Genomic DNA, 139,351 nt, shown 5'->3' with positions numbered 1-139,351 from the left:
TCCAAGAGTTACTCGAATTACTTCACCCAACAATTCCTCTGTTTTTGAATCTCAGTGATTGATTTGCCTTGTTTGTTCTTGACTGGTTTCTCTGGTTTACTATATTTTCCTGCCAGTTTCTCCGTCATGTCATATAGTTGTCTCGTATTTCCTTCTCTTACAGCTTTTCCGCCGCCTGTCGGCTATAATGCTATTCTTCACTTGCTTGTTCGCTTCAGTGTATTCAGCTTGTGCCTTGACTTTCTCGTTTGTTGTTGATTGCTGTCTTCTTGTTCTTCCTTTCTTGAATCTCGTTTAGGGTTCCCATAGAGATCCATTCTCTATGATGGTGCTTCTTGCAGCCCAGCACTTCCTGACATGTCGAAGTTAGTGCTTCCTTGATCCCATTCCAGTTTTCTTCTATAGTAGTTTCTTCTTTCAGCAGATCCTGTAAGTCTTGGAACCTGTTGTTGAGAGTTATCTTGAATTCATTGAGTTTATTAGTATCTTGTAGGGAGGTCGTGTTACTGTTTCTCCAGTTGTCCAGTTTTTCTTTAGCTTCAGTTTCGTCTTGGTAACCATCAGTTGGTATTGATCTGAAGCTATATCAGCTCCTCTCCTGATTCTCATGTCTTCCATTATCCTTCTGAATTTTTTATTGATACAAATATGATCTATCTGGTTCTGCGTGGTGTGATCCAGTGAGACTCATATAGCTTTGTGTATACGTTTGTGTGGAAATATAGTGCCTCCTATAACCAATTTGTTGAATGCAAATCTCTCCTCATTCTTGTTCCTTTCTCTCAGTCCATGTCGTTTTATAATATCTTTGTATCTGGTGTTGTCCATTTGGACTTTGAGGTTTAGACTTACCACTAGGATGTTGAAATCCTTTCCTGGGCACTTCGCCATGATCGATTGCAGCCTCGAGTAGAACTGATATTTGTTGTCGTCGTTGCTATCATTGATGGGTTCATAACATTGGATAACACTCTTCGTGATTGTCTTCTTTTTATTTTGAAGGAGGCTTTGATGATCCTGGATCCATGAGATTCCCATCCTGTAATTGTATTACGTGGTTCTTTGGATAGCGTCAGAGCAACTCCCTGAGAGTATGGAGCATTTTCTACTTCGTGACCGGAATACAGCAGCATCTCTCTCGTATTTAGCCTTTGTTGTCCAGCTTGGGTCCAATTGGTTTCTCTGATTCCCAGTACTGCCAAGTTGTATCTCCTCATTTCCATTGCTATTTGACTGGTCTTCCCGGTCTCCCACATGGTCCGGACATTCCATATACCTATAAAAACTGTTGCTCTGGTTTTTAGAAGAACTATCGACCTCGTGACTTCTGAAGAATCTCGGCTTTCATCATGAGGCGTCATAATGCTTCTTTCATCTAGGAGGGCAGAGTCTAAATGGTTTGAATTGTTTATTTTGGTTAGCGCTTTTCTTAGCAAGGTTATTTTCTACAGAGTGGGGTTGTTGGCCCCATGATCAACCCTCCTTTGCATAGGCTTGGAATGGGCGGTAACCCTAGAAGAGATACAGGTGAAGTTAGACTGAAAAAACTACCCAAGTAAATAAGCACTTAATTACTGTTTTTCGATAAGTAATTAGTTTACGAACTATAAGAATAATTAGTGGTGATAAATACGATTTTACAGATTAAAATCATGAGTCAATTGAAGCTAGACCACCATGGAAAACCTGGAAGCACTGGATGGCCGTTTCTCCCCAGTATGGGACGCCTCAGCAGTGCGCACCCACGATCCCGCACCCCACGAGATTCGAACCCAGGACCTACCAGTCTCGCGCCAGGCGCTTAATCAACTAGACCGCTGAGCCGGCATCCAATGGAGTTAATGTCTAATTTCAATCAATCCACGAGACTGACAAGTCCTGGGTTCGAACCTTGCGGGATCGTGGATGCACGCTGCTGAGAAGTCCTATACTAGGACGAAACGACCATACGGTGCTTCCAGATTTTCCATGTTGGTCTAGCTTCAATTGACTCATGATTTCAATCTGTGAAATTTCTAAAATCTCCGCAAAACCCCTTCTGTTACTACAGTACGATTTGTTCATTTCTCTTAAATTCATATGAGAAAACTCTAAGAAGCATGTTTCCCACGTGATCAAATTATGACCCCCCAAAATTAAAAAAAAAAAATGACCCTAGTTTGTTTGACATAATTCTAGACTGAGATAGAATGTGGAAAATAATTTACTGGAGAGAAATCTTATTCCATAGCTGTTAACATTAGATTATTTCGATGAACTTTGACCTGTGCTAGGGTAATCGTCTAGAAACCTTTTTTTCATAGAGGAAGGATATTTTTATCAGTATAGGGTTGTGAAGATTATCAAGTGTTTGATTGAGATCATGAATCAATTGATGTTAGACCACTATTGAAAACCTGGAAGCACTGAACGGCCATTTTATCCTATTGTGGGATTCCTCAGCAGTTCGCGAGCGGGATTGTGACGATTGTTGAGTTTATATTGATATCATAGATGGATCAATGTCAGACCACCATATATTTGTAAAATCTCAGCGATTGAATTTTAAGAGATTTTTGCGGAAATGAACATAGTTCTCGCTTCAAAAGTCTTTTCCTCATCACGTAACAGTGAAGCAGTAACATTTACGAGTCCAAATACACTTCGGTACGCTTCATTCATGTACATGTGATCTTAGTTCAGATTTTACACTGACATCACTATGCGGGACCATTTACTAATATAGATTTAAGTAAAAACGACTATTACTACTTATTAACTAATATTTTCTGGAGAATCACTGAGGACTTGATGTTCATTCCGTTACTTAAAACCAGTACTATTCTCTTAAAATACCATCGTGTTATCCATTTAGCTACTAAGTCCAGATAGCCACTCACCTCTGTTATGCAGGTACATCTAGCTGGATTACACTGCGAATCACATTCCATCTATGCTATACCAACTTTTGTCATAATGGATATATCGAGGAAATCCACACAAGACGCTCATATGTCAATAAAGACTGATCAGAGTTCAATGAGCAATATTAACGACGAGATCATGCAAACAATTTCAAAGGGCATATTTATAGTTTAGCAACCCATATTCACATTTTACTCAAACTCGTCACTCACTCTTGATGGCAGTCCAGTGCTTCCAGGTTTCCAACGGTGGTCTAACATCGATCGTTTCATGATCTAAATCAAAAACTTAATAATTTCCGCAACCGCTATCCTTTTAATTTTAATCATTCACGCTCAACTAGATACAACGGGTAGCGTTTGCTAATACACTGAAAGTTAACGTGATGAGTCTATGATTATTGTAGAGAATAATTTTGTTAACTTTATTATTGTATTTGTTGTCATTTAGCCTTGTTGGTTGGATTTAATTAGTAGAACATTAATTAAATCTTTTCACAAACAACAAATCAACCATTGTGTTCATGATTATCACCACTAAAAATGTATAGAAACTTAATCAGCAACAACGTAGAACTTCATACGTATGTGCATCAGTTCGACTTGTCATACCACATTAGCACAGAGATACAATTGTCTATTCAAATTCTATAGTGGTAGAGGTAGTTAAATTATAAGCAATAAACAGTAAGATAGAGTTTGAAGATGTTATTCAAGGAGTATAATCCAGTGAAAAATATTTGGAAAGAGAAGAAAAGAGGGACATGAAAAATTCAGAAGATTAGAATTTAAGAGAACACAAAGAGTGAATGCCACTTACTTTCTGTAAAGAAACTAAGCGTACTTAATCATTGCCATCACTAATTAGAGTTAGAATTTGTATAACATTGAGGTTTAAATTAGGGATGATGATAAACATTGCTAATAATACGATATTTGACGTAACTTGGTTAGATAATTTGACAACTAATATACTACGATACTGTAGAGATGAGAGCTACACCAGGTAGTAATAATACTGAGATTAGAAACATCACAGTAATCAGTATTGCTGTAGTAGTGAACCTAAAAGGTCATGGTATCGATTTAGGTCAACTTTAACTGTTAGCTGCTTATTTCGTTATGGATATATGAACATAATTTGTGTATACCGTAACTTCCTGTTTATCACGAAACATACGGGCTGACCTAATAAATTGCAAATAAAATAAATATGATAGATTTGTTGAATGTGTGAATAAATTTACATTGATTGATTAGTGTACGGTGAGTGATCTAGTAGTCCAATTGTAGATTATCCAAGGTGTACTGAACATTGATTTTGTTCTAGTGAGCACTCATAAACCACCGGACTTCTAATTTAGTGGAGTCCTGCCGTGGAGGCAGTGAGATACTTGCTTACCAATGGCGCAAAAAGATAATTACACGATATTATGACATGTAGATCTCAAGATACCAACTGGATGGTATGAAGTTTAGGCACTCTCTGACACACTTGTAGATCCTGGGTTTGATCCCAGTATTGATGAGGAATGCCATACTAAGACGTCACAGTTATTCAATAATTCCTGATTTTTAGTGGCTTCTTATCTAAGGCCAGTTCTTGCTGTCGCCTAAATAATCCGACCATCTCCACAGACCCATCGTATTAGTAATAAATTAATGTATTAGTTGAATTAATAAATTAATTGGATCTGAACCATTATGGGAAACCTGGAAGCATTGGACGGCCGTTTCATCTTAGTATAGGATTCCTTATCAGTGCACATCTACAATCCGGCCTCTCCTGATTCGGACCTAGGGCTAATTGAACTCGCGTACGAACACTTAACCTCCAGACCACTGGGCCGGCTGGTATCCAACAGTGGTAATGTCTAACTTCAACTAATCCACCGAATTGAGCGACATATACACCATTGTTTTCAGTGAGTTACTATTTCACAACAGATCTGGTTGAACTCCACTGGTCACGGCTTCTCACTAGGACTCCACGAAACAGCTCTTGGAGACAGTGACTAGTGAGCATATATTGATTATAATGAAAGAGGGGTTTTGTGGATATTATAGTAATTTAACAGTTGAATTCATGAGTCAATTGAATCTCATGAAGTGAAATCATGGATGCGCATTGTTGAAGAGTCGCATACTAGGATGAAACGGCCGTCCAGTCCTTCTAGGTTTTCCATGGTGATCTAGCTTCAATTGATTCATAAATTCAACTATTAAAATGATTAAAGTCTCCACAAAATCCCCTTTTGATAATTTAACTTCAAACAATTAATAGAATACAACTATTCTTATGATATAAATATCTGTATATGATTATTTGTATCCATCCAACTTAAACATTGACACAAATCAATATGATTATGACCTGTTCGAGTGAAATAAAATAACAAATAGTAATATAACCAAATACAATACTACAATATAACAACAAATCTAATCTATTTCTATTTGGTCACTTTATTTTGTAAATATTTTAAGATATTACTTATTTGGTTAATTTTCTTACAACAGTAAACATTTTTCTAAAAAAAGTTCATTCTTATTATTTTTATTTGATTATTATTGTTATTCGTGGATTGGTTGAAGTTAGACATTAACACTGTTAGATACTGGTTGGCTCAGTGGTCTAGAGATTAAGTGTTCGAGCACGAGACCGATAGGTCCTGGGTTCGAATCTCGTGGGGCAGGATTGTGGGTGTGCATTGCTGAGGAAGTCCACACTAGGACGAAACAACAGTCTAATGCTTTCAGATTTTCTATGATGGTTTAGCTTCAATTGACTCATGAATTCAATTATTAGATTATTATTATTGTTAGATTTGATCTTATTAGATTTAATTCAGTGTTGTAATAGAAGCATTACTTAATCGTTCTTACTTTGAATAAGTCAAACTAATATAAATCATAATAATTATTGTCTTAATTCACAAGCATTATAAACAAAGATGGATAATGACTAGTAGTGGAACTCAGAACTCGCGTCTTATCCTATTTAGGACTCATCATCTCAGAGTTAATGTTCACTCTAGAATTCAAACTGAGTACAGTTCGCTTCAAACGCCATCGCGTTATCCACCTAGTTACTGAGTCCTGATATCCACCTGCTTGTGCAATGGGATGAAGTTATATTCACTTGGTATTGTTTTACTTGTATCTTCCCATTGTTATTTAGGACTGCAATTCATGAGTCTCATGTTAACATATGTGCATCGTGTGTGGATTGCATCGATATTGCCTCAAATCACAAGCTTTTTTTAGCAAAGATGGATGATGGCTAACAGTGGAATCCAGAACTCGCGTTTTATCCTATTTAAGACACATCAACTGGATGTAACTACATCTCAGAGTTAATGTTCCCTTTACGACTCGAACCCAGTTCGTTCTTACTACTTTTATATTACTATTATTATTATTATTATTATTATTATTATTATTATTATTATTATTATTATTATTATTATTATTAGATTTGATCTTATTACATTTAATTCAATATTGTAATAGAAGCATTGCGTAATCACATTTTTATTTCGAATCAATCCAATTAATATAAATCATAATAATGATGATGAAAACTAACTATTTAATTAAATAATAATCAATAAACATTAGTAATTTGATTTTATTCAAAATCAATATTTAAGATGATTAGTTTAGATCTGATTATTTGATCAGGGTTCATTTTATTTTTATGTTAAGCTGTGACCAGTGGAACTAATCCATGTCGGGTAGAGACAGGTATCTACCTCAGTACAATGGAAGATGGTCACGCAATTTCATGGATTGTTTGAGGCTAGATATTAGCTCCGTTGGATGTCGGCTCAGTGGTCTACTACATTGAGCGTTCGCGCGCGACACTGAAGGCCCTGTATTTGACTGCCGCTTGTGGGATCGTGGATGCGCACCGCTGAGGTGTCCCACAATAGAACGAAACGACCGTTCAGTGCTTCCAGGTTTTCAGTGGTGGTCTAACATCAATCAGTTCATGATCTCAATCAATAACTTATTAATCTCCACAACCCTATACTAATAAGAATCATAATAGTTTATATATATACTGTACAATATGAGATTAGTTTGTATCAAGATCTGAATTCAGCTTTAGGAAAAACTCGTGTGAGATTGGGTGAATGGTTTTTTTCTTTTTGCTTAACATAAAAATAAAATGAACCCTGATCAAATAATCAGATCTAAACTAATCATCTTAAATATTGATTTTGAATAAAATCAAATTACTAATGTTTATTGATTATTATTTAATTAAATAGTTAGTTTTCATCATCATTATTATGATTTATATTAATTGGATTGATTCGAAATAAAAATGTGATTACGCAATGCTTCTATTACAATATTGAATTAAATGTAATAAGATCAAATCTAATAATAATAATAATAATAATAATAATAATAATAATAATAATAATAAATAATAATAATAATAATAGTAATATAAAAGTAGTAAGAACGAACTGGGTTCGAGTCGTAAAGGGAACATTAACTCTGAGATGTAGTTACATCCAGTTGATGTGTCTTAAATAGGATAAAACGCGAGTTCTGGATTCCACTGTTAGCCATCATCCATCTTTGCTAAAAAGCTTGTGATTTGAGGCAATATCGATGCAATCCACACACGATGCACATATGTTAACATGAGACCGGTCAATTGCAGTCCTAAATAACAAGTCATGATTCTAAGAGCGTTTCGTGCTATTTGGGACTCGTCAGCTGGATGTACCTGCATCCTAGAGTTGATGTCCACTCCGCGACCCGAACCCAATACCATTCGCTTCAAACTTAAATAATAATAATAATAATAATGATAATAATAATAATAATAATAATAATCACCTGTTTAGTCCGATTCCCACTTACTCCCAATTTTTGGTGACAGTTTCTTTTTATTTTAACAATAATTCCTATGCCTCTCATCGATTACACAATGTCATTTCTGAAATAACTCGTCATATAATTGTCACTAACCATTTTGTTTTCAATATGCTAGAAAGAAACATCAGACAATTATGTGACTCAACGAGGTGGCTGACAGGGGGAATATAGTAAACCCGAGCGATCAGTCAAGAAAAAAGAAGGCAAGCTGACCACTGCTATTCGAGAACAGAGGAATAGGTGGCGAGAACACTTTGGATAATTCTCGAATACACTGGCCCTACTGAACTGACCGAACATCGAGGCAGCACACGCAGACGTTCCTTTATATGTCGACTTACCAACGATTGAAGAAATCAACATAGGCGTCAAGATTGTAAAGGTAGCAGAAAGACGTGACAACATACCAACTGAAGCACTGATGTCAAACAGACGTAAATGCGAAGTTGTTCCACGTTCTATTCAATAAGATTTGAGAGGAAGAACAAGTACCACCGACAGACTGGAAATGAGGACTCATCATCATCAAAGAAAGGCGATCATCTGAGCACGTGTGTGGACTACTGAGGCATCAAATCAACATCAGGAAAATTTTACAACAGAGTGTTGTTGATGTTGGAGAGACCCAGAAAATTCCTCGAAAATAACCCAAAGGGGTCATGAAAACGCTAGGAAACATTTTATCCAATCAGCACTAAATTGAAGTATCTCAGAAACATCTAGACAGTGAAGAGTCACGTGTCACATTTTCGATTGGATGATTACCCATCCTTTTCTCTCGTGTTCAAGTTGTCGTGTAGATTTAGCCTCGGGGTTACTAAAAAGCTTGAGCGACCGAATCAAGCGTTCAGTCAGAAGATTTATTAGTTCAATACGATGAAAGATTCGGTAGACGCTTAATTGTGAGATCAACAGGCTGAATTCTTTGAGGATCGGACGTTTACAGACCAAATCGCAACACTACGAATCATTGTTGAACAATCAATTGAATAGAATTTATCACTATACATCAACTTCTTTGATTATGGGAAGGCATTTGACAATATGAACAGGAGAACATTATGGAACCTTCTTCGACAATATGATGTACATAAGAACATCATCGACATTATCCGGAATTGATACGACGGACTACACTGTAAAGTTGTGCATGGAGGACAGTTCACTGATGTATTCTAAGTGAGTACTGGTGTTTGACTAGGATACTTACTCTCGCTCTTTTACTTCCTTCTGGTAGTCGATTGGATTGTGAAAACCATAATATCTCATAGGAAGCATGGAATACGTTGGACAGTCTGGATGCATTCAGACATTTCAAACTTCCCAAATGACCTAGCTCGTCTATTCCATACACACCAACAAATACAGGTGAAGGCAGTCAGCATAGCGGCAACCTGTAAAACAATGAGCCTCAACATACATGAGAGAAAATGAGGATCTTAAAATACATCAGAACAACTCCACTCCAATCATACTTGATAGAGAATCTATGGAACAGGTGGAAACTTTCAAACATCTCCATGGAAGGCATCGTAAATGAAGGTAGAGGATCTGATGTAAATGTAAAGACGAGGATTGGCAAAGCAAGGACAGCACTCCTACTGTTGAAGAACATATGAAACTCAAAGCAACTGTCAACCAATATCAAAGTGAGAATCTTCAATACTATGTAAGGAAACAAATCAGCATCCATATGAAGAGGAAATTAAGAAGAGATTCTGGAGGCAGATAGAACATACATTGTGAAGACCGTCAAAGTGTATCACGGTGCCGTAACTTAGGTTTCTGAAAAAAAACAGAAAAGTGGAAAGCCGAACAACATACTTCATCAAGAATTGGAAGCAGATATCAAAATGATGAATAACAACTAGAAAGGACTGAAAAGCATTGTCCAAAACAATGTTTGATAGAGAATACTGTTAGTTGGTTCATGCTTTTCTACATAGGGTAAGGAGGAAACCATCTTGTATTGATGTGAAAACGTCCTTTAGTGACGAATGATCTATTACATAGAACTCTAAAGCAATGTAGCATAAATTTCATCAAAATATTTATCTACAAACATTATGAACTGTAAATATTTTATATAATCAATATAATACATGACTTTTCGTGAAAAAAACGTTCAATTTTTTTCGTATCTGGGCTGTCTTATTTATTGATTAGCTTGTTTACTAAAATGTTTCTTTCTCTTACAGATTTTTCACTACCGCCCTCACTCACTCTCTCTCTTTCACACACACACACACAAACAAACAAACATAAACACATGGATACACTTTCTCTCTGTAGTTCTTTCCAAATGAATGGATGACCTTCTTTTTTCTTGTACCAATATATGATTCACCGTCATCATTATTTTATGCTTCTGTTTTTCTATAAAAAGATTATTAACACTATAAGTTGATTCTGTTATTATTGGAAATAAACAAAGATGGATAGTGGCTAGCAGTGGAATTCAGGACGCGCGTTTCGTCCTATTTAGGACTCGTCAGTTGGATGTACCTGCATCTCAGAGTTGATGTTCAATCTGGGAATTGAACCCAGTACCGTTCTCTTCAAATACCATCACGTTATCCAATTATCTACTGAGTCAATCTTTGCTTATAAAGCTTGTGACTTAAGGCTATATCGAGGGAGTTCTCACAGAATGCGCATATGTGAACATGAGACTGATGAATTGCAGTCCTAAATAACAATAGGGAGATGCAAGTAAAACAACACTAAGTGAATTTAACTTGATCATTATTTGAATGAATAAACAGAATGGAATGAGAATGAGACCAGTCTATGATCTCCACGAAACCCTGATAAAGTAAATTACAATAATCAGCACACTAAATTACTTGAGATACTAGTGAGTTGGGAGTGAAACACTTGTTAACAATTGTATTCGTTTATCGTTAATCCACTGAGGTTGAAATTGTACTAGTGGTTACCAACACAATGGTCTCAGTGGTTAACCATCTACTTAAAAAACTTGAAGACTCTACATAGGACCCCTGATTCGGTTTATATGTGCCTACTGATGAGGAGGCGTACGCTAAAGTAGAACAACTTTCCAGTACTCCCTGGCTTTTAATCGTCTCCAAATGTGATCAGTTTGCGAAAAATGCAATCTACAAATTAAATAAATCTTCACAAACCCCTTCATATATATTAGGAGTTTAATTATTAAAGACAAACTGCAATTAAACAAATCTAAGTCAATAGGTACGTTGAAATTCTTTCGAAGATTGTCCATATACTTTTCTAATCATAAACAGTTAGACAAACCTTCTAAATACACATTTATACAAGATCAAGCCAAAATTGGCTGTGAGTATGAGAGACTATTACTAATAATTTGAGAATATCTGAAGAATAGTAAGTCGTAGGATAATAGTCAATAATTCAAATAAAAGCTTATAATAATGAAAGGAATAAGAATATACATATTTTATGGTCACTTAATAGTTATACAATAAGAATATTCGTATAATATTAATGCATAAGTTATTCCTAACAGTTATCATTCATTTATTCTTCGTCTGGAGATAACACTTCTCAATTAGCTTTTCATCATTACCCTACACTCATATTTAGATATGTATAGTTTACAATAATGAAATAATATTATTAGAATGGGTTTTGTGGAGATTTTTAGAAATTTCACAAGTTGAAATCATGAATCAATTGAAGCTAGACCACCATTGGAAACCTGGAAGCACTGGACGGCCGTTTCGTCCTAGTATGGGGCTCCTCAGCGGTGCGCACCCACGACCCCGCACCTCGCGGGTTTCGAACCCAGGACCTACTGGTTTCGCGCGCGAGCACTTAACCATTAGACCACTGAGCCGGCCGGCATCCAACGGTGTTAATGTCTAACTTCAACCAATCCACGAAGTTGCGCCACCGTACACCATTGTCTTCAGTGAGTTCCTATCTCACAACAGACTTGTTTGAACTCCACTGGTAATAATAATCATCGGAGTAGGTGCGCTACGTAACAATTGTATAGTGTCACAGTGATTGCATAGCTGGAATAAAGAGTATCATAATAATCCAAGTAATTATTCAATAAATCAAGCAGTTGCTACGTTGGATACCATTTACAAAGAAGAAGGTAACAAAATATTTTGATGAATGGTCAGTAATATAGTAGTTATTGTAAGAATCAATAGATGAATGTTGAGAATAAGTAAGATACAAAAAGTAGAAGAAATGCGAAAAGAGTTTACTAAAGTTCTGTTACCAACTCACTCCTATACCGATGGTCAAGGTAATAAGATTGATTGTATAAACTTCTTTTGAATGCAGTGGTTTGATTTGTGAACTTGAATACCAATGGTTTTAGCAATGTGCAAAAGGCGAACTCTTAAGCCATTGATTGAATATGGTGGATAATCTTAAAAGCTTTATTCAATTCAACTTGATGAGCTGTGTTCACCAAGTAAACGTGAATAGAACTCTCAATCACTCTTACTTGTTCTTTGCTCAATCAAGACGGATGGTGCGATGAAGGACTTGGCGAATTGTACGACCTATAAAATTGGCTTAACAAAAGCATTTGAATTGGTAAATACACATGGATGTGGCAAATTTAAATAGCCTGGTTTTCATTATAGAACGATTGTAGAAAACTACATTCACTTTGGTTGCACTAAATGTTTTCCGTACTGTATTTCTTAACCTTTGAATTACAATTCCTCTGGTAGCATTATTTGAGAGTTGTAATTTTAAGGACAGTACTTTCTTCAAATCAGTTTATCAAAATATTTTGTTAGCGCCTTCTTTGCAAATTGGTTCACCAGGGTGCTTGATACCTGTGTGGTTGCGCCACAGGATTGAGCTGTACTATTCAGATTGTAGCGTTAAAGCCTGTACGGTGTCTGGTTCCCTTGTTAAACGGGGTTGAGCTGTACTGTTTGGGTTTTTACATGAAAGTCCGGATGGTGTCTGGTTCTCCTAAAAACCAATGTAAAATTATCCTGGCCCACAAGGGTATATTATATATATTATATAACTTCTTTGCAAATGGTATCCAACGTAGCAAATGCTTGATTTATTGAATAATTACTTGGATTATTATGATCCTCTTTATTCCAGTTAATCAATATTACTTTTTATTCACTGTGACATCATAAAATCGTTACGTAACGCAACTACTCCGATGATTATTTCATTATTGTAATTGAGAATAAATTTCTTTTCTCCATGAATTTTTTCTCCACTAAAGATGTATTGAGTTGGTTGAAGTTAGACATTAACACCGTTGGATACTAGTCGGCTTAGTGCTCTATAGGTTAAGCGTTCACATGTGAGACCGAATATCCTGGGTTCGAGTTTCACTTGCAGGATCACTGATGCACACTTCTAAGAAGTCTTATACTAGGACGAAACGGTTGTCCAGTGCTTCGATTAAGAGATGTATAAGTTAGGTTGTTATCTCTCTAATAAATAAACATCATTTTAAAAACTAAATTCTTTTTCTATATTGTCCCTTATGAAATAGAATGAAATTCATTCTAAATAAAGAATTAATAAACATAATGATTGTTCAATAGAATATAATGCTATTTATCTAATGATCTATCAATTTCTAAAACCTTTTTTCTCCTTCTTTTTTTCTTTTTGTTTTCTCTCTAAAAAATCTTCTCTTTGTTATTTTGACCTGATTTTAAAACATCTTTATGTTATTTAATTTTGATTGGCTTGAACTAAACAAAGTATGAAAGTATCATATATAAGTATGGATATAATATTGATAAAATTACAAAAAAAGAAACAGATTTATATTGAACATCTTGTAGATTGTGATCATTATACATAACTGTTTTCTTAAACTTTTGAACTAATTATTTTCAATAGTTGAGATTATGAGTCCATTGAAGCTAGATCACCATGAAAAATCTGGAAGCATTGGATGACTGTTTCATCCTATTGTGGGACTCCTTAGAAGTGAAAACTTTTACGATCCCGCCTTGTGAGATTCGAGCCCAGAATCTGTCAGTCTCGCTCGCGAACACTTAGCTTGTAGACCATTGAGCCGGCCGGTATCTAATTGCGGTAATGTCGAACGTCAACTAATCCACGAAATTGAGCGACAAATCAACCAATGTCTTCATTGAGTTACTATCTCATAACAGACACAGTTGAACTCCAATGGTCATTATCTTCGTCATAAAATTTCTTTAGAAGTTATTGTGAATCTACTTAATCAGGAATTTAAGTAATATTGTGATGTGTGCTGCTGATATCGACAGATATAAGTAGTATGTACTATCAATAGAAAGTGGTGGATGGTTAAGTTAGAAGAAAATAAAATGAGAACAGATAATGAATGATGTAGAAACAAAAGAACAATCAATTCTGAGATGATTGATTGACTTGTTGCAAGTGGAGTATTTCCTGTATGGTTCTCAGATATTCTGTAATTTTGTATTCAAATACATTCGATTGTCTCTAATTGTGTTCTCGTTCACTACAATACCATCTCATTGGTTTTTACCTTTTACATTTCATTTGTCATTTGGAGAAATTATTAGTGATTACCATCAAACTTATTCATCAGTTATGTTATATGATGAGATGAGATACAGTGAGGAGGTGGGTTGGCGGAGGGGAATAAATCTAGTCACAAACATCACTGGTTGAAATCATGAGTCAATTGAAGCTAGACCACCATGGTAAATCTGGAAGCACTGGACGGTCGTTTTGCCTTAGTACGGGACTCCTCAGCAGTGCGTATCCACGACCCCGCGCCCCACGGGACTCGAACCCAGGACCCATCAGTATCGCGCCAGCCGCTTAACCAACTAGACCACTGAGCCGGTCGGTATCCATTGGTGTTAATGTCTAACTTCAACCATGGTGGTCTAGCTTCAACTGACTCATGATTTCAACCAGTGAAATTTCTAAAAATCTCCACAAAACCCATTCTGATAATACTAGTCATAAACGTTTATGAATGAATATGAATGTCAGCTAATTATTGTTTAGTAAATTTTTCAGATAAATATTTTAAACATTAACAAGTTAAATGCTTATGAGAAAAACAATTTTTGTAGTATTAAATAGATTTTGTTCTGAGAATTACTTATTTACTAACTTCTGTTACCCCTTGAGGAGTATAAGCCTCCGACTATGAATCTCTACGTAACTTCATCTTTGGGTATCCTTTCCAGTTGTTGTCAAGTGTTATGATCTTGATGTTTGCCACTAATTCACAACACCATATATTTTTGGTGCCTGTCGCTTTTGTTTTCGATTTGAGGATTTCAAGATAGGACTTGCCTCATGATGCATTTTAATGGTTTCCATAAGGTGTACAATATTCACTCTCAGAGTATTTTCTTAACTTTCTCCTCGATTGGAAAGGGGTTTGCTCTTTACCACAGTCGGTTATTTTTCATTGTCTCTGGTCAATCGATCAGCAGTATCTTGCGTAGATAGCTATTTATAAATACCTTTACTTAATCGAACATGTTTGTAGTAATTATCCAAGTTTCAGCTCCGTGTATTAGAACTGTCTTGAAGTTTGCATGGAAGATTCTGACTTTGATGTTGACTGACAGTTGTTTTGAGTTCCATGTGTTCCTAATTTTTAAGAATAGTATCCCTGATTTGCCAACCCATTCCTTCACATCTACATCAGATTCTTCTTATTCATCGACGATGTTGTCCAGTTACGTTAAAGTTTCCACCTGTTCGATTAAGTGTGATTTGAATGGTGCTCGTTGCGTCGAATTTGAAGATCTTACTTCTCCCCTTGTGTGTGTTGAGGCCTACTGCTTCATAGGTTGCTGCTATATTGACTGTTTTCACCTGTATTTGTTAGTGTATATGACATAGAACAGCTAGGTCATCTGTGAAGTCCAAAACGTGTAGCTGCATCCAACATGTCCATTGTATTCCATGTTTCATCTCAGACGTGATAACAGGTCTCGTGTCTTGGTGAGAAATTCACTCATTCATCTGGCTAAATAGAGTTTTGACATTATAACTAATGTTAGTTCGTGATGAAAACCCTAACTGTAATTTCTAACCTTAACTATCAACTGTAAATCATTATTTTAATTCCTCACACTGGTTTATAACCTTCATTTGGTCCTAGTTATTAGGTGGATATTCTCAAGGTCAATTAGGCGTCGTCCATAAATTATAGCCTCACCTCAAACGTTTGTCAAAGGCATCAAAAATAGGTTTACCAATTGGCGCGTGTATTTTAAAGAAGCATTTTGATACAGTTGGTGATTTATATGTTAAATAATGAAAATATCCTTGAAGAAAATTTTAAAACACAGAAACAAAATACTGGAAAAATGATGTTAAAAGTTACTCATTAACAACTACAATCGAATGGGTAAAGTGAGTAAAGCCCAAGGGACAAAGGTGAGTGAAGCAAATGGATTTTTGATTGAAAACACAATATATGGTATTACACAAATGAAATCAGGAAACTGAGATAAAAATGAAGAATTACTTCACAAATAAATGTTAGACACTATCACCATTGGATGCCGGTTCAGTGGTCCAGTTGGTTAAGCGTTCGCGCGCGAGACCGAAGGCCCTGGGTTCGAATCCGGCGAGCGGGATTGTGAATGCGCACTGCTGACGAGTCCCACAATAGGACAAAACGGCCGTCCAGTGCTTCCAGGTTTCCAAAGGTGGTGGTCTTACATCAATCGGTTCATGATCTCAATCAAAAACGTAATAATCTTCACAACCCCCATACTAATAATCTTGTTGGAAAATTGAATTTAATCGGGAGGGGAAAAGTGCTTGAATGAAGTTTTGTGCTAAATGCTATTCGTTAGCAAGGTATACTTAAAATCTTTAAGAAATTGAAGTTCGCAGTGGGATTCAAGCATTCATCGTCCAGTAAAAAATTGAAACATTATCATTAACCTATTAGGTTTAAGACTGACTTCCTGTGGGATAGAGACATTAGACTGATTGACACATAAATGGTGATCAATGTCATGTTTGTCTAGCTCTTTGGTGTTGACTGAATTCTAATGATCAATACAGTCGACAGAAATCATTAGCTATCAGAGATCAAAATATTTCACACGATGTCTAATCACTTAGATTAATGGTCACAGGTAGAATCCTATCAACACTCAAGGAATAGAGAAACATTATACTAGTCACTATTCAGTGCCTGATTAAATTAAAATTATGTATTCACAATTGATTGATCACTGGGTGGTGATCAATGTCATGTGTGTCAGGTCGTTCTTAGTGAAGATCTGATCCTATCGACCAAGTTGCAATGTGGCCACTAGTCAAGGTGATTCGACATCGTGCGCACTATTTTGAGACAAGATGATGGTTGGAGGTAATCAACAAGAAACCCTGGACCCGGCTTTTGTGCTACTTGGAACTCGTCAGCAAGATGTACCTGTAATCTTGAGGGAACTGGTTGATAGCATTTGATCTGCACTAAGGAGGACCTGACACACATGACATTGATCACCACCCACTGGTCAATCAATTGTTAATACATCTCAGTCCTAAAGGAGGTTGGTTGCGACCCGGATAGCTCAGTGGTAAGGTCTTTGATTGTGAAGCTAGGTGACACGGGATCGGATACGTCGAAGAGCACCAGTTCCCTCAAGATTACAGATACATCTTCCTGACGAGTGCCAATTAGCATGAAACCTGAGTCCACGGTTGACCACCTCCAACCACCATAAAATTATGTATTATATTCGGTTACGTATGAAAGACATTATAAACAATTATAATCATTGATTGAGATTTGTTTTATAGTTATATCAATTTTAATGTTATGTGGTTTTCTTTATTCTTCCGTAAAGTGTAGATTTCAAATTAAGGAATGATATTGTATACTATTTACAAAAAAAACACAACTAGATTTATATCAGAAAGGGATTTTAGTGAATATTATAGCAATTTCAGTAGTTGAGATCATGAGCCAGTTGAAGCTAGACCACTATGAAAAACCTGGAAGCACTGACCGGCCGCTTCGTCCTATTATGGGAATCCTCAGCAGTGGACGTCCACGATCCTGCTTCATGAGATTCGAACACAGGTCCTATTGGTCTCACACGTGAACGCTTAACAACTAGATTTGTATAAATTCAATCAAGAAACGCATCAGATATATAAATAGATTATGTATAATTGGTATTTATTACATGTTAATCTTCAATTTAGATATGAACAGGAAGACTGAACATCTCTAACATGATGGAGGTGTACTTTTCTAGATTAGTGAATCTAATTCACTGAAGTGTAATGTATTTAAACGAATTTCTTCTACACATTTAGTTTATCAGCGAATAATATAAATATACACTTCAAGCAACTAATGATTTTTCTCAACAAAAGAAAGAGTATCATGTGATTATGAAAAGTGGTAAGAAGATTGAATAAACAAACTTGTATTCTCGTTATGTAATATATTAGTTAATGTCAGTAGAGAGAGAGAGAGCTTCTTGTGATGTTTCAATCTATTTTTCCAATGCACTTTTAATGAAATCCGATATCTATCGAATCACCATACTAATTGAAAGCTTACACTGGGAATGGGATTGATCTGGATAGGGGGGGGGGTTAATATGAAGGATTTTATAACGGTTTGCAAACTGGTTTTATACAATAATTTAGTAATTTAGACTAGATTATAGTGATATTATTATTAGGAAGGTTTTGAATTATCCCCTTGTTAATATTTTGGACAGAATTTTGATCAGTGTTGCTTGGTAATGTGTACATTCTGAGCGCGTTAGTAACCATTTTGTCACAAGTTTCAAGAATATCGACATAATCCACTCAGGATGCATATATATATATCAACCAAGATTGATCAAAATGCAGTTCTGAATATCGATAACGGGATAATTCAAATCATTTCCAATCATATTATCAACATTATAATCGTTGGACAAGTTAGCAACCACTTGGAATCGATAGCTTAATGGATAAGAATTTAACTTTTGAAGTAAAAGGTACTAATTTGAAGTCTCAGAGTGAACATCAATATTGTAATGCAAATACGACCAGCTGATAAGTTCTGAATATAAAGAAACAGTCATCACAAACTATCTATTCATTCATAGTTATTTAAAAATCTGAATTCTTAATCAATGTAAATTAAATCGGTATAAACAGAAACACGTTAGGATATTGCGTTAATCTAGTTGAATCCAGTCTTTAAATTAAAATAAATCCTTGTATGTATGAATAGTGATTGGAAAGGATTGACCAGAACAGGGTTGGATGGAGAGTGCTGGTGGGCGGCCCAAGTTACTCCACGAGGGGTAACAAGCGTAAGTAAGTACATCTTCTTTTCAACTTCATCGTGTCACACACATCCATATCTAGTCTATAAAACAGAATATGAGTGTAGCGCCTAACGCGATGGAAATATGATTGTGCATAAGACTTATTTAAGTAGCGATGGCAATCAAAATGAAATTAGCTTTACATTCGCTTATCAACACAGTGACAAAACCACGACGATCAAGTTATTAAAACCATATGCGTACTTTCTGTTAAAGAATCCCAACAGAAGACTAAACATGTGTCTTTAATGTCTTATTAACTGATAATTCTCTTGTGTTGTTTAGTAATTAAAACTATCTCTAAGTTAATACAAAAACCTTACAAAATGAGTTCACATAGTATTACTGAGTAATTTCAAAACAAGGTAACTTTAAGTATATACCTTAATTAATGAATTAATTAACAGTTAATATTTTCAGAATGGGTTTTTGTGGATAATATAATAATTTCGATAGTTGGGATCATGAGTCAATTGAACGGTTCCATCCTACTGTGGGACTCCTCATCAGTGCTCACCCACGATCGTGCCTCGCGAGATTCAAACCCACGACCTATCATTCTCGCGCTGGAACGCTTAACCTCTAAACCACTAATCCAGCAGATATCCAACGGTGTTTATATCTAACTCCAACCAATCCATGAAATTGAGCGACACATCCACCATTATCTTCAGTGAGTTACTATCTCATAACAGATCCGGTTGAACTTCACTGTTCACTGCTTCTCATTAGAACTCCAGGAAATACCTCTTGGAGACCGTTACTGGTGGGCATATGTTGATTATTATCAGAAGGAGGTTTTGTGGATAATATAATAATTTTACTGGTTGAGATCATGAGTCAATTGATGAAATGACTGTCAGGTGCTTTCAGGTTTTCTATGATGGTTTAGGTTCAATTGACTCACGATCTCAACTATTAAAATTACTATAATATCCACAAACCCTTTCTGATATTCAGATATGACAACTGATTAGAACCGTTGAATGTAATTTCTGTTATTCAGTTAATACGAAATAGATAAAATAGAATAAGTAGTTCAGGTTTACTTATTAATTATTAGTTGCCATGGGAATGCCAATTGTATTCCATCTCTCCTACTATTATTACTATTTGGATTTGCCTATATGTTTAGGGCTTTGGCTGTTAGTCTTTCTTTGTAAGAATTAAAGCCTTTTTGAAGGATTCTTGTGGCATTGAAATCAATTGTATGTAGGTTTTAATAAAAAAATACTGATAACTGAAATCCATTATGCTAACTAAGCTAAGAAATAATAGTTCACGTTCAAAACTCAAGAAAATGACCGAAATTCATTGGACTTGGCAAAAATAAACATTTAACTAATTAACTAGACAAGGATTAGGAAAAAGAAATAAATAAATATTTTCTTTAAAGATGTTTTTATGGGAATCAGTTCAAAGTATAGATGAATGAATTTACAATATAGTGTGACAACTGTTCCATTAGTAACATTAAGAAACAATTATCTACTGTTGTGCTGCGTGCTACTTATGCGGATAGATATAAGTAGTATGTAGCAGGAATTGTATTATGTCCCGATGAGTATAATGAATGGTAACTGTTGGAATCCATTTCCAGACTATTACTGTGCCTGTATTTTTATTGTTTAATTGTTAAATAACTAAACTATTCATATTCGTGTTCCTCTTATCATAAGCTTTATTTTAACCTATGAACTGTTAGTATACGATTTTCCATTCTTGAATTATTCCCTGTCTATTAATTACTATCTCCCACATTCACAGCCACATTTGGTCAAATTTTGTACAAATGTTGTTTCATATTTTATTGGTACGATTTGGTCTGTTTGATTGGTATATAAACTCCGTGTGTGTTGAAATGCATGATTTATATGGCAGAGGCTGACATTGGTGTTCTGGACTTAACTGGCTGGGCTAGGCAGGAAGCAGGACCGATAAGTACTCTAGACTGCTCGTACATGTTTTATGCATAATTGATCCGATCGATAATTCACTGTTCTCTAATTGGCGGTATTGCTACGTTATACATTAACAAGGCACACAGGCCACAACTTTTAGCAATTGGCGACAAGGATGGGATTGGTGTTTCCCAGCGTGGGTTCGAGTCCCATCCCCATCGCCAATATTTTCTAGGTTTGAAGCGATTATGAGTTCACCTAGTCTGAGAACGGAACAAAGACTTGTGACCAAAGATCGATAAACTAGCTATTCTGATGCGTCCCAGCTCTGCTAATTAGAGAGAGAAGTCGAAGTCCGAACGTTTTGGGGATCTAACATCCCCAACCAATTGGAAATGGAACGCTCACCAGTAGATGATTGAAATTAAGAGAAAAAGGGAAACAGAGAGCAACCGGTATAACAACAAAACTGGAAGAATGATGAATTACATATGGACATCTCAAGGAAGATGTTCAAATGATATATTTCATATATGTTTCTTATATTTTACTGTATCTAAGTATCCACTTACTTCACTGTTACCTGGTTTTTAATGTTACTTCAAAGATAAAAATATCTGTGACATATAAAACATACGAATCAAAACAAAATATATTGAAATAATTTACTTGTATTGTGCTTCTACGTTGATGGTCAAGTACCAATAAAAACAATGATATCTGTCATTAGAACAACATATGTAAGCGAATAATATTGTTTTCAGTTAGATCCTCGTCAGGGCTTTACTCTAATATGCATATAAGAAACCTGTCATTGTAACTGTTGTATTCGTATTGACGCCATTGAAGAAGATTTCACTAACTTGGTTAAATAGTTGATAAAAAATTTGTTGTGTTCGATAGTGTCTAAGACGAGATAATTGTTTATAGGTGAACCGATGAAATAAAAAATAGCACGTATTAGAATTTGATGGAAAATTCATTAATCTAAAGGGTGTCATCATAGCTGACAGCAATTGGTGATGAAAACTCTTACTCTGACTCATAATCATAATTTTTAATTCTAAATCTTAATTCTAATTCCTCACACTAATTTAAAACCCTCTTTTGACCATAGTAAACAAGTGAGTTTTCTCAGTGTAATGTTGGCATCGTTCGAAGGTCATCCATAAATTATAATCTTGTCGTATCTTATCCTGATACTGGCACACAAGCTTCATATACACGAACCCATCTGCCTACACAAGTAAGAAAGAAAAATTTATTGACTAAGCGAATCGGGAACGTGTATAAACTCACCCATGATCATAGATCTCTGATGATCATTACAAAATGACTAAAACAAATACCATCTGCATTTAACTTACTTGGTTACATAACTAAAATACGAAATCACAACACATTATGGTTTATAAATCTCACTAGACACAACTAGAATAGTTTTGATATGAGACTGAGTAATATGTTTATAACTACCTGCCATTTATGAAGCCATTATTTTTGATAGAGTTTTAACAATGCTACAACTAGTTTACCATCAACAAAACAAGTGGAACGGACTTCGAACTACTGACTCAACAATTAAAAGTCAATTTCATTTGTCTTGATAAATCCATCTCGCTTTGCAGACATTATATAAGGATTCGAACCGATGTATTTATGTGCCAGGTTCTAGATTATTTATAATTGACTAACTTAAACTATATCGTAAAGGGTTTATATTTTCTTTTAGTTAAAATGCAGCACTGAATCTAATTATAGTCTTTGTTGGCAGTTTATGGTTTCTTTAAGAGGATGTATTGATTGTGATAGCGTTCAAACTTTGATAATCTGTTGAATAGTGGTAATAATAGTTTTATTTAACACCATAAATTTTAGTACAGTAAGGAATTATCAGCATCAATTGTACTTTAATTACAACATCTTTTCAACATACATTAAAAAGATATCTTCAAAATATTTTTAACAGTCAGTATATTCAGTTGTAAATATACTGCTCTTTCAGTATATTTACAATTGAAGAATATCTGGAGCTCAAAACAACTGTCAACCAACACCAAGGTCAGGATTTTCAATACAAATGTCAAGACAGTTCTACTATATGGGGGAGAAACCTGGAGAACTACGAAAGCCATCATCCAGAAGATACAGGTGTTTATTAACAGAAGTCTACGCAAAATACTTCAGATCCGTTGGCCGGACACTATTAGCAACAACGTACTGTGGGAGAGAACAGACCACATTCCAATAGAGGAAGAAATCAGGAAGAAGCGCTGGAAGTGGATAGGACACACACTGAGGAAAGCGCCCAACTGCGTCACAAGACAAGCTCTCACTTGGAATCCTCAAGGTCAAAGGAAAAGAGGAAGATCAAATAGAACACATTACGCCGGGAAATGGAAATAGATATGAGAAAAATGAACAAGAGTTGGGTGGAACTAGAAAAGGAAGCCCTGGACAGAGTGGGTTGGAGAATGCTGGTCTGTGGCCTATGCTCCATGGGGAGTAACAGGCGTAAGTAAGTAAGTAATATTCTACTCAAAGTTTTCGATCAGTTCAGCTGGATCAATTATATTCCCATCCATTATATACAGAGTGGTTGAGTTCTCAAATATTTATCCATTGTTTCATTTTTTTCCTTTTCTTCAGAGGATAGATTAAAGGGAAAATATGCTAAAAGCTGAAGTATTTTCCTTTAAAACAGCATGTGAACAGATACAACTAACATTCAGAATTATTCAGTTAAAATAAGTATTTGAAATCACAATTTTTCCTCAATTTACGCATAAATGGTTCAAACTTTCGTTAAATCTACCAGAGTCGTCTAATGAGTGTCCATCGATCGCAGTGCTAAAGTTCACACTAGAAATCGAACGAAGTACCTAACAATATTACAACTCTATAACTTTGCAGATTATTATTATTATTGGCTTTATTCAATATCGTATTTTTTGGTACAATATGGAATTCTCAGCACAAAATATTTCAGCAAGTTTCCGTTTCTTATTTGTTGATCGATCCTGACGATAACATATTGATTTAGATACTATCAATTCAGGAATCAACATCTGAATAATGTATATTCTTTTCGATGCATATTGCTAGCAACCACAATATCTCTGATTAGGCTCTTTTGTAACTTGTACAGCAAAATATAGTAAACGTTTTACAAATGCACCTGAATAGGTTATGAGACTAACAGACATAATGATGTATTAAAACAAACAAACAAAACATAGCAAGAATAGGTAGCCCAGATATTCAAGTCGGGTGCGGAATTCAAATCTCAACATAGATACAAATATATCAATCTAATAGGTTTCATAAAAAACTTTTATAACTTGTGACTGCCGATTAGAGAGCAGTGATTTATTGATCGAATCAATGACGCGTAAAACACGTGCGAGCAGTCTAGAGTCTAGATCGGTGCTGCTTCCGGGCTAGCCATTCCTGTTGAGTCCAGAAGATAAGTCTCAGCCTCTGCCATATGAATAATTCTATTTCAAACATACTCGGTTTATATACCAACCAGAAAGGCATAAGTAAGTCCTATTTATTGCCAAATATATTGAATAGTATGTTGTGACAATATGAAAAACCAAAATAAGATTAACTTATTCATTAATTCCGTCTTTTAGACAATGTGGTGATTACTCCAATATAGTATTTGTTACTGTTTTCCCTTACGACATTTTATTCTATATAACATACGATATTCTAATATGAATTATTTTTCATATATGTGATTTCATTTTAATTATTCATCAAAAATGAATGTACACACCAATATCTAAACAAGTGTATTTCCGACTAGATATATCGTCGTGATTGCTCAAGTTACCGGTCTACTTGCAGAATATATTTCCCCAGGGTACAGTTTTGGGGCCAGTGCTATTCCTCTTGTATGTAAATGACCTTTCTTGTCTCCTATCATCATCGGTCTTGCTATGTGCTAACGATGTCAAGATATGGAGAACGATACGATGTAAGGATGATAGCTTAGAACTAAATGACCTGACAGTTGCTCACAAATACTTCCAAGTGTGTTGTGATGCATATCGGTCACCAAGGTACACATACATATACGATGAATAACACTGAGCTATCTGTCGTCCAGATATATAATGACTTAGGAGACATCGTTAGCCAAGACTTAAAGACTACTCCACACTGCCGTTCAATAGCCGCCAAAGGTTTTAGAACCTTATGGTCAATATGTAGGGCTTTTAGTCATGTCGACGTTAAAACGTTTTTGACTTTGTATACAGTGTTCGTATGTCCTAAACTTGAGTACTGCATACAAGCGGCTAGCCCCTGCTTAAAAAGACAGTGAGAAGAGCAACTAAGCTGTTTCCCGGAATAGCAAAGCTTTCGTATGATGCTTGACTGGCCAAGCTGAACCTTTTCCCGTTGTCATATCGTAGAACTAGAGGCGACTTGATTACAGTTTTCAAATTGCTTAGTGATAAATTTGCACCTGATATGCCCTCATTTTTCTTTTCTTCCAAAACAGAATTTACGAGGACACTTCAAAAAAGTTCACAAGCCCAGAACAAATTACTTATCATCTGACTATCGACTTTTTCATCGAATCATCAACAAGTGGAATTCATAATCTCAGCAAGTGATTGAGGCTTCATCCGTCGACTCTTTCAAAAAAAAGTTGGATCAACTGAGAGACCACCATTGTCAGGACCAACACAGACCATCAAGACTCCTATGCTTTCCAAACTGAAACTGATTTCAAACTTGAACTTCTCTCTCTCTCTCTCTCGAGTTAGCTGGGCTGGGTCGCATTAGATAAGCTAGTTTATTAATCTTTAGTCACAGATTCTTTATTCCATTCATAGATTAGGTGAACTTGTAATCACTTCAAACATAGCACAATAATAATAATAATGAATATTCTGTTTTAAATATAATTTAATTTAGTTAATCAAACAATTTCATATATTATATTATACTACTAATTTTCACAAATATAAATGAAATGATACATTTGATGAATACAAAGAACAAAAACATAGTGATGTTGATATTTCATTCAATCTAATAAATCTACAATAAATTTCATGTTTAATATTCTATATTATAAACAAATAGTTTATTTTGTCTTTATGATGATAAATTAAAAGTTTTGTCTATATATTTATATACTACTTATTTGTGTTAATTATCCTAGACATATTAACATCCAATTAAAAGTTTATATCTTATGTCTTATTTTTAGTGTTAAAGATAGTCTATAAAATATTTATGGTATAATAACTATATACATTAAGATGATAAGGTTATTGTTATTATTATTATGACGAGTATAGCGATAATAAACAAGTCCATTCAATTAGACTGAGTTGTGAAAAAATAATTATGAAACATATTTATGCTATAAGCAAAGATGAATAATGGCTAGTAGTGGAATTGAAGATGGGTGTTTCATACTGTTTAGAACTCGTCAGCTGGATGTACTTGCATCTCATTAGCTAAATGGATAACGTGATAGGTTCGAGTCCCGAGGTGAACAACTGTGAGATACAGGTATATTCAGCTGATGAGTCACAAATAGGACGAAACACGCGTCCTAGATTCCACTACTAGCCACTATCCATCTTTGCATCCAGTGCTTGTGAATTAGGGCTATATCGAGGCGATACACACAGTATGCACATATGCCAATAACAGACTGATCAATTGCAGTCCTAAACATCAATGGGGAGATTCAAACAAACAATGTCAAGTGAATAGATTAAATTCGTTATAATAATGGAACAAATAAAGACGTATTATTCAATCACTGGCATAAAACAAGGTGCGTTTTATTTCTCATACATCACTCCATCTGCTATGAAAGCATATATGCCACTTAATTATAACTATCATTTGACGGAAAACCCCCTTGAGACGACATATTATTTAATCTTCCTGACAAAAACAGGGAACATTTGTAAATGAGCTCGTTCAATTAAAGGGAATTAGCATCGAAAATGATATAGGGACTCAATTTTTGACTATATAGATGAAGTTTTAAATTACATTCCTAGTAAACTAATCATGATAGTTGCATAAATATTTTCTACATGGGTTTCATCAAATGTTCTCGAAAATAAAACTCATTAAAAGCCTACGAACTTATTGAGTAACAAGCCTGTGTACAACCATTCCTTACTGATCATTAACGAAAAAAAGTAATACCTGAATAAACTTCACTGAACTCATTACGAAACAATTTAATAAGGAGGATCACAAACAATTAATAAGAAATTATCAAAAACTGAAATTTTGAACTAATCAGTTAGTATTAGAAGGGGTTTTGTGGAGATTTTAGAAATTTCAATAATTGAAATCGTGAGTCAATTAAAGCTAGACCTAGAATGGGACTTCTCAGCAGTGCGCATCCACGATTCCGCCTCCTGCGAGATGAGGAGTTCCATACTAGGACGAAACGGCCATCCAGTGCCTCCAGGTTTCCCATGGTGGTCTAGCTTTAATTGACTCATGATTTCAACTAATAATCAGTGTCAAATTCAGAAAGAATAGTACTAAGTGAATTTATATTTACGCTACTTACAAATTACGAGTAGTTATTATTTCCATACAAACTAATTGGTCATAGAATTTAACTGAGTTACAGTACGGCTGTGCGTTTGTTTAAAACGTTTAGCTCCACCCTCAGTATTGTTTCAGAGGAAGTCATAGAAAATTTTGTCTGAAACAAAAGTGTACATTTTGGGAAGGAACAAAATTGTAGTGTTGAAGTACAAGATAAGCCAAATCACACTTGTTTCTAATCCTAAGGACTACATTTTGTAGCCATCTGGCCGCATGACACTTATATCTAAATACTACTATCAATGTTAGCTAGGTGCTATGGGGACATTTCAGACCATTACTTTGAACAAAATAGATTAGCATACAGATATAGGGTTCACCAACTCATTATTTTGAACGTTTAATAATAGATGTTTTATAATTCCGACGCTAAACTGATTAGACATAAAATATTCTAAACGCTATAACAGTAGTCTGGAAGTGCATAGTTTGATGTCTAAGTAATCTGTGTTTCTTATATGTTCATTATGCTAGGTGCTTGTAGGAAAAAGAATGTGTTCAAAATGTGTGGATCTAGTAAGTTTAGCAAATCCATATGGTATTTACCAAATTTCCTAAAATAATTTGGACAGTGTGATGTATTTGATAGATGTCAGGTTATCTACTTTTTGTTTTAAAATTATAGTCCTTACGTTAAAAGGTTACTGCGCGATTTTCCTTCCCATTCATATTTCCGCTATAACCACTGTTACTTAGTTTGTTAATCTTACTGTCCTAAAGTCCGACAATAGAAGTGGTTACTTCGTTACGGCAAATTACGTCTGCTTCGGTAGGTGGTCTGCTTAACCAGTGGGCCGGGAGCACTTCCTCCGCCATCTCGTCATTTACAGCCCCAAATGCTCTGATAGGACCGAGAGTGGGGAGAGTCAGCTCTCCCTCTCCGAATGCTCTCACATGGCCATGTGCATACAACCACTAACAGAGAAGTCCTACTCACTACCTTCTCGCAGCATTACTGTTTTTTACGAAACTGAGAGGACGAAAAGCGAATGTCCGACGCTTTGAACGGGTTGGTGGACACGGATGGTCCACCTAAGGGAGTTGGAAAATCCTCATTCCAAACCGACGATGTACGTGGGCTCCATCATCCTAAGGAAACAAATGACATATGAACCGATCACTGGTCACCGGCTACAATGGGATTGCATCTTCTCACGTTGCGTGGGTCAGACCTTTAGGTTGAAGGTTCGGGGTATGGCCCCTTAATAAAAACATCTGTTTCGGTTGAGACACCTGGGCAGTATCCCATCCCTCACACAAATCGAATGATTAATGTGGCGCATATCTATCTGGTGCCTCTTTGAATCAATGTTTATGTGCTTAAATAAATAAAATACTATCCTTATGTTATGCTTTTTTTCTGCTTCAACTTGCCAAATACTAATTCTTTCATAAACCTTCAACTTCCTTGTTTTTCATAATGCTAGGGATTACTGTTGATAAGCTATATGTAAGTTATATAGTCCGCATATATCTAATTTTATAATAAAAGAATATCTCAGTCGTTCGTAATTAGGAATTGTTGAAGTCTACAGCCAACTTTATATATTGTCATACTCTCGAATTTCATTGTTTCTATTATTGAATGAATGAAATCAAACCAATCGGAATGTAGTATTAGATTAAGATTAGTACTTGTTTAAAAATGCCAATGTAAAGAGTTTTCTTTAATATATATAAATATATCTGAACTGAGATTCAAGAAACATGTTCCTCATTTCTTGTTACTGTTCTAAAGTTTGAGGTATTTAGTGATTCTTATTTAAGTTATTACAATCTTCAACAAGTTTTTTTTTTGAAAACTGTGTTGGACCAACAAAATTGATTTAGTTTTGCGACAGTTGAGCGGTGTATTGTTTATTATGCAGGACAATCTGGCTACTGGGACCAGAAAATAGAAATGAAACTCTTTTTCTTCACTACAGTAATTACCTAACAAGATATAGACAGGTGAAAAGCATCATTGTCCATTACCCATTTTGTGTTTTCTGCGATTATAAGCTGACACTGCGTTCCATGACCATGTAACCTTCTGTCTTCGACTATCACTGATACTATTTCTATAACTCAGCAATTAATCTTGATAATTTAAATCCGTGTGGTGATATGTTGCGTTAAGTTGAACAAAATTATATATACGTGTCACATTTTACGTTACTTATCTCTATCCATATATCTACCCAAAAAAAGAATCAAATGAACTAAACAAGGTTACGATAAATATAATAGGACGAAACGGCCGTCCAGTGCTTCCAGGTTTTCCATGGTGGTCTAGCTTCAATTGACTCATGATCTCAACTGTTTAAATTACTACAACCTCCACAAAACCCCTTCTGATAATAATCAACATATGCTCACTAGTGACTGGTTTCAAGATATATATCCTGGAGTTCTAGTAAGAAGCAGTGAACAGTGGAGTTCAACCTGGTCTGTTGTGAAATAATAACTCACTGAAAACAATGGTAGATGTGTCGCTCAATTTCGTGGATTAGTTGAAATTAGATATAAACACTGTTGGATATCTGCTGGATCAGTGGTCTAGAGGTTAAGCGTTCAAGCACGAGAGTGATAGGTTGTGGGTCCGAATCTCGCGAGGTGGGATCGTGGATGCGCATTGCTGAGGAGTTCCACAATAGGACGTGGTGGTCTAGCTTTAATAGACTCATGACCTCAACTATTAAAGTTATTATAATATACACAAAACCCCTTCTGAAATATAATTCAGTTTAGTAATAGTTTGTTTACCCTTAACTACTATAAGAATTGTAAGTAGCCACATTACAACCATCATCAACAACAACAAAATCAAGCTATCGAAGTATTTTCTAGACAAATCAATCTATTCAGTTAAGCTGATCATATACATTAGAATAATGTACAAATATATTAACCAAATTATAGGTAATAAACAAATAGATACTCATATAAAACTGAAGAAAAATGTGACAACATACTACTAACAACATAATAAATAAACAAACAAACAAACAAAAAGAAAAGAAATTCATAAACACTACAAATATACACATTAACATCATTGATTGGAAGTAATAAAATGCACAATTGAGGAAAATGTAAGAAAGTCACTTTCTCATTGTTTCGTAAATATACAATTCGAATAAATTTATTCTTTTAAAAGAAAAACTAAACAAAACAAAAAGAGAAAAAAACTCAACAAATACATGAACTAAGAAAAAAGAGAAAAAAAAACTAGAAAAGGATAGAATGAAAAAGAACCTATCTTGTTGATTTACCGTATTGATCTGTAGGTTAATGATGGTGATGATGATGATGATAATGACAAGACGAAACTCTAAGAAAAACATTCAACAAATACATGAACTAAGAAAAAGTAGAATGAAAAAGAATCTGTTTTGTTGATTTACCTTATTGATCTGTAGGTTAATGATGATGATAATGACAAGAAGAAGAAGCTTTAAGATTAAGGCAGCTACACCATGAGAACCGACTAGAAGATGGACAAAAAACCAAAAGAAGAAAAAAACGAGAAACATTTCAATGTTGTATATATATATAAGTATAATATTAAAATGTTAAATGTAAGATATAATGTTTAGGATTAATTCCTAGGAATAATGTTAATCAACAATTGATATTATTGAACTATAGCGAAATATTACAAGTAAATTAATGAATATTGAATAATAATTTTTTAAATATTTAGTATACAGTTTATCCACTCCTGCTTCAGTTTGGGCACCCGGGCAGTATCAAAACCCTCACACAAATCAATGATAACTGTTACTCCTGCCTCATTGTTATTGTGTAGTATATATGTATTTGGGACCTCCTTGTACTAATGTTTATGTATTTGAATAAATAAATAAAGTTTATCCGCTTAGATTATACATATACACTACGTTGTACAAGATCAAACATGTGAGATTGGCATCATATATAGTAAACTGTTAAAGTGTAAGTAAAGTATAAATTACTGTTCATGAATGGTAACTTTTGGGATCCATTATGGACCAATACTATACGTATATTTTTTATCGTATAATTATTAATTAACCAAACTATTCATATCCATGTCCCACTTATTATGAGCTTTATTTTGACCTATGAACTGTTATTACACGATTTACCATTCTTGAATTATTCCCTGTCTATTAACTACTACATCGCTCATTCATAGCCCATTTTGGCTAAGTCTTGTAAAAATGTTGTTTCCTATTTTATGGTACGATGTGGTCTGTTTGATTGGTATATAAACTCAGTATGTTTGAAATAGAATGATTCCTATCGCAGAGGCTGAGATTGGTGTTCTGGACTTAACTGGCTGGGCTAGACAGGAAACAGGGCCAATCTGGAATCTAGTCTCATACGGGTTTACGCGTCATTGATCCGATCGATAATTCACTGCTCTCTAATCGGTGGTCACAAGTTATAACAATAAATTTAATTCGTTACTTTGTAATATTGATAACAATATCTCTGAAATTCAGTCTCACTAAAACTCTAAATCAACATCAAATTCATTATCACTATAGGATTGTGGAGATTGTTGAGTATTAAATTGATATCATGAATCGACCAATGTTCTCGAAGTTCGAATGAGAAGCAGTAATTAGTGAAGTTCAACCGTGTAAGACAGTTCTTCACTGAAGATGATGGAAGATAGCCATGCAATATCGTGGGTCGGTTGAAATTAGACATTAACACCGTTGGATATCGGCCAGTTTAACGATCTAGAGGTTAAGCGTTCGCATGCGAGACCGAAGGTTCTTGGTTCGAGTCCCACATACAGGACCATGGATGTACACTACTGAGGAGTCCCATACAAGGACGAGACGGTCGTCCAGTGCTTCTAAGTTTCCCATGGTGGTCTAGATTGCTACGATATCCACAAATCCCATCATTCTGATAATTACGATACATATATCCTTGATCATAAGTTTTCGATTGACTCATTAACGATTGCTATACGATTTACTGTTTTTAATCTATTCCTAATTTATTATTCAGTCTCCCTTACATACAACTACTTTTTGGCTTGACCATGTGTAATTATTATTTCTGCTTTTATGGTGTGATGCGGTCTGGTCTTCTTGTATATAAACTACAAAGAGACATTATTTGTTTAATTTGTTGTAAGTACTAAATTTTCAATGAGGACTATGATATTATTGACAGAACACATAACTTAAGGGATTTGTTTCTATCAAAAAAGTCATCATTTTCCACGAACCTTTATTAATGAGTACACGAGAAGATATGTTCTCATGGTAACTTGTGACAAAAGCAGGTTCATATATGTTTAATCGTTCTCATGCAAAACCCTTTGCTTATGTGCAACATTTGATCCGGAATAAAGGCCTCTCAGCTTTTTAAAGTACACACTCTACAACCAGTTGATTAGATTAAGCACTGAATGTGTTTTTCGTTTTCTAACATTCCTGTTAATAAACCACTAATGGAAAGTCATGAACAAGATCCTCATGAGAAAAATTTGTAACTGAGAGACAGGATGAATGTTACAAGAGAGAGAGAGTGTGTGTGTGTGTGCGTATGGTTCAAGGATTCTTAGCAATCATCTCCAACCATCTAAAATCGAAACATCTTAATATTGAACCAAAAACACACATATACACACTAGACAAAACAAAATACCAAAAAAACAACAACGAGAATTTCACAGTATGTCATCATCATTAACCGTTGGATGCCGGCTCAGTGGTCTAATGGTTAAGCTCTCACGCGCAAGACTAATAGGTCCTAGGTTCGAATCTCGCGAGGGGCGTGATCGTGGATGAGCAATGATAAGTAGTCCCATACTAGGGCGAAATGGTCGTCCAGTGCTTCCAAGTTTTCCATGGTGGTCTAGCTTCAATTGACTCATGATTTCAACTAATGAAATTAAAATCTCCACAAAACCCCTTCTGATTATACATACATACCAAAATTCTAACAAAAACACCCCCCTTCAAAAAAAAACAAACCAACACTTATTGACTACTACTCACTTGATTTCTAATGAAAATTGGACAACGATAGAGAATAATCCTTCTTTTTGACAATTCAGTTGGTAATCATAATTTATCTGTAATAATATCTACTGTAACTGTTGAATTACAATAAGTCACTGGGATATTTTGAATGGGTAAATTTATAGTTTTGTCTTCTATTGGATTCTTCGGATTATCTATTATTATTATTATTATTATTATTATTATTATTATTATTATTATTATTATTATTATTATTATTATTATTATTATTATTATTATTATTATTACTAGTAACAGTAGTAGTAGAAAGTATATTTTGACAATAGATTACAGCATCATGTATACTAATAAATGAATTATGTTGAATTTGTGATGATGTTAAATTATCACTTATTAATACTGTATAAATTTGTGGATCACATATAGTGAATAATATACGAATATCTAATTCAGCATAACTTTTAATTATCTACAAAAAGTGGAACATAGAGAAAGATAGAGACATAAATGATAAAATGATGAATTAAAAACATATTCATATGATACAATTTACGAAGTAATTAAAAATTAGCCTCCAAATTCCCTGGTAGGGTCGAGAGTGAGGAGAGTCAGCTCTCCCTCTTCAAATGCTCTCACATGGCCGTGTGCATACAACCACGAACAGGGAAGTCCTACTCACTACCTTCTCGTGGCAAAGGTGTTGTTTATGAAATTGAGAGAATGAAAAGAAAATGTTCAGGGCTTTAATCGGATTGGTTGGCACGGAGAGTCCACCTATGGGAGTTGGAAAACCCTCATTCCAAACCAATGATGTACATGGGCTACAGGATCCTAAAGGAAAAAATGGCGTATGAATCAATGGTTGGTCATCGGCTACCATGTGACTGCATCTCCTGACGTTGCTTCAATGCCTTGTGGATTAGACCTTTAGGTCGAAGGGTTGGGGTGTCGCCCCCTAAGAAAATCACCTGTTTCGATTGAAGCACCTGGGCAGTATCCCATCCCTCACACAAATCGAATGATTTATGTGGCACATATCTGTCTGGTGCCTCCTTGTACCAATGTTTATGTGTATAAATAAACAGATAAACAACAATATGAATGATATAATAAGGTTATTATCATCTATATTAAGATAACTAGTCATAAAGAAGGCTCATTGTGGTGTGCTATTGATGTTGACAGATATAAGTAGTATGTATAATCAATCAAAAGCGAAATGCCTGGAGGCAAAAGGTTGAGAAAATTGAAGAGAAGAGAATGAAAACAGAGATTGATTAGTATGAAAGCGAATGAATAACGAAGTCTGAGATGATTGATGGCTCTCAGATTTTACCAAGATATTCTGTAATATTGTATCAAAATACATTTCATTGTCCCAGCCTGTTATTGTGAAATTCATTTTTATCAACTTAAAATAGGTGTTGACGGTACAACCCTGTCGTTAAAATATCAGCGATAGCTTCATACTTAAACCATACAACTTTGAGTGTGAAATATTATGATTAGGTGATTTATCAAGGTTTAAGTCATTTGAATGGGAACAATAAAAAAATATGATACGCTTAAAATACTTAATGAAATTTGAGAATATTAAGACCTAGTGATATGAACATTGTAAGTGGAAAATCTTTAACACATCAAGAACTAATTAAAACTTTAGATCACTGAATAAGTGTTTGACAGAAGCTAAGGCCACTTCATAATGATGAAGAAATCATACTATGTCTACGTTTCGTGCTAGTTTACACTCGTCAGCAGAATGTACTACCAATCTTGATGCAACTAATGCTCCCTCATGGATTCAAACCCATTTCACTCATATTAATAGGTTGAGAAGTAATCATTAAATAAAAATACACAAAATGAGGATAAAGAGGAGTATATAAGTGACTTAGTATAAAGGATTCCGATAGCGTCCAAACTAATGGCCTCCGTCATACTTCGTAGACTGCTCAAAACCCGAGGAAGATCGACTCTTAAAAAGCAGGCCGGTTTCCGTTCTGGTGGAGGATATATTGATCATATCTTCACATTCCGCCAAATGTTAGAACACCGTCATACTTATTACAGACCGAAATTCGTAGTGTTTCTTGACATTAGTACTGCCTTCAATTCATTGAATAGGATTGGTCTATGAGGTTGTCTGTTAAAGTGTGCCTGAGAAGTTTATTAACATCTTAAAAGCACTATATACAAACACTTCAGGCAGAGTGAGGGCATACAACCACCTTTCTCCATTGTTCCATTCGAGCATTGGGGTTAGGCAGGGTTGCCCAATCTCACCATTCCTCTTCAACTTTGCCATCGATGACATTCTGGAAACAGCTCTGATGGATGTAAGTAATGGTGGTGTGGATCTGTTGCCTGGAGAAAGACTTCTCGACCTTGAGTATGCGGATGATATTGTCTTACTGTGCGATAATGCCCAAGCCATGCCAGTCAGTCACTAACAACGAAGAACTTCATACGTACGTACATCAGTTCGAGTTGCCACACCACATTAGCACAGAGATGCAGTGGTCGATTCAAATCCCGTAGTGGTAGAGGTAGCAAGAGTATAAGCAGTAATCGGGAAGATTAGGGTTTGGAGATGTTATTTAAAGAGTATAATCCAGTGAAATAAATTTGGAAAGAGAAAAAAAAGAGACAAGGAGGAATAAGGAGATCAAAATTTGGGAGAACACAAAGAGTGGATGCACCTGCGCCATTGCAAACGATTTTAAGCCATGTCATTCAGGGTCTCTAACCATCGGTTGCTATCATCTCGCGGTCCCCAACCAGGTAGTCTACACCTACCAACATGACTCAGTTCACTTGTCAGTGACTTCATGGACTTGTGCAATGTTTTGGTTTGGCCGCCCCTAGCTTTCTTCCAACCTACTCTTATACCACTGAACATAGCACGTCGAGGTAGTCGGTGGTTGGGCATACGCAACACGTGTCCCAGCCATCTCAACTGATGAAGTTTCACTACTTCATCAATTGATTTGCCATCCTTACCTAGTACCCGTTTCCTAACAACTGAATTACTTACTCGATGGTCCCAGGATATACGAACAATATTTCGAAGACACCTATGATTGAATACTAGTAACCTAAGAATATCCTCTACTCTTACCGGCCATGTTTCACTGCCATAAAGTAGGACGGGACGAACTGCTGCACAGTAAACACATCCTTTGGTTGATAGACGGATATCTCGCCTACGCCATAAATGACGCAAGTTGGCAAAAGCTAGTTGAGCCTTCTGTATCCGTGCTGAGATTTCGTCACACACCAGACCACAAGGGCTGATGAGACTTCCAAGATAAGTGAAGCGGTCGACAAGCTCAACTACTTCACTCCCTATCACTAGTTCGAGTGTCGATGTAACCCAATCCTTAAGCAACATTTTGCATTTCGAGGGAGAGAATCGCATCCCGAACATGCTTGCATTGTTGCTTAGAGTGGTCAGAAGACTCTGCATTTTGTCAGCGTCTTCACCAATCAGTGTCCGTAGGTATGGCATGTGCTTTGCACCTTCGAAGTGCAAAGGATTCTAATCCTGTACTCATCCTGGATGGTGAGCAGATAGAAGTAGTCGAGAAGTTCGTGTATCTAGGTAGCTGCATAAGTGCTGGTGGGGGTGTGAGTGATGAGATCAATGCACGTATGATGAAAACCAGGGCGGTTTATGCCGATCTGGGCCATCTTTGGCGCCTTCGTGATGTTAGTCTGGCTGTAAAAGGTCGGATCTACAACGCGTCGGTGAGAGCAGTTTTGCTCTATGCTTGTGAAACCTGGCCTCTCCGAGTTGAGGATGTTAGACAACTTTCTGTGTTTGATCATCGTTGTCTCCGAAGGATTGCTGACATTCAGTGTTCGAGCACAGAGGCGGTAATTCAAGTAGTGTCACCATCTTGAAACATCTATTTCGGTGGATTGGACATGTCCCAGAAATGTCAACCCTGAGAATTTCACGTCAGACATTATTTGCCGACGCTGGGACAGGTTGGAAAAAGCGAAGAGGTGGTCAGTGTATGACATGGTGTCATGGTATGAGAGAAAGCTGTACAGGAATGACTTCTATTGGTCCTTCAAGACTCTCTGGTTGGGGTCTTAGAGATGGTGCAACACAGTGGCTAGAGATGTAATCACATATGGTCAGTGGAGATCCTACTGTAACTTTATTTCACTTCATAAAAAATGGACGTAGTTTCTTTAAATGGAAGAATTCTTTCTGGTTGTACCTTTGCTAACTGAACTGCCTTTCCCATTATTATTATTTCACTCTCATACACTAATTTTTTATAATGAAGATAAAAACACTAGGTTGTCAAAAGGTATTCGAAAAAGTGAATCGTTCGGACGCCAATCTTGGGCTTACAGAGATATCAGAAGGTTGTGGATTTCCATTCCGAACAAATTCGTGAGTGTGCACTGCTGAAGAGTCTCATACTGGGACGAAATTAGTTAAACGGCATTTTGTTTTATATTTGATAGTTATAAATAGTTTCTGATGCAAAAAAAATCAACTTCAAATCATAATATTGTTATGCTGAAAAATTGTCGCGAATTCGAAAAACTACGCATGAAATACAACAACTCAATACTTCCAATTACCAAAAATAGCGGATGTTACAGTTATCTAAAATTTTCACAGAATTAACCATCGTTAATTCAACCAATGAAAAACTTACATCAGTAATAGTTCTCATACCGACAAAATCCAAATAAATCCATGATGATATATCTAAGATAATAAATTTCAATTGACCAGTAAGATCATCGTCATTTTTACTATCATTAGTCTATTAGAAAATAGAATAAGAATTTAGAAAAACAATAAACTTTCAAATAATTATCTTGTTAATCTGAATAATACGAATAAAAACTTCTTTTGAAGATATCTATGTAGTCTATTCAATAAGGAAATACAGTCATTGAGATTATTAGGAATATCATTTTACAAGCTCTTCATATACATGAATTTTATCCCATTCAAAATATTTCCCATTTTTTATGGAGAAACATTTTTCCTATATCCGTTCCTGTCATTCTCAACATCTGTCAAAAGTCGCCATTGGTTAGATCACTGAATAGTGACTGGTGTCATGTTTATTTAATCTTTTATTACTAATCAAATGCTGTCGATTAGATTGTAATATGGTCTCTAGTATCAGTGTCTCAATATCAAGTGGATTAAGACAAGATGTTAGGTGTTTAGAAACAGTTGATAAGATATGCTGTTTAACCTACGTTTCATGGTAGCTAGTAATCATCAGCAAAGCCTATCATTAATCATGACAGTGATCAATCAGTTGTAAGTATCTCACTTATACAGAAGGTCAGTGACATCGTGATTAACTCAATAGTATATTCTCAGACTATTGAGCTAGTTCCAATCCAACAGAGAGCTTAAGTCTCTTTAAAATTCTAAGTATGCTTTGCTGATGAGTTTTAACTAACACAAAAACTAGGTCAGACAGAATTTCCATTGTGCTATGTCCAACTACTAAACATTTCACATGGTTCCTCATAAATACTGGGTCCTTCACCTTACCCATCATTAGATTATCTCAGTACTGTCTATGAATGACCATAAATGACCACTTAGCGTTTCAAACACAAAAGTATCATAGAAAACTATTTCCAATGAATGTGAAATATGATCTAGTGTGATGATCAAGTTATAAGTTATAAAAATGCTAACAATCACTCTTGAATATCTCTATATACAGTGTAGTAATCCGTGAAAGCGTTTGAACAATATAAATGATTAATCATTTCTGTTAGTTATATGTATTAACAAACAACCTCAATAGATCAGTTCACGTATTTGCTAGACAGATAATGGTTCACAAATATTTTTCATCTTAAAAAGTGTTTTACTTAGCATACAATATGATCATTTAATTCATTTCGTATTGTTTGTTTGAATCTTCCTATAGATGTTTAGGACTGTAATTGATCATTCTCATATTGGCATATGTGCGTCCTGCGAACGTCAAGATAGTTCTAGTGTACGGAGCTGAAACTTGGACAACAACAGCAAACATCATCTAAAATGTATTAGTATTTATAAACAACTCTCTGCGCAAGACATTCAATATTCGTTGGCGGGATACCATCAGCAACAACCTACTTCGCGAGAGAACAAACCAACTACCAGAAGAAGAGGAAATGAAGAAAATATGCTGGACATGAGTAGGACATAGATTGCGGAGATCATTAAACTGCATCAGGAAGCAAGCACTGACTTGGAATCCTGAAGAGAGACGGAAAAGTGGAAGGCCAAAGAACACATTGTGTCGGGAATCGGGAGCAGACATCAGAAGGATGAATAGCTCAGTGGTCTAGAAGTTGAGCATTCAAGTGCAAAACCGAAGGTACTGAGTTCGATTTTCGTGTTCGGGATAGTGAATGCGAAGCGTACCACTAAGAACTTCCATACTACAAGCAAACGGCCATTCAGTGCTTTTTATTGATGATCTAGCTAAGATGAGTTCGTGATTTCAACTGTAAAAATGCTACACATATCATTGTATAATCATTAGTGGCTACAAACAACTTTCGACTTGGATTATTATTCGCTTATATAATAATAATAATAATAATAATAATAATAATAATAATAATAATAATAATAATATATAAAAAATAATTCGAGTCAACGAAACATGATTTGAAAAAGGACAGTTATTTGATAAAGCTAATAAATAAATGAAAGTACTTTTACATAATCCATGTTGTGTACTGCATTATATATTACATTACATAAACTGATCACATGATAATACAAATTAACAAGGTTGCTTCTATAATTAAAAATATGTAAAATTTGACGTTGTATCTGTATATTATAAACTAATAGAGGGTTTTATAGATGCTGTTAAATTTTGTAGCATTATCACAATTGAAATCACGTGTCGATCTAAGCTAGACTGCCATTGAAAACTTCGAAGCACTGGATGGGCATTTCATCCTAGTATTGGACTTTTCAGCAATGTCCATCCACGATTCTGCGCAAGGCAGTCGAACCCAGGATCTTCGGTCTCGCGCGCAAACGCTTAACCTTTAGGACACTGAGCCGGTCGATATCCAACAGTGACTAACTTTAATCGGTCTGTGATCTTACGCAACCCTTCATTCGATTTCTGAAGGGGACAGGTGTCTCACATCCGACACGAATTGGACTCCAATGGTCACGGCTTCTCACTAGAACTCCAGGAAATCTATCTTGAAGCTAGTCATTAGTGAACACATGACTATTAGTACCATGGAAATTCGTTGAAATCACGAATTGATCCACTGCTAGCCACCATCCATTTTTGCTTATAATGCTTGTGACTTCAACAATATCGAGGCAATTCGTATAAGATGCACATATGTCAATAAGTGACTGATCAACTGCAGTCCTAAATATCAATGGGAAGTTTCAAACAAACAATACAAAATGCACTCTTTACAAAATCTACACACACACACACACACACAGCATTTCAACCTCACTACTTCAGATTACAAATGCACACATTTTTCATATTCATCACCATACAAATAAACAGTGATTTATTATACAGAATCACCTTGACCCAAAATAACTTGACACGAACATATTCAAGCTTTCCATGACCTTGCTTCCATTAAAAAAATATTCTACATTGTTTCCTTTATACCATTTAAACTTGTGTTCATTTTATTTCGGTTATTTATTTGTTTACTCTAAAGGAATGACATACATTGTCACAAAACTTTAGAAGTACAAATTTCTAATCATTCGGATATCATAAAAAACTGTAATTAATATTAAGAGGCTTGTAGTGGCATTGCAAAATAACCACACAGTCCTCAAAGATGAACACGAGACTACTCGGTAAACAGATATTCAATATTTAACGCGGAGAAATACCTAACGATGGAGAAGGCGCGAACAAGGTATTGAATTGATTGGAGTTGATCGAATGGCATGGCTCGGCCATGCAGGCATGGTCTCTGCTGAATGTTACCTTATATCTTCTATTCATATTAAATATATTGTTCTTTCTCTAGCCTAAATTTGTTCTACATCATGTATTGGTAATTGATACGATACAGTGAGTTGGTGTAGTCGATGGTGTGTCTTCCATTTAAGATCTTACAGATTAGGCAGTTATATCATGACAAATCTACAAATTTAGGGTTAGGTCTATTATTAGAGCAGTACTAATATCATAGTAGACCACAATTCTACAGGCTTATGGTTATTCAATTAAAGAACAATTAATCTGTGATCTAGTGAAATATTGATGTGGGAACTTAAAGCACTTCTCATTTAAAAAGATAATATAATTTCGGAATAAAATACGAAACTTGGGATCAGGTCAAGAAGTTAATGACTATTGAACTATATTGAATTAAACATTGTAGTCTTTTGAGATAGGTGACTATGAAATAACTTTAAATGATGACTAGAGGAATAAGGTAATATAAACAAAGATGGATGATGGCTAGCAGTGGAATTCAGGACACGCGTTTCGTCCTATTTGAGGCTCGTTAGTTAGATGCACCTGCATTCCAGAGTTGGAGCTAGTGGTACTGGGTTCGAGTACCAGAGTGAACATTAACTCGGAGATGCAGGTACATCCAACTGACGAATCTCAAATAGGAAGAAACGAGCGTTCTAGATTCCTCTGCTAGCCACCATCCATATTTGCTTATAATGCTTGTGACTTAAGACAATATTGAGGCAATCCGTGAAGGATGCACATACGTCAATAAGAGACTGATCAATTGCAGTCTTAAACATTAATGGGAAGATTCAAAGTAATATAAAGTTGAGGATAATCTCAGTAGTGGTATAATCATTTTCTTTAGCTTTCTGTCAATCTAGGATATAAACAATACTTCAAAATTCTTATTATACGGTTTTATACTAATGTTATACTATTTATATCCAGTGCATTTGGTCTAATGTTATCATTTTGAATAAGTTATATTTTGTTTCATTAACTTCATGTATTGCTGTGTTAGTAAGATATGTAACCAATTCAGCTGATATACACTTTTCTAAATAATATATCGTACGGATCTGAAACTTGGATAACTACTACAACCATAATCAAAAAGGTACAATTATTTATAAATAGTTGTCTACTCATGATACTCAATATCTGTTGGCCGGATACCATCAGTAAGAGCCTACTATGAGGGAGAACAAACCGGCTTCCAACTGAAGAGGAAATTAGAAAAAGACGATGGAAGTTAATAGGATATACATTATGGAAATCATCAAACTGCATCACGAAGCAAGCGCTAACTTGGAATCCTGAAAGGGAAATAGGAAAAGAGGAAGACCAACGAACACACTACGTTGAGAATCGGAAGCAGATATCAAAAGAATGAATAGCAAATGGAAAGGCTTGTCCACGACAGAGTTCATCGGAGAATGCTGGTGGACGGCCTGTGCTCCTTCACGAGGGTTGACAGGTGTAAGTAAACAGTATATCATTCTAAGTCACAAACTAGTGTTGCAATGTAGCCCTTAATTAACTAAACAACAACAAGAACATTATATTCTTGTTGTTCCGTTGTGCTTATTACACTTGGATTAATTTTGATTTGATTATTTATTTACTCTGAAGAAGTGGCTTACACTGAGTCACAAAACGTCAGAAAATCTCATTTTTCTACTCATTGGGATATTAAAAATATAATAATTTATTTATGATTATTTCATGTTATTAATTTCGAACAATAACCAATAAGACATTCAAATATATTCACTGATAAGTAACTAATCTCACTTTAAACATTTCTAGATTTCATTAATTAACACTTCATATCATTAAAACAACAACAATAACACAGACACATACAGTAAACTCAATGCCAATCACACATGAAGATTTGAATACCCATGCAATGGATTACTTGATATGAGAGTATAACCAAGAACATATACAATACAAATTACATAACAATTGTAAAAAAAGAAAACTGTCTTACATCCTTCGTAAGTTGTGAAATATGTGGAAATTTGCCACAATCTTTCTTTTTATTAAATTTGACTCGTTTTATTACATTTTTAACAAAAGACAGCCGATTATGTCTATTATGTTGATACTGATTCAAATTTTCTTCATTAAGTTGTTGTTTTTGTTGTTGTTGTTGCTTACGATCCAATTGTTCTTTGATACGTTGACGTTGTTTAATCAATTTATGTGGATTAATATTGGTCATTTGATGAATCCAATTTTGAAAAGATTCTGAATTGGCATAATACAATGGACCACCATATTTTAATATAAGAATATTGGGAAGTTTTATAGCCTAAAATTGAATTATTAATATTAAAAAAAAATTACTATTAGATTTACATAGAAATTTGATTTTAACATGGGTTGTGATATTTATCAATATCGAAAGTAGTTTAAATATATGCAGATGACTATTAGGAGTTAGTAGCTAAGTGGATAATGCGATGGAGTTTGAAGCGAATGGTACTGGGTTCGAGTCCCAGGGTGAATATTAACTCTGGAATGCAGGTATATCTAGCTGACGAGTACCAAATGGGACGAAGCGGCGCGCATCCTGGCTTCTACTGCTAGCCACTATCCATCTTTGCTTATAAAGCTTGTGACTTCAGGCAATACTGAAGCAGTTCGCACAGGATGCACATATGCCAATAAGAGACTGATCAAGTGCAGTCCCAAATAACAATGGGAATATACAAATAAAACAACACCAAGTGAACTTATATGCTAACTAGGTTTAATAAAATATCATTTCTACTACAATCATAATCTAAGTATATCAAAAAAAGTTAGTTCAAATCACAAAGTTAAGTTTTCGATTTAGGAATTCAATAACTATCAATCAGCATGGAGATTTGTAGAGATTGTAGTATCTTGACAGTTGAATTCATGAGTCGATTTAAACTAGACTACCATTGAAAGCCTTCAAGCAATAGACAACCATTTCATCCTAGTATGGGACTCCCCAGCAGTGTCCATCCAAGATCCCGCACCAAAGGGACTCGAACCAAGGACCTGCGGTCTCGAGTGCGAACGCTTAACCTCTGGACCACTGAGCCAGTTGCAATGCTATCGTGTCAAACTTAGATAGATCCGTGATCTTGCGCAACCCTCCATCCATTGTACGAGATGGATAACTGTCGCACACTCAACACCACCAATTAGCTTAGGGCAAAAAAAGGTTGAAGGCTTTTTGGTCACGGTATTTGTAAGATAGTTCAAAAAAAGTATGGTAACGTCAGTAATAGTGCCCGTTCGCCTACGTAGAAGTTAAAAGTGTTTGTCATTAAGTCGTAAATTAAAATTTGTAGCAAATAGAAAACTAGGAAAAAACTTGATTAAACTAATTATTTAAGAAAAAAAAGTATACCATATATCAACAAATTCAATTAGGTAACGATGTATGGAACCCAAGTATTATCTATCATAAATTACATATATTTTACGAATTTGATGACGTGATCTAACGAGGCAGAAATTAAGCATCATAGTTAGGTATTAATACCATTGGATCGCGACTGACCTATGCTTCTCATATCCATAATAACTAATTTGTTAAATGACTTTATGAGCATATTTATTTTCATGTTACACTTTATATTTTGCTAGAAGAAAGAACTTATTCTGATGAGCAGCTGAATTGTCTTCGAATATCAGTTCAATTAGGGGGAAGGAGGATTGCTATAGATAGTGCGGTCTCATAAACAGTATTTATCGATCGATCGATGCATTTTCTATATTAGTTTAGCAATCCATAAAGAAAATTCTCATTCGATGGTGGTTGGAGGTAGTCAACAGGAAACCCTGGACCCGGGTTTCGTGCTACTTGGGACTCGTCAGCAAGGTGTACCTGTAATCTTAAGGGAACTGGTGCTCCCTGGCGGATTCGTTCTCGTATCACCCAGCTTCTCAGTCAGAGACGTTACCACTGTGCTATCCCAGCCGCGACTGACCTCCTGTAGGACTGAGATGTAATTACGATTGATTGATCACTGGGTGGTGACCAATGTCATGCGTGTCTAGTCCTTACTAGTGCAGATCGAATGCTATCGATTATGTTGCAATGTGGTCATCAGTCTAGGTGACTCGACACTACGGGTACTATTGTGAAATTAGATGGTGGTTGGAGGTAGTCGACAGGAAACCCTGGACCCGGGTTCTCATTCTAAAGGATAAAAGGCTAGTTCGAAACATAACTATATAAATGTTCAACATTATATCAACAATAAATTCTACACAAACAAATGTAAAACAGAACGTCAAGTTACGAAATCGATTAAAAGTTAAGTAATAAGTATAGTAAATAATCTAATAATAACGTAATAATATAGTAGATAGGTAACTTACTTCATCATATCTCTTTAAATCAACATACATATTTGTGTTGGGAATTTGGCCAAGTTCATAATAATATGTCGATTGTGTACGATATAATACCGTTAATAGGGAGAAACACAAACCAGTTAATAAACCTATCGGGACATCAATAAACACGGTGGCCATGAATGTTACGAGCCATATAAGCTTAAAGATTAAAAGCAAAGAAAAGAAAAGAAATTACTAATGTTTTAAAAAAGGTATTCAATCGAAAAATGAATAGAATGATACATGAATTTGAGTATGGTATGACCGTACAGAAAAAAAAACCGTTTGACAAAGAAATTTATGTACATCTATGAAAACTACTGATTCAAAATTTAGTAGCCCACATATTCAAATTATGATGGGGATTGTATAGTGTTTAGCTCTTTTTACTTTTCAATGATTTTGTAGTTCTGATATGTTTGAAGAGATTACAAAATCGCCTAAACCGATGAACCGAACGAAAGATCAGCGACACAACGGCAAATTAACTATTCCGATATGTCCCTGCCCCGCTAACTAGAAGAAGATCAGGTTCAGAAGAGGGGAAGTACATTCCACAAGCAGCCAAGAGTACGAACGAACACAAGCACACAACTTCAGCGTATATATATACAGTGTAGATATGTCCTTAGGAAACGTCACGAAATAGCATATTAAAAGAGATAACGAACGAATGATAATTAGGGTCCTTCCGATTGGGAAATACAATCTGAAGGTAAAAATGGACGCTGTTGCCGCGTAAACAAGAAATTCAAATTTCTAAAATTAAATTGCAAAAATAAGATGTTCACCAAATGAGTTCTGATGATCTAGCGTACCCGAAAAGTTCTTATTTATAATGCACGTTATGAAATTGTACAAAATCTCACTACAACATAAAGATGGTTAAGATAATAAATAGTAGAAATAAAAATAATAATTGTAATTCATGCAAAGGAAATAATTGCAAAAATGCCCATGTACACCACTTACCATATCATATATTGAAACACGATATAATGCACGTAAATCCATAATTTGTAAGAAGATACTTTCAAGCGATACGACAATAATTGATGATAAGATACACTAGAAACCATCATGAAAGTATGTCAAAACAATAAAAAAAAACCCGAAGAATACAAGTAAATAATGAACAGTTGATTGGCAGTAATAATCTTTTAATATAAACACCCAATATTAATATATATCAGTCAGTCAGCTACAACGTAGAACTAGACACATATATGCATCGGTCCAAGTTGCCATACCTCATCAACACAACAAGATGAACACTGAATTCATAGTAGTGAGTTCAATGGTGGTATTATATTGAAGAAAGATTGTATATAAGGATATAGTACAGGAAGAAACAATTAGTTCGTAGAAAGAAAGATATAAAGCAATTTTAATCTCATCGTTTAACGGAAGATAGAGAGTGTATACACCGATGCCATTGTGATCGATTCTGAGCCATGTCACAGAGAGTCTCCAACCATTGGTTACGACAGTCAAGTATATATATATATATATATATATATATATATATATATATATATATATATATATATTATTGACATGCGACTGACCTCACAATTGATTATAATTTAAAACAACTTTCATAGTGGATTATTTATTGATCAAAGTTCTATTCATTATTTTAAGTTTTAAGGTTAACTTATGAGTTCAACTACTAAAAATGACTACAATCTCCACAAATCCCCATCCTGATAATAATCATGTGCTTACTAGTGACTAGATAGATTTCCTGGAGTTCTAGTGAGAAACTGTGACCAATGGAGTTCAGTCGGTGTCGGGTGGAGACAGTTATCCACCTCGCAATGGATGAAGGTTTGTGCAAGATCATGGAATGATTGAAGTTAGACATTAACACTATTGAATATCAGCCAGTCCCGTTATCTAGAGGACAATGGTTCGCGCACGACCGGATCTATTGGGTTCGAGCCCCTTTAGTGCGGGATCATGGAAGCGCATCATCGAGGAGTCCCATACTAGGACAAAATGGCCGCCTACTGCTTCCAGGTTATCAACAATAGTCTAGCTTAGATCGACTCATAATTTCAATCATTAAAAATTTAAAGTGTGTTCAACTTCATAAATTCTGATACAATAAGGTTGATCCGATGAGTTTGTGATTTCGTCTGTGAAAATGCTATAATCTTTACAAATCTCTCATACTACTGACCAGCTTCACAAATCAATGAAGATTAAGCAAGGTTTCAAAGATTTAATCAGTGGTTGTTAAAAGCTGATTTTAACTTTCTTATTTGTTAAGTTACAAATATTATTCTGAATTCCAAATAATAGAGAATGCTTATTTCAATATCATTTAAATGAAACAATCAAATAATCTCTTGAGCTTTAAACACAATTTTATATAATTTAGCATAAATTGGTTTTAGGGATAAGTTAATTTGTAGTTTTACATTACATATTGAATATAAATAAGCAACTATTAAAAATTAAAATAAAAACATTGAATAGTTACTTCATTCTAGTAATGGTATCTATACGGTAGGACACATTCATGACCCTATCAGAAACATCTATTGATTAGATTTTTTCATTTGGGAACATAAACAATTTTCAAAGTTAAAAATGTTAGACATTGGAATAATGAACTCAAAGATTTCAAGATCTTGAATTCTACTAATAATAAAGTGTTGGATAAGAGTACTTTAATAATAGAGTCTTATACTGAGATGAAACAGCTATGCAGTACAAGTTTCATTTACACTAGATTACATAATTTAGATAAAAGGATCATTCAAAAGAGTTTATAAACTATGGATATGAACAAAAGAACCTTAATGAATATGCTAAATAAATATAAAAAAAAACTACATACCTTTGGAACAGTTTGTAAAAATTGTCCAATCACAGTAATAACAAGTAAAAGAATACAACAAGAAATTAAAGAAGCAACCTATTCATCCAGTAAAAAAAAAGAAGAAAGAACACTTTTGTTTAATAACTGATAAATAGGAATAAATAAATAAATTAGCTATGGTGTAATGATATACGTAGAGCTGTGTATCACACCAATATAGTGTAATCTCTATATTTAGGTTGAAGTTCATCGATATTTATTGTTTGTGCCCATAAATTCCGTTTTACGGCCTAGGGTGGGGAGAATCAGCTCTCTCTCTCTCTCTCGAAATGGGCTCCAGGATCCTTACGGAACAAATGGCGTATTGTTGGTGACCGGCTACCATGGGACCGCATCTCCTCATGTTACTCCACTGCCTCGTGGATTAGATCTTTAGGTCGTAGGCTTAGGGTATGGCCCTCCTAAGAAAATTACCTGCTTCGGTTTAAGCACTCGGGCAGTATTCCAGCCCTTACACAAATCGAATGGTGAAGTGTAACGCATATATATTTGGTGCATCCTTGTATCAATATTTATGTATTTAAATAAGCAATAAAAATAAATGACTTACGTGATGTTTGCTTAATCCTCTGTGGTGATTGAATTCTATTAAGCCAGGTTTCATACTGGTTGAAACTCGTAGCTAAGGTTTACTTGAAATGTTTGGCAGACCGATGTTAACTGTGGGACTAGAACGGGTGTCACCTAGCTTCATAGCCTATAACGTTAATACTTAGCTATACGGTTCAAACTGACTTCTTGTAGGAATGAGATATCTACAATTGATCAATCACCTAGTAGTGATGACAAGTGTTGTGTTTGTTTAGGCCATTTTATAATGATAATCAAATTTTATTAATTAAAAAGTAAACAAAAAGGGGAATATTTTTAAGCAAATTAATACTGAAATCATTTGGACTATGCTTGAAATTCAAAGAAAATGAAGTTTGTTTAGAATAACTATTTTATTTATCTACAAGTACTGAGATGTTCCTCAACACAGCTTTGATTTATACATAACTTAAATTTTGACTATGATACCTTTCACTATTTTGATTTCATCATAAATAGTAAGGTGAATTGTTATATCCAGAGCTTAGATTCTTAATATGTCGCTAGAACCCTCTAAGTCGCAAATGAGAAGAGAGGAGACAAGTGAGAAGGAATGCTATTCCAAACAATGTCATTTATAGTACAAAACTGTTAGGTAGTTATAGTTTTAGTAAAAAAGAAATCATTATTATAGTCCTGTAATCCACATACAGGGGTTACTAGCATTTGTTCGATAGGAAAGCTACACGTAGTTTTGGATAATAATTTTTTTCTGGTTAGCGTATTTTTAGCGAGTTAGTTTTCTACGGGATGGGGTCGCTAATCCCATGCCCAACCCTCCTCCTTTATCCGGGCTTGGAACCGGTAGTAGCCCCCGGAGGGACTCCAGGTGGAGTTGGGAATATTCTTCCAAAAGATGATTGGATGGAACATCTTCGGCTCTTTCTGAGCTTCATAGAGCTTCCTCGAGCTCACCCGTGGACCGTCCTCACATGAATATTTCAGTTTCATTCACTGGCAGATTGATAAGTCAGATATTCCAACAATATGTCCTCAGAACAAGTCGAAATTCAGACTTCTAAGACACACTGACTTCAGGTTATATACTACGTAAGGTTCATAACAATTAATAACGTACTGTACAAACTACATATTCGACCAAATCTAGGTTACTGAACTTTTACAGTAAGTAGTATTCGCATTAATAAAATTAGGTTGAAATTTGTCCATCGGTGCCTTAAAATTCATATTCTTGGAAGTTATTATACCTAACACTGCACATTCAGATGCATTAAGCTAGGATTTGATCGTTCATGGGAGCGCCAAAGTCCTCGGTCCCAAGAAAATGCTTATCTGTAGACAGTCTGCTCAAGACTAAGCAAAGGAAAGTAATGACAGAAGTCGACAACAACTGAACAAAAGCAGAGAAATTCAAGACATTTGCTAAATATACAGAAGCAAACAATCGAGTGAAGAACTGTATTAGAGTTGATGAACGGAAAGATATAGAAGACCTGGCAACTACAGCAAAAGTCTCCAAGAAGAGGAAGAACTATATGATAGAATGAAGAAGCTAGCAGAGAAATATAGTAAACTAGAGTGACCGTACAAAAACGGAGAAGGTAAACCAATCCCTGAGGTTTAAGAGCAATGGAACAAGTGAGAAGAGGACAATATAGAACATTTGAACAAATTAGAAAACCCACCGGACATCGATGTAACACGCATAGATCTCTCTATAGATAATACCCCAACTGGCAAAAAAAGAAACTAGCGAAGCCATCAGCCAAGTTAAGAATGATAAAACACCAGAACCAGACAGATTACCAGCTGCAGTACTAAAGTCAGAAACAAAGGTAACAGTTAAGATGCTCCAAATTCTCTTTAGAAAGATTTAGGGAAGATAACAAGTGCCAAAAGACTGAAAACAATGATGTGTCATCAGGATATCAAAGGAAGATCTTGGCGAACATGAGAACAACCAAGGGGTCATACTGTTATATCCGAGCGAAGATTAAATCACGAGTAACTTCTGAGACATATTAATTGACTAATCTTATCTATACATTCTTATGGTATAATTATTCAATAATTAGATTATGTATATTTATATTCCTCTTATTATAAGCTTTATTTTGACTTATAATTTATTATTGTACGATTTACGGTTCTTAATCTATGTTCCGTTTATTGACTACTGCCTCTCACGTTTACAGCCACATTTTGGCTTTATTGTGTACAAATATTATTTCCTATTTTATGGTACGTTGCGGTCTGTCTGATTGATGTATAAACCCAGTATATCTAAAATAAATGATTCGATTCGATTCGTTTCGCATAGTGGAAGCTCGCATTGGTGTTCTGGACTCAAGTGGACGAACTAGGCGGACATAGGAGCAATGAGGACGCTAGGCTGCTCATACCGGTCGAACGTCATTGGTTTGGTACAGTGCTGAGATTGTATAAGTCGTATTTTGATTGGTGGATAAATCACGTGATAAAAAGCCGAACATAAAGTCACAACACATACTACCATCCATTCCAAGAATGAAATCTTTCAGTGTTTAATATACAGTAATATTTATAGTCTTTTGAAATTGTTTTGAAGTTATTTTATTATTGAGCAGAAGAAACTTGATATATTAGAAACAGGTAAGAAAACCGGTATATCATTACAGAGTATCGTCTTACCATTTATAACATCGTTACATTACTTGTTTATCAACTTAGCTACCAATAAAATTTAATTCTCTAAAAGTATTTCTAATCTTGAAACATTATAGGTTGTTAAGGTAGCTGATGAGAGCTATTAATATGAAATACAATAAATCCATAATGTTCCGTTCAACTCGTTGTTGTTCACTTTTAATATCATAAAGGGGAACTGTGCGTATGTGTGTACGTGTATTTATATCCATTAAACGTAGCTTTTTAAAAAACGTACCACTTATATAGCAGCTCCCAAATGTTTATAATTATAGAAATTACATATTGACTTGACAGGATAAAACATAAAAATGACTAACTTGAGAACACATTCCAACGTTACTAGCAACTGACGTCCGAGCCAAAGCACCAGATGAGGGTTGACAACGAAAAAATCCAGATATTACATTGGACAAGCCTAGTGCATTCAGTTCCTGTTTTGTAAACATAAAAACACACAGAGAGATCAACTATTATTTGTATAACCCAACACAATACAAATACGGGGGTAATTTTTTGCCAATTATACAATCCTACCTACCTATGAATAATTATCACTACACTGAACATATATTGATTTATGGTGTACATTAATTGGTGTCATCAAGTTACAATTTTCCACGTCACGAATTGACCACAAAGCGCTTAACACAGTCATGTCGCTCTAGTATGAGACTCATTGACAGGGAAAACCAACCTTCGTGATCACGCTAACCATCACATCCTAAATGTTCAAGTTCCGTGAAGAGCATTGAACCTTCCGACTACTGAATCAGTATCCAGTAGTTTACAATTTTAACCTTAATCAAACTCATTGAAATTCCCGAATATTATCATTGGTGATATCTGTCTCACGTTCGGAATGGTGAAGTCCAGTAATCAAACAGGACAATTATACAACGTTTCATGATTTTCAGCGGTTTTCTAACCAAGGTTTAAACACCACGTGAAAATTTAGTCTTGTAACAATTATATATGTGTACTTTACATTTAGTCCAACAGTTAGGTTGTATAGTTTTGGTAAAAGTAGTTCCACAAAAATAATCGATCTACATAAGAAGAATTTAGGATGTAGTTTTAATGAAATAACAATATTGAGAGGTAAAATGTTTGTGTTCGAGGTTCAATTAATAATACGGATGAAATCTTGAAGTAGATATGTCGAATTTTGTAAATAACTGCACAATTCGTACCAGATACATAAACTAACAATCCATATTCACATTATGATCAGGTTATCATCTACCTACAGAATTTGAGACGTAAAATACAACATAACTTTTAGTCATACTTGTATTGTACTCCGCCCCCCCTAACGACTCTTAATACAACCACCGAAAATTGAGAAGCTTCATCATGACGATACAATAAAGAACGTATTGAGTGAAATATTTGGCATGTCATTGAGAAACATGCATGGAAGTTATAACTTTTGAAGAATGGAATTCAACTGTATTCAAGCACTTTAGAAATACAAAATGATGATAATATAAAAAGTCTCTTGTTAATTTAAATTCTTTGGAAACAATGCACTCTCCAGAATATACTAACCATGATGATTTTGATTAGAAAGACATAAATATTTACATGGAGTAAACTTGATGTAGAAATAATTATCGGACACAAAAATTGAGAATTTTCATTTATCTCAATCTAGATTTTCCTACGTGGCTTTTTAAGTTTTTTTGAGTTAATTGGGACTGAAGTTCGGAGAATTTATTTCTAATTTATTTATCTAAATACATCAACATTGGTACAAAAAGGCACCAAATAGATATGCACCATATAAATTATTTGATATATGTGAGGGCTGGGATATTGTCCGGTTGCCCAAACCGAAACAGGTGGTTTTCCTAAGAGGTCACACCCAGAGCCTTAGACCTAAAGGTCTAATCCACAAGGCAGTGGAGCAACATAGGGAGATACAGTACCATAGTAGCTGGTCACCAACAATAGGTTCATACGTTCATTTGTTCCTTTAGGATACTGGAGCCCATGTGGACCATTGGTTTGAAATTAGGGTTTTCCAAATCCTCTAGGTGGACTCTCCGTGTCCACTAACCCGGTCAAAGCGCCAGGTATTCCCTTTTCGTCCTTTTAATTTCGTAAACAACACCAACACCGTGAGAAGGCAGTGAGTAGGACTTCACTGCCAGTGATTGTATGCACGTGGTCATGTGAGATCATTTCGAGAAGAGCTGACTGTCCTAACTCTCGGCCGTACCAGGGCATTTGTGGGCAATTTCAGAGAAGCGACATGTTTTTTTTCGAAGGTGTAATTTGAAAACAATGAAATTATTCACAGCAATTTTTAGGCAGCACAGATCAAATCGATATTTTTTTGGAAGAAACACAACAATAAGATAATTTAAGTGGATGTTTATTATAATTAAACAAATTTATAAAAAATAAACAAATACTGAAGTCACATGGTTTAATTCCATCGAGTAGGCAAATGAAGATCGAATGATCAGCAAAATCATATAGATATAGATATTAAAGCTAAGTGAATACAATCATTTACTGTTGTAAGAATAATGTCAAAACTTTTAGTTTCAGGAAAAGAAATATACAAAGCTGGTTACAATAGATTGATCACTAGGTAATAACCAATATCATGTATGTCAGATGCTTTTTAATACAAATCGAATCTTATCGATCAAGTTACAATGTAGTCACTAGTCTAGGTGGCTGGATATCGTATGCACCATGTTGAGATGTAAAATGGTGTTGGGAGGTGGTCGACAGGAAACCGTGAACCTAGGTTTTGTACTATTTAGCACTGTGTATAACCCAGTGATACATCAGTGAGACTAAAATTTATGGACAATCCAATCATGTATAAGATAACAGGTCTCGGATTTTGGCGCGAAATTTACTCGTCTATTTGGCTAAATAGATTCATGGCATTACAGCTGATGTCAGTTCGTGATGAGAACCATAAGTATAATTTCTAACCTTAACCATCAGTCAGTCAGTCAGTAACAACGTGGAAGTTCATACCTACGTACATCGATTCGAGTTGCCACACCACATTAGCGCAGAGATACAGTTGTCGACTCGAATTTCGTAGTGGTAGAGGTAGTAAGAGTATAAGCAGTAATCGGAAAGATTAGGGCTTGAAGATGTTATTCAAAGAGTATAATCCAGTGAAATAAATTTGGAAAGAGAAAAAAGAAAAACGAAGCATTCAGAAGATTAGAATTTGGGAGAACACAAAGAGTGTATGCACCTGCGCCATTGCAAACGATTTTGAGCCATGTCACTCAAGGTCTCTAAGCATCGGTTGCTATCATCTCGCGGTCCCCAACCAGGTAGTCTAAACCTACTAACATGATTTCATGAATTTATGCCATGTTTTGGTCTGGCCGCCCCTAGCTTTCTTCCAACCTACTCCTATACCACTGAACATCGCACGTCGAGGCAGTCGATCGTTCGGCATACGTAACACGTGTACAAGCCATCTCAACTGATGAAGTTTCACTACGTCATCAATCGATTTGCCATCCTTACCTAGTACCCGTTTCCTAACAACTGTATTACTTACTCGGTGGTCCCAGGATATACGAGCAATGTTTCGAAGACACCTATGATCGAATACTAGTAACCTAAGAGTAACGACTACTCTCACCGGCCATGTTTCACTGCCATTAAATAAGACGGAACGAACTGCTGCACAGTAAACACATCCTTTGGTTGATAGACGGATATCTCGCCTACACCATAAATGACGCAAATTGGCAAAAACTAGTCGAGCCTTCTGTATCCGTGCTGAGATTTCGTCACACACTAGACCGCAATGGCTGATGAGACTCCCAAGATAAGTGAAGCGGTCAACACGCTCAACCATCAACTGTAAATCGTAATTCTGATTCTTCACACATTTCTATAATCCCCATTTGGTTCTGGTTATTAGGTAGACACTCTCAAGGTCAATCTGGAGTCGCTCAAAGGTCGTCTATAAATTGTAGTCTCACCGATACATCAATTGTAAATACATTCCAGTTGCGGCCTGGATAGCTCAATGGTAATGTCTCTGACTGTGAAGCTGGCCAACAAATAATCGAATCCACCAAAGGGTAATATTTCTTTCAAAATTACAGGTACATCTTGATGAAGAGTGCCAAACAGTATGAAAACCTATATCTAGGATTTCCTGGACTACCTCCCACCACCTCCATACAAACTTGTTGTCATCTATATTGGAATCAAAGGATTTGTGTTCGATATACGATAGAACAAGTTTATTTTATTAGACTAGGTTATACATGGATTCTTGAATCAGTAGACAAGTGATACTATCTTAGTTTTGGGCTCATCTTAATACTTGAAATCTAACATAGAACTTTGGGTTTCGCGACGAGTGAGATCTCCTCATGTGATAAGTGCAAGTAGATTGTATATTGAACCATGAGCTACATTTTAATTCTTTTCGAATGCTAACGATACTTTCCGATGATTGAAATCAAAATAGATGGTGTAAAATTTGAACCTATAACTAAACCCATTTTGAAAAAAACTGATAGCTTTTTAATGACTAAATCATTATTCTTTGAGGAACTTTAAGTTATAACAAGTTATTGAATGTATTCAATATATAATCGAAGTTTTCATAAATGATGATTTTAAAAAGTAATATATGAATAGATATTTAAATAAAACATACTTGAGTATAACCAACATTATAACCACCTTTCTTTGCATATAATTTAACTAAAGAAATTGTTGTAGCTAATGAAACAAACGATACAATGATTGATTCCATTAAAACTTCTGGTACTAGTCGAATATCCGGTAATACGGGTGATGGTAAACTTCAGAATATAAAAAAATAAATTAAACACTATTTTAAGCCAAAAGTGAAATATGTAACTTATGAGTTAAAGTTAGTTCATAGTTATATAATATACCCTTGTGGGTAAGGGTAATTTTATATTGGTTTTTCAAAAGAACCAGACTTCATCCAGAATTTCGCGTGACAACTCGAACACTACAGCACAATCCTGTTTATCAGGAGGGCCAGACACCTCCCAAGCAGTACAGCTCAGTCCCGCTTCACAGGAGAACCAGACACCATATAGGCTTTAACGCTACAATCTGAATAGTACAGCTCAATCCTGTGGCGCAACCATACAAGTATCAAACACCCTGATGGACCATTCGCACCAATCATATACACATTCACATCACATGTATAATTATTTCGATCAATGATAGCGTGAATCAATTATGCACAGCACGAACTTGCCAAAGTTGACCTATTCCGCTTACACGACAGTCAACCCATTAATGTTAGCAATGGCGACATGCCTTACAATGTCCCAATGACAATGGCCCTTGAGAACACTGAAAAGCAACCAGCAGTATGAATGAAATCGGTTAAGGAGCAAAACTTGCCAAAGTAATGCCGAGCCATCCACAATATCAATGGCGAACCTCCAGTCTTATATGAGACCTTCAGCTCTACATAGCAACATATATAATATGTAACTTATTACCAAAACATATTTAAATGAATACACTAAAACAATGTAATGCAACTCATTTTAGAAGTACAATTTTATACATTCAACTTTAAATTATACTTTATGTAAAAACTAATTATACTATTTAGCTGCTACAACCAAAGTGGACGAAGAATGAGGTTTGGAGCCTATAACCTCAATAGATTAAAGAGGCATAAATATATCATGTGCCTAAACTTACTTCCTATTTTAAGGTCAAAGAGCAAATGACAAATTATAAACATAGTATGCTATTTGAAGAAATTGATTATGCACTTGATTAAGGTCTCGTATTACGTGTCCTTATCTCTTAACAGGAGGAATAATCGTATACATATTTATGATATGTGTGTATTAAGATTAGTTTCAATAATTAGATCTTCTTATAAATTACAGTCATCATAGTAGGTTTGGTTTAAAGTAGGTAGTATATATTGTAACCATATCAGATAGTAGAATACTACAGATATTGTTATTGAAATTTCAGGCATTTTTATTCATTCATATACACCTTATTCTGAAGTTAGATGCAAAGCAGTTTAGTGAATTAGACTGTTTCTAAGTTCCTATTCTTCTAGCATATCATGTTCTCCTTACTTATATACCTGGATTAACAACCCTATTGAAAAAATATATATGGAAGCCATTTTTAAAACTATAGGAAAAACAAAAGATAATCTCATAGAGATTTCAACCTATTGAAGGATCCGACAGAATAACAAGATGAATAACACTTACAAACTTCAAGCTTTGAGACTGCTCAAAAGATATTAGACCATCAAGTTAACATAGAATGATACACATAACTAACTGTAATTAATCTGTAAAAATGTCAACTTCATTCAATGCTACTATTGATAGAAGGCTTAACTGTCACATTTTCAGTTCATTATATCCATGTCGTGAACTTTTCACATGATAACCATATAACTAACTCATATTATCCTATTTTACAAAAATCAACATTCAAATAGGATTGGTTAAACACAGGATAGTTTTGATTGTTAAATATATATATATTTCTTTGATGATTTTAATTTTGTTGATTACCCTGAAGAAGTTCAGATAAGTTAGTTGAACGAAACGTTGGAATTATTTAAATTTGATTTGAGAGAAAGAAATCTCTCAGTACGTTGTTACTGACTGACTGACTAACACCTTAACGATTTACATAGTTCAAATAACCTTACTGGGTAATTTCTTTAACCTTTAGACTAACCAGTAAAATTACATAATCACTTTTTTTTATTACAATTTTAGGTTGTTTGTATATAAGAAAAAAGGGGATATTCTCATTGAATAACAATTCATTACAATTACAGTTTAGAAATTGTCTTTTAACATTTTTGCACCTTAGTGAAACATAAACTAATAATAATAAGAGGGAAGCAATTATATTTGCTATCGATCCTTATGTTCTAGTTTCAGATAATAAGAACTAGTTTCTTTCATCTTTTCAAATTAATTATTCCGATATACTAGAAGGGGATTTGTGAAGATTTTTCAGTAGTTGAAATCATGAGCCGATTTAAACTAGACCATCAGGGAAAACCTGGAAGCATTGGACGGCAGTTTCCTTCTAGTATGAAACTCCTCGGCAGTACGTATCCACGAACTTATTTAGAAAAGTTTCTTAAATCACAGCAAAAATACTTCACATAAAATGGAATCCGAATTGTCTGAATGATAATGAGGGGTTCAGGTACAACTTAACCTGTATACAAAACCTCTCATCCACCAAAAGTGTCAACACAAATGTGATGAAAACGTTTTTTCGCCACATCAATATATGCGATTTTTAGAAACTATAGACTTATGAATGCAAAAGATAAGTGTTTGAAACAACACTGCACACATGACAGTAGAGATGATAAACTGTAGGTCTCAATATCAATAACGTGCAAATAAAACATTCACAGATGAAATATATATCTGCTCCAAAATTCAGTAGCAATGATTTACTGGATAACACTATGATATTTGAAGTGAAAGTTACTATGTTAGAGTCACTGTATAAACATCAGTAATGGGATGAGGTTGGTACATCCAGCTGATGAGTGGCAAATAGGACAAAATCAACATCCTGATTTCTGTTGTTAGTCACTATTCAACTTTAATAAGAACCTTACAAATAACGTCAATAACAATGTATATTACCACATATATAAACACAAAATATATTTCATTAAAACACACCCTACAGGAATTTCACCGACAATCGACACTCCATAACGTTGATTTAATAGACCAAATTTTGATATAACAGTACCAGCAGTAAGCTAAAAAGATGATAAATAGGTTATATCAACCATAACAAAGATATGATGAAATAGTCATTTAATATCTTACTCTTAACTACACTGACTACATAGATTTCACTAAGTTTAAGAATTTCCAATATATTGATGAAGATGTTCCGGTGGAGAAAATTTTCTTTTTAACGATATCATTTTCTAAAGATGTACAATCGTATGTAGTAGTTTCCATGTAAAATAATGGAGTTTTATAAGTATCATCAAAGACAATCAAACTTATTCAAGTGGAAGTCAATGAAAATGAAGTGGTGTTGCAAAATATAATCAAGATTATCCAGAGAATTTATGCATTGAATATAATAATTTATAAATGGGAGTGTTATTTCAATGTAATTAGAGTTTTTAAGTATGACATGAAGAGAGGGTTGCATAATCATTAACAGTTTAAGTTATTTAATAGTTTTGAAAGGAATAAAATGTGATAATCCATAGAATATAAACTAAAGACAACAGTCTACTTTATAAAGAATGAGAAGGTAATATTCAACACCCATATTTTGTGGAATTCAAAAGGATGGAAAGACCATGGAATAATAAGGGATTGAATATGGCTTTTTTGTACACAGAGGTCGAGTTTGAAATGGTGAATTGCTATAGCCTCAGCTGTGTACAAATTACTCATCCAAACCTTTTTTGAGTCGGTTTTTTACTCTGAGGTGGATTTTGAACGACCCACGTGGTGGACTGTGACCCAAGTCAACCATGTACTCAAGGACAGAGCTATTGATCGGTTTGCATCCCCCTTGAGATGGCCGTGTGGGATACTTACTTATGCCTGTTAAACCTCATGGAGGAGCATAGGCCGCTCACTAGAATTATCCATCCAACCATGTCCTGGGCAATCCTTTCCAGTTGCTACTCATTCTTCTGGTGTCTGCTTCCAATACCCGACGCATTGTGTTCTTTGGCCTTCCCCTTTTTCTTTTCCTTTCAAGATTCCAAGTCAGTGCTTGCTTCGTGATGCAGTTTGATGATTTCCTCAGTGTGTGTCCTATCCACTTCCAACATCTTTTCTTAATTTCCTTTTCAGCTGGAAGTTAGTTTGTTGTCTCCCACAGTAAAGCCATGTAGAATAGTGCTTAAATATTCATTTATCAAGTGCACGCTTAGTACGGCATATAAAACCTGCTCCATAAGACGAGGTAAACTTAGAAATGCACGTTGAGGTGGCCAAGAGCGGCAGTTTATCCTTCAAAGTTCCATGAATGAGTTTCCTGCTGGAGAAAACAGTTCGAATCTCTGCTGAATAAAAAGTATTTCTCAGGGATCTAGACAGTTTGTTCATTAATATATCGACTGCCATATCTCCCCTGAATTCAACGTTCAAGAATAAAATTTACTTCACCAGTGTGGGAGTACTTCTAATTTGACGTATTGCTTTTAGGTTGCCATCAATGAAATTGAATAGTGAACCATTCTCTAAGTTTTCATCCGGCTATATCTAGCTCATCATCAACTGTGCCTTTAGTGCATATTCGTCTGGCTCTTGAAGATAAAGAATGGATAAAATTTCTCGTCCTGCTCAGCGGCAACCAACTCTGGGAATTCGTATACTGCTCTTTATAGGTTGGCTTTCTGTACACCAATCATTGGAGAGACTCACTTGATCTTTATTTCAGTAGAACCTCAAGAAGGTGGGATTCCGAATTCAGCTCCGATTCTATTGTGGACGTAATCGAGTGGTAACAATTATAACTGAGACGTATATACAAACAATTACCACTGGAGTAGTGAAACGACGAATGCTAGAACATCATCGGAGACCTGGAAAAAATTAGACACTCATTTCGTCCTAGAACCTAACTCTTCGGTAGTGCGCAACCACGATCCTGAAGACGAGAGTCGAATCCAATACCTTCCGTCTCACATGTGAACGCTTAACATCTAGACCACTGAACCAACAGCCAAAAGTGTCAATATACAACTTCAATCAAGCTACGGTATCGCACAACCGTATTCCATTTATTTAGGTGGGTAATTGCCTGACACCTAATATAGATTATATCCACTGTTCATGCCTTGTCACTAGAACTCCGGGAATTTCCTCTCGAAGCCAGTAATTAGTGAGCACATAACTGTTATCAGTATAGAGAATTTGTAGAGATTGTTGAGTTTTATTGAAATCATAAGCCAATCTATGTTAAGCGTTCGCATGCTGAACCGAAGGTACTAGGTTTGATTTCAGCGTTCAGAGTTGTGGATGCTCACTGCTAAGGATTCCTATACTAGGACGAAACGACCGTCTAGTACTTCCAAGTTTTCAATGGCGGTCTAACCTAGACTCGTTCATGATTTCAATGAAACTCAACAATCTCCACCACCCTATACATACGTTTACGATTGATTCGATTATGTTCACTTAACATAGCTAAAATGAAAGGCAAGAAGTTTCCCAGATGACAACTGTATCCAAAAAATCAACATTGGGGGCTGTATATTTATAAATTCATAATTATAGCATCATTATTGACCGACACAAGGCATACATGAATAAGTTGTAAGTGAATTAGAAAACACTATATGATAACTAGTTCACCATTACATCAATTACGGTCTAAATATATAACATAGGCCAATTTCAAAACGTCATTTAATAAAGGGTTATGAAAATTAATTGTAATGTATTCCACTAACAATCAATATAAAAATATCATGTGAGGGTAATTCATAAACATATTCGGAGATATCTTATATAGGATTAATTGAGATTATAGTCATGATAGCAATGATAATAAAGTAATGTGAATATTTAGGAGATTTATTCATTTAAACACAAAAATATTAGTACGAAATAGCATTAAAATATACATTCTCCACACAGAATTTATGTGGGGACTGGGTTGCTGCCTGGTTGACCAAACCAAAGCATGAGGTTTTCTAAGGGGGCACTCTCTGAGCATTTGGCCTACAAGTCTAATCTACAAAACATTGGCGCAACATTGGAAGGTACGGATCCTATAGTACCCGGTGACCAACAATAGGCTGGATCCTAGAGCCTATGTGCAACATTGCTTTGGAATCGTATTTCTCCAACTCCCCGAGGTAGATCCTCTGTATCCACCAACGCGGTCTAAGCGCTGGACATTCGCTTATTGTTCTCTCAATTTCGTAAACAACACCCCAGCCGCGAGAAGGCAATAAATACGAAATCCCTGGCAGCGGCTATATGCACATCTCATATGAGAGCATTTGTAGAGGAAAAATAAACACTCCTCACCTATGGCCGTTCCAGGGCATTTGGTGGAAAACGAAGTGTTTCCAAATTAATTAGAATAGTAGTGATAAGAAATGTCTAGTGTTGATCTGAACTCTAATGGAATAAACATAGGGAAATTCGGAACTTCCATAACGTTTTCAGATTATTATCCACATTTTTTATTGTTTAAATAGTAGATAACTGTATTATTGAATTTATATATTCCCCTTTATTGTAAGCTTTCATCGGATTTACTATCTATAGCTATATGTTTTATTGTCCCTTAGTTATTGTTGATTAGTCATGTGCTGTTTGTTTCTAATACTTATGGTATAACTGTGACTGTAGTATAAATTTTTAATGGGTATGTTGTATGATCCGTTATTTTAAGTTTATTATGTATGCGTTTTCAGTCATGATTAAATTGAGAACGATAGCCAACTAATCTGCGTTTTCTGATTACTTACTGAGTTAAGAGGAGTGCGAGGACCTAAGAGCGTGCTATTCGTTCGTCAGTGTGTCAATTGGTAAATAGATCACTAATCCTATTGAGAATATAGGTGAACTAAACGATTGTTGAAATTCAGATTGATGGATTTAATATGTAGTAATCGACCAGTGTACATAGTGATATATTTCAACGGTTAGCTGAAGTGGTACAAATCCACGATATACAGAAAGAGATAACATCTCAAAAAACCTAAATTTTAGCGAATAGTTTCATAGCAGCTGGGTGCTGAGTTAATGTAATCCAAGCTTTTTCAAGGAAATATAACCAAATATCAAAATTATAGAATATGAATAAGTACATGATTCTCTGGTTAACTGTATACTGAATAGTTCATCCAATCATATTAACAATATTGAAAGTAAGTACTTGCTGTATTGCCTATAAAACATTTGATATGTAAAGAAAAGTATGTTTAAAATAACTAATTATCGCCTCTGATCAGTGAATTTTTGATGAGAAAACGAACAATTTTATGGATGATATCAGTTAAACATGTCACAGCATGCATTAAATGAAAAGAAAAGTAAAAACAGAAAGAATAAATATTTGTGTTGACAAAGTTGACTGTCCATGAAATATGCAGATAAACTAAGATTAGAACAAGTTTTCATTGTAGTTCAACATAATAAACGATTGATTAAAATTTACTTATGACTAATTAACAACAACAAAAAATTAAACATGGATTGGTTGAAGTTAGACATTAACACCGTTGGATGCCGGCCGGCTCAGTGGTCTAATGGTTAGGCGTTCGCGCGCGAGACTAAAGGCCGTGGGTTCGAATTTCGCGAGCGGAATCGTGGGTGCGCACTGATGAGGAGTCCCATACTAAAACGAAACGGCCGTTCAGTGCTTCCAGGTTTTCCCTGATGGTCCAGCTTTAATTGACTCATGAATTCAACTATGAAAAAATAAACTTACTTTTTGTCTTTCTCATACTTACCACAATTAATTCAATTGGAATTGTAAAGCGTATTATAGCTGAAACTTTTGGATTGATAAAATGTTTAAAACACCATATAATTGTGATACATATCATTGATATTAATAATGTAACAAGATTAGTTTCTTTGATAATATGAATAAAATTATTAATTATCTAAATAAATAAACAAAAATAATACATGATAAACAAAAAGTTAAAAAAAAGAATTTCTCCATAGAAATTTTCACAAAAAGAATTCATCATTGACTTTAGTCACTAAGTCAGTCACCTATAGTGTACGATCGGATACATATATGCATCGGTCCAAGTTGCCATACTTCATAAACACAACAAGATGAACACTGAGTTCATAGAAGTAGTGAGTCCAATGGTGGTAATATATAAAAAGAAAGATTGCATATAATGACATAGTACAGGAAGAAAGAATTAGTTGGTAGAAAAAAAGATATAAAGCTACCTCCCGACCGTTGTTGCTACCTTGACGTGGCGGTCGGGCTTGCTTACTGTGATGAATCAATCGAGCTATACTGGCTGGGACAATCGTTCTTCAAGGTCATACCAAGACAGACAGGTCGGTTGAAGACCAAAAGCACCAAACCGAAGGTCCGAAGGCGAAGTCGTACTGCTGACTGTACAGAGGTGTGACAGCAGTAAGGTGTTTCCTTCAGACAACCAGCATGACAGCGATGCTGCCTTCACACAAGGAGGGGTGAGACGGATATCCGTCTCCGGCGGTAAGGTCTCAACAAGTACGGAGCTAACACAAAAATCACCCATAAAAAGGTCGTGTGACCGACCTCAAGCAGTTGTCCCTTGGGCACTGTGGTCACGCTCTCAGGTCACTAAGACCACTTCTAATCCGATTTCCTTTTCACGTACCTCCAGAACAACCCTTCCACGGTGTGGGCAACCGGGAAGTGATAACCGCCCTCATACCTCTAACAGCACTCAAGACCACTGTATTCATAATCAACCTCCGTCTTCAGTTCCTATTATTCCTCCTACATCGACTTCAAACTCTAAACTTCTTTTTTCGGCTTCCCCCTCAAGTGTCACAATAGCCAACGATTCTAGTGCTCAAAACACTCAAATGAATGAATCTACCGTTATTTATCCTATTGAAATGATTTATGAACATTTAGTTAATTTGAAGTTACTATTCATAAGAATAAATGGAATAATTGTTATGATTTGTTATATCTGAAGAACATAAATATATGGGTACGTTCCAGGAGCTATCTATAAACTGACATGAATATTCGTCAAGATAAGAACGAATAGTTTGACAGAAATCGACCGCCGAGCATAAAGAAGTCATTATATGTGAAAATTATATTTCAAATATTCTCAGTGATTGAAATTTAACTAATTCCAACGTTTCGTTTAGTTAACTTGTCTGAACTTCTTCAGGGTAATAATCAAAATTAAAATCATCAAAGAAATATATAGCTATTAACCAATCAAATCTATACTATATTTATCCAATCCTATTTGAATGTTGATTTTCGTAAAATAGGATAAAAGGAGACAGTTAACTACAAATCATGTGAAAAATTCAACAAGATGGAAATATCAGTTTACGGGTTGTGAAGATTGTTAAGTTTTTGACTGAAATCATGAACCGATTGATGATAGACCACCATTGAAAACATGGAAGCACTGGACGGCCGTTTCGTCCCATTACAGGACTCCTCAGCAGTGCGCATCCACGATCCCGCTCGAGGAATTCAAACCCATGGCCTTCAGTCTCGCGCGCGAACGCTTAACCTACTGGACCACTGAGCCGACATTCAATGGTGTTAATGTTTAACCTTAGCCAATCCACCAATCTGTCCAGTGCTTCCAGGTTTTCAATGGTGGTCTAACATCAATCGGTTCATGATCTCAATCAAAAACTTAACAATCTCCACAACCCCTAAACTGATACATGGAAATAATTAACTGAATAATAAATTGTATGTGTATGATTGTGTAGGTATGTATGTATGTGCGAGAATTAATCACTGACATTCAGTGTTAATATGTTATATATGAAGGAATAAACAAATAAATAAAAGTGCACGTTCAAGGTTGAAAAACGGTTTCTGAATCATCGATGTGCATGTCAAATTTAATAATCAAACAAATACATAATTGTATTTTACGAGCAAAGATGGATAGTAGCTAGCAGTGGAATCCAGGACGCGCGTTTCGTCCTATTTGGGACTCCTCAGTTGGGTGTACCTGCATCTCAGAGTTCATGTTCACTTTGGGACTTGAACCCAGTACCATTCTCTTCAAACGCCGTCGTGTTATCCACTCAACTACTGAGTCCTGATAGCCACTTGCTTGTGCAGTGGGGTTAATTTAAATTCACTTGGTATTGTTTTGCTTGTATCTTACCATGGAGGTTTAAGACTGCAATTTATCAGCCTGTTATTGGCATATGTGCATACTCTGTGTATGCCTCGATATTGCCTTAATTCACAAGCTTTTATAAGTAAAGATGGATAGTGGCTGGATGGATATCACTCGAAAACTTTCAAACCTTCAACTAAATGTTGGTATTGTGGCGCGTGACACATCAAAAATTTGCCGGTTTAAAAACCGTAGATGCACCATATGCATATGCATAAACCAGTACGAACAGCCTAGAGTCAGTTCTGAGTCTTTGTTAGTTCTTCTCTCCTAGCCCTACCCGTTTGAGTCCAGAACACAATCTCAGCTTTCACTGTATAAATCATGTATGTCAGACATACGCAGTTTCCATACAGGTGAAAAAGACCGCATCACACCATAAATATAAAATAACAATTATACAAAATCGAGCCAAAAGTGGTTGTGAGTGTATGAGACTGTAACTAATAAATTGGGAATATCTTAAGAATAGTAAGTCATATGATAATGATCAATAAATCAAATAAAAGCTTATAGTAAAAGGAAGGTATTAATTTCGACTGCAACGCGCAAACGGGCACTGCCGAGGAGTCCCAAACGAGGACGAAGCGTCCGTTCATTGCTTCCAGGTTTTCAATGGTGATTTAGCTTAGGTCGACCAGTGATTTTAACTGCGAAAATACTACAATCTCAAAAAATCACCTAAAGTAATTTTCATTTGCTTAGCGGAAGTCGTTTTATATGTTACACACTATTTTATTACTAGTTTGTCTTAGTCTAAAATACTGAAGGAATAATTCATGTTTCCGTAAATCTATGTTTTTGCCAGTCACTAATTTTGAGAGGTAACCTCTTGAATCATAGTGAGAAGCAGTGGAGCTCAATTACGTTGGGAGGGAGCCAGCCGTCTAATAACAATTGCGTAATACTGTGAATTAAGAATGTAAACTGTTGGATACCAACTTAATTGTTTAAATGTCAAGCAGAGGCAGTTAGCATCAAAGGTCTTTGAATTCGATTACAGTCATTTGGAGAGTTCCATACTAAAACGAAACAAATTTTAATAATTACCTAATAAAAGTCAATAATCATGATGCAGAACTTCAGAAAACCATTTAACTAAAACACTGATCATTGAAATGTACTTTTAAGTAATAAGTCACAATATGTTATTTCAAAGACCAAGATATGTCAAATGAAAATGGTCATATATTTTGAGACTTACATAAAAAACACGGAAAGGTCCTGTAGCACGATTTAATCGTATACCAAATAATCCATTTAATTGACTAGTGAACACATGAACAGCAGATGCACAAGTGAAGCCACTTAATAATGGTTCCGATATATAAACTACTAATACACCAAGACGAAGAATACCCAAAGCGACCTTGAAACCAGTTATCAGAAATAAGAAGATATTGAAGAGAAACAATAAAAAGAGGATAAAAATTCAGTAACGAGTACATATTAAAGATGAATGAGTAATTTTAGACTTGATAACTTTAAAATAAGAAAAACTACAATAATTTAATAACTACATCATTTTGTATGGCAATAGTTTATGAAGTCATTAACTTAAGCAGAGATGGACAGTGGTTAGCAGTGGAATCTAGGATGAGAGTTTCATCCTACTCAGGACTCATCAGCCCGATGCACTCAGCATTGCAGAGTTGATATCCACTCTGAAACTCGAACCTAGTACCGATCACTTTAAGGACTATCGCGTTATCTACTTAGCTACTAAGTTCAGATAGCCACTAGTTTGTGCACTGAGGTGGATTTTAATTCATATGCATATACATCTGGCTGACGAGTCCCAGACGGAAGGAAACGCGCGTCCTGAATTCCACTGCTAGCCACCATTCATCTATGTTCAAAGTGATTGTGACTTAATGACAATATCGGGACAATCCATAAAGGATGAATATATACCAAAATGAGACTGATCATTCGCAATCTCAAACATTAATGGAAAGATGAAACAAACAATATACATATGAATCAAAAGTCACTAACTGTTTATCCGAGTGATGTCACTAGGTGTACACCACATGCTTTTATAATCTATGTGATAATGATTGAAGATGGATGAAATAGCTAGAAATCAGTCGCAGTGTCGTATATGGATTAATTATTCATCCTACCAGAAATATAAAGTTGCAATATTACTTTATTTCTTTTATTATGCTAGTTCACTCCTTCATTTTGAACCAAATTCTTTAATATTAAGCCTATCTTATCATCACTGATAGAATGAGTATTAGTTCGACACACTCGCTACTTATCTTGCTAGTTGCATCTCGTTCGCTCTACTTGGTGTGAAAAAGAACAAATAAAAATCTCTCCTCGATACTAACTTGGTTACGACTGACTGACATACACTTCTGTCTATATAGTCTAGTGAAATTCACTGGTATTCAGATCAATTGAGTGAAAATAGAAACACTGACATAGATTCAATCACACCAAAAGTCTTCAGGAAAAAAACAATAGTCTAGTTCATTAGTAAACGTGAATATCCAAGTCGAAATTCCTAGTTTGTACCTCTATTATCACCAACAAGTTACCTGATGGTTAACCTCTGATTTGTTAAAAACATATAATGGTAAAGTTTAAATCTAATTGCCATTGTAATGAAAGAAGTCTTGGGTAGCGTTAGCCAATTTATTATTATGTAATATCACACAGTGCATTTGTAAAACATGAACATAAGACATTAAATACACTATTTGCACATCTTCATTGAGTTCCCCCATACAAACTCTTTCATTCTTATTTTTATTTCGACTGCATTGTGTTTTCCTTCCTTTTCTCTTTATTTTCCTCTTCTGTTTGTAAGAACTCTACTTTCAATTACTGATACATACTACTTATTTGTCCGTACAAGTAGCATACATCATGCTACAGCTTCCATAAAGCGTAATAAGGCAGAGTTAATTTGTCTGTTGATAAATTTGAATGCATTCATTTTATCCATTGTTTGACACATGTCTAGCAGTAGGCATGTTACCGAAGTACGAAGTTTGTTTTATCCTTAGAGGTGTACATTTTAAGGAATATGTTCAGCAAAATGTATAAAATCCTGATTTTTTGCTTTTGTATATGCACATATAAACTGATACATGCAGTTGTAGGTGGAATGTGACGCGTATTTATCTTTGTTCGCGTTACTGAGCATTGCGTTGTGTTCAGTGGGAAAGTACTCTTTACAAATCCGCCATTAGTCCTTGATTGATTCTTTTGGTGACTTCAATCACGTTCGAAACCTAATCGGATAATTATGTTTCGTTTCAAGTTTGTAAACTTTCATCTTACTACGGTATTCAATAATGTATTTCAGTGTAAACATTTAAGGGCAGCCATTTTCTCGAGGACAACTATCTACTACTGAAAAAACTTCCCCTCGAGCTTCTTTTCCTGGCTCCGTGGAAGAGCATTTCCATCAGCCCATATTTAAAGTATATAGATCAAACTTTTAAATATTGCTGACCCCAGGTTTATTTCTGATGTATACTACGTTTGTCAGGTTTTATCATTTCTTCAAGAAATGGAAAGAATTATTTCATTCACCTTCCATTGTGTATTCGATATCACGATGAACTTTATAAAATTTTCGAGTGCCTCATTTATTTCGTTACAACACACAAAATGTAGTCTCATTGATAGAAGACAGTAATTTTGTCCTTTCAAAATTTTTGACGAAGATATCGTCAAGGACTGGGCTTTCCATCTGTTTAAGCTAGAAATGAATGTGTTTTGTTCATAGTTTTAGTAACTGATTGAGGTGAGAATACAAATTATGAACGATCTTTGTGCAACGCCAAAAATAACTTTGGAATGTCCACCTATTTACTAGGGTTAAATGAGGATTATAGATTAGTGTGAGGAATTAGAATTTACAGTTAGACGTTAGGATTAAGAATTAGATTTAATGTTTTCATCACAAACTGACATCAGTTATAATGCCAAGATGATATTTAACCAACTGAGCGAATTAATTTCACACCAAAATTCAAGGCCTGGTATCTCAAATCTGGTTGGTTCGTTCATAAATTATCGTCTAGCCAATACGTGGTAATTAGCACAAACAATTATCTTCTGTTCTAAGACCTCTCTAAGTTATTTAGTAACTTTATTTTACGTTACTGGAGCTTTATATTCGTTTGAATATTCGGCTTTGAATTTATTTTGATCTTTTAGAATTATAGTGATTTTACACATATATTTATATGTACTCATCATCAACACAACTTCATAGCATTTATCTGGTTTGATTAGTACTAAGTTGTCAGAATTTTGGAAGTTTTTCAAGGAGTTAAAATGGGCTCTAGTCATGATTTTGGACTGAAGGGATGGTGTAGTGTGGAAATGATTAGCAATGTCAACTAGATTTAATTTGAACTAACCACGTTTGTTTTCATTGAATGACTTTGAGTTAGATGCCTGGTGGTATATGTTTGTATATTTGAACTTCTGTATCAATTCTGTTGGTAGATTTATGTTGAATGAGAAAATGGAAACAAAGAGATAAAGTTTTAGACTAACTTTTCTTCAGTTTTGTTTTAGATAAGTTGAACATATAGGTTGACCTAAATCGTTTGAATATTCTCTAATCATTTTCACAATCATCACACCTTTAGATAATGATGTGCAGGTTAGATTAGCTGTCTTCAACTGACCAATTGTATACAACATACAACGTTGAGTTATTCAACTAGTTTCTTGCATCAACTAGCAATTGAAGATCACCGATTATTTTATTTGAAGAATCAAGATGAAATTTGGTGAAACGATGGAGATTTACGGGAGAAAGGAGAAGATAAATTGATTGAAGAGTTCTGCATAATTGGTTGTCCGAACCTGTGTAGCGTGAGAACCTGGGCCAGATTCTAAACTCCTTATAACTGACCGAGTAATCGGCGTTTATCTAACTAATCACGTTAGTTTCAAGCATGAAAACCATACAATTCACAAAGCGATTCGCTAACGTTTGTATAGATAACACGTTTCTGTGTTGTTCAAATGTAACAAAGAAACGTGTGTTGATTTCACTAAACAACCAACTTGAATAAGTGGTAAGATAATCTCTAACTGAACGGGAACTTATTGGTGTGTTTTTTAAAATAATTTCATACTATTCACAGAACTACTTAAGCAAATAATACTCGTGTTCTCACTAATGACTATCAGATTTGATATGGATTTATCAAAGTTCTGATAGGAACCCATGATTTGTGAGGTTGGTCTGTTTTAGTATGAAGTTATCTTCCAGACATCACCGGATACAAATCAAGTCAAATAGAAATCGTATTTGGAAATAGGATACCAACTCAGAAGACGCTTAATGGTTTTATTCTCGACACTAGACTTATTTGTCGTAAAGTCTGAACCCATACTAACTTCACATTGCTGATCTCTGTATCATGCTCTTCGGTTTTTAGTAGTTTTCCACTTAATGCCAGTTTGCAGTAGAATTAACCGTTTTAGTTAATCCCTGAATTCCATAAATTCAGTGGTATTATAACAGGGGTTTTTGAAGTAAAGGTTTTGTATATTCTGTATTTAAAATGAAAAGAATTTCAATTCGTTATGTTACTTATCTCTTAACATTACAAACAAAAACAATGCAATTATTCAGCGTCCTCCATGTCTCACCCTATAGTACATAACTTAAAGTAAATCCAAATTCCTTTCAGCACATTTAGTTGGAGGTAATTTTTAGCGTTGTGGAAGACTAAGTCCGTAAACACAACATTTTGCTCTTACTGGAAACTTTAATATATAGGATATAGTGAAGTATTACGCATTTACTCCACTACTGTTCTTCAATATATACACCAAATCTGATTGAACAATACCAATCATTGATTAATAAGGAAAAAATGAAGGAAGTTGAGAATTTTATTATTTATTTCAGAATCAATTGGAAATTAGTAGGAATTTTGAGACAGTTTTCATCACAGATTGATCATTGAGAATTAGGGAGTAGTAGTGCACAGACATTTCATTCTAGATTGGGAAACTACAATAGTGTGCGCTAACCTTATCTCGATTGTTTATATTTATTTATCTGAACACATAGATATTGGTACAAGGAGGCACCAAATACATATGCGCCACACAAATTTCATTTGTTTTGTGTTAGGGCCGGGATACTGCCCGAGTGCCCAAACTGAAGCAGGTGGTTTTCTTAGGGGGCCACAACCGGAGCCTTCGACCTAAATGTCTGATCCACAGGCAGTGGAGCAACGTAAAGAGATGCAGTTCCGTGGTAGCCGGTAACCAACGATTGGTTCATACGCCTTTTGTTCCCGCAGGATACTGGAGCCCATGTGCAGCGTTGGTTTGGAATCAGAGTTTTCCTACTCCCCTAGGTGGATACTCCATATCCACCAACTCGGTTAAAGCGTCGGAAATTCGCTTTTCGTCCTCTCAATGTCGTAAACAACACACCCACCACGAGAAGGCAGTGAGTAGGACTTCCCTGGCAGAGGCTATATACGCGTGGCTATGTGAGAGCATTCTGAGAGGGAGAGCGGACTCGCCGTACTCTCTGCCTTACCAAAGCATTTAGGGGCAATCTTATCTCTACAATAAACCAAATAAGCAACTATATCAGGAGCAACACAGCTATCATTGAACTTACTATACGTACATCATTCTATACCACGGATTGAATGAAGGTAGTAATGTAAATGGCGCTTGCTACGAAAACTAAAGTCACTAATTTTGGTTCTAAGCAAGAACGTTCGTGGGCGCTAATTGATGAATTCCCATCCACTTGCCATTGGTTTGTAATAGTTCCCTAATTCACACAAATCTAGAATCTCAAAAGGGAATTAGTTAAATAGAAAGAAAAATGGGATTCCATTGGTGATTAAGTATTTGAAATTCATAGGAATAGATTTTTCAATGTTCACTATAAAATATATACGTGATAATTACCATAAGATTATAAATATAAATTACTTAAACTCACTTGAAATAATCCAGTCAAAATACATACTGTTATAACAACAGTTAAACGAAAATCATCTATTTGTTTTTCATTAAAAATATCATATTTTTCTAAAGAATGATTGTTTACATCGAATAATGATGTTAATCTATCAACAGGATCAGCCGTTAAAAGTGAAACAACAGAAAATGTACCTATAAAAGTATAGAATTTCAATGCATTTTATATGGTAAATAGGTGATATTGAAAAGAAAATTTATTTATATTCTATGATCTTATAAATCGTCAAAAAAATAAAATATCTTGTAATCAGATTGGTTGAAGTTAAACATGAACACCATTCGATGCCAGCCAGCTCAGTGGTCTAGAGGTTAAGCATTCGTGCGCGACACCGATAGGTTTTGGGTTCGAATCTCGCGCACTGCCGAGGAGTCTTTTACCAGGATGAAACGACCGTCCAGTACTTCCAGGTTTTCCATGGTAGTCTAGCTTCAACTGACTCATGAATTCAATTATCAGATTATGCATGTAATAATTATGCAATGGCTAGGAGTACAAAAAGGATGTACAACAAAGACATGTTTGTAAAAAAAACAACCATTCGGAGTATGAAGCAGTGAAAAAAAATGATCAGAGTGAATAACTTCTTATCGTGTCTTCTAAGATCTAGTATTCCTTAGACATACCTATTTTACTTAACTAGTTCCAGATTAAAGCACGATTTGGAAACAAACAAAAATATATTTCAGAATTCAAAATAATATAAGTTGATGTAGTAAGGACGTTCATGTATTTATAAAATTTACATAGGAATACTCCAGTGATTTTTCCAGATCATTTGGTAGCGCTGATTAGTTTAATAATAAACCAATCATTAGCTTTCAACTACAATATGAATGAATCACGATTCCATCCTGTTAACAGTTTTAATCCCTGTTTCAGTTTGGTCACCTGGGCAGTATTCCAGCCCACACACAAATCGAACGATTTATGTGGCGCATATCTATTTGGTGCCTCCTTGTATTAGGGAATGATGGTAAATCAGTTGATGAGGTTATGAATCTTCATCGACTGAGATGGTTGGGCCACGTGTTACGTATGCTTGAACACCGATTACCACGACGTGCAATGCTATCCGGTATTAGAGATGGTTGGAAGAAAGTTAGGGGCGGCCAAACCAAAATGTGGCATCAGTGCTTGAAGACACTAACTTCTAGTCTGAGCCATGTTGGTAGATGCAGACTACTTGGTTGGGGTCCGCGTGACTTTCGTAACCAATGGTTGGAGACTCTTGGTGACATGGCTCAGAATCGATCACAATGGCGTCGGTGTATACACTCTCTGTCTTCCCTTAAACTAAGAGATTAAAATCACTTCATATCTTTCTTTCTACGAACCAATTCTTTCTTCTTGTACTATATCTCTATATGCAATCCTTCTCTTATATATTACTACCTTTGACCTAACCACTGCTATGAATTCGGTGTTCATCTCGTTGTGCTGATGCGGTATGGCAACCTGGACCGATGCACATATGTGCCTGGTCCTACGTTGTAGCTGACTGACTGACTGACCTCCTTGTACCAATGTTTATGTGTTTAAATAAATAAATAAACAATTTTAATCACCAGATGGTGAGTTCAACGGCTGGCTGAAATATTCGAGTTCAAATAGCTCAGTAGTATATCTAACTATCATAAAAAAAAGTTGTCGCTTAAAGACGGGTTAATTAATTTTTACCGGATAAACAAATCATATTCATTAATGAGTGATTATGAATTAACAACTTGGTTACAAATAATTTTATAAAGTTCCAAAATCAATCGATGAAAAGTCTAACATAAATAACCAAATGACATAAACTCTATTATAATTTAAAAAACAAACATGATAACATAACTATGATATTAAAGTTATTTAATTGATCCTTTTATGTAGGATTATACATTCAAAAGTAGTATTAAAACCTTTATGATAGACGAAATTTATTTTCTATCAAATTTTCTATATTTAAGTCTTAATGACATCTATAGAACATGAGTGATGTATACCTTTGATCGGTTATAACCATCCCACTGAACTTTGAGTATTGAATATAATATAATACACAAAATGGTAAGTAGTAATTGAATTAGTATTCTTAGATATATCATCCATTTTATATTGACGCGACTCAATTAAATAAAAAGGGTAATGTTCAAAAGTCCCAATACTAACCGTTTTGAAAAGAAGTAAAGGGTATAATATATTTATTGTCCAGGTATGAATTCGTACTCGACTTTAAAAAACATCACTTATATATGAGGACTAATGCAAATACTCAGCTGTTAAAATCAAAATTTAAGAAGAGCATCACATTTCAGGTCTATAGGTTGAATTACAAACCCTTTATCATTGACCTGTTGTTCAGCAAGAATATGTTACAATCGGTATAAGTGAACCATGGAAAAGAAAGCAATACTGAGTAATTATCACGAAATGTTGAGTATCAGACAAAGTTCATGGAAGTCACAAGGTCAAAGCCCCTTCTGGCAATCAGACCAACAGTTAATATAGGTACACGGAAAGTCCATACAATATGGGGGATCTGGAGGATCAGTCAAATAGCTGTGGAAATGAGCAGATACAACATGGAGGCTTTCGGCATAAGTGAAACCAATTAGACTCAAGCTGGACAGAAAACATTAGATTCGGAAGAGAGGCTGTTGTACTCAAGTCATCAAGAATAAAATGCTTTGCACACACTGAGTTGCAGTGATGATGTACAAAGAATCAAGAAAAGCATCCATAAGATGAAAGTCTCATGTATCCAAAATCGTGAATGTATCCTCCAAAACAAAGTAGAGGACCACAATGAATTTTATCCAATGCTATGCCCCTACCAATGATAGTGATGAGGACAATAAAGATCAGTTTTATGAGAAGCTACAGTCGATCGTACAGAAGTGCTCAGGAAACGACCTGACAACCATGATGGAGGACCTAAACGCCAAAGTCGGAATGGACAACACAGGGTATGAAGATATCATGGGACGACATGGACTGGCAGAAAAGAACAAGAATGGCAAGAGATTTACAAACCTATGTATATTCAACAAAATAATTGTAAATAGCATTATATTCCCCCACAAACGTATAAACATACGTACATGGGTCTCACCGAATCACATTACACAGAACAAGATCGATCATATTCGGATCACAGAGTCAGATCCATGGAGGATGTGAGAACAAGTAGAAAAGCTGACATAGTTTCGGATTATCACCTAGTGCTTGACACGATGGAAATTGAAGCTTAAAGAGCACTGGACAACTGGAGAAACAGCAATACAAAAGTTTAAAACAGCCTTCGAGATACTGACAAACTGAGAGAATTCAAAGTACCACACAGCAACATGTTCCAAGCTTTACAAGATCTACTCAAATGACAGGAATCTACTATGGAGAACAACTGGACACATATCAAAGAAGCACTAACTTCAACGTGTTAGGAGGTCCTGGACCGCAAGAAGCGTCATCATGAGGAAAAGATCTCTATCGAAATCATGGGCCGAATTCAAAGAAAGAACAACAAGAAGACAGCAATAAACAAAAACTGAACAAGAACAATGAAAGTCAAGGTACAAGCTGAATACACAGAAACAAACGAACGAGTGAAGAACATTAGAGCCAACAAGCAGAAATAAGTGGAAGAGCTAGCAAAGACAGTGGAAAAAGCTTCAAGAGAAGGAAATATGAAACAATTATATGACACAATTAAGAAATTGGAAGGGAAATATAGTAAACCAGAGAGACTAGTCAACAACAAAGAAGACAACCCAATCACTGAAATTCAAAGACAGAGGAACACCTGGGTGTAACACTTCGTGGAGCTCTTAAATAGACCAGCCTCGTTGAATCCACCGGATATCGAAGCGGCACCTATAGACCTTCTTATAGATAACACACCACCAATGATCGAAGAAATCAGCAAGACCTGAAAATATACCAGTCGTAGCACTAAAGTCAGGCATAGACGTAACTTCATAGATAATCCACGTTCTATTTAGGGAGATTTGGGAGGAATAACGAGTGCCAACAAACTGGAAATAAGGATACCTTATCAAGATCATCATCATCATCAAAGAAAGGGGATCATCTGAGCACGTATGAGAACTAGAGAAGCACCACTTCACTATTAGTACAACAGGTTGTCACTGAACTGGATGAAAGATTTAGTAGAGGCCCAACTTTGAGATCAACAGGTTGGATCCCGTATAGATCGGTTGTATTCAAACCAAATTGTGATAATGAGAAAGCGTTTGACAGTGTGTATGGGAGAACCTTAGTAGACAATATGGTGTATCTGAGAAGATTATCGAAATCATCTGGGATTTATACGACAGACTATATTGAAAAGTTGAGCATGGAGGACAGCTCACAGATGGATTTCAAGTGGAGACCGGTGTTTGACAAGGCTGATTACTCTCACCCTTTATCTTCCTACTGGTGATCGACTGGTTTATGTAGATCTCCAAAACTCAGGAGGAGCATGGAATACAATGAACAGATTGGGTACAGCTAGACGATTTGGACTTTCCAGATGACCTAGCTATACACAGAAACAAATGCAGGTGAAGACAGCCAGTATGGCAGCAACGTCTGCATCAGTAGGCCTCAATATAGGCAAAGGAAAAAGTAAGATAATCAAATACGACACGGAGAACGCCAACCCAGTCACACTTTATCGAGAAACTCTAGGACAGGTGGATACTTTTACGTACCTGGATGCAGATGTAAAGGTAAGGATTGGTAAAACAAAGACAGCATTCCTACAATTGAAGAACATATGGGACTCAAAACAACTGTCAGCCAACATCGAAATCAGAATCATCAAAACGAACGTCAAGACAGTTCTACTGTGAGGAGCTGAAACTTGGACAACTGCTGTAACCATGATCTAAAATGTATTGGTATTTATAAACAGCTCTCTACGCAAGACATTCAATATTCGTTGGCGGGATACCATCAGCAAAAACCTACTTTGCGAGAGAACAAACCAACTACCAGACGAAGAGGAAATGAAGAAAATGTGCTAGACATGAGTAGGACATAGATTACGAAAATGATCAGATTGCATCACGAGGCAAGCACTGACTTGGAATCCTGAAGGGAAACGGAAAATTGAAAGGCCAAAGAACATACTGTGTCGGGAATAGGAAGCAGACGTCAGAAGAATGAATAGCAACTGGAAAGGATTGTCCAGGACAGAGTTGGATGGAGAATCCTGGTGGGCAGCCTATGCCCCTCCATGAGGGGTTATATGCATAAGTCAGTCGACTTTTTCTTTACAAACAGTCTAAACGAAGTTACACCAATTTGTTGTTTGAAAACTCAGTCTCATGAACTTATGATGAATTCCATTTAAAAAGCTTATTTTCACAGCTTTAATAATATTGCTTGTATGTTATTTAATCAATCATTACTGTAAAATCCTATGGTGTATTATTGAAGTGTTATACCTCCTCATTCTACTTACTTGTTTTACACTTTAGATGTGAACATATACAAAGCTTTTAGTTTAAACGGTTAGAGTGTTGGCGACAATGAGTTGTTGTCTGTCAATGTATAGAGCGAAACAATCAAAAAATATTACTTTCAATAACTACTAAGGATAATGATTAAAAAGTATTGAATTATCAAGAATCCAGCCGTTAACTGATAAGTTACGTGTTTGCGTCACTACATATGAAGCATGGCTCAGAGCTGAGTATATAAAAATGTTTATACTGATTTATCTATCTAAAAGGTCATTTATAGTCCCAATAATTCAATGATGACATCACAGAATATGAATCTAGGTAGCGTGAAATTAAATTCCGAAGGAAGCATTAATCTCATCTAGACTACAAGTAAGCCTTCTCAAACAATGTCGAATAACAGTTTCCTGAAAAATACCTCCAACTACCTAACATCAACCTATGCTTGGTAAATGACTTTATTAAAATGCTAAAAAAGCCTACCTATAGAGACATGGCGTGAAGTACCAAAAAAGAAGTAAATCAGAGCAGGAAAAAATGAGGTGTACAATCCATTGATTGGTTTTACTCCGGCCAAAACACCATATGCCATTCCTGTGATTTAAAAAGTTAGACTCAAACCAAAATACCAAACCTTGGGGTATATGGACTATTGAAAGTGTTAAGCCAGCAACCAGATCTGATAAAAATGATTGTAGGTTGTAAAAAGGAGCCAAAACAGAATAAAATGGGAAAACAAAGGATAGGAGGCTGGCGAGTTTCGAACAAGTGCATTTTTTCAAAATCTTATATGGCGAAAATGATTTTTGTACTTCTGACGATTTAGGATAGTGTTGTAGAAATTTGTCCATAGTATAAATTTCACGAGTTATGGAATATTTTCTTTCCAGTAGAGGATTATCAGCATCTTCATCACTAATTGACATCTAAAAAGCTTAAAGATAATGAGTGAATGAGATTACGAAAACTCAAAAAAACAATGGTTATATGTAAGAAAACTATTTATTGGTCTATCAAGAAAGGAAGTATGCCGAAAAAAGTAGGACTATGCCAACACTTTCGCATAGCCTTCATCTGAAACTACTTATTACAATCTCCAAATATTTACCTACAGCGATTCCAATGTAGCGATTTCCAAGTCCTTTTGAGAGTACATCAATGCATATAAATGATGGAAGCCACTTATGCGATGCAGCTTACTGAAATTCTGTGTGCCCTACAGTTTTAGTGGGTTTGTTAATTAGTGTTTAGAGTGCTCAGCTTTTAACCCACTTCAATTTGGAGAGTACAAGCTCTTGTCCCAAAACCGATCGCATATCCCTATAGTAAGACACGTCAGTTACACTGTTAAACTAGTAACTGACGGTTGGTCTTCTGTGAAGCACTCAAGAATTTCACCAAGTCATGAAGATCTAAACAAAATGATCACCCTTTATGCCTACATAATTTGAATCTACCCTTTAATGAAAAGAAGCTACGAATTCCAACCCAATAGTCCAGGGTTTTAGATGTATTATTAATTGAAACATCTCAGACGCGAAATATATGAATGAACTAACTATGGAAACTGCACAACAAAAAACAAATCCATAACTAAATTCCGAACTACAAACGCGCGAAAAAATATTTACGGACGAACATTTGGCTGCAACAATTTTAATACCCACCTACTTCAAATAAAAAGCATATATGTGAACATTACGATCACTTAACGCATTGTAAGACATTTGCACTTAATCACGGTATATAATAAAACGAAAATATGATCAATTTGAAAAACATTTGGCGTTTTTTCACCAAATTTTTCTAGTGTCTTATAAGTAAAACTCTTAAAAGACTTAAGCCAAAATAATTTGCTAAATTATTTAATTGGTCTTATATAACGTCTGCAATAACTTGAAATTAAACTGTGAGCACCAAATACGCATCTTACTTTTAAATGGAAATCTAGTAGTACGAGTTCAGACCTAACCAGCGAACCAAAAATAGGAACACTGAAAGATTAGGAACAAATAAGAATAGTTAATATGCCCAAGATGTAAGTTATAAGAATGTAAACTTCGGACTTAAGTCCATGATTCGGTATTAAAGATCAACGATGTGTAATGTGAGATGCCATTTACAACTTTTCACGAACTGAGTGTCATTTCCCCTATAGCCGATGAATGGAACTCTAGCATATTTTTATTAAAGTCTCACGGTTCTCAACATAACAAATTAATAAGATATTTTGAGCAAAAAACAGAGAGGGCAAAATTCTTAAAAGCGAGAAGACTTCAACGACTTTGTCGTGGCAAATCAAATAACAGCACATATCAGTCTAATGTAAGTTAAACATAAAGGTAATGAAAACAACGTAATCTCCTAACGTCGCAAAGTCGAGTATCACAAATGTGGCGATCAAGAATTATGATAAGTGTGTCAATGAAAAAATCACGAACTAACAAAAGCAAAGATACATATTCGGTTGTGCTAGATATAGTTTGAACAAACTGATTGACGGAAGATATTTATTAGCCTATATATCAAAAAATCGAATGAAATAACTTCAAAGAAAAAGTTCGAAAACATGGTGCCAAATACAAATAAAACGCGGATAATATTTTAGAAATTATCAAGCTAATAATAAATTTAATGATCAGTGTACACCAAATGACAGTTCTAATAGACTTCATGGGCATATAGAGCACATCTCAAATCAACGAACTCACCAAAAACACCACTTGAAATACCGCGAGATTTAAAGAATATTTATTGAAGTAACCAAACGCAGAGTTCATAGGTTCATATAATTCTGCACGAAATGGAAAACAATTTTACTCAAACAGTCTCCGTATCAAGCAGTGTATCGCCGATATCTTCATACATAGAAAATATGTATATTTAACAACAAAGAAAGAAATATTAGTATATTATTAACAAATATTGTCCTGAGATTCATCCTGGAATTCAACTAGGAAGTCATCTATACCACTTCATGTGACACTCAGCTTAGTAGCTGTTTAATAAACTGCCAAAAAGTGCTCAGGGTGTTCTTAGTTATTGAAAGCTCACCTCTCAGATACCTATGCTTTAGTTGGTACAGACCTGATTGTTGGATATCAAGAATTCTTGATCCAGTTTAACTTGGTACAATTCTAGAGAGTAATTACTTAATTTGCACGCGTAACCTAAATTATGACTCAGATGGACTGCTTGAAGTGTTGAAGGTAAGTCCGATGTTTTTCACCCAACTTTGAAGTCAATTCTGATGATCTTGAAATTTAAATTTAAATTTTCGGTCGTAAAACGTCTCCCACAAAGTTTCACGTCATCAGCGAAAAGCAATTAATCAGATGACATTTGGTGGTGGATGTCTTTTGTACAAATTAGAAGGAGAAAAGATTCTTGTTCATAATCACAAAGGACCGCACCAAAACATTATGTTGCCTTAAAAGTCGAAAAATTAATCTTTATCTTAAAATGTCGATTAGTGTTTAGATGAAAATGGATTATCTGATAACATGTAGTCGAGACTGACTTCTTCATTTGCCAGAACTTTTTTGCAGACACATCAGGAAAAAGTTGATATTGCTCGACTAATTCTCAGCATTCATGTTACATGTCCTACGTGTTTGGTTATGATCTCTTGGGTCAAAAATGGTACTAGTGTTGATTAAAGACGAAACAGATATTTTAGAAATGTACATTAGGTCAGGCGAATGTTAGTTTTGCTTAAGCACCGTCCAAGTCAATCTGGTCAAATGTGTCAGTAGACTAACCTTATTACATGCGACTTGCCGAATGTAGAACATCATTATCCTATTGTATTAGTGTGACTCATAACCTTTATTCATTCCGATAAAACACACAATACTGGTCGGTATGTTCGTGAGTTCTACCAAATGACTATTATTTCTTTAATTATTGTATAAATCAAAATATTTTGATGTTTAGAGACAAACAAAGTTTAAAGCCAAGTTGTCTTTGTTCAGACTACAGCTTTCACACAGACACTTACTCTCCAGTATCGCGTTTACAGCTCCATCAAAATATCCGTAGGACAAATTTAATCCTACCGAGAATACTCCTCATTCGTAACGTGCGTTAATGTAATAAAACCTAGTTAGTCCGAAAATCATATATGGACAGCTTTCATTTTATATGCATATAAAACAGGATTGTTTAAATCAGTTAATCTCTCTGACGGTATTTCATGAATGTTCATGATTTCTTCCTCTTTTTAATAGTCTTTTAGTGGCACATTCAAGTCAGCTGGCAGTCTTTAGCCAACGTTTGTTTATTGATTGCTGACTAAAAAGTACATCTGTAACTTTTGTATTTCCTGCCGTTCGAACACAGTCTAGACCATCTGCATCATAGTTAATAAACCGTAACGACTAACGGCTTCTGGTGTCAGGACACAGAGGGTCAAAATTTAAAACATAACACAACACATGGGTTGTTCTAGCGAGCAGACAGTCGTAATTATTCGTTCTTTTTGAGTAAGATGTAGCGCTCACCTTATTCCTCACACGTCTTTAGCTTATATTTGCCTGACTATAAAGATTGAGCCACGCCTTATCAAACCGAGTTGGGTTGTTTATATTCTTCGCCTCCAATTTCTTATTATCGGTCAAGCGCAACGAGTTTATAAAACTCATTCTCGTTTTTTGTATCTAATTCCATCTCAAATCAAGTCAGTAATTACATATGAGGGTAGCTGGTATATTTGGATTGTTAGCATCATCTTTTGGCTAAATGTGAGTTACATCAGTGGGCCATAAATAACTGAATATGTCTATAACTAGTACTTTTATTGGCGCTAGCCGGATAGCCATAAGGAAATGAGGAAGTTAACAACAGGAAACATTAACCTAGCTGCTGTTGAAACCGTTGTCACATGTAAACCACTAGTTTGGTTACGAAATGTGTTACAGACGATAAAGGAAGATCACGACGAGGTATAATCTTTGACAAATTACTCAGTTCAATCATAGAACTTGAGTGAGGATGACAGTAGCCTCATAAGCAATACTACTAAATTGGCTTCCGACAATGGGCAACAAATAGAATGTCCTGTTAGTTGCTACACCACTTAGATAGGAAAACCAACAAGTTAGAATGGGCTCCATTCCTGACACTTGTGATAAATTACTGCATTACTGTATTACTATTTTCATGAATCCAATCAATCAGTGAACTACCTTTATACTGGGACGATGAATTTTAACACAAGTTATAAAATACGATCGATATCGTTGCGACTTTATCACGTGATTTACCCGCCAACTGAAATACGAGTTATTCAAACTTAGTACTGTATTAACTCAATGACGATCGACCGGTATGAGCAGTTTAGCGTCCTTATTGATCCTTTGTTCGCCTATTCCGTCCACTTGAGTCCAGAACGCCAATAACAGCATCCACTATGTGAATCATTAATTTCAAACATATTTGGATTATTTACCGTCCAAACAGACCATATCACACTATAAAATAGAAGATTACATTTACACAAGACCAAGCCAAAAAGTGGCTGTGAACATGGGTGACGGTAATTAGTAAACTGAGTGCAATATGAGAGTACAAAATCGCATAATAACAATCTATAGGTCGAAATGAAGCTTATAATAAAGGGAACGTAGGTATATATAATCTAGTTACTGAGTAGTTATACAATAAGAATGTATATGATATCAGTCCATTATTAGATCCCAAAAGTAACCCGTAATTTAATCTTCACTAGGGTATAACAACTAGTGAGCTGCAGAAATCCAAGTCTGTCTTGCATCGTAATTTAAAAGTTGACATCCAATGAGAGGTAGTGAAAAACACCGATGGGCATTCCAGCACAACCTGAAAGCCTTCTTAAGCTAGACTTAATTGTGATTATGCTTATTCAGACAGCTAATCGTCTGCAACATTTCGGAATTACAAGTCCCAACATGCATAAGATGCCAATAACATTAAATATTTACCAACACAGACGTTTATATACATACATATGCAGAGCCCCACTTAGGTCCATGTCATGTCATTTTGTACAGAACCCAAGCTCTTAAGGTCTAATCAGACCTGTAAAATGTACGGACAGCATACCAGTTCTGTGATTTACCGTGCTTAGTAGGATTTGACAATGTAGGTCCTTTTAGTTGATTAAACTATGCAGTATGGGATACGGAGGATTGACTTCACGTATCCTCTCTTTCGCCTTTAAATAGGTTAGGATAACTCAACAGACATGACAGTTGAGCGTAAATGAAAAAGAACAAATCTACCCACTGGGAGCCCATTACAGGAGGAAGTAATGTCCGCATCTTCTGTTGATTTACTTAGGAAGCATCATACAGCAAACTAAACTTAATAGGGATGAACCAATAAAATGCCTCGGCCCTTAATAGACTGGCCTGAGAAACTACATATCATCGATATTAGCTGTATTAAACTCCAAAACGAATGACCTGTCTCATTATGTAGAATTGCACATTTGACCGCCTATTAAGACGAAGCGAGATCTACTAAATAATGTCTACCGAACACACCAATCTACACTTGAGACTGCACAGAAGGCTTCAGCGTAAATTTGAAAAGTAGACGGCCGTATGCTTCGGCACGTCGCCATGACTACAGCAGTAAATAACCCCGTCGTCTCAAGTTGACTTAAACATTCACCAATGATTCAGAACAAGTGAGTCTTACTGCAGCCTAACTATCTAGACTTCTGTGAGGTATCTGACTTTCATTTCATTCAACCTACCTCATACTCAACATAACTAGTCTCAAAGTTATACACCACGCCAATTCTGCATACAAATAGAAAATACTCACTAATCCTACCCTTTACCTTTGAAATACTTTTTCGAAATAACTGGTCACCTAGTCCTGTCGAGTCTAAGAAACTTCCGAACTGTTTTCGAGCAAACCAAGGGAGCAAGAAGTAGCAGCTTATGTTCTCTAAAGTCCTCCAAATACCACGTTTGTCTGCTGTTTATTACTGGTTGAATCTTATCATGCAAGATTTAATTTACCAATTGACCTCAGTGACTCGATATCGTCTAAACTGTTCGAAGTTAGGTAGCGAGACGCAGTATGGTTGAGACTTAGGGTACTTAGTAGCTACTACTACCTGATACCTTCAGCGAATCGATGCTTTGCTTGGGATGGCAAATTCAACCCCCAGAATAGTGTACGGACAACTCATTCTTCTCAAACTACGACGAAGACGTTGCCCATAGAGTTTCCCAGTTTCTCAAGTGATTGATATAAATTTGTGACAAAAACAATTCAAAACTAGTTACACTTCACACAAACCTCTCATGACTTATTCGATCTAATCGTTTCTATAAAACAGTTAAAACAACAGTGTTAGGAATAAAGTAATAATTTTCATATGTATATTTTGTTTCAAATAGGTTAAGGTGATGAAATATGATTTTGTGGGGATAAGAACATCACACTATAGTATCATTCTTCATATTCATCTTTTATTGACTTCTCACATTAAAAAAAAACATATCTGAGATGGTTACAGAACTAATTGCACAAATTTGAAGGATGTGTAGAAGAGTGATAGAGTAAAAAATCTTTAACGATTGACTCTCAACCAAACTGACCAATGTATGCGAGAGAAAACAACAACAACAAACAATGGAAGTCAGTATGCTGGATGGGCAATGACTATTTGTTGTTGTTGACTGTTGTGGCTAATTATTTTATCATTCTTTTAGTTGAGAGTGAGACGAAGGATGAATTATTGTATCTCCCGTCGGTGGTAGTGGTTGTTGTCTTGATTGATTTTTCACTCCTGATTGTGAAATATATGAGGAAGAGGAGGCGGCGGCAGCGGTGGAAGCTAAAGATGGGTCAAAAAATGATTGGAAATGTGGAGTGGTTCGCCAAATTTCTATTAAGTTTATTTTTCAGTAAACCGGAAGAATTATTCAGAAAAGGAAGGAGATAGAGAAAATAGTCAAAAGTACACCCAATTTTAAAATATTTCACATTTTTAATCACATCTTTATAATGTTAAAAGTTTATTGATAGACCTATAAATTAGTAAGATGCATCATAACATAAAGGTCGATAACCAACTAATCTTGAACGAAATAAAAATGTAATTCAAATTAGTGAAACCAGTCGCTGAAGCCAGTAGCAATCATAAGTGGCACGCATCATAATTAACTGATAAGCTGACAATTGTGATGCCCAATTAAATACACATTAACGATATTTTTCAATAATAACACACTTTTATTGTATCTTTAATTGAAATATGAACATATTCGTCTGCAAACATGTCTCTTATTTATTTTAATTACAATGTCAACTGAAATTCTAGTTACGGTACATATTCAAAATATCATATGTTTTAGTGACAAGTATCACATTACTTGAATTCCGCCTGGAGCCGCTTTAAGGCTACTGCCGGTCCTAAGCCTGAATAAAGGAGGAGGGTTGGGCATGTAGTCAGTGACACCATCCCGTAGAAAAATAACTCGCTAAAAAACGCTAACCAGAAATCAGATTATTTGAAATAGTCGACTTCCTTACATACTCATGAGACGAACCAATGAGATTTGAGAGAACTAGTGTAGAATTTTGGCGTGAGACTTATTTAACTATACGATATAGTAGCATTTCGGCATTAGACTTGTTGTCAATTCATAGTGAAATCCGTAAATTTAAATGTTTACACTAATCCACAACCCCCTTTTGATTCTAGATGAATATTTTCAAAATCATTTTGGCATGGCTCAAAAGTTATCCATAAATTATAGCCACACCTAGTCACTTTTCTTGTTGACAATAAGCAAAACATTTTGATTTTTAAGATATGATGACTGTTTTAAGAAAGTTTAAGACTTGACTGATTGTACATCTGAAAGTATTTCAAGTAAAAAAAGCGATCAACTACCTTCATCTTATATTTATGTTTTCAGGTGTTCATTAAACTATCAATTGGGGTTTTCGATCAGACAAATTACTAGCTCCTTGCCTTAAAGTTTACATGTGTTACTATCGCTATCAAGGTCAAAGGTTAACTCATTGATACACATATTGGTCCTTAGTTGAGATAATGAGTCTAGATCACCATGGAAAACCTCGAAGAACTAGACGGCCGTTTCGTCTTATTGTGGGACTCCTCAGCAGTGCGCATTATGCATTATAAAAAATACTTCTGTCATACAGGAAGAAAGTTAATGACGATATAGTATGAGTAAACGCTATTTGTATCCCCAGATAACTGACTGCATATAGCAAGTTACAGCATATTAATTTCCCTAGTAGCATAATGTCACTAAATACAAAGATTCTATCTTAAGGATTTAATTTCGTAGTTACAGTGAACTACAATTAAATATTACATTACTAAATTAGTAAGCGTAACGAGCATAGAAAATACTAGATTATTACAACTAAAAATCAATCAAATGAATTCATTTGACTGGTTAATACCAATTATCCATCATATTACACTGAAATAACTTGACAGACGAGAAGTTATTCATCTGTCTATTTAATTTTTGATGAGTGTAAGTCTTATTCCGCTCATTTATTGACAGTGATGCATGTAAGAATGTAACTTTTAATGGAGATTTCATTTCAATCCCTAACTTTAACTAAATTATATTGTTTAACTGGTATGTTAGGTATGTGCTGAATTGATGGGTTCACAACAGATAGAAGTGAATAACTTTATGTACTTAAAATGAAATCTCTAATGAAAATTACACTTTTACATGTAACACTCATTTATTAAACAGATATAAAACTGACAGAAGATACTCAGTAACGCATTATCATTAGTTGAACGCTTAAAAAAAAGACGGATAAACTTATATCTAATCATTAGTGCTAATTAACAAATTATCTTTAATTCTTATTCTTTAGAATAATAATGAAGAACTATACTGTAAAGATGATCTTCAGGGAACTAATTAGAAGTAAGAAAGAGCTTCTTACATTTTGAGTAGAATTTAAACAACAATGAAGGATAGATTATCGCTTCACATGTGTCTAATTACACACTGAGTGAACTTGGTATGATTCAAGGTATATTCAAAAAATATCTGTGTAGATAAAAATGATTAATCTACTTTAATTTCAACTCCTAACTCCAAAACCTTTAAGCCCATATAACTCGAGCTAATAATCTTAACACTGTTAATCTTAATACATGACCCTAATCTGTTTTCTATTATTATAATTAACAATTTATTGATCATATTGAAATCAATTGTTTATTTTTAATTGAATTACTTCTTAATATAAATTTGTATATGAATAAACACTAATTTCTTCTGATATGTCAATACATTCCTAAAAGTCGTCGAGATATTATCCTAACTTTTGTCGACTAATCTAACCATTAAGAATAGTTGTTGAATTATCTAATCTGGATGATATTTCCATTATTCGTTGAAACAATCTCATCAGAACCTAACTTAAAAAGACAATAAAATCTCCACAAGTAAATCATCTAGATCAGAGGATACAAATGTTGTTAAAGTACAAAGAATATATATATATTTCAATAGTTGAGATCATGAGTCAATTGAAGCTAGATCACCATGGAAAACCTGGAAGCACTGGACTGTCGTTTTGTCCTATTGTGGGACTCCTTAGCAGTACGCATCCACGACTCCGCCTCGTGGGATTCGGACCCAGGACCTATCAACCGGGTCAGTTGTAAGATAGTAACTCACTGATGACAATGGTGGATGTATCGCTCAATTTCGTGGATTAGTTGAAGTAAGACATCGTTGGATGCCGGCAGGCTCAGTGATCTAGTGGTTAAGCGCTCACACGCGAGACTGATAGGTCCTGGGTTCGAATCCGGCCATGCGGTATCGTGGATGTGTACTACTAAAGAGCCTCACAATAAGATGAAACGGCCGTCCAGTGCTTCCAGGTTTTCCATGGTAGTCTAGTTTCAATTGAGTCATGGTCTCAACTACTGAAATTACTACAATCTCCAAAATACCCCTTCTGAATATGAATATATATATTCACAGCAGGATCATCAATAAAGTAAGCACTTAATTAACCAAACAATGGTAGCATTTACTAATACTATACAACACATTAGTTAATATAATTTGTAGATATCTTAATAAAAGCAAAGCTTACGTTCAAGTAAATCTGTAGATGAGATCTGATTATTTTTCACTGTAGAATCTAAAAAAAAATATGAAGCACAGAAATAACATCTCATTAATAGTTCAACTGGGTTTGATTTAATTTAATTACATAAATCAGTATGTAGATTTGTAGAGATTGTAGTATATTCACATTTAAATCCATGAGTTGATCATCATTGAAGATCTGGAAGCACTAGTCTAGAGGTTAAGCGTTCGCGTGCCAAACCAAAGGTTCTGGATTCAAGTGCATTTGGTGCAGGATCGTAGATGAGCACTACTGTAGAGTCCCGTACTAGAATGAAACGACCGTCCAATGCTTTCAGGTTTTTAATGTCGATCTAGCTTAGATCGACTAATGAAAATAAATCACTTCATTGATGATAAATATACCTGAATTGCAAAGTTCTCATAGTCATTCTACGTAGATTATGTGTTGATAATGTTATCCCCGGAATGATACTGAATATTCTGTCATTCAACTATTTAATTCAGAAAACTCGATACTACCAAAAGTATCCAACTGAAACTCATATCTTCTGCCTCATAATGTTCCGTATTACAAAATCTTTAAGACACAATAGTAAGTACAATAGAAAGGGATATATTTTACAATTAACTAAATAACAAAAATCCAAATGTCCAAAAAGAACTAGAATGTTCAAAGAATTATTATTATTAGTATCAGAGAGGGGTTTTTGTGAATATTATATTAATTTAATAGTTGGGATCATGAGTCAATTGAAGCTAAACCACCATGAAATACCTGGAAGGCCATTTCAACCTATTGTGGGACTCCTGAGCAGTGCGCATCGGATGTGCTTTTATCGCCCCCCTAAATTTCGTAAAAAGCACCTACCACGAAAAGGCGATAAATACGACTTCCCTGGTAGTGGTTATATAGGAACATTTGAAGAGTAAGAATAGACTGTCCCCACTCTCGGTCATAACAAATATTTTTTTAATGAATTGCCTTCCCCCAGAAAAAATTAAGGTGAATATTTATATTTGAAAACTTAGTAATTTTCCCAAGAAAAAGTTCTACAGGCCTTCCAAAATAATCAGGAATCAATAAGTAATCTATGTGATATATGTTTCATATAAGCAAAAGATAGTAAAAATGGCTAAAATAGTGATATTTTAACAATAGTTTTATTAGCACAATAGGATTTAAGAAGATCGTCAGATCTTGCAGTTTACATGATGGACTAACTGAAGCCATATACTTATTAAAAGCCAGGAAGCACTGCACTGAACAGGTGTTACATCGCAGCATGTGGCTCACCAGCAGTGTGCGTCCTCGATCAAGACCTCAAATTAAAGACTACTGAGTTGGCATCCGATGTTTGACATTTCTATTCAATACATGGCACGACCATCAAGTGTCGGTGGAGTGAGAACTTCCGATGAATGCCATCAGTCGGTCAGTAACGATGTGGAACTTCGTACGTACGTACATCAATTCGAGTTGCCATACCACATTAGCACAGAGATACAGTTGTCGATTCAAATCCCGTGGTGGTAGATGTAGTAAGAGTATAAGCAGTAATCGGAAAGATTAGGGTTTGAAGATGTTATTCAAAGAGTATAATCCAGTGAAATAAATTTGGAAAGAAAATAAAGGACATGAAGAATTCAGAAGATTAGAGTTTAGGATAACACAGAGTGGATGCACCTGCGTCATTGCAAACGACTTTGTGCCAATGTCATTCAACGTATCTAACCATCGGTTGCTGTCATCTCACAGATCCCAACCAGATAGTCTACACCTACTAACATGGTTCAGTCCACTTGTCAGTGACTCCATGGATTTGTGCACGTCGGGGCAGTCGGTGGTTGGGCATACGTAACACATGTCCCAGCCATCTAAACTGATGAAGCTTCACTACTTCATCAATCGATTTTCCATCCTTATCTAGTACCCGTTTCCTAACAACAGCACTACTTACTCGATGGTCCCAGGATATACGAGCAATGTTTCGAAGACACCTATGATCGAAGACTAATAACCTACGAATATCCTCTACTCTTACCGGCCATGTTTTACTGCCATAAAGTAGGACGGGACGAACTGCTGCGCAGTAAACCCGTCCTTTGGTTGATAGACGGATATCTCACCTACGCCATAAATGACGCAAGTTGGCAAAAGCTAGTTGAGCCTTCTGTATCCGTGCTGAGATTTCGTCACACACCAGACCACAAGGGCTGATGAGACTTCCAAGATAAGTGAAGCGATCGACACGCTCAATTACTTCACTCCCTATCATTAGTTCGGGTGTCGATGCAACCCAATCCTGAAGCAGCATTTTCTATTTCGAGGGGGAGAATCGCATCACGAACATGCCTGCACTGTTACTTAGAGTGGTCAGGAGACTGTATTTTTTCAGTCTTCACCAAATAGAACTATGTCATCAGCATATTCTAAGACAACAAGTGAATCTCCTGGTAAAAGTTCAACCCCTGGAAATTTAGACGAGGAAAGTGTTATCTCTAAAAGCACGTCAACGACAAAGTTAAACAAGAATGGGGAGAGTGGACAGCCCTGACGAACACCACTTGAGGTAATCAATTCTGATGTCAGTTCGCCAAAAGCTCTCACTCTACCAGTTGTGTTCCCGTAGAGAGCCTTTATAAGGTTAATTTACTTCTTTGGTACTCCTTTCAGTGACAAACACTGCCATAGAACCTCACAATCAACAGAGTCAAATGCCGCCTTAAGGTCGAGAAATACTACAATTGTGGAGCGTCTGAATGTGTCTCTCTGTTCTAGAACCTGACGTAGTGTGAATATCTGATCTATACAACCACATCCAGGTCGAAAACCAGCCTGATTTTCTCTAGTCTGCTCTTCACGAGCTTCAGTTAGGCGTCGAAGTATTATTGAAGCTAATGTTTTAGACGCTATATTAGTCAAACTGATTCCTCTGTGATTGTTACAAGAGGACTTTCGTCCTTTCTTATAGACTGCCACAATCAGTGATTGAGACCAGTCAGATGGGATTACGTCCAGTTCCCAAATTCTACCTAAGACCTCGGTTAATCTCATTGCTAATACTGGACCGCCATCCTTAAAAATCCCAGGGGTAAACCTGTCAGGGCCCACTGCTCTCCCACGCTTCATGTTTCCTATAGCTTTTTCAACTCCGTAAAGAGTTGGAGGACTTACATCAACTTGCTATTCAGGTTGACTGGAGATCGTGGGAAACCAAAGTGTGGCTGAAGGCCAGTTGAACTGATCCCTGAAGTGTTCTGCCCGTCGATCCAATCTCCTGGATTGAGAGTGTATAATATGTCCAGCTTTTTCCGAGATAGTTTCGCTAACAGTCGGGTTCCTAATACCGGTTTCCTTAATAAGTCTGAACAGTTGTCTGCTGTGACCTAGTGCCGCTGCCTTTTCCATATCTCTTGCTTTCGCTACCCACTACTATTCACGATCATTGCGTAGGCTTCTTGTCAGCTTGCGCTTAAGCTGACTCCGCTCTTCGTTACGTTCAGAGCCAGATGGAATGAGTTTTTAAGCCATGCTTAGACGAAACATCTATTGAGTGCTTCTTGGTTTTAAATGGTTATTTAGCTATAGTTGATCTGTGATTTAAACTACAAAACAGTCATTTCAATAATCAATTGAAACTATAACACAACAATGCATGTATTAATTTACTTGAAGATGATAACCGACTGGATAAAATGGCGGGATCGTCGAGTTGCCATGTAAATGAGGAAGCTTGAAAAGGAAAACAAAAGATTATGTATATAATTAAAGTTACGTAATGAGACAATCGACATAATACAAATTCAGTGTTATAGTATGAACAAGATAAAAGAAGTGCCTTCTCTAGTTAGAAACAAAATACATTCACAGCATAGGATATATATAAGCAGGCTTGATTGATATGTTAATACTTCAAGATTCCATATAATTCATTAAGTTTGGATACTTTCTTCATTGATAACAATATAAAATAGGTAAAACAAAATTGTACTATTGGTAGCCGAACTTTTGGTAATATTAAGTTCTTTGAGCTAACAGACTGATTGAGAAGCTTTAATTATCATTCTGGACAACAGTATAATGATAAACGCTGTGCAATCAAACCATTTCGGTTTAAAGGATGCAACACCATCAAAGGTATCCATTTGAATTGTAAATCATCGCCATCAGTATCCTAAATATTACAACAGACGAAAACTAACAGTAAACAAAAGTATGTCGACCTGCTTTTCTTTCTGTTTTATTATTTATGATCCGGTAAATATTTGATACCATAAAAGACATCAATAATGTGTCACATTTGGTATACAGTCTATGACATTATTCTTTCATATCAAGAGTAAATCACAATGTTATCATAAAGATTCAATATTTCAATGAATCCAACCAAAAAAAAGACATGGATTAAGCGTTAGGGAGACGCCTTTCCACAGAACCTAGACGAGAAAAGTAGATTTAGGCTCTATTCATTATTGTACAGATTCTGAGACCTAAGTGGACTACTACTAGCTCAGAAGCAGTATTTATCAACTCCATTAAAATGGAACGTTCATATATACCGAATTCGTCTAACCAATGGATAATTCTAGAAAATAAACTAATCAAAGACGAAGTCACATTTACACAAAACAAATTAAATGATTATTAGAGCTATAAGAGTAGTGAATATTCATAATCGCGTACTCGAATTATGGGGAAAAGACATTTAACAATAAAAGAAATTATGAAATTATATAATTATCAATTTCCTTGGCCAATATACACTAATCAGTAAATAAATATGAAAACAGAAGTTATTTGATAAACAACCGAATACAACCTGTAAATTATGAAAATCAGTGAGAGATTGTAGTGATTAAATAGTTAAATTCATAAGTCGATATAAGCTAGACCACCATTGAAAACCTATAAATATTGATTGGCCGTTTCGTCTTAGTATAGGACTCTTTAGTGGGATCGTAGATGCGAACTAATGAGAAGTTCAATACTAGGATGAAATGGCCATTCATTGTTTCAAAATTTTCAATGGTGATCTAGATTACAATGACTCACGAATTCAACTAATAAATTTTACACGTATCTAATTTTGACTTTTTGTACATTCTAACTCTCATTCGTCTTATTTTATAATAACTGTAATAAATTACAATGATTTAGTCAAAATAAGAGATTAGATTAAAAATGAGGTTATAGGGTTAGATCTTAAAAAAGCATTCATACAGACATTATTATGATAACCAATAAATTTTTAAGATAAAGACAAAAAACGGTGGGAATAATAATTATGGACGACATTTGAGTGTCGCTAGACTGACCTTCAGAGTGTACACGTTAAAAACAGGACCAAAAAAGGGTTATAAACCTGTGTAAGGAATTAAAATTATGATTTACATTTGATGGTTAAAGTTAGAAATTAGATTTACGGTTTTCATCATCAACTGACATCAGCTACAATGCGGAAATTCTATTTAGCCAAATGAATGAGTGAATTTCGAGCCAAAATCGGAGACCTATTATCTTATACCTGATTGGTTCGTCTATAAATTATAGTTTCACCAGGAAAACTTAATCAATATATACAATGATTGATAAACGAAAGAAATTAAAGATAATTACTAATGTGAAGATCAAATTAGGAAAGATGAACTATGAAATTAGCTTTTGAGAGAAAGATATAGAATAATAAAAGTATCACAACTAATAGCTTATAGAATTCTTTAAAACGCTAGCTGAAATACTTATCATAGATCAAAGCATGAATTAAAATGATTGATTAGTATGTTATTTATCTTAAAATGAATAGTTATCTTGAAAGTCTATCTTCTATGTTTATTAAATCTACTTGACCTAACAATAAATCTCTAAACATTAAACGTCACATTCATATTTACTGTTTTAGACGCAAAAATAAACTTTAAACAGAGTCAGTCCGTCATTAACAACGTAGAAATTTGTACATACGTACATCAGTTCAAGTTGCCCCCAAATGCCCTGGTACGGCCGAGAATGAGGAGAGTCCGCTCTCCCTCTCGAAATGCTCTCACATAGCCACGCGTATATAGCCTCTGCCAGGGAAGTCCTACTCACTGCCTTCTCGTGGCGGGGGTGTTATTTACAAAAATGAGAGGACGAAAAGCGAATGTCCGGCGCTTTAACCGGACCCCAAACCAAACCAATGGTGCACATGGGCTCCAGTATCCTGTGGGAACAAATGGCGTATGAACCAATCGTTGGTCACCGGCTACCATGGGACTGCATCTCCTTACGATGCTCCACTGCCTTGTGGATCAGACCTTCAGGTCGAAGGCTCGGAGTGTGGCCCCCTAAGAAAACCACCTGCTTCGGTTTGGGCACCCGGGCAGTATCACAGCCCTCATACATATCGAATAAGATTTGTGTGGCGCATATGTATTTGATGCCTTCTTGTACCAATATCTGTGTTAAAATAAATAATAAATAATAATACCACATTAGCACAGAATCTTAAACAGAACTTATAGTAATAAATATAACAAGGGACTTTTTGTCTAGCTACTAACTCACCCCCACCAACTACTCCTGAATGAAAAGATAAGTATTTATACTTGCTTTAATCGACAATGATAATTTTCTATTGTAACCATGAATCTCATAACTTCTGGTAATAAACGATACTCTTACATTTTGACAATTAAAAAAAATATATAATTTACTTTCTTAGTTGAACCAATGCTACATTGTAAAATAGAAACAAGACAGAAAAAAATACTAAATGTGCGCCAAAATTAATTACCTGAATTAGTTGAAGTAGGATGGGAATCCATATCGGTTAGGCCTGTGTTGCAGCAGAAACTACTATTATTAGTAGCATTATTATTATTCTGAAAAGAAAAGCCGGAGAAGATTCTATAAGCAATTAACACTGAATATATCAATAGAATTATTAAACTGCAAGAAACTCATTAACATAACTCACTAACATTACATTACAGTGCAAATGTACAACACTTTGAAATTGCCTTATAACATAATCAATCTATTATATAAGAAGTGAAAAGTCAGTAGTTAATAAACGAATCAGATGATAAATCATCTGTATATAGTTGAGATTAATGCGTTAGTATATGTAATCCAACTATTAATCACCTACCTTTAGCAAAAAAAAAAAGACAAAAAATCAAAACTAATTTCAGTTAGAGATGTAAAGCATTGAACACCGATCTGGTGGTTTTTAAAGCAAAGTGCACACTAAGAAACTTCAGGGTCCTACATTGGGCCCCTGACAACGTCATGTGTACACACTGCTGAAGAGTATCATACTAGGACGAAGCAGCTGTCTAGTGCTTCCTAGTTTTCAATGGTATTCTAGTTTATGACGAATGTGTTCTATGAACATGAATTTAAAGAACGGGATGAAAGAGAAAAAATAATGACACAAAACCTACTTATAACTTTTGCTGTTGTGATGTGAAACTAGACTTGTTCTAAAGTTCCAAATTAAATTTGCCTGTTCATGACACAACAACAAGCAATTAACACAATCATATCTTTCAAGAATCTGAGGTTAGAATATTATTAGATATTTTCCTACTCCTAGAATGACCAGTAATAAGATCCATTCATTGACCTTCCAAAACACTGTGTAAATTCGCTACTGATCATTCAACACAAAATGCAACAATGCCATCCGTACATTAAAAAAAGATACTTGTTGGTCTTTTACTACTACAGGGTAGTAAAATGCTTTAGAAAATAACAAAAATAAATACAAAAGTGTCATTTAACTACCTGACAATAATTAGTACTAATGTTGAAAGAGAGTAAGATAATATCCCCATGTAAGTACAATTACCAGTCAGCTATAAATCATACATTTTTGTGTACAGGTTTAGGCAATCATACTTGGACGAAAAAATATTGAGAGACATAAGTTTAAGCTATTAAGTCATAACGGTAGTAACAATTTATATATATAAGATGTTTTTTGAGTGTCGTAGTAGAAAAAAATTTATTGATCCCTTTAACGACGATATAAGGAGTGTGATGATGTAACAAACTAAAGTCCAATAACTTACTAAGTATATCGAGATATTACCCGGTTCAGTACAACCGATGGGAGCTCCTAAACATAAACTACTTTCTATGCAACACTTATCAATAAGATGTAGATAGTTATGAGAAAACTGATGAGATTAGAATAGGCACTACCCAGTTTTACAGAGATATTTGCACTGAACTATTTTAACTGTTACCGCCTTTATGTAGAACTGAGATTATTACATTACGAAACACTAACTAACATCTAGTTTTTATTTGTTTAGGTAACTTGATATTGACCAACACTTTACTTGATAAGTATTTTTGAAGCCAAATTTCAGAATAGGTGAAATCTATACAATCCATTCTTCAAAATTCCAACTATGAAATAACAAGGTGATACTTCACATCACTTTTATTTTGAACACCCTAGTAACCTTGACATACGGAAAAGATATATATGATCTATAGTCGAGTACATGAATTCAAAATAGGTTATTGAGTTGCACTAATTTAGAAGGATGATGGGGTTGCGCAAAATCGTAGACTGACTGGAGTTAAACATTAATACTTTTTGATGCCAGTCGGCTCAGTGGTCTAGAATTAAGAGTTCATACGCGGAACCGAAGGTCTTGGGTTTAATTTCAGAGTGAGGGGTGGTGCTTCCAGGTTTTCAATGTTGGTCTAACTAAGATCAGTTCGTGATTTCAGCTGTTAAAATATTTTGTAGTTTTTGTTGGACAAAACCCGTAGTAATATTTCTAGAACAATGTGCATTTTACAATCATGCTTTAATAGTTAAAGGACAATTTTCAGATGTGCTGAGATGGATGATGGTTCAAAGATAACGGACACTCAAATAAAACAATGTAACTTAAAAGCTGATCATATAAATGCATATTTAGTGGATGAGTTACGATTGGAAGCAATGATTATTTATTTATCTAGAAATAGATCAAATCATAAGGAAATGTGTCTAAATATTATCAAAAAAATTCATCCATATACGAAGTTGGACCGAATTTTGTACATATCAGCCATGAAGAATGAGAATTAAACACAATCAAAGTCGAAGTTTGATATGAGAATTCAAATTTGTAAAGTGATAATTTGAATGACAGAAATCTTCATTAAGGTTTAGTATAAATTCTAAAAAACATTATTAGCATAAGAGGTTTGTGGAAGCTGATGAGCTTTATAGTTAACATCGTGGACGGATCTTAGTTAGACAACCATTCAGAATCATAGGGGACTTGCTGGCAGTTTCTCTCTAGTACGTGACTACTCATTGGCTATGATCATACACGATCCGACTGTAGATCGAATGTAAGCTTTCAGTAGTTTGACTGTTAAACGCTCGTTACGAGACCTGGTGCTCCTGAGTCTTATTCCCGAAGGGGTCGAGAATAAGCACTCTCGAGCAATCCCATACTAGGGCAAAACATGTATCCAGCCTTCCCTGGTTTTCTTTTTTTAATTTATTTTAATACATAGATATTGGTACAAGAAGGCATCAAATACATATGCGCCACACAAATCTTATTCGATATGTGTGAGGGCTGTGATACTGCCCGGGTGCCCAAATCGAAGCAGGTGGTTTTCTTAGGGGGCCACTCCCCGAGCCTTTTCCACTGCATTTGAATTGGCCATATGGTTTGAGATAATGAAAGTCCTCTCATAAAATCGCGCGTTTACAGCATATGTAATAGAATTTCTACTCGTTTTATGAAGATGAGAACGAAAAGCGTACATCCAGAGTTTAACTTAGGATGTTGGATACAGAAGCTTTACTTAGTGTGTGTGTGTGTTTATGTGAGGGGGTTGACTTCAAACGTTCCAAATTAATTAAAAATACTAATCTCAAACGCTTTTAGCCTAACCCGTAACTGATAGAAAAACAAAAACCTGTTTAAAAAGTCCAATGAGTAATTTGAACAGATAGATCAATGCTCTATAATTCACACAACAAACTAGACTTAATAGGAGGATAATCGCCAAAAATAATCCAAACTACAAACATACACACACACACACACAAACACTTCGGTAAACTCAACGAAGTATTGAAATTGCCAATGACTAACATAGATATTCACTGTTAAAAAAAATGTATCTCTATGTATAAATGAAACAATTACAATATAAACATTTTAAAGCAAATCACACAGAAAAATTCTTTTTAAAGAAAAACCAAACAATAAAAAACAGAGGACACTTACTACACATAGAGTAGATAGTAATTTTGTTTTTTTTCCGAACAAGAGAAAATAATAATAACAATAGAAAGAAATCAGTGACAGTATCATAAGTGGTTTACAAATTATTAATAATAATAATAATAATAACAATAATAATAATAATATTAATAATACGACTATATCAGAATGGGTTTTGTGGAGATTTTTAGAAATTTCACTGGTTGAAATCATGAGTCTTCAGGAGACACTCCTGGAGTTCTAGTGAGAAGTCGTTACCAGTAGAGTTCAATCAGGTCTGTTATGAGATAGGAACCCACTGTAGACAATGGTGTACGGGTGGCGCAACTTTGTGGATTGGTTGAAGTTAGACATTAACACTGTTGGATGCCGGCTTAGTGGTCTTGTTGGTTAGGCGCCTGGCGCGAGACTGATAGGTCCTGGGTTCGAATCTCGCGGAGGACGGGATCGTGGATGCGCACTGCTGAGGGGTCCCATACTAGGACGAAACGGCCGTCCAGTGCTTTCAGGTGGTCTAGCTTCAATTGACTCATGATTTCAACCAGTGAAATACAACTATAATTAATTATAGTAGTACAGAATCAATAAACTGGAACGAAATGAAAGTTATCAATCATAAATACATTTTTTTCTAAAAAAAAATGTGGGAAACATTAGTATACTAAAGTGTTTTGTTGGACAGTCATCAACTGATAAGAGAGAGAAAGATCACTTTTATCCAAGTTATACAAATAGTAAGAGTAGTAACCAGTATGATAAGATTTGTTATCGTTTTTAGTCATAATGTTTATACAATCTCTAACATGCAAAAACTGAATATTCTTTAGAAGAAATACAACTAAGATTATGAACATCATGTTTGTTAAGGATAATAATATATTGGATATAAAGAAATTATGAATTTTAATGGAGTTTTGTTCTTTGAGCTGGGTGGTATGGTCTTGGAGCTTTCATCATTCTTCTGAACGACATCGTCAGCACGAACGTCTACCTGAAGTTACTGCTGATGATGATGACGTTTAGAAGAACGATGAAAGCTTCACGACCAAACCATCCAACTCAGAGAACGAAACTTCATCAAAATCATCCATCTGAGCTACAAATCTTCCCCACCATCTCAAAATTATGAATTCAATTTGCAGCATTTCACGTTACAACAGATTTATTGTTCTCTACAAATTGATCTGTATGTCGTTAACAATTTAAAAGTATGAAATCTTGTAATTAACTATTTGAATGTGAATTTATCAGTTCATCTATTCAATGTTTACTTTATGTTTAAGAGAAAACAATTATTCATATTCATAGAAAAAAGTACAAAAAAACAACTTGACACAAATTATCCCCAACTGAAATAATTTTAAAGACACTTCACCAATATCATTCAGTCGAATTACAAATCATCGTCATTTCAAAAGACCCCAAATGCCCTGGTAAGGCCAAGAGTGGGAGGAGCCGGCTCTCCCTCTCGAAATGCTCTCAAGTGCCCACGTGAATACAACCACTGACATGGAAGTCCTACTCACTCCCTTCTCGTGGTGGGGGTGTTGTTTACGAAATCGCGAGGACGAAAAGCGAATGTCCAACACGTTAACCGAGCTGGTGGACACGGAGGATCTACCTAGGGGAGTACGAAAACCCTCATTCCAAACCAATGGTGTACATGGGCTCCAGCATCGTAAGGAAACAAATGGTGTATGAACCTATTGTTTGTGACCGGCTACCATGTGACTGCATCTCCTGACGTTGTTCCACTGCCTTGTGGATCAGACATTTAGGTCGAAGGCTCGGGGTGTTGTCCCTTAAGAAAACCACCTGCTTCAATTTAGGAACCCGGGCAGTATCCCAGCCCTCACATAAATCGAATGATTTATGTGGTTTTCTTGTACCAATATTTATATGTTCAAATAAATAAAATAAAAACCAATAGATTTATTACATAGTGTCATCTGCAGTAAACCAATGCATTGCTTTAGTCTTTCAAAACATACATACTGAATTTCAAATGTCATGTATGCAAGAAACGTAATCCAAAACTCTTTTTCAATTATCATTATTCGAATTTTTAGTCTTTTAGTTAACTGGTTAAACTTTTAATTAAAAACGACATTCCTTTATTTTCCCATACTTTTCTTTTAGGTATATAGATTTCATTTTGAAGTTTATCTTAACAAGTTATGTAACTTTTTATTTTAATAGTTAGTTAATTACTGTCAATTTCCTATGAAATGTTTAATTAACTTCGTTCTAAAGTTTTATAATAAAGCGCCGTTTTCCCAGTCCCCCCCTGTCAGTCCGTAACAACGTAGAACTTCGTACGTACGTACATCAGTTCGAGTTGCCACACCACCTTAACACAGAGATGCAGTTGTCGATTCAAATCCCGTAGTGGTAGAGGTAGCAAGAGTATAACCAGTAATAGGAAAGATTAGGGTTTGGAGATGTTATTTAAAGAGTATTATCCAGTGAAATAATTTTAGAAAGAGGAAGAAAGGGACATGAAGAATTCAGAAGATTAGAATTTGGGAGAACACAAAGAGTGGATGCACCTGCGCCATTGCAAACGATTTTGAGCCATGTCATTCAGGGTCTCTAACCATCGGTTGCTATCATCTCGTGGTCCCCAACCAGGTAGTCTACACCTACCAACATGGCTCAGTCCACTTGTCAGTGATTTCATGGATTTGTTCCCTGTTTTGGTCTGGTCGCCCCTAGCTTTCTTCCAAAATACTCCTACACCATGAAACATCGCACGTCGTGGCAGTCGGTGGATGGACATACGTAATACATGACCCAGCCATTTCAACTGATGAAGTTCCATTACTTCATCAATTGATTTGCCATCCTTACCTAGTACCCGTTTCCTAACAACTGCGTTACTTACTCGATAGTCCCAGGATATACGAGCAATATTTCGAAGACACCTATGATCAAATATTAGTAACCTACGAATATCCTCTACTCTTACCGGCCATGTTTTACTGCCATAAAGTAGGACGGAACGAACTGCTGCGCAGCAAACACGTCCTTTCGTTGATAGACGATATCTCGCCTACGCCATAAATGACGCAAGTTGGCAAAAGCTAGTCGAGCTTTCTGTATCCGTGCTGAGATTTCGTCACACACCAGACCACAAGGGCTGATGAGACTTTCAAGACAAGTGAAGCGGTCGACACACTCAACTACTCCACTCCCTATCACTAGTTCGGGTGTCGATGTAACCCAATCCTGAAGCAACATTTTGCATTTCGAGGGAGAGAATCGCATCCCGAACATGCTTGCTTTGTTGCTTAGAGAGGTCAGAAGACTATGCATTTTGTCAGCGTCTTCACTAAATAAAACTATGTCAGCATATTCTAAGTCAACAAGTGAACCTCCCGGTAGAAGTTCAACCCCTGGAAATTTAGATGAGGAGAGTGTTATCTCTAAAAGTACGTCGACCACAAAGTTGAACAAGAATGGGGAGAGTGGACAGCCCTGACGAACACCACTTGAGGTAATCAATTCTGATGTCAGTTCGCCAAAAGCTCTCACTCTACCAGTTGTGTTCCCGTAGAGAGCCTTTATAAGGTTAATTTACTTCTTTGGTACTCCTTTCAGTGACAAACACTGCCATAGAACCTCACAATCAACAGAGTCAAATGCCGCCTTAAGGTCGAGAAATACTACCATTGTGGAGCGTCTGAATGTGTCTCTCTGTTCTAGAACCTGACGTAGTGTGAATATCTGATCTATACAACCACATCCAGGTCGAAAACCAGCCTGATTTTCTCTAGTCTGCTCTTCACGAGCTTCAGTTAGGCGTCGAAGTATTATTGAAGCTAATGTTTTAGACGCTATATTAGTCAAACTGATTCCTCTGTGATTGTTACAAGAGGACTTTCGTCCTTTCTTATAGACTGCCACAATCAGTGATTGAGACCAGTCAGATGGGATTACGTCCAGTTCCCAAATTCTACCTAAGACCTCGGTTAATCTCATTGCTAATACTGGACCGCCATCCTTAAAAATCCCAGGGGTAAACCTGTCAGGGCCTGCTGCTCTCCCTCGTTTCAGATTTCCTATGGCTTTTTCAACTTCGTAAAGGGACGGAGGACTTACATTAACTTGCCATTCAGGTTGACTGGAGATCGTGGGAAACCGAAGTGTGGCTGAAGGCCAGTTGAACTGATCCCTGAAGTGTTCTGCCCGTCGATCCAATCTCCTGGATTGAGAGTGTATAATATGTTCATCTTTTTCTGAGATAGTTTCGCTAACAGTCGGTTTCTTAATACCGGTTTCCTTAACAAGTCTTAACAATTGTCTGCTATTACTTATTGCCGCTGCCTTTTCAATCTCTCTTGCTTTCGCTACCCACCACTGTTCCCGATCATTGCGTAGGCTTCTTGTCAGCTTGCGCTTAAGCTGACTCCGCTCTTCACTATGTTCAGATGGGAGTTGAAATAGCCATAGCTGCTTCAAACTGAGGGACAAAATCTGGTAACGGATTCAGAAAGCTCGGTTAGTTTTGGACAATTTGTCACTTGATGTAGAACAGATATCCGTCTCATAACCAAAGGATGAGTATACCGCATAACAGTTAGCTGTGTTCTAGGTTATGGTTGTAAAAAAACAGCACTTAAAAACAGAGGATATTTGTAGTTTACTAGTATTTGATCAGCAATACTCTCGGAACATTGCTCATGTATGTTGGGATCACCGAATGAGCAATCTTGAGATTAAATGTCGGGTACTAGCCAAAGATGGCATGTAGATTCATGAAATTGTGAATCTTCATAGACTCATATGGTTGCTGAATATATCACTTATGTCTAGCCACCGTCTACATTGACGGGCGATGATGACTACTGTAGAAATAAATTTGAAAGCTAAGGGTGACCAAATCAGAAAATAACATCGGTTCGTAAAGTCAATGACTTTTGAACTAAAGTGCAAGCAGGTGCAAACTACCTGGCAAGGGTCCACTGGGTTAGCGTAACCAATATTTAGAGAATTTGGGTAATATTGCTCACAATCGTTCGACATGCTGAGGCTGCATTCACTGCTCGCCTTTTCTAAAATCTCAAAAGAATTGTTTATTCGTTCTTCATACGTTCTTTTCGAACCATATATGTCATGTGCAATCTTTTCTACTACCACTAATACTGGTCTGACATTTCACTTTGCTGACAAAGTGTGGTAACTTGAACAGGTTAACATATGTTCCAGGTTCTAGGTTGAGGATGACTGACTGGTTAATATATCAATTCGACATTCGTAAAGCAACTCCTATATTTTGGGCTTAATTATTATAGAGTGAACTAGTCAGAAAATAAGGATACGTGTATTAGTCAATGAATTGAACCAGAGAATCATAAAAGCATTTGTATTCTTGCTGAGAGGTGTTAGACACGGACACATTGGGACTCGTAAGAAAAGTGAAGTAGTTAAGCCACTCAACTAGTCTTCAACTTATGATCATTTTATGCATTAAGTAAGATCAATCTTGAAACAATATTTTGCAAACATGTAAATATTAATCAGTCTAATGGCAACAGGGTACATTGATACAATAAATTAAAAAATTCTATGAATAAATCTATGGATTGCTAGTTTATATAATCACAATCAGTAAGTCACACATTCAAGTTTAACTTCAAATATCGAACACTGATCATCTAATGAGTACTGTAATTATATAGCTTTATGAATAAACTTGGATGCAGTTACTGAATTAAAGTAACCGCATCCATGGTAGTATTTATTTTATTGTGTTAATGAAGTATGACAAAACTTGGACCGATGCAAATATGTGCCTAGTCCTATGTTGTAACTGACTGACTCGTTTGGCTTTTGCCAACTTACGTCACCTATGGCGAAGGCGAGATATCCGTCTATCAATAAAAGGACGAGTATACTGCGCGGCAGTCCATTCTGTTTTAATTTACGGCAGCGAAACATGGCCATTAAGAGTAGAGGATACTCGTAAGCTACTAGTATTTGACCACAGATGCCACAGAAATATTGCTGGCGTCTGCTGGGATCACCGGGTAAGTAATAGTGAGGTTAGACGCAGGGTATGAGGGAATGATGGTAAATCAGTCGATGAGGTTGTGAATCTTCATCGACTGAGATGATTGGGCCACGTGTTACGTATGCCCGAACACCGATTACCACAACGCTCAATGCCGACTAATGTTGGCGATGGTTGAAAGAAAGTTAGGGGCGGCCAAACCAAAACGTGGCATCAGTGTTTGAAGTCACTAACTTCTAGTCTGAACCATGTTGGTAGATACAGACTACTTGGTTGGGGTCCGTGTGATTATTGTAACCAATGGTTGGAGACTCTTGGTGACATGGCTCAGAATCGATCACAATGGTGTATGTGTATACACTCTGTCTTCCCTTAAACTAAGAGATTAAAATCGCTTCATATCTTTCTTTCTATGAACTAATTCTTTCTTCCTGTACAATATCCTTATATGCAATCTTTCTTTTATATATTACCACCACTGAATTAACTACTTTTATGAATCCGGTGTCCATCTTGTTGTGTTAATGAGGTATGGCAACTTGGACCGATGCATAAATGTGCCTGGTCCTACGCTTTAGCTGACTGATTGACTGACTAGTTACTGAATCGAATTGCCGACAGATAACGATAACAATTATAGAGAGCTATTTATTATTATTATTTTAAAGGAGTATAACGATCTATCTCTATAAGAAGTACAATTCATGTTGCTGTTGGTTTTTTTCAAAAAAACAAAATTCGCGCTTTCAATAAATAGTAAACATTGAACAAGAACACCAGTGGGGACAATCGAATGTCAAATAAAAAAAGAGTAAATAATGTAGGATGCAATCATTTCAGATGTATTATGTAATCATTTTATTGTATATAAATGTTTGAACATGATTTAAACAAGATTGAAAGGCTAATCGCTTCCATAACGAGTGGATTAATGGATATACAATTAATCTAATAAGATTTACATCATGATAATACTACTTATATGTATTAATCTTAATAGAAAAAATAATAATAAAAATATTAATCATGTCAAAATATTGAAATGTGACAGACAATATCAATGTATACAGTGAAAATCAAAGTTACTAATGATAATCTGAGTTAACATTATGTTACAATATTTATCTATCTCACAGATTGAACTCATGAGTCGATTGAAGCTAGACCACTATGGAAAACCTGAAAGCACTGGTGCAGGATCGTGGATGCGCACTGCTGAGGAGTCCCATACTAGAACGAAACGGCCGTCCAGTGCTTCCAGGTTTTCCATGGTTGTCTAGCTTCAATCGACTCATGATTTCAACCTGTGAAATTTCTGAGAACTCTCCACAAAACCCATTCTGATTTATCTATCTGTTACAAACTGGATATTTAGTGGGTTGATAAGAGTAGTTCTACTTTATGCTTTAGAAATTTGCCTCTTTTATAGATTCTATCAAAGGTGATTTCAAAGATTTTTTTTGCATTCAGTCGCAACACCATGTAAGTAAGTAGTGTTTGGGAATAATGATGATAATTTGATATGAGCTTCCCGATCGCTAAACACAGTATATATTGTATAAAGTTAAGATAAATGTACTTAACTAACCGAAATCTCTCCTGGTTTTCTTTCTTAGTTGCATGACATTACATAAGAAATCTTATATTTGTTCATTTATTTAGTGGCTGTATGACCTTTCTGTCTATTTCCATTACAAAATTATCGTCTCACTTCGTGTGAAGTGTTTTTCTGGTTCTCAGAATACTTTATCACTTATAGCTAAAATAGCATATACAGGTATGATGTTATAGAAGGGTTATGCTATATTTTGCAAAATGATTACAAATCAGAAATGTAGGTCATTATGTATTCCGACTAATTAGAATGGAAGTATTGTGCACGTGACAAGACGTAATAAACCCGATGGAGAATTGCGGATACACATTCCCGAATAGTTACAATCTAAAATGAAACAGCTATTTAGTGTAATATTGTTTCTTATGCTTCTCTAGTTGATATTCAGATTCGCGAAGAAATTTATTCTTAAAATATACAAATCTGCACCACTTAAGTGAACATTCATTTATCCTTTTTTATTACTACCAATGTAGGTATTCTGGAGAAAACAACAAACATGATACAGATTTCATTGAACCATGTGTAAATATAGAGAAGCAACGATCAACAGGTAAGTAGATAGGTAGATACGAAGTAAATGAATGCCATGATCTGGGGTTAGAATGAAATAATTTTAATTAACCAACTACTGAATGAATAGAAACACAGAAACTGCAATGGAACTTTATGATAGCCATATATATTATGACATATTGATGACTAAAGTTACGAAACACCAACTACTGACTTTCGTTCTGTAAATTCACAAATGATATGTTTATCACAAGTCTGTGTGTAGTGAGCTCAACTTGGAGAGGAACTGAGTGTTTACGTGTCGAAAGAGTCATATATTGCGAAAACATAACTGTCAAATACAGGACGATCACGGTATACTTTAAATGGTACTATCTCAAGACGAAAATTAGTTAAAACAAAAATACGAAAACAAACATTGCAGACAGGGACGAAAACAGTACTTAAGAGCCTTCCAAAGCAGGCAATGAACCTCATCATGAAATTTAAAACGTGGACAAATATCAATTTACAGTGAAAACCCATGATGCTTTTAGTATATACGTAGTATATTTGAACATTAATTATGGTTCCACAAAGGATAATAGATAGTCAAATTATTTTTATTTATTTATTTTAACACAGATAATGGTACAAGGAGGCATCAAATACATATGCGCCACACATCTCATTCGACATGTGTGAGGGCTGTGATACTACCCGGGTGCCCAAACCGAAGCAGGTGGTTTTCTTAGGGGGCCACACCCCGAGCCTTCGACCTGAAGGTCTAATCCACAAGGCAGTGGATCATCGTGAGGACATGAAGTCCCATGGTAGCCGGTGACCAACGATTGGTTCATACGCCATTTGTTCCCACAGGATACTGGAGCCCATGTGCACCATTGGTTTGGTTTGGGGTCCGGTTAAAGCGCCGGACATTCGCTTTTCGTCCTCTCATTTTCGTAAACAACACCTCCGCCACGAGAAGGCAGTGAGTAGGACTTCCCTGGCAGAGGCTATATACGCGTGGCTATGTGAGAGCATTTCGAGAGGGAGAGCGGACTCTCCTCATTCTCGGCCATACCAGGGCATTTGGGGGGATGAAAAGCTAATATCCGACGCTTAAACCGGGCCGATGGATATAAGGGATTCACCTAGAGGAGTTGGAGAAACATGATTCCAAACAATTGGTGCACATGAGCTCGAGGATCCTAAGGGAACAAATGGTGTATAAACCCATTGTTGGTGAACGGATGCCATGGGACTGCATCTCAAAACATTACTCCACTATCTCGTGGATTGGACCTCTAGGTCGAAGGTTCGAGAAGTGGTATTCTAAGAGAACCACCTGCTTTAGTCTGGGCGCCCGAGTAGTATCCCAGCCCTCACACAAATCGAATGAATTGTGGCAGATATATATTCGGTGCCTTCTTATACCAATGTTCATGTTTAAATAAATAATAATCAATAAATACTCAATCACAGACAACATGGAGCCTAGGACAAATTTGCCTTAGACCAAGTTGTCATTTCGCATTACCATGGCTAGATGAAGTAGATTAGGTGAATAGTAAAGGAGTAGAAACTTTAAAGAGAAGACTAAACATTGATAACATGGTTGGAGATGAAAATATGAAAAGCTGTGTATGAAGTATAATACCAGAACTGAAGATCTAGACGATGATAAAGGGTAAATGCATCTGTGCTATTGCGACCGGTTCTAAGTCACGTCACTCCGTGTCTACAAACAGTGATCATGGTTATACTGCAGACCTCAACCAGGTAGTTCATGTCTATCAAACATAGTTCACTCCAACGGTGAATGTCTTCATGGAATGACGGCACCTCTTGATTTGGTCGTCCTTAGCTTTTTCCAACCTATTTCTACGTGAGCCAACACCGTTAGTTGATGTGGGAGATAGTTGAAAATACATAGCATGTGTTCCAACCATTTCAGTAAATAAAGGTTCACGACCTTACCAACTGATATATCATCTTTGCTTAGTTTTATTTATTTGAACACATAAATATTGGTACAAAGGGGCACCGCGTACATATGTGCCACAAAAGTCACTTGATTTGTGGATGGGCTGTGATACGACCCCTGTCTTTTGAGAAAGTAGCCAACAGTAGACTGATATTATTTTCTGATATGGTTATTTACATGGTATTCTAATTATCTTGTTAATAACAAACTTTGTATTAAGAAATCTAAATTTAGTAAATTCATGATATTCACCACGAATACTTTAAAGGAACGAATAGTGAAAAGTAATATTTGAAGGGCAATAATAAGTATAAAGGGTATTCAGAAAACAAGTACCTTCAAAATACTATCAATCAAAACTGACATACAAGATTTAAGAAAACTTAGAAGAGAGAAGACCTGCTTAATAAGTAATTACTAGGTATTTGGAGAAATGTGAGTAGTTTTTATCTTTATCGTTTACGCTTTCTTGGTTCAATTTCCGTGATGACGTTAGGAAGTTCCTCCATCATCATTTGCTTTTGTATTTCTGACTATACAGTCCAGTCAGTTTGATGGAATTTACAAGCCTGATTGGTACAGTACTAGTATAGAATTAAGTGATAGGATGAGTTGAATAATGAAACTTTATAATGACAACTGTAAGACAGTTAGACATAATTATACACTCAAAAATGTTTTCCATATCCTATCTTGGCTTTGCAGTAGTCAGACGGATTGAGACGGTTGAAATGCAAACTAGCTATATCCCATCATCCACTTTATGTGGACATGTATGAACTTAGTACGCTTGATTTTGAAGTTATTAAAGAAGATTAGATAAGGAAAGGTTATTTTAAGGAGTGTGCCAAAAGAATATGATGAGTAAACAAAGAATGAATAATAGAAGTTAGTGATCATTGACTGATACGAGAAAGAAAAATACTACCTCTTTCTCATACATTCCAATTTTATTATTTTTGCTTGACTTTCATTTTATCATCAAGTGTTAGAGTAACATTAATTGAATAAAATTATCATTATCCAGTTTTGGCAAACAACGCATATCACATTAATTGCTCGCCCGTTTGAGTAATAGATTGATAAAATGATCTCAACGATCATTATCGGATTAATCAGTTTTCAAAGTATAATTTACTGTTTTTATGAATGTGATTTCGGTCAGAATCAATGAGCTACTAAAGTCAGTACAGTGTTCAAATCAGTAACGTCTCAAACTATGGCTTACATATTCTCTGACTAGTGTTTTTGTACGCATTTGTCGTGAATAGGAAAATCGGAAGAATTTATGGTGGAAAAAATATCGAGAAGACAAAACTGCTGATAGAACGACAAATATCAAATAAAAACTAACCCCTGAATAACTGAGAATCTCGAATGAAAAATTCAACCACATTGAGTATACCCTCTTTGAACCCTATAGAAATCACTTTGTGTACAAACAAATGGTATATTGACCCTAGTGGACCACTGATTAGGATTATGGGCATTTATATCTAAGAACCCAGAAGATTGATGATAAAGATGGTTAACAAACTGACTGAAGTCAAACATAGAAGCTGAAGATTTTGTTGAGGATTTGTCATGTGTTCCAATTGATTCATTACTATTCATACTTGATTGGGAATTTAAAACAGCATAGAACGACAAATATATCAAATAAAAACTAACCCCTGAATAAGTAACTGAGAATCTCGAATGAAAAATTCAACCACATTGAGTATACACTCTTTGAGCCCTATAGAAATCACTTTTGTGTTTAAGTGTCGTTACAAACTTATAAAAAAGGATTCGTCCTAAAACAAAAACTGATTCTAGCTTGCTATGATTCATCAATAAATCGTATTCATAAACAGAAGAAAATATATTTGGTATGTATATCAGAGATGATGATTAAATACATCTTGGACGATAATCGATTTGTATTATTTTTAAACAAATTAAAAGAGCTATTCTTATCCCAGACAACTTGTTTTGGTTATGACATTTTTGAATCGATCTAGGTAAAACAATTAATAACTTGATTCAAAGACAAAAAGAAGTATAAATACAAAAGGATACTTACTGTGCTAAAGGCCATCTTCTGATGTTGTTGATAGTCATTGCTATTAGGTAGAGAACACATTTTAGATCCATATTTTCCAAAAGTTAATGTGTTGGACATTGGTGCTAATGAACTTGAATAAATAGAAGCATCTAAAACCTCATTTTGTGTACAAGCAAATGGTATATTGACCCTAGTGGACCACTGATTAGGATTATGGGCATTTATATCTAAGATCCCAGAGGATTGATGATAAAGATGGTTAACAAACTGACTGAAGTCAAACATAGAAGCTGAAGATTTTGTTGAGGATTTGTCATGTGTTCCAGTTGATTCATTATTATGCATACTTGATTGAGAATTTAAAACAGCATTAAATATGTTTGTCATGAACTGACTAGATAAGTGTGGAGGTAAATCATCTTGTTTTAATGCGTTACTAATATCGGGTAGCATAGCAGGAATGGACGAAAATAAAGTGTCTGAATGGATAGCATTGTGATCGGATACCTTTTTAGCCTGTATCCAATTATCAGTTGTCATCAATTTTTCTGAAGAGCCTGTAAAAGGAAGACTACAAGGAAAAGCACACGACTGTAGCAACGATCCATTTGTGCTACGTACGTTGTTGCTATATCCAAAGCTTTCAGGACATGAGTATGATAATTCTGGATAATTGGAGTTTAATATATCTGTTTTAGATGTCAAAAACTGACCATCCGAAGACTGGTCGTGACCTTGTACAGCCTCTTCAAAACCCGGCGGAGGATAAAGATTAGAGAAAGTATTTGGACTCACGTTAAATGACTTGTTTGGATCAACATGGTTGCTTCTGTTATGTGATACTATATTAGAGTACCAGGAACGCAGTTTTTCAGCTTGTGCAGAATTGAGACTAAAATTAGCTTGAGGAAGCCTAGTGTCTAAACTTGAGGATTGTGGTTCACTTGGACAGTGAGAAATGCCAACTGAAGATCCATTGGTTAAGCAAACACGATGACTGAACAGAGGTTCAGATACATTAAGACGTGAAACTTCAGCAGCTAAAAGTTCAGCTAAACCTTGCTGAGATTCTCGAAAGGGGTCAAAATCAATATCTGCGGGTTCATCTCCTAACAGAGGTTGGATATTTGAAGAATTCTCTGGATTTGGACGACACCATGTACGGTGACAGCCATTACTGCTGGTACAAATAGGCTCAGTACGTGTAGATACTTGATTAGATGGGATAGAGCGAGGCAACAAAATCCGATTCTGGGTGGAATTATGGTGCCGGACATGGTTACCTTTAGTTCCTTCTACGTATGATTTATCTGTATTTGTATTTTCAGACGAATTCTTGAAATGAAAAGTACCAAATGAGTTTTTCCCGAGCTTTCTAGTTGGATAATCTGATGATGAAATTGATGACGAATGATTCCAACTACTCGGTTTGTTAGAATTATTATAATTTAGTTTAGATTTATCAGCCAATGAGGTATCGGAAACTGAGACAGCATTTGAATTATCTTTATTAGTATGCCTTAATTTACGAATCTCCTTAAGTGATGCACTTGTTTGATCAGACTGTGTAGTGCATCGATCTGAAACTTGCACGCCCGAGTTTTCTACAGACAGCATGGATGTGTCTTCAAATCTGAAGCGATTACGTCCATTTGAGTAGCTGCTTGATTCACTGGTATGAGGTACTGAAGCATCATTGGGACTTGAGACAGAAGAATCTAGTGAACCTAAGATAGTTGTTTCTTCCTTTTGTGAATCAAGTGAATATGATTTAGACTGACAGAAATCTTGCAACAACTTGTTCATGTATTCAGTATGTTTTCCAGCTTGCATTTCTTCTTTAGTAAAACTAGCAGCTGAATCACCGAGTTCATGCAAGTACATGCACTCCTTGAAACAAAAATAATTGTTTGTGAAAAATCAAAATGGCAAGTAAGTTAAAAGACATAACCTTGACGAAGTAGTCATGATTTAAGTACTGTGATAAATGACAAAGCCAGCTATATATTCAATACTTATGAAGCGTAATCATAATCAAAAACGTTGTTGGGATGTGAGTAGAATAACTTTAACGTAAAATACCTCGATGAAACCTGTCTTACCTAGTAAGCATAACAATAGGTTTGTGAACCAATAAACCGTATAAAATAAACTAGTTTAAACCTCTATGTATTGAAAACCCTCAGAAAAAAGAAATGAAAAGGTTAGACATCTCAACAAACTAAAAATGGTAGGTCGTCTCGAGATATTTATTTTTTGATACTTCTAAACATTTTAAAAAAATATGAAGGATTAATTCGTCACAATAGATGATATAAATATATATATTCGGATGTTAGATAAGTTGATTTTTATCATATCCTCAGTGTATAGTCTTCCTCACTAACAAAGCTACCATAATTATTTCGACTTTTTATTTGCCATCATGTTAATTTCATCTTATTGCACTGATTTATTTTGAGAACTTGGGTTAATGCACATTCACCCCAAGGTCTATAAATGATTAAAAGACTGAGCAGTTAATTTGTTATTAATCACATAAGCAGCAATCGAATGAACACGCAGGTGAAACGACTTTAACTTATTTCACACAAGGGAAGTGAAAAGGGATACCAGCTTTTGGTATCAGTCAGTCAGCTACAACGTAGGACCATGCACATATGTGCATCGGTATGATAGCAACTGTTATTTGTCCTTTTAGGAAGATCGAGTAGTAAAAACAGGCTGAAAATTAGCCGTAATTCATGAAAACCCTCAATGGAGATTTCAAGAACTTAAGTAAATAGTAAATCACATTTCTGAAGTTATATATATAACAGTAATATTTAACACGTTTTATAAAATAATTAGTTGGTCTAACCGCACAAAACAATCGGATCAGGATCTAACGGAAACACTTAAATCATTAACGGAACGCACATAACAAAATGAATGCCTAATAATCAATAAAGTCATTTGTCATTAGCCAGTCTGATTGATGTTTTGATGATGGTATCAGTGGTCAATGGAATTTCCACTACTAAATAGAATTTGTATATTGTTACATGGTTTAGTAAACATGCAGTCTAACGAGTGTGACACAAAAATGGACAGCTTGACTAAATGTAGGGGTATTTTCGCTTAGCTTCTAAATGGCTGATGACTCAGCTGAACAACTTATTTTTATATTTAAAAATCTCGATTAAATACAAAAAGTGGCAATTCAACCAAAAAGTCTGTGACTAAGAACAGAGAGTTGTTTGTTCATCTGTTGGATCAAACCGTTTACTTTTAGAAATGGCTTGCTTACTTTCTTAGAGAGCTAACTTAACTATACTTGCATGTGACAGAATACTTTAGCACTATTCAGAATATTATAAAAACTAAAGACAGAACAAGATGATCACGGTAATCTTTAGTGTTCAACAAAAAGCTGTATATTCTTCTTAGAAAATTACAAAGATATGAAGCGTAGGCAAAATACTGATACAATATCAAATGAAATTGCTGGGTACACAAAATCCCAGTCTATGAGAAAACCACAAAATTTAAAGTGTAGAAAGTTAACGAAATGGATTATTAAACTACTTAAACCTCCACATTCTACCCACTGATGTACGAAATATTTTCAATAACTTGAAAACATGTAGCAGTAACTACAAAATCCTTGTTAACTTGTTTCGTGAGTGGCTTTTTCAGTCAATGTATCATCAAACAAATTTGTATTGAGTCAAGTTGCTAAATCTGAGTGGCTTTTTGGTGGTATTAGAGTGGCCGGACTTAACAAGTAGTATTGTACAGACTTATCGAAAGACCGAAGTTTTGTTTGGAAACTTCGTTAAAGAATGAAGTATTCTCTATATAATCGTTTGAAAGGGTGCAACACATAAAGTTATACACATATTGTAATAAAGTTGCCAATCTTACGTAAAGTACAGGATGTTTGTAGTAAAAATAAACTTTATAAGGAGTTTACTGAACCTTGAAGAATTTCCTACCTTGAATCAAGTGGCGTAGATACAATTACTTTATATCCCAACTAAACAACTACCTTCTGTTCAGAATCAAGTACTTTGTCGGGCACTCAGTAAAATAACATCACATAAACAAAAATAACCTAACACAGGATGTCAACGAAACCAGGAATAAAGTTTACGGTACTAGCTTATCATCTATTTTAAAGCATTTTGATGGAAGGTACGTTTTGGTGACTATTTCCCAAGCACTTAAAACTTTGTCAAAACAAGAAAGAACTGGGCAGACATTTTTTAAAATATGTAAAGAAAAATAGCGGACGACAAACTAAGCAAATGACACAATCTACTGATTTTACAAGAGTCAGTACGGTAGTTTCTAACCATTCGCATTTCGAAGACGACTTGTTGGGTCTATAAATTTTTTAAGCATATGAGAGAAGGCTGACAAAACTAATTCTCTGTATCCAATCTGATTAGTAACCAACTGCAATTGAGAGAGTGAATGACAGTTACACGGAACTATTCACAAAACCATGCTTTAAACGAGTGTGAATGATTTTTAATTACAGTAATAGATTGCAATCATGAAACTCACATGTTTGGTGCATTTCGTGCCCCTTAAAAACTGACTACAGTACTTTGTAGTTCCAAGTGATACACGGATTGGTCTTCCATGTAAAGTGCTCTGATTAAGATCCCTTATAGACCGCATGGCATCCTCAGCCCGATAATATGTTATATAAGCACTAAAACTAGGTTGACCCTGAAAAGTTCGAGAGAGAGAGAGAGAGAGAGAGGCGATATAAGCAATTTGCAAAATACTCTTAGGACACAAGTTTGAACACAGTCACCATCATTCATTAAACATACCTGTGGTCCACCGAAAGTTTGGTTTTGATTAACTTCCACTTTAAAAATTTTCCCATAACGACCGAAATAATTCTGACCTTTAAGTATTTCCTTATCCTTTGAGATCCATGTAGGTAAACCGACCACAAATATCAGGTTTGGCTGAACAACTCTAGCCAACAATATCATTCTTTGATAAAAATTACCTTAACTCTGGGAGGATTTTGAGCATTTCTGGATTAAGCTTTGTCTTCTTTATATAATCCTTGCGTCTTCTACTAGACCTACAACGAGATTCCCTAGGAAACGAGTAGATTCCAAATTCATCACTTACTCAGTCTCCGAAATAGGTTTGTAAGATGCCGGTTTTTCTGAATTATATTCCTAAACAATCCTATACAAGCTGCTGAGCCTTACCTTTCGACAAGCTGGACAAAGCCCATTTTCCTCGTTAATTATCTTAGCCCAGCAAAACCGGCATACCTAGTCTTTATGACGGGATAACTCATTTATTTACCTGGTACCGGCAATCACACGGGTAAAATGAGATGTCATCTGCCTCCATCGGTTCCATACATAAGGGGCACTTAAGAAAGGTCAGTTAAACTAAACAAGTACCATCTCCTTCTCCTCTGTGCACATTAGGATTAAATTATAATCCCTACTCTGAAGATTAAAAATAGTGCCTTCAGAACTTTTCGTAAGAAGCGCTCCCTTTTAGAAGAATTTGATATGTAACCAATATCCAATCTAAATATTCTGGTGAATAAGTGATGTAGGTGCGACAACTTCCAGATTTAAATTAGTATCTACGGAAATTCTAAATGACTTTGTAGATGAATTTCACCATGAAGTTTATTTGTCACAAGATTCATGAACTATATGGCTTTATGGTGTAGCGGTAAATAAATCCCCAAAATAAATAGCTCTGTAAGTTTTCGACATTAAATGCTGACTACATGTTTTAATGGACTCACCTAGCTGAAGGCGCTCGGTCATGCATCCGCACCAGATCACTAGTGGGAACGCCATGCTCAACAACTCCTGCAATCGCTAGCCAGATTAGATCAGAGGATCCTCGATAAATTGATAGCTTATCAAATATATCTTCAAACCTCCTCACTTCTGTCTTTTGATTTCACTTGGGGGGTACGCTTCATATGGAAGGTGTTTCTGGTTAAAGTGTTGTCAAACTCCGAATACCTGTGGCATATTCAATGGAAAGTCTGTAGGACCAGAGCAATGTCACTGAGTCCTAGCCAAACCACTCATCAGCCAGATCATTGAATGTCCAACACTTTTTCTGTCTTCATCAAATTCAATGAGGACAAATAGGCACCAATTAACGGCTTCCTATATACAGGCGGATGAAGTAGTTTTTCCTCCCTGTACTTCTGCTAACAGTTAATACTAATATGTGATGTCGCCTACTGAAACTTTTTGTTCCAATCAATCGCCTGGTTATCGTAACAGGATAATCAGGCTAAGTAGTAACTGGGGGGTGTGGCTATGACACTAGCTAAGAGGTCGTACCATTCCCGTCCAACTCGAGTAGACTGACATATTACATGTGCTGATGATTTACAAGTCAATTTTGCATAATAAACCTTCAGTGTGTAATCACGAACATAGTCCCAAGAAACACGACGTTTGGTAAAATGGGTTTTGTAGGTCGATAAAATACTGCTATGCTACTGACATATCCTGTGGACTCAAGTGATCACTTGCTACCACATAACTGAACAAAAACGATTACGGCTAAGATTAGTGTAGAAAACAACAGTTTAGCGGAAGACCAACTTGAGCATCAGTCGTAAACTAACAACCACTCCCACCACTAATCTTAAGGACTAAGACATAATATTACTTGTGGTCTATTTATCTGGTCATCAGATCAACTTAAATACACCATACTGGCTGTAGTTGACATTAAAAGATCAGTAACTTGTGTATTCACTTTACTGTACCAATATACTAACTGAATCAACGGACTACTAACGAGTTACTCTTTTTTCTGAAAACAGGAAAATGTTTGGTTCAAGTTAACGTTTGCAATGCTAAGCTATCTTGCTGTTTTGTCATCTAATTGTTGAATATTGGGCAAATCTTTGTAACGGTTGGATACACTTATCCGTGTAGAGTTGCATCACATCTCTTTTAATGAGGGAGTGCAGTATGTCGTATGTAGTAAGCAGTTCTGAAGTGAGTATACCCTTTTAAAACGTGATTCAAACTCGGAAATCTCGAAGCATAGTGCTCATTGGGGATGCTTGTTTTTTTATCAGAGCAAGACTTTGTTCATCCAAAATGTCTTTGGTCTTTTGTCACTTGTGAATAGGTTGACGTTAATAATGACATCGTGATCTAACCACGAAACAAATGAAATTTGAAAGTGTATAAATCTTCATCGAAACACATGAAATTCATGAAGTGTGACATTTTACATGGTAGAGGGCCTGTGAATTATGATCTAGGTCGGCGTTAAGAGCTTTTATCTTTGCTAATAAAGTAATAAACCCAGTCCCAAAATTTTAAATTTGCCATGACGCGATTACCTAATCTATAAGATCTTACGTGTTAGTTCTATCATTATATATACAGACTCATCCTGTCATAACAGTCAGCAATGTGGTGTTTACCACTTCTGAAGAACACAGTTGTACTGACGACAGAATAATATATTTAATGAGAAAAGAAGTAGGTCACATAGTGTGACCATAATTGCATAGCCGATCCATGCTATACCAGTTAGTTATTTTCGTGTTCACCATTTCTGATCTTTAATTGTTAAATTTTGGATGTGGATCTCCTTAGTTATCGTATGTTCGGCTTCAAGGATCGTAAGGTTCAGAATCAATAGAGCTACAGACTATCTGTATGAGAATGCGAAGCCTGGGTTCTTTTACCTGAAGACACGAATATGGCGGTAATTGACTCAAAATTTCGAGATACCAAGGTGCCAAGTGAAGGGAAGTGGAGTTTCATAGAGGTACAAAAATGAGGGACTCTACTTCCAGAAACTTTTTGAGGTTTCAATTCAAAAATCACAAGATTCCTCAACAAAATACCACGGAAAGACTGCATATCAACTTAATAAAGGTAAAATAAATTAAAGTGCCTTCACTATTATTACAAAATCTACAGGTAGTCTACAACGAACAAATGAATCGCAACACCATGATTTTCAGGCTGCACTGAAATAAAGTCAAAAGGGGCAAATAGCAACGTAAACGGTACGTATTTTCTTCAATAACCAAAGTGAACTAGATGCGTAGCCGAAGTCGTTGCAATAAATAACTCCGGGGAATTAAGGCCTAAAAAAATTTATAAATGTCTGAAGCACTTCTGGCCTTCTCTCCTTTCACTAATGAGCAATAGTCCACTCCAATCAATGTTGAATGATTGACATTGCATGAATTAACAATAGCTGCTGAAGGAACAAGTTCGGATATAACCGAGCGTTCAATGTCATTGCGACTAGTAGCAAGGGTGGAACGCTGACAAAAATTAAAGAAAATTTTAGGAAGTTGGCTGAGGTTCATTTTAAAAACTATTAGGTATAAGTATACGGATAGATGAAAACATTTACTTTTGACAGTGAAAATTCGTTAAAATAATCCTACGGTTTGAGGGATTGAATAGATTCCTGGTGGTTGGGCCTTAGAAGCTATCCTCGCCAGGCATGCATGGGTAAGTGATACACTTCGAAATTTTTGAACACCAATTTTCATCATCTATGGGATAAAATTCATGGAATAGGGAAGCTGAAAGTCCTAGTGAAACCAACTGATATAACTCTGGAATATAGGTTGTCATGACTAGGTCCTAGTAATAGAGGGATTTCAGTTCTCTTGCTATGGGTGCATAAAAGGTAGGCTAATAACTGTTATGATGAGTCACGCCATACGACAGCGCATATCTAAATCTACGCATTTTGGGTCAAGCCAAGAATCTTATTTGTTTTACTTTGTAATCACGCAAGAAAACTAGGACATAACCCCACTCTAGCTAGTAGTGGTCACAATGTTTTTCTGTTCCAATTTAGAACTCGTGGCATAGTCTATGGTCAGCCTTGTTTAAATATGTGGTGAGCAAACACATTGGATTTACATGAGTTTGTTACAGAAGCGAACTGGTCAATTGGTATTAGTATGTTTTAGATCTAAAATTATCATTGCTTCCATTTCATCTTCTTGTATACCATGACAAAACGACACAAACCCTATATTTCTCCACCAAGGATAACAAAAATGGATCAATCAACTCCAACATACGAAAAGACTTTAACACATGTTTATCTCTACAGGTTCTGTACTACTCAAATCATTCTAGTATGAGACTATAAACATGTAGAAATAGCTAGCAAATTCAGCTAGATTATTTTAAAGAAGGCAGTTAAACTGGGATTCTCGCTGCGGTTTAGAAACACTGTTCTCTAATATCAAGACACAAACACGGAGATAACGGAATTTAGTCCCTTACTTTTACCTTCTATTCAAAAAGATTTGGGAGGAGGAACAAGTGCCGATGGACTGGAAACAAGGACACCTCATCAAGATTTCAAAGAAAGATCTGAGCAAATATGAGAACTACAGAGGCATCACAATACTCTCAGTACCACGGAAAGTCTAACAGGGTACTGCTGAACCGGATGAAAAATGCAGTAGACGCCCTACTTCGAGATCAGCAGGCTGGATTCCTTAAGGATAGGTCGTGCACAGACCAAATTGTGACACTACGGATCATCGTCGGACAATCAGTTGAGTGGAACTCGTCACCATGCATCAACTTCATTGATTATGAGAAGACGTTTGACAGTGTAGATAGGAAAACATTATGGAAACTTCTTGGACACTATGGAGTTCCTGAGAAGATTGTCAACATTATCCGGAACTCATACGACGGACTACAGTGCAAAGTAGTGCATGGAGGACAGCTGACAGACGCATTCCAAGTAAGGACCGGAGTCAGACAAGACTGTCAACTCTCCCATTTCCTCTTTCTTCTGATGGTCGACTGGATTATTAAGACTTGGATATCTGAGGGAAAACACGGCATACAATGGATAGCTCAAAACCAGTTAGACGATTTGGACTACACAGATGACCTATCCCTCCTATCCCATACACACGAACAAATGCAGATAAAGACAGTCAGTGTAGCAGCAGTCTCTGCATCAGTAAACCACAACATACACAAGGGGAAAACCAAGGTCCTCAAATACAATACAATACACCAGTCCAATCACACGTGATGGCGAAACTCTGGAAGATTTAGAATCCTCCGCATACCTGGGAAGCATCATCGATGAATAAGGAGGTTCAGATGCAGACGTAAAGGCGATGATTGGCAAAGATTTGTAAAAAAAAGGAAAAGACTTTATCAGGCTTCCAAATAACCACACAAAAATAGAAAGATCGATGGCTGAGAGTAGATATCATGCAATGAACAGCCAGATCCATCGAATACAAACAACTTACGTATTTTATGATAATCATCTCTCAGTTGTCCCTAAAGAGCTCGATCTAAAACCAGAGAGCATGAAGACCAACTCAAAATATATTCAGATGGGCAAAGTCGAAAGCAACTCCTTAGTTAGCCTAAAATCAGCTCTTAAAAAATTCCACATCGGAGGTCAAAAACCTATGTAGGTTCCAACGATTTCTCGTTAAGAGTTACTCTCATCTGGAATGCCCTCCAAACCGAAGTGATCACAGACTCATCAGTGTATAGATTTCAGAGGAGACTTGGTAACTCATACTCACTGATGGACAAACCGTGCCTCATGGATCTCTCGCGTTTTATTTGTTATAAGCGCTACTAAGTTCTATCAATTTATTCCGATCTCATCTTTCTACCTCCCTTTAGTATTTGAGCCTTCGAAAATTTTTCTCTATTACTTTATGACCGACCATCCTCCTCAATGACACTTTCATGGCTACTGGTTACAGAAACCCTATTGCTCTGAGACAAACCCATCCACTCATATTACAGAATATACAAGACCACAAATAATGTAAGTTGCTGGAAACAGTACAGTTGGGTGGCTGGACCTTAAGGTATTTTACGTTACCAAAGAACTGGAATAGTGACCAAACATCATGGAGCAAAATCAATTTACAAAAGCTTTAGGAACAGGAAGTACTTCCTTAACATGATTCTCATTTCTCAAAATTTTTATGTCCTAAAGTAACAAAAGTACCAATTTTGATCAAAAATTCTATCCTGAGTTCAATGTTCTCTCGATTATTTTGTTTTTGAGTTCCCTCCGAATTAATAGTTAACCGTTGTTTTACGATTTGGATTTTACAGCTTCTCAATTAAAATGGCTAGTTTGGATACAATTCGTGTTTCTTCAATCCATTTTTTATCCGGTTCATCCAATTTGTATCACAATTATAAACGTTTATCTTAATTTTTTCATAATTTCTACCTCACAATGTTCACCAAGAACAAGTGTAAACGAACCGGTTCCCGTTTCCAATCACCCCTGTTATGCAGTGTGAGCTATGTGAAGGGTGGTTTCACGAAGTATACTCAGACCTTACAGGAACTACTTGCACAACTCCCTAATTCAAGTCGTGAGTGAAAACAAGGCATATGGAATATGAATCCTGATAATAAAGTGAGCGATATCATCATTCTCCTGATAAGTCTACGAAACGTATGTCGGAAAACCCGAAAACAGTCAGTCCCTAGACGGATAAACAAACAATGACAAATAGGGAGGTAAAGAGGAGGGTTTTTGACGACGTCACTATTGACGGACCTATTGCCGAAACAAGTAAAGATTTTCTTTAGCTCAGTAATGTCTTAAGGGCAGCGGTGTTAGACTCTCTCAGTAGATTTGTATCCTTCGACACACTCATCTAATGCGACTGCGTTCGCGAAACTTCCAACCGTAGGCTATTGGTTGCACGTCAATAGAGCTAAAACAAATCGAAAATGATTATCGACAATCCTCCGTAGCCCATGTCTTGTAAGAAAATCAGTTAAATCACCAGCCGTGCAACCTACTCTAAAGCTTGTCCAACCAGTTTGACAAAACTACGGGAATACGGATCATATTCTGACTGCTAAGCAAAAAAGACCTAAACTCGTCGTACTCAAAAACATGGGAAATCGGTCGTTAGTGACCGCTTTGGCTCTCCTCTAAGTCTGGAGTACAAAAACAACGGGACACTCAGAGATGAGTTAAACAAAAGTCTCACCTTTCCGAAGTTGAGCCACCAACGGTCCCACGGCTTACTCAGGAGGAAAGACGCCAAGTACTTAAATCACCCAACATTCTTCATGTAACTTTCACCAATATTGCTGACATGGAGGATATTCTGCTCTCTATTCACTTGGTGAAATCAGAAGGGTATGTGCTGCCTGATGTACCATATTTTGAGCGCAATCTCATCAGGAACTTCCCAGAAGACTCTGGCGATCTGTTTCTTCGCGGAATAAAATAGCGTGCAGGGCATCCCAGAAAACACAGACCCTGGTATTCCAGACTGTGTTATTGTAGAGCAAAAGTTCATAAATCGGTCCGTGAAGCTCAAGAATATATTAACCCAACAAGTGGCGCGATTACCCAAGAAAAACGGAGACATTAGACCTTGGCCAGATAACCTTTCTCTTTTTTCAAACGGCGGCTAACATTCTTGGTGCATTTCATGTCACCAGGATAAGGATACTGACTGGAGCGCACATTTATCCAGTCAGACCACATAATACTAGAGTCGAGTATAATACCAAGTCGGAACCGACTATTCCACATGTGAACTATCAAGAACAAGAGGAAATGAGTAGGTGACAGGGGCCAAACACTTGGAAAATCCAGTGTAGGTGGGTTACCTGTTCACTGACATACGGCTCATCCAGACAAACAGGACGAGGGCACTCATGTATTCCTCATAGAAAGGGTCAACTACCTATGTATGAGTTATGACAGTTTGCAGAGCAAAATGGATAAGTTGAGAGGACTAGGCAACGTTAATAATACTCAGTTGATAAGAGTATCTGAAACGTGGACGTCTGCTTAGGTTACGGATCACGAAATGGCAATATATGACATGTCTTTGTTCCTCGATTACAGAATAACTTTGACGAAATGAAGGCATTTTTTTGCCCGCGGTCCCGTTTGGTAGCACATTAAGTTTACGCGTGGGAAGTTATCAATCTTGTTGGATCTGTATTGTACCAAGTGAGACTATCTAACACCTCAAGACATGTAGTTGTAGTTCTCAGTAGAAAGTTCACTGCTGACACGGAGTACGACAGTCGGATGCTGAGGAGATTATCCAGCTCTTTTCTTCTCAGATATAGCCATTTCCGGGTTTTAAGAAACTCCAATTTTCATAAAGTCAACTTCTCTGGATACACTTACAATGAAGACAATAAATTTGCTGACGCCAGATTCTTCAACTACACTGAAGATTCCGAATTAATTGGAAACACGAAAATGAAAGCTCGGTGGAGAATCAGTCAGACTCCGTTGCGCCTGGAATACATCTTCACAAACTGAGTGTTGCTAATTGGTTACGCCTCAATCAATACCACCCTGGGGAAATGCTATCACTACACCATAGTCTTCAGCTTAATTTGCAAAACTGAGCCAAAATATCCCGTTAACAGTAGGTTTTGGACTTTTAAACGGTTGAATGTGTCCGCTATAGGAGATAATCTACAGTGTATGGAGTGGGAAGACTATCCTCAAATTGATGTGGACGCTCACTGGGATATATTACTTCACATGAATCCTAAAGGCTGTAAACCAATCTGTTCAGTAAATTGTCCGCAAAAGTTACAGCAAACCTACAGTCACGGGGAGTCGCATACTTCAAACGTTTCAACTTAAAAAGTACTAGAATGTGGAATATAGACAAACCAGTTATGACAACACATATCGTTAGTTAAAGGAACCAATGAACCCATACACCAAGGCTCAACAAAGGATAGAATTCAGTATCAGATTAAGCTAGTCGATGATTTTGTTTCCAATTGTAAAGCTTAATCATTCAGCCCTTTTTCGACAAGCCCAAACCAGAGATTCAGTTTGTTAGGTCCTAATTGCCTAAACAAAAACGACGGTGGTGCTGCCGATGCACTGGTAGAGCAGTATTTTCAAACATTTTAACTGTCACATACAAACTAAATTGACGAGAGCTTCACTTGCAATTCAACAGGACTTCCAGAGGTGAGCATGAAAAATAACTTTGTGTATCAGAAATTGCAGTATATGAACAAGGTCATTTCTCGTGGCTCGAATGTGGTTCACTGTGCCATACAGAGAAGCGAATTAAATCTTGGCAATATCGCTTAATGTTTTCAAATTCTCTAAACCAAATTATGCTCCCAGACAATTTTCAATGAGGTTGACGTAATGGACCTTCAAGTCACATGCTGGTAATACATTTTGTAATGAAGTCGAATGTTGTGGAAACTTCAGTGGATGGTAATATGTGCGATTAATTGCTATCTATAAACTTCTTTTGATCCAGAAATACTTTCTGAGAGGACAGCACCTGCATAGCCACCAGACTGACTGCGGTGGGTAGATGTACATCTATTCCTGATCTCAAGTGATAGGAAAATGTCATATACCTTGATCTCTTTAAAGCTTTTGATAATGTTAACTATAAGTGCTTCATTAGGTATTAGGTCATAATAATAAACCGATTAACTTCATACATGAGCAATCAACATTTTAAAATAAGGGTTGACTTCACATTTTTCAGGTTACAGAATATATTTGTCGGGTCCCCTGTGGCTAAGAACCAAATTCTATTCTCTTTCTAATTTATATAAACGACTTCCCTCACCAAGTGTCATCTGATTAACTACTTTTCGCTGATGACGTGAAACTTTGTGGTAGAATTTTATGACCAAGATGATATGTTGACACTCCAGGATGATCTGACTCGACTTGAAAGTTGGGTGGATAACATCGGACTTACCTTCAACACTTCAAGCAGTCCATCTGAGTCATGCTTTAGGCTAAGCGCACAACTTACGTAATTCCCCTCTAGAATTGTACCAAGTTGGACTGGATCAAGAATTCTTGATATCCTGCGATCAGGTCTGTAACAACTACAGTATAGGTGTCTGAGAGGTGGGCTTTTAATAACTAAGAGCACCCTGAGCACTGTTTGGCAGTTCCTTAAACAGCTACTAAAGCTAAGTGCCAACAGATACATTTAGAGCAATACCTAGAAATTAGTGGCACGAAATAGCAGAATGGTCCATAATCACACCTTCTACTCATTACGATAAGTTGAATTTTAAAATTCTTTGTCTCATGAAGTGGTTTGAGCGACATCTCATGAGTCTTTCAAGAGGAAACTTGATATATAATCAAGGACTCAGGAAGGTATTTGTTAATAATATACTGATATTTGCTTGAAGATATCGGTATTCCACTTCTAAATGATACAGAAGGCGGTTAAACGGAGGATTTTTCTTTTCACTTAACAACTAATTCAATCATTTGAACCATTTGAGCTCGTAAATATTGGACATTGCGTCACGAATTCAAATACGCGGTCTGATTCTCCAAGCATCGGTTGCACCAAGCATGTTTCAGGTTACGCGTAGGTCTTTAAGTCTCAGTCGCGAGTTAACATTGTGGAATGCATTTCGACAATTTTCGTCCACACCTGTTGCTTCTGCTGTAAGACGAGATTTATAATAATTCCCTTTACATTCAGAGTTTGAAAGATATAATGGCTGACCTAGTACCTAAAGAACAAGCAAAAGTAGCATCTTTTAGAAAGGAATACGGTTCCACAAAAGTCGGTGACGTTACTGTCGATATGGTTGGTTGTGACCTTTTCTAAATTGTACATGTATAGATGTATGGCGGTATGCGGGGTATCAAAGGTTTAGTCACTGAAACATCTGTACTGGATGTTAATGAAGGGATTCGATTTCGTGGTCTTTCAATTCCAGACTGTCAGAAACAGCTTCCAAAAGCTCCTGGTGGACATGAGCCACTTCCAGAAGGCATCTTCTTTCTCCTACTGACAGGAAAAGTTCCAACCAAAGCACAAGTGGATGATATTTCAAAAGAATTCGCAAACCGAGCTGACCTCCCATCTCATGTTCTAAACATGCTAGATAATTTTCCATCATCTCTTCATCCTATGAGTCAACTGGTAGCAGCTTGTGCCGCTCTAAATTCAGAATCAAAGTTTGCACGAGCCTATTCACAAGGTATCAAGAAAAGTTTGTATTGGGAGGTGAGCATTTTTTAATGACTTATACATTCCCTGTAATTTCCGAAGTTGTTGATTTAAAGTAGACGAATGGAGATAGCTTCTTGTCATAATCTGATGTACATTCAGAGTCATTAACATGGGCTACTCATAACTTACAAAATTGTCATGCATTATTTAAGAAAAGGTAGGGGTTCTTTCTAAGGTTCTAGAGATCTTGCACTTACTTCATGCATGTTTTTTCGAGTTACCGATCATCCCATAGTTCTGTATTAAGAAGGGTTTTGTATCTGGCAATCTGAGCTGTTACACTTGTCAGGTCCTACGTTAATTGACTGACTGCTTATAGGTAATTTGTTTTTATGAATGTGACTAAGTATATGTTCACATACCAAGCTCTAAACCATGGTGCAAAAATGACATAGTTGTTAAATGTTGGGTGATTTAACTATAATATCGCATTTTCGAGCTGACGTCATTTTTGAATTTCCTGAGGTTGATGCGCAATCGGCCGGAATTTCTAGCCTGTTATAATGATGAGTTTATGTTGTATTGTAAGCCAGGAAAATTTTATTGTGACTGGTCAGTTCCATATCATGACCTTTCTTTGTTGCCCCTCATTTGTGATAACCCACATTCTCGTGCTTCCTACTTGTGACCTGGTACGAAGGTGTTCTAGAATCCAGATGATCATTCCTCATCGTGTATTGGGTCTGTTTCAATAAATGGTACTCGTGACTTCACACGTCAATATAAAAACGTGCAGTCATATAAAACATCTAGATGTAGCATTGTTTAGTGCGACGACTGCTCATTACATCAGATAATGATATAGCTATCTACTACTAATCACTCATATTGTTTGTTGGTTGTCTTAATAGTACGTTTACGAAGATTCTATGGATTTGATTGCCAAGCTTCCAACTGTGGCTTCTATAATTTACCGTAATTTGTACCGGGATGGTACTTCTGTAACTGCTATCGACTCTAATACGGACTGGTCCCATAACTTTTGTCGTATGCTTGGTTATGAGGATCCTGGATTTACTGAAATGATGCGTCTTTACCTAACCTTCCACTGTGATCATGAGGTAAGCCATGTTTCGGGTGTTTTCTGATTGATTTTCTATTACTTAGCGTTTCTGATGACCGATGCTGTTAACGGGTCATGGGCTTAGTTGATGTAACCCGTTTTCCAACTACCGAACTGTACACTTAAAGCTGTCAGATGTTTTACTATGGACTAGCTCATGTCTCACATAAAACTCATCCATAGTTTGAAATTTTGTGTCAGGTAAACTGTCTTGAGGAGAAATCGTCTAAAAGTTCCAGGCCCTGATAAAAGTCAGCTGATCTCTGTATATAAATTTTTCGAACGGTATGCTATTGTTATTTATCACTGGCGTTAGCATAGCTAAGATATATACAATGAATATTTTATATTCCCAAAGTAAGCAGTGCTGCCGCTACTCAAAACAGCATTTGTTATTCCAGAAACCTATGTGAGAATGTGTGGTCATACACGCCACCGGTTATTTGATTCTCCCAACTAATGTTTACTATGATCTTCAGGAAGCTTTTCCTTAAAAACTTTCGTTTGCTACTTTTATTTCATTGGTCATCATCAAGGTATGTGTTTCGTTGTTATTTTTTCACTTTCCCATATTTATTTACTTGCGAATTAAAGAAATTTTGAAAGTTCGTGTAAACGTTCTTAGACGATACAATGCACTAAAGCTGTGCAGACGTGTTTACTTATTTGTATACATAAGCATATGATAAAGTGGATATTGCATTGCTTAAAAAGTCATTCAACATATATCGAAAATCCTCACAAATAGTGTACTAGTTTTATCAGTTGTATTTACCATTTCTCAGTCTAATAATAAGTATCAAACGGATTCGCCGTTTTACTTGATTCTCCTATGATATTTCGCTTTAAATAATGCTTTGATAATAGATGTCCATGGAATTAATTTATCTTCTTAGTCTTGATTCTAAGCTAAAAGATGCATTTTTTAAAAAGTCATCGTAACTTATCTAATTCCTCGCATATATTGTTAAAAACGGTAAATTTAGGTCATTTAGTGAGTAGATGTTTTGCATTCTTTGTTTGCCACAAACTTATATTTTTTGTACTTTTTCAAGACAGAACCTGTTAAGATCATGTTTTTAAATCACACTGAACTATACCTAACGTTCTCGGATCTAGATCAAACTGCATTAATTAGTAATATAATAAATTACTGTATTCCTGCTCCTTCTCAGTACCACTAAAAAAGATTTTATTTTGCAACTTCATTATTAGGGCGGTAATGTTAGCGCACATTCCTGTCACTTGGTGGGTAGTGCACTTTCCGATCCATACCTTAGTTTTGCCGCATCTATGTGTGGCTTGGCTGGACCTTTGCATGGATTGGCCAACCAAGAAGTATTAGTCTTCCTGAATAAAATGCAAGAGAAAGTCGGCAAAAATCCAACAGACGAACAAGTTAAACAGTATGTAATGGATACGCTTAGTGCCGGACAGGTTAGTTTTATCACTTTTATTAGTCCCCCTTTTGGTTTATCCGTATAACAGATTAACAGTTAAAAAATTCCTATATTTCAAATGCTCGGTTGATTCATTTTCCTATATGTATTTATCTTTGTCCCCTTTTCATGTGTTTTAACGTAATTTCCACTTAGATCACCACAAGTGTACTGCCCATTTTAAATTGTAGTACTATGTACTGATTTTTGTGTCTAATAAAAGTAACCCGTACCGATTTCTTAACATTTATACTTGAAGTGCTTGGGAAAATTTTTACAGTGGTGATAACTCGAAAGATTTCTGATAGCTAATTGGTCTACATATGCTCGTTAAGCTGTCATATTTATACCTCAGAAGATGCGAGGGTTTTAGTTTACAAAGCTATTTCCGGATTGAGGTAGTATGAACAGTGAGAAAGTCGATATGAAATGTGATAGTATTCCACAAACTGGAATCTTTATAAGTAAGAAAGTGAGGTCTTAGGAAGTGTGGAAAAGTTTATTGGGAACAAAAATAGTCAATTGGTTTATGAAAAACTGTCATTGTATATTCAGGTACTTGTGGGAAATGATATTTCTTTACTATTTACATTGTTAGGAATTATGTTTATCTTGAGGAACTTTATAGCAGTAGGCTAGGATTAATGGTCCGATCGATGCGAGATTTATGGAACCTGATAATTTTGGCTTTTGTATAAAAGTGTAATTCACATCAACTTCACAGTAAATTGCATCTTTTACGTAACATGAGAGTCTAGATTTACTTGATTGGTAGGTAAATACTATTGAGCGTATTCCAGAAAATAACGCATAAATTAGCATTCATCTAGTATCAGTTACTCTTTAAAATTGTCGTTAAGTTCGTTTCATGGCTGTATTTGTAATTGAATATCAGGGTAATACTGGTACATTCTTGAGATTTAGACGTTTAATTTTAATCAATCTACATTAAATGCTAGTAATTTAGCTACCTGAAGGTATATATATCGTGATGATTCCGATAGTTACAGTGATTTAAATTAATAAACAAAGCCATGCTCGTATATTTGTGTTTTTTTTTTAGGCTTAAACATGTACTTCTGTTGTATATAGCATTTGACTTTTACATTCATTAGATTTTTTCTACTTAGTGATCTTGTCACGTCTGTTCTTTCAGGTCATTCCCGGCTATGGTCATGCTGTTCTTAGAAGAACGGACCCCAGATTTACTTGTGCACAAGAATTTTGTGAAAGGCATTTTCCAAATGATCCTCTGTACAAACTAGTTGCTCAATTGTATAAAGTTGTTCCTCCAATCTTGACAAGTCTTGGCAAAGTTCAAAATCCATGGCCTAACGTGGATGCACATAGTGGTGTTTTGCTCCAGGTGAGGTCAATTTCTATTTTTGTATTGAACATGTAAATTTCAAAATTCGTCCTTTTTTGTCACCGATTAGGTTGAGTTTCACTTTATTTTTCCAAGTGTTTCATTTATCTAGTGATTCATATCCTCTAGTTTATTTTTTACCGTGATGAAGTATGGAATTAATAAGACTGAGAATTTCAAAAACGAAATTCATATCAAACCACTCTAGTTACTGATTTCTTGAGTTATATTCAGAGAAGTACTGAAAAAGAAGTGTTGCGACTGGTATTATCTCCAAAACAATCGTAATCTAATCCATTTTTATGAAAAAATTGCAGCTCTTCATATTCCTTAAAATAGTGGACAGTATGTTAGATGGTTGCTCTAAAGTCTTGTCGTTGGCCATGTTTATTTAAGGTTGTAGGTAGGTAGGTGCCAATCTTCACCATAAAATTATGAATTATAACTTTTTTATTCTCCAAAAGTTAGATCTGATGTAAAGACCAACGTACTGTACTATTATTAATGTATCCTATTAATGTGTGAGACGATCTTGAGTAAGCTTTTATATCAGTGCAGTCTGTGAAGAAGCTGATGGGATTTATACCACTTTAATTTACATAGTTCTTGCATATATAACGAACGTGTCGTAAAAATAGCATTATTAATCTTAAATTGATAATGTTATATATCACTCTAACGAATTATTGTTAGATTAATAATTAAGTCTCGCAATTTCTCTAAAGCGACGAAGTATTTAGTCTTGGATTGGGTTAACATGTTCAGTCGTACTATACTTTATTGAATAGTATATTTCACATTTACTCAACTGTTACGCCTGTGTAAATTACGTTTATAAATTTGCGTTTTAGTCTTCTCATCTTCTATATTGACTTGAATGATCTTAGAACATCGGTAATCACAGGTATCTGGTTAACCACGATGTTGAAAATCATTTGGAAATTTTTTAATTTACTCCTACATTAGATCAGTTTCGTAAGCATTTACTGATAGAATACAATGGATCACTGTGTAACACCTATCCTTATACACAATCTTCCTTTTATATATTACTATCATTGAAGTAACTACTTCAATTAATTTGGTGTTCATCTTGTTGTGCTAATGAGGTATGGCAACTTGGACCGATGCATATTTGTTCCTGGTTCTACGTTGTAGCTGACTGCCTGACCTATCGATTAACATTCTCTCGATAATTTTAACAACTAAAATATATTCACAACGACATTATAAGACCTACTCATCCGTTAGAGCTACTCAAGGTGATAAAGCCTAGTTTGTAGTTTGGTTTATGTTCGTTAACTAATTGAATTCGAGATTTTTCCGGTTTTTTCAAATTGCAATATAATTTTCATAGTAAAGAGTTTTTTTCATGAATACTTCAGAATTGCTCAAAATTATTGTGATTGTTTTTCAATTCTATTTTAGCATTATGGTCTTACTGAAATGCAATATTATACAGTTCTATTTGGAGTTTCTCGAGCATTAGGTGTTTTAGCCTCGTTAATTTGGGATAGAGCATTAGGCTTGCCAATTGAACGACCCAAATCTTTATCTACTGAAGCATTAATGAAATTGGTGAATGATATTGGACGTAAACAAGGTTAAATATGGTTTATTCAATTCGGATCCATATCTGTTTTTATTGGACATATTCAGTAAGGTTATTTCTCCACTTTCTAATATTTTCCACTTCAAACTTAAGAACAAATCATCTTAATAGTTAGTCAAGACTACTTTTTTTGTTTTATTCTCCATCGATATCTTACTGCATAACAATACATATGGTTATTCTTTTAAGTAGAAAAGAACATTCTAACAACTCATTCACAATTGTTTATGTTTTGTTTGTTTTATGTATTTGTAGAATTTACCTTTTAACCAGTTTTAGTATTCCTAAAATGATGTATATCCACACAGGAAATATATATTCATGTAATGAAAATATTTCTTTTGTTCTTCCTTGTTGCATTATTTTCCCATTGCTTTCAAAAAATCATATTCATGTGTCTAAGTATAGTTGTTTGTTTGTGTGTAACTGTTGAGGTGATTTTCTTAAAGGGAAAATTCATCATATAATTCACTACGAATCCTTCCCTTCGGATTTTAAACTCAATGTAAGTGTAGACTGTTATGAGTTGTAAGCCTACAATTCAATAATTGAAGAATAAATTATTTAATCATAATTAAATTTTCAATAGAAAACTGTGAATTCGTTCAAATTGTATGATTTGAACAACTAGATTTCTTTTGATCCATTCAACATTGTACTTCTAAGTCATTAGTATAAATGTTTGATATTGACGTATTACCATGTTAAGTATTTTTTATTATTATTTTATCTTAAGAAACTAAATATCACATTTTACTTAATGGTTTTCTGTTACTGGATATAAGATTCATAGTTCATGTGCTTTCTGTCAATAGAAATATAAAACAGATGGAAGAATGAATTGAAGAACAAAATGACTGAGTATTGATTCTCATCATAATCATCTGTTAAACATTTAATTCACATCCAAGCAATTATGAAAAGCCGTAGATATTGGTAGCACCCTCGTTCTGACTATTGAGTATTCAGAGTTTCATTCTTACCGGTGCTCAAAAACATAGATTAAGCGGAAATACGAAGTAAACCTTTGTAGAAAATGTCATTAGCAATAATCGGAAAAAGTAGTGTTAAAGACATTGGGATAACGTAGCTTTATACATACATGCATACATTATTTGAACACAAACATTGGTACAAGGAGTCACTAAATACATGTACGTCACACAATGACAATGAAGCCAATAGTAGTTATCATTGATTTGCCTGAGGGCTGTGATACTACTCGGGTGCCCAAACCGAAGCAGGTGGTTTTCTTAGGCAGCCACTCCCCGAACATTCAAGCTAAAAGTCTGATCCACAAGCAGTGGAGCAACATAAGGAGGTGCAGTCCCGTGGAAGCCGGTGCCCAGTAGTTGGTTCATATGCCATTTGTTCCCGCAGGATCCTGCAGCCCATGTGCACCATTGGTTTGGAGAATCAGGGATCTCCATCTTAGGTGGATCCTCCGTGTCCACCAACCCGGTTGAAGCACCAGCCATTCGCTTCTTGTCCTCAATTTCGTAAACGACAATAATGCCACGAGAAGGCAGTGAGTAAAACTTCTCTAGCAGTGGCTGTATATGCGTAGTCATGTAAGAGTATTTGGAGAGGAAGACCGGACTATCTCCACTCTCGGCCGTACCAGGACATTTGGAACATATCGAAACATTCAGACAAGTTAAAGACTTAGTTTGAAACCGATTATTGAAGGATTAAATAACTTTTTGGCTAAATTTTAATCCTTCACCATTGAGTTTTCACCTGAATGAGACATTAGCTTGAGGTATCTTACTCAATGGAATTCGATTTTTTGTGTTATGTCACGGACTTAAGTTATCTAACGTTTATTCTTGTAGGTAGTGTCCAATCCAGTGGTTTTCTACAGTTTAAGGCATATGTTTCTAATAAATCTTATTCTAGGAAACAACTATTAAAGCTGTTGCTAGCGAGTGGTAGAGGAGTAGGTTGGAAGAAAGCTAGGGGCGGCCAGACCAAAACATGACAAAAGTCCATGAAGTCACTGACAAGTGGACTGAGTCATGTTGGTAGGTGTAGACTACCTGGTTGTGGACCGCGAGATGATAGCAACCGATGGTTAGAGACCCTGAATCACATGGCTCAAAATCGTTTGCAATGACACAGGTGCATACACTTTGTGTTCTCCCAAATTCTAATCTCCTGATTCCTCCTTGTCTCTTTTTTCTCTTCACAAATTCATTTCACTGGATTATACTCTTTAAATAACATCTCCAAACCCTAATCTTTTCGATCACTGCTTATACTCTTACTACCTCTACCACTACGGGATTTGACTCGACAACTGCATCTCTGTGCTAATGTTGTATGGCAACTCGAACTGATGTACATACGTACGAAGTTCTACGTTGTTACTGACTGACTGACTTGCTAGCGTTATATATTCGTCTTTTTCCAATTGGTTTACAGCTCACCTTCAACTTAACAGTGATCATTCACTTTAATAATAATTATATGATCATTTTAGTATGTTAAGCTCGTACCGTTAATCGGCTATGGTAAAATCGTTTTCTGAATTAAAAATTTTTTTTGTAGGAATGTTCAAATTGTACTACCATCTGTGAAATCTGAGATCTGTATTTAACGACGCTTAGTTGAACAAATTGACCAGATCTCTTACCCACCAGTACACACCAAGTATCTTTTATGAATGATGTTTTTCTTTTTATCATGTGATATTTTAGCTGAATTTATTTTACTTTTGAGTTTATAAGCTTTTCATAAAATCTTGTGAATTTTATGACCCCATGGTTTGCCCAGGCTTAGTTTTGTCTGCTTAACCACACGTATAGATTTTTCTTGTTTCAGTTTGTTAGAAAATTTTAAAGTTATGAAAGACTGAATATTTAATGCATAATCTCATATAGATTAAAATGATAGTGTTTTGTTTAGAGTATAGAATACTGTTTTGAGTTGAATCAAAATCAGTTACTTATGGTGTATTTTATTTTTCAGTGAAAGATAATACTTCAATTAGTAATCTCCAGTTGATCAGATGAAAAACATATTTAGAGAGAGAGAGAGAGATAAGAAGTAAAGAAACCTGTATAGTGTACTTTATGTTATAAATTCTATTTGTTACCGACAGAGAATGAATTCGATTCCGTTCTTTTTGATTTTTAAACTCACATACCTCATCGAATAACTAAAAAGGTTGTTTTTAGCAAGTTTACTTATAGAGTGTGAATTATCTCTTTACTACAACGAGGAAATCGTCTTAGAGTAACTCCTAACAGTTACTCTTGATTAACTATTAACATTACAGATTAATAAATTAGCTGATGTGAGTAGCTTTAGAAGCATCGGCGTTCTGCTAAACAAGTGATCGACAGTTTTTATGTTCCTCTTGGATATCTTCTTGTTGACTTCTTAAACAAATAATCTGTAAGTGCTAACTGAAACGTGTATACATTCGTAGAGCACTTATGCTAAAATATTTATAAGTGACCGTATTATTAATTACCTTCAATATATTTCGTCAGAATTAGATTGAGACAAACTTTCGAATGTTTATTGAGCTAATTATTTTTCAGTTTGTGACTGTGACGATTTCTAACTTTTCTATAGAGGTGATGTTGGAAATTCCTTGCAACTGGTTTCCTTGGTAAAATTTTGTAAAGCAATAATACTGAACATTGTGGAATGAAGTAAAGTCACTTCAGTTCATGTGCTGTAATTCATCCACATACGCGGTGATTTGTATGAATAAATAGAAAGTTTTACAATTGTAATGTTATATGTAATATGAAATATTCAGGCATGTTCGTTAAGTGATGGATGTTTTAAGCATGAGCGAGAGAGTGAGAGAGAAAGTGGGATGGTGACATAACCGAGTTTAAGAAATGTGGATGACTTGGAGCACATTAAATAAAATCAATTTCCTTCCACAATGTTTGTTTTTTTTGTTTGGAACCTATTGACTTTTCGTTTTTATTTTACGAGGAGAGTACATCTAAAGTCACATATAGATTTCATTGAATCTGATTAAATAATATTTGGTTAAAACAATATTGATACCGTTGTGATTATAATAATTTGCGTTTTGTAGTGCGTTCGTCAGTGGAAAAACTAACATTTTCCCGGAATGAGTGACATACCAACGTTAGTTACATGAAATCTTATCATCCATTTTAACCTAACTATTCGGTGTTCAGATATAGTTCACAAATGTATATTTACACTAAGTCATACGAACTATTGTTTTACAATATCAATCATTTTTTATGTGCTAGTCACGTGTTTCGAAGAGTATGTACATTATCATATTTCCGTTTCTACCAATAACCACATCTGATGTAATTTATGTTCTTAGTGCTAAGCTATTTTAGTTAAATAAACATGATTTTTAAACAAAGTGTGTTTCGATCGATTTTAACTTGACCTTTTTTTTCGGTTTGCCATTTTTTGGACAGTACAAAAATATTGCAACTTTTAAAAGGGATAGGATGTATCCGTCAATTTGTAGCTCATATGTTTTTCAATGTTTAATGTATATGTGGTAGGATATATTTTCGGACATTTTTCTGTATAGTTAGCGAGTGAGAGTGCTGCCTATAAAAGTGTAATATTCACTGACGATTTTATTCCAAGCTCTAAATTTCACTTTTTCATCAGATGAATGGGTGTACGTACCAGTTATGTTCATAGAAAACGTATGTGTATAGCCTAAGTTGATTGCACCGTAATTCCCAGTGGAAATTATTCTCTAATATGCAACACTCACTAAATAAACAGAAAAATCAGAAGGGGTTTTTATAGATATTATAGTAATTTGAATAGTTGAGATCATGAGTCAATTCAAGCTAGACCACGATGGAAAAAATGGAATCACTGGACGGTGGATGTGTCGCTCATTTTCGTGGATTAGTTGAAGTTAGACATTAACACCGTTGGATGCCGGCTCAGTAGTCTAGAGGTTAAGCGT

The 139,351-nt window shown here is 35.6% G+C and overlaps 3 protein-coding genes across 6 annotated transcripts in view; 1 reads left to right on the top strand and 2 right to left on the bottom strand.

Moving 5' to 3' along the window:
* Window positions 1-30,425: 30,425 nt before the first annotated feature.
* On the bottom strand, window positions 30,426-82,140 carry MS3_00010566 (uncharacterized protein). Its single transcript, XM_051218942.1, has 16 exons — window positions 82,107-82,140; window positions 80,030-80,329; window positions 79,879-79,989; window positions 73,898-74,070; window positions 68,141-68,305; window positions 64,537-64,692; window positions 59,768-59,850; window positions 56,734-56,881; window positions 52,388-52,501; window positions 48,789-48,866; window positions 46,913-47,008; window positions 45,923-46,099; window positions 43,548-43,871; window positions 38,261-38,371; window positions 33,594-34,047; window positions 30,426-31,075 (listed from the first exon to the last, which is right to left on the bottom strand). Exons 2-15 carry the CDS (start codon window positions 80,319-80,321, stop codon window positions 33,769-33,771), a joined length of 2,307 nt encoding a protein of 768 aa, XP_051068761.1. The 5' UTR covers window positions 80,322-80,329; window positions 82,107-82,140; the 3' UTR covers window positions 30,426-31,075; window positions 33,594-33,768.
* Window positions 82,141-86,744: 4,604 nt separating this feature from the next.
* CNOT4_1 (CCR4-NOT transcription complex subunit 4) lies at window positions 86,745-118,421 on the bottom strand. Of its 4 annotated transcripts, none has more exons than XM_051218939.1 (11): window positions 118,219-118,421; window positions 118,119-118,184; window positions 118,036-118,085; window positions 117,908-118,000; window positions 117,723-117,873; window positions 117,448-117,615; window positions 112,915-114,786; window positions 97,280-97,367; window positions 94,177-94,239; window positions 90,508-90,555; window positions 86,745-87,280 (listed from the first exon to the last, which is right to left on the bottom strand). In XM_051218939.1, the coding sequence occupies exons 1-11, from the start codon at window positions 118,273-118,275 to the stop codon at window positions 87,093-87,095; spliced, it is 2,844 nt and encodes a 947-aa protein (XP_051068757.1). In that variant the 5' UTR covers window positions 118,276-118,421; the 3' UTR covers window positions 86,745-87,092. The 4 variants fall into 4 exon arrangements, with proteins under 4 accessions (XP_051068757.1, XP_051068758.1, XP_051068759.1 ...); XM_051218938.1 differs by having other exon boundaries at window positions 113,692-114,786; XM_051218941.1 differs by having other exon boundaries at window positions 86,745-87,229; window positions 113,692-114,786; window positions 118,219-118,420.
* Window positions 118,422-128,192: 9,771 nt separating this feature from the next.
* MS3_00004863 (uncharacterized protein) overlaps window positions 128,193-139,351 on the top strand; it is a 20,016-nt gene continuing 8,857 nt past the window's right edge. The window contains exons 1-7 of the mRNA XM_051212838.1: window positions 128,193-128,358; window positions 128,396-128,503; window positions 128,540-128,926; window positions 129,784-129,993; window positions 131,211-131,432; window positions 132,591-132,800; window positions 134,229-139,351. The exon at window positions 134,229-139,351 is cut by the window's right edge and continues 1,311 nt beyond it. Of these exons, the coding sequence (XP_051068756.1) occupies window positions 128,263-128,358; window positions 128,396-128,503; window positions 128,540-128,926; window positions 129,784-129,993; window positions 131,211-131,432; window positions 132,591-132,800; window positions 134,229-134,408 (1,413 nt within the window). The 5' untranslated portion in view covers window positions 128,193-128,262 and the 3' untranslated portion in view covers window positions 134,409-139,351. The remainder of the gene's footprint in view (window positions 128,359-128,395; window positions 128,504-128,539; window positions 128,927-129,783; window positions 129,994-131,210; window positions 131,433-132,590; window positions 132,801-134,228) is intronic.

This window comes from Schistosoma haematobium, chromosome 3 (genome assembly GCF_000699445.3).
Source record: "Schistosoma haematobium chromosome 3, whole genome shotgun sequence".
Classification (NCBI taxonomy): Eukaryota; Metazoa; Platyhelminthes; class Trematoda; order Strigeidida; family Schistosomatidae; genus Schistosoma; species Schistosoma haematobium.
This window is presented reverse-complemented; position numbering and strand designations above follow the sequence as displayed.

Bases quoted from the DNA above. Each gene is read 5' to 3' on its own strand.
- CNOT4_1 (XM_051218939.1), bottom strand. From the start codon at position 118,275: ATGGAACCGATGGAGGCAGATGACATCTCATTTTACCCGTGTGATTGC. The intron at 114,787-117,447 runs GTGAGTTTCATG...TTTTGTTTCAAG, and splicing joins GCACGAAATGCACCAAACAT to GAGTGCATGTACTTGCATGA. The intron at 97,368-112,914 runs GTAAGTATCCTT...TTTTCTTTTCAG, and splicing joins AGAAGATGGCCTTTAGCACA to AATAATAATAATGCTACTAA.
- MS3_00010566 (XM_051218942.1), bottom strand. From the start codon at position 80,321: ATGTCAATTAGTGATGAAGATGCTGATAATCCTCTACTGGAAAGAAAA. The intron at 59,851-64,536 runs GTAAGTATGAGA...TCATCTTTTTAG, and splicing joins TTCCAATTGAATTAATTGTG to CTTACTGCTGGTACTGTTAT. The intron at 52,502-56,733 runs GTATGTTTTATT...TTTACAAAACAG, and splicing joins ATAATGTTGGTTATACTCAA to GAACTGAATGCACTAGGCTT.